This window comes from Dama dama, chromosome 27, assembly GCF_033118175.1.
Source record: "Dama dama isolate Ldn47 chromosome 27, ASM3311817v1, whole genome shotgun sequence".
In the NCBI taxonomy this organism is placed as follows: domain Eukaryota; kingdom Metazoa; phylum Chordata; class Mammalia; order Artiodactyla; family Cervidae; genus Dama; species Dama dama.
In genome coordinates this window covers 17,845,095-17,989,273 of record NC_083707.1, presented here as the reverse complement: position 1 = coordinate 17,989,273, position 144,179 = coordinate 17,845,095, and the positions used below count along the sequence as shown (strand labels likewise).

Genomic DNA, 144,179 nt, shown 5'->3' with positions numbered 1-144,179 from the left:
TCAAATAACTTAGACTTTAAACAACTAACCTTCACATTCTAACTTCCAGAATTTGGTGGGAGGGTCTCCCTTGGGGAAATTGTGAGTATCAAGCTCTACTCTTGCTTACATGTTCTTCATAATAATCCCTAGATTTGTCCTTGGTGGGGACAGGAGGCTGTGGGAATCCAGGGGAGGATTATTATTAGCATTGTTATTTAAAAACAGAGTAAACAAATACCAAGGAATTCACTGCAGGGAGTATAAGGCCTTGAGCTGTGAGATATCAGGATTCAAATGGGATTTTCAAAATTATATTGCTGGTTTTATTAACAGAACAGACATGGACTAAAAAAAAAAAAAAAAAATTATGTAAGGTGCTGAACGGTATTCTCTAAAGCACCTCTCACCCCACCCTCCAAAAGTGAGTAGACTCAATTTACAGGATACATTTTTGTGACATTTTTATAACTTATGCCAGTTCAAGTCCATTTCATCTTGTTTGATTTTATCCATTCTGTTCCACTTTATCTCATGACAAGTCACTCAGATTTCCCTAAGCCTAAGTCATTAACCTTTCAGATAAACATGTTTAGAATTTACTAGTGACATTTAATATATTTAAATTGGCAGTTGAGTTTCTGTAACTAAACCCATCTCCTTTTATGTATATGCAACTGAGTTGTATACAGCCTTGTTTTCCTCCTCTGGACTTCTCAGAGATATCTCATAGTTCATTTGTTGTTGTTTAGTTACTAATTCATGTCCAACTACTTTTAGGACACCGTCGACTGAAGCCTGACACGCTCCACTGTGCCCGGAATTTCCCAGGCAAGAATACTAGAGGAGGTGGCCATCTTCCCTAGGCGCTCTTCCTGACCCAGGAATCGAACCTGTATCTCCTGCATTGCCAAGTGGATTCTTTACTGTTGAGCCACCAGGGAAGCCTAATATTTCATTAAGTGGCTTTAAATATGACATTTTTTGATTTGTTGTTGTTGTTTATAAAACAAATTCATCCTCATGGTAAAAAAAAAAAAAAAAAAAGGAAAATGCAGTAAAATGCATGAAAATAAAGTTATCTATAATCTTATGACTCTCAAAAATCCAATTGTTTCAGGGAAGACATTGGAGCCTGGAGAGCATGGTCACACCCAAGGTCACATCTGAGTCCCTGGGACAGCTGTCAAATGTGGATTCTTGGCTGGCTTCGTTCAGGAAAGCATCCAAGAGGGGACCATAGGAAAGTGAAAGAAGATACACACTCTATGGAGAGGGTTTGGGAAATCTCAAAAGGTGAGAGTCACCACGTTACTTGTTTGTCAGTTTTCATGCTGCTGTTTAGCTGTTAAGTCATGTCTGACTTTTTGTGACCTCACGGACTGTAGCCTGCCAGGCTCCTCTGTCCACAGGATTTCTCAGGGAAGAATATTGGAATAATTTGCCATTTCCTTCTCTAACGGAATCTTCCTGACCCAGGGATGGAATCCAGGTCTCCGGTATTGACAGGTGGGTTCTTTACCACTAACACCATCTGGGAAGCCTGTGTATATCTTGGCTTGACCAAAAAGTTTGCTTGGATTTTCCTCTAGGAGGTTATGAACCCAAAAAGACTTTGTGGCCAACCCAATATTTACTTTTTCTACAACACTTTAGAGAAAGTTACATACAGTATGTCATTTAAGTTTAAATTCTTCATAGCTCTTTTCTATAAACAAGGAACTATAGTGCTTCCTGGTGGCTCAGTGGTGAAGAATCTGTCTGCGCATGTAGGTGACACAGAAGATGAGGGTTCAGTTCTTGGGTTGGGAAGATTCCCTGGAGAAGGAAATGGCAGCCCACTCTAGTATTCTTACCTGGAAAATCCTATGGTTGGAGATGGCTGGTGAGCTACAGTCTACAGGGTCACAAAGAATTAGACATGGCTTAGTGACCAAGTACAACTATAGTGCAATTAATAAATCAATGAATTTTAATATTGATAAGAATATTATTTAATCAATAGTCCATATTCAAATTTCACCAATAATCTCAATAATGTTCTTTACACTGATCTTATTTCCAGGCTCCAAATCAGATTATACCTTGAATTTAGTAGCCATGATAGGACTCACTAAGCCTTTTAATCCAAAACTGCTTTGCAATCCTTTTTTGTGTTCCATGAAATAGTTTAAAAAATACAAACAGCATATTTATTTCATAGCCTGTCCCTTACTTGGGTCTCCTCACAATTAGATTTGGGTTACTAACTGTTGTCAAGGACACAACAAAGTACTAGACACTACAGAATATTGATTTCCCATTATTATTGATATTAACTTGGATCATTTGGCTAAAGTGTGTCTTCCATGTTTATTTAAATTTAAATTTTATTTTTATTTTTGAAAAAAAGCTTTAGTGAGGAGATGCTTTGAGTCTATCTAAATATCCAGTTCCTCATCAAATGTTTGCCTCTGTTGATAATTCATGCCGAAGTCATTATCTTTATGATGATTACAGAGTGGTGATTTTTCTAATCCCACTGTGCCTTCTACACTTATTAGCACTTCTTGTGCTGTAAGATAGAACTTTCCTTCCTTTAAAGTTATATGTTTATTTGTTTATTTATGTGTTCCTTATAAAGAAAAGGCAGAAGAACCAGATATCAAATTGCCAACGTCTATTGAATGATAGAAAAAGCAAGAGAGTTCCAGAAAAACATCTCCTTCTGCTTTGGCTGTGCCAAAGTCTTTATATGGATCACAACAAACCGTGGAAAATTCTTCAAGAGATAGGAATTCTGGACCACCTTATTTGCTTCCTGAGGAACCTGTATGCAGGTCAAGAAATGTCAGGTAGAACCAGACGTGGAACAAGGTACTGGTTCCAAATTGGGAAAGGAGTTCCTCAAGGCTGTGTATTGTCACCCTGTCTATTTAATTTATATGCAGAGTACATCATGCAAAATACCAGGCTGGATGAAGGGCAAACAGGAATCAAGATTTCAGGGAGAAATATCAATAACCTCAGATATGCAGATGACACCACTCTCAGCGAAGAGAAACTGAAGAGAAAACCACTACAATATTGTTAAGTAATTAGCCTCCAACTAATAAAAACAAATGAAAAGAAAAAAAAAAAGAGAAAGTGAGAGAGGAGAGTGAAAAAGCTGGCTTAACACTAAACATTCAAAAATGAAGATCATGGCATCTGGTCCTACCACTTAGTGGCAAATAGATGGGGAAACAATGGAAACAGTGAGAGAGTTAATTTTCTTAGGCTCCAAAATCACTGTAGATTGTGACTGTAGCTATGAAATTAAAAGACACTTGCTCCTTGGAAGAAAAGCTATGACAAACCAAGACAACATCTTAAAAAGCAGAGACATTACTTTGCCAGGAAACGTCCATCTAGTCAAAGCTATGGTTTTTCCAGTAGTCATGTATGGTTGTGAGAGTTGGACTATAAAGAAAGCTGAGCACCAAAGAACTGTTGCTTTTGAGCTGTGGTGTTGGAAAAGACTCTTGGGAGTCCCTTGAACTGCAAGGAGATGAAATCAGTCAATCCTAAAGGAAACCAGTCTTGAGTACTTTTTAGAAGGACTAATGCTGAAGCTGAAATTTCAATACTTTGGCCACCTGATGGGAAGAACTGACTCACTGGAAAAAACCCTGATGCTGGGAAAGATTGAAGGCAGGAGGAGAAGGGGACGACAGAGGATGAGATGGTTGGATGGCATCTCTGATTAGATCGAGATGAGTTTGAGCATGCTCTGGGAGTTGGTGATGGACAGGTAAGCCTGGTGTGCTACAGTCCATGGGGTCTCAAATAATCAGATATGACTGAGCAATTGAACTGAACTGGACTATCAGTAATAAATCATGGACTTTTTACTTATGGAATGCATATTGTATGCCTTTTTCAGGTAATCTTCTTCCAGGTAGAGTTTTTCTGAAGTTCATGGATGAAATTCAGCCAAGTTACTTTCCAGAAAAACCAGGTTTGGAGCTTCTATCACTTGTGTATTAAAATGCTTGGTGGTGGTGGTTTAGTTGCTAAGTCGTGTCTGACTCTTGCGACTCCGTGTGTTGTAGCCTGCCAGGCTCCTCTGTTCATGGGATTGTCCAGGAAAGAATACTGGAGTGGGTTGCCATTTCCTTCTCCAGGGGATCTTCCCGACCCTGGAATTGAACCTGGATCTCCTGCATTGCAGGCAGATTCTTTACTGACTTAATTATAAAGACACTCTTAAAATGCTTACCTCACTTACTTTCTGGTATTTGAGAATGATCAATACAATGAGTGAAACATGAAAATCGATTAACATTTTATTTACTAACAAATCACAAGCTTTTTTTTTCATATTTACATTAATATGCTCACTTTTGTTGTTTTTCTTTTGGACTATTGATATTTTTCTGACTGATTTTTAAAGGATGTGTACTTTGACATACAATTAAAATATCTTTTCCTGCCAATCATACTTGTCAATATTTACAAAAGACCCTACGGCTCAAGAAGTTTCTCTAACCCTCCTTTTAGAAAATTATCAAGAGGATGGCCAGACTCCAATCTACCTGTCTGAAACCCAAGCCCCTGGTGTCTTATTTATTGTTTGCAACCTGATGTTTTGTGCAGACAGATGCCTCTGTTGGCACATCACCCGACTGCTGATTTGTGCTTTACCCCTGGACACTGTAACTCCAATTAGCTACAACTCTGTTCCGTGGCCTGAGGATAAGTCCTGTTTTAAGCCCCTTATTCCCTCAAGGTACAATAGCCTTGGGTTCTGCCTGTCTTAAAGGGAAATTCTGACAAGTAGAAGATACATTTGGAAGAATACAGATTGTATTTGCATTCCAACCAAACCTGTGGTGCTTCATCTAGATAAGTTCTCAGTGTGTGGCTCTGAGAGCTTCTCAGGCGGTCAACAAGATCGAGATAGTTCTCATAATAAAATTAAGATTCCATCTTTCTCCTTCACTCTCATTCTTTCACAAGTATATAGTGGAATTTTCCAGAGGCTACATGATTTCTGATATTGCAACAGATTGGAGATAAAACGCATATGAGAATCAAGCCATCTTCTGTTCATTCACTAAACAGATCTACAAAATGTAAAACAATGATACTTTCCCACTGGAATTGGTTTAAAAAAAAAAATAGTCATTCTGCATTAACATATGCTGCTAACATTAGGATTTAATTTATTTTTTTACATTTGTATTTTTTTAATAAATGATTTAATTTTTAAGTTTAATATCTAACATGCTAAATATAAAACCCACATGAGTGAATGAAATTAGCAGTTAGGATTTTAAAATGAGAAACAATTCTGTCACCCTTCTGCTGAAAAGCCATCTCTAACTACACTGCACATAGAAATTCTTGGTAATTGTTAGAACTCTACACTGTGTGAACTGTCTTGTGCCTGCACAAGTAGCCTCTACTCAGCTCACTTTCTCTCTGGAAGTGTTATTTACACTGGTCTTCTCTCAGATCCTCCAAGAAGCCAGTTTCTTTCCAACTGGAGGAGCTTTACAGATGTTCCCTTTGTCAGGAACATCCCCCTAATATCCTTATGGCTATCTCATCTCTCTTCCTTGGAGATACCATTCCTGGATTACTGTCCAGTCTTTAATTATGCTCTCTCTCTTTTTTTTTTTTTAAACACCTTTTCCATACAGACCTTGTTAATTTAATAAGCATATATCAGGGAACACAAGGACTTGAAGAAAACAAGTTCTTGGGCATGGCTGATGCTCCCTGAGTAACTGTACTGTTCACCACTCTCTCTGGTTTCCTATTCTTTTCCCAAATCTGAGATAGAAAGAACTCATTTTCTTGTCAGTTTCATCAAAATTTCACATTTTAAACGATTTTTTTTTGTAATGTTATGCTGTGCTTGGTCATTCAGTCATGTCCAACTGTTGCAACCTTATGGACTATAGCCCCTGGGAATTCTCCAGGCAAGAATTCTGGAGTGGGTGGTCATGCCCTCCTCCAGGGGACCTTCCCAATCCAGGGATCCAACCCAGGTCTCCCACATTGCAGGCAGATTCTTTACCATCTGAGCCACCAGGGGAACCCGAGAAATACTGAAGTTTTTGTAATGTTAGTTATGGTTAATAAGAGAGTTCTAAAATTCCCCCAGAGTTGATGTCCTCTGTACAGTGTTTCTAAGTGTATTTATTTATTTACACTGAATTGCAAGTACCTAGAGACGTCAAGGCTGTATATTGTCACCCTGCTTATTTAAATTATATGCAGAGTACATCATGAGAAACGCTGGGCTGGATGAAGCACAAGCTGGAATAAGATTGCCGGGAGAAATATCAGTAGTCTCAGATATGCAAATGACACCACCCTTATGGCAGAAAGTGAAGAGGAACTAAAAAGCCTCTTGATAAAAGTGAAAGAGGAGAGTGAAAAAGTTGGCTTAAAGCTCAACATTCAGAAAACTAAGATCATGGCATCTGGTCCCATCACCTCATGGAAATAGATGGGGAAACAGTGGAAACAGTATCAGACTTTATTTTTCTGGGCTCCAAAATCACTGCAGATGGTGATTGCAGCCATGAAATTAAAAGACGCTTACTCCTTGGAAGGAAAGTTATGACCAACCTAGACAGCATATTAAAAAGCAGAGACATTACTTTGCCAACAAAGGTCCGTCTGGTCAAGGCTATGGTTTTTCCAGTGGTCACGTATGGATGTGAGAGTTGGACTGTGAAGAAAGCTGAGCGCCAAAAAATTGATGCTTGTGAACTGTGGTGTTGGAGAAGACTCTTGAGACTCCTTTGGACTGCAAGGAAATCCAACCAGTCCATCCTAAAGGAGATCAGTCCTGTGTGTTCATTGGAAGGACTGATGCTGAAACTGAAACTCCAGTACTTTGGCCGCCTCATGTGAAGAGTTGACTCATTGGAAAAGACCCTGAGGCTGGGAGGGATTGGGGACAGGAAGGGAAGGGGACTACAGAGGATGAGATGGCTGGATGGCATCACCGACTCGATGCACATGTGTTTGAGTAAACTCCGGGAGTTTGTGACGGACAGGGAGGCCTGGCGTGCTGCCATTCATGGGGTCGCAAAGAGTCAGACTCAACTGAGCGACTGGACTGAACTGAGAGACAGGAAGAAAAAAATACACACACACACACACACACACACACACACACACACACACACATATATATATGCCAAACACACACATGCCCACACACAGTCATCATACACATACATACTTAGAAATACAAGTTATCCTACCTAAGATCATGGCATCTGGTCCTATCACTTCATGGCAAATAGGGAAACAAGGGAAATAGTGACAAACTTCATTTTCTTGGGCTCCAAAATCACTGCAGATGGTGACTGCCGCCATGAAATTAAAAGATGCTTGCTCCTTGGAAAAAAAGCTATGACCAACCTAGATAGCATATTAAAAAGCAGAAACATTACTTTGCCAACAAAGGTCCATTCAGTCAAAACTATTTTTTTTTCCAGTTGTTTTTCCAGTTGTCATGTATGGATGTGACAGTTGAACCATAAAGAATGCTGAGTGTCAAATAATTGATCCTTTTGAACTGTGGTGTTGGAGAAGACTCTTGAGCATCCCTTGGATAGCAAGGAGATCAAATGAGTCAATCCTAAAGGAAATGAATCCTGAATATTCATTGGAAGGACTAATGATGAAACTGAAGCTCCAATACTTTGGTCACCTGATGTGAAGAGTCAACTCACTAGAAAAGAGCTGATGCTGGGAAAGAATGAAGACAGGAGAAGGGGACGACAGAGAATGAGATGGTTGGATGGCTTTACTGACTCGATGGATATGAGTTTGAGCAAACTCCAAGAGATGTTGAAAGACAGGGAAGCCTGGAATGCTGCAGTCCATGGGATTGCAAAGAGTCAAGCACTACTGAAGAATAACAAGAAGTTATCCTATCCAGCATATTAAGTGATGATTTTTGATCATTTATGTATAAAAATCTAATACTGACAATACCCCATTTGTGTTTAGACCTGTTTCCATTATGACCATTATGGAGCATTTGCTAATTGACATGTGAATTCAATGAAAATTTGTAATGGATAAGCCCGGGATGCTATGATAAAGAAAGGGTAACCAGATGTGCCAAAATTCTTGCTGGATTTTTCACTTCTGAAATAATAGGTAGTTTAAGTGGACCTATAGGAGAAGACATGGCTTAGAAGATTGAAAGGAGGACACATTTTTTTTAAAGCCATGTTTAAAGATGCAGAGAACTCTCTGATTTGTTTGTAGATCTCTCAGGGTACTTGGAATTGACTAGGATTTCTACACTTAAAAATAATGTGGAAGTATCAGACAAGTAGATCAACTGCCACCGCAGGGAGTTACAGATCCACTTTGAAGAAGAAAATGTCAATTTTCAACCCTCTTTCTTTTTGTACACTCCTCAGCTTTTCATTCAAGAAGGCACACGCAGCCAGAAAGTTCAGTGCTTTTATGGTATCTGAAGTCACGTTGGTCATGGAAAAAAGAGATATGCCAAACCCATTTCTATTAAAGTGTACATAATTTTGGTACACATTAACTTCTCCTAGAAAAAAAATTTGTTTTGAAAGCAAACTTGATGAAGACCTGAGGGATGTATGATTGTTATCAAAGACTGTGGTGATAACAAAGAAAACTCTAGTGACAAATTCTTCCTAGCTCTCTAAAATGTCATATACAGGTACTATTCTTCATCCTTTGCTTTCTACAGTACAGAACTTTAACCAAGTGACAGGAAAACATGCTACTTGTGAACTGAGCATGTTGATATACTTGTTCAAGCTGCTTTCTCTATGTGATAGGTCCTATACAGTAGTAGGAAAAAACATTTGAGTGCAGCAGAAGTGAGAGTGAGTCCTGCCTCACTCCCTTCCCACTTTGAGCTCTCTACATTCTCACTGATACTATTTCCTCATCTGGAAATGAGAATAATAGATACTTGTGAAAATTAGACATGACAAGAATACACATAGTGAGCACTTCATATGTTGGCTAGTTTGACAGATATTATAGTTGTACAATAGATATCACAATTACATAAATGTGACTGATAGGTGTAGATCTTTATATACAACATCTGATTCTGCCTCTATACATAACATATTAGATATATTATGCATAGCATATATGCTGCCCTCACTTCCTTTTTTGTATTTGTCAATCTAAGCTGTCTACCCAGTTACAACATTGCCCAGTCAGATGGGACAGTGGCCACAGACACTGAGAAGGTCATCTTTGTGCCTACCAGCTGCTATCAGCTCCATGTTTAATTAAATTCAAGGTCCATATTAAATAAAACTTCCTCCTTGATATTGTTATCAATACCATTCATTGGTTATAACACTGGATTCCCATAGCACCTTTTCACATGTCTATTTTATTTTGATAATTGAACACTTTTTAATTAACCTATTTCCCATGTTACAATTTCCATATGCCATCCCCCAAGTAAACTCTAATCATTTTGAAAACAGGGAGTATGTCATACTTCTTTCATAACTCATAATATCAAGGGAAATACCTGCATATGAAAGATGCTTCAAAATATTTGTTGGATTTTATTGAAATGAATCTGCTAGGAATGAGAATGCCACTGACATCACTCTCCAATCATAAACGGGCCCTCTTTTCACTCCTAGCTCTGCTGGCTCTATACCTTGTCAGTGACCAACGCGCACTGGTCATTGGTTTTGTGATTGCGCCACCGTGCCAGGATAGAAAGAACTTGTTTTTTTCTCATGTTCCATACAATCGGCTCTCCTATTCTGAAGTGGAATAAGTTTCCTGGTATGATTGCTTTTGAAGAGAAAAATTTCTATGAGAAAAAGCTGGAAAGAGTCCACTCCTGCTCTAACTGCATTTTTTAATCAGCACTGTTTGCCCTTCAGTGCGTCTGCCCATTTCCAAAGCCAGCCTTGTGATTTTGATGCACCATCATGGCTAAATACAGTATATCATTTCAGCAGGCTCTTCACATTGTGTTATTGTTAATGATGCTTTTTATTTACCAGAACCGTAGGCAATATGATATTACTTTCATTCAGTGAGCCCAGCAGGAGACTTTTTAAAAGTGTAATGCATTTGCTCTAATGTCCCTGATCAGGTGGATCCGGCCTGGAAGAACTCCAAGTCGGATAATTACATTTTCGCTACCTATAATTTCCACCACCTTTTTGAGAGCTTGTCACATTCTTCTCTTTTCACACTCCACATGTATGTGGTATTTGCTGAACACTATTTTAAACAGAAAATAAAATCAGCCAGTCTTAACATCCAGGAGGTAAGGACAAGTTGTGGAGAGGTCAGGATAGATGCTTGAAGAGACATCCTTGAAGTTTGTCTTTATTTTTCTTCATTCCTTCAAAATCCATATCCTTTCTTACCCTTTTGTCATGACCTCATATTCTCTCACTTTTAGACAAACAACATTCTCATGCTATTATGACTTTCCCAATAATGAGAGGAAGTGATCTAGTAGTATTATCCTTACTGAAGCGTACACGTTATGCTTCATAACTTGTCCAGAGGAATTTAAACTTTATACATGATAGCTACTGAAAGGAATAAGGTGTCACACAAAGGGACTGATTTCCAAAGGCTGGAAACTAGAGACGGTGTCCTATGAGAAAAGAGATCCTCCATGTGGGGAGGGCAGTACATGCACCTAAATTCCCTCTCATGCTTACACGCTGGAACTCCACTGATTTTCAAGGTAAAAAGAAATACTAGATTCTACATTCATTGTCTCTAATAGGTTACATTAGCATACAAGGCTCTTTGCACAGAAGGTATGACAGGGTCAGGAAGAATGTTTTTAATGTTTCTAACAGAAGAGTTCTTAGAGGCAACCATTTTTTAACGAGTAAAAGCACCTGAAGTCAAATGAAGAAGGTGAATGACTAAGCTGAGTAATAACATCTGAGTACAAAAAGGTACTACCTTGAGATCCATAAAGTAAGACTAATTTTCAATCCTGCCTGATAGAATTAGAAAGGATGCCATGGCAGGGTATCAATCCTTGTACCATAGTTACATGAAGGGACAGCTTTTAAAGGTAAACTCTTCCTGGAGTGAGTAATGCCCATTTCAACAGTGTGTCATATTTTTGTTTTTTAATGGATATACATGATGTGCTTTTACTCCTTTCATAAGTCTCCCTTCCCTTTGGGGGACTTGGGTGCTCACAGCATCCCTATAATCCATGTCAGCCTATCCATATGCCTCCCCCTCAGAGTCACATGCAGCTTACCATCTAGACAATTGCTCAGCTGACAATGAGAGTGGACACCACTGTGATGCAGGAGCCAGCATGTATTTATGAAACATCAATTTAATCAGTAATATTATAGCTGTCCGTGTCATCTGGTGTAGGCTTTATTTTATGTGTTTTCCCATTTCTCCTTTTGCTATGCCTTGATTTTGTTAATTCTATACAGGTTTATGAGGGCGTTTGCTGTAGATTGAATCTGGTCACCTGTCTTTGCTTTCCTGATGTCACAGTTTAACCGTTGAGCTTATATTCAAAGTTGCCATTTTTTTGTTTGTTTGCTTTGTTTTTTGATCACCTGGTTTGACAGTCATTGCTTGTGAGTTACACTGATTTCTTGCTGCACTGGCAGTAAATTTGACTCATATTCTCAGTCTAGTGTCTCGTGCTTGTAATACTGGTGTGGGTTACTGTGACCTTTGAACACCATCATCCCATGACTTCTGGTATTTCCTCGTAGGTTTCAGAACCACAAAACACAGCCCATTAATGACATATCTGAAATCTTTGCCTTGAAATGTCTTCCCATTCCGTGACGCTCTTTGACAGTCAGAGTTCTTCTGAATTGATTTCTACTGCCTTTTCTAATGTCACCGTTTGAGTAAATGTCCCCATTTTTTTAAAGCACGATTCACCAACCTTCCAACTTTGGTCATCCCTTTTTCTTCCAGAAGTTGTATCCACACTAATAGAGTTAGTCCTACTAGACTAACTGTCACTAAACAGTCCCACTACCACCACTAGTCCTACTAGTCCTACTAGTTTATTATCCTCTAGAGCAAGGGCTGTGGAAGCTTTTAAATAAGACCCCAGATAGTAAATGCTTTATACTTTGTGGGGTGCATGAAGTCTTTTTTGGTCAATCTTTTGCTTATTATTATTTGTATTTTTTTGTTGTTGATTTATTTTTACAACCCTTTGAAAATGTAAAAAAAAAAAAAATGTGGTATAGGCCATTCAAAAAAATTGTACTGATCCTTGTACTAAATACCAAAGCAAAGAAAAATAATGCATTCTTATTCTGTATATTGGTCAAGAAGACTGAGGAAAGATGATGAATCATTACCACTAAAAATTAAAGAGATAAAATGGTAATTTTACTAAGAAAATTCTTTTTTAAGTAAATGTAGTCACTCTCTAACTTTTCTATTTTGTGTGACTTTTCTTTTTATCTTCTGCTTCAAATAGAGTCAATATACTCCTGGCCTTCTACAAAGAATTTAAATAGTCCCAAGTGCCTGTTATTTTCTTTCATATTGAGTAGATTGTGTTTGTAGTTTCTCCTTAGAGGATAAACCCATCTTGAGTTGACTTGTAATTGGAGTGGACTTCATGAATAGGTTGTGTTGAATAAGGCACTTTACAAGCCATGTGATAAGACGACCTTTCAAAATGCTTTTCACACTCTTGGTGTTCCCACTCTTCTCAAGTTACTATTTTAGATCTTGAAGGGTTTTGTTTTCTCTTTGCAAATTCATATTTAATAGAAGATATTAACACCATAGCCTGTATTATCTGTCACTTGGCTTAGTCATATTGGCAGACAGATCTTTTGGAGAAGTCTTTGCAGAAGAGAAAATGTAACAAAGTGAAAAAAAGAGGGAAGCAGGACAGTCCTGAGAAAGAGATGGGGAAATGACCAGCAAACAATCTCTGATCAAGCATTTGCTCCTCTGAAATTTCTTCAAGAACCCCCATTTCTTAGTAAGCACTATTGGTTACAAACTATCATAGATTCACTGCTATCCAGAACAGTGAAGCCCAGGAAGGACCATGACACTTCAGAGATACTTTTGTGCCTTTGTAGCTATTGAAATAGCCAAAGACAGTCTACCATCAGTCTGCTACCAGAGAAATTTCTGCTATCCTCCACCAAATTGAAGAAAAAAGAATAACCTGGTAAAGAAAGATATTCCTTCCTAGCTTATTGACTAAATAAGCCAGAAAACACACCCAGACATACCCAAGCAGAGGGGCAAATTTTCTTGGCTAGTGAAACATCTCCAAAGAAGAAAAGTATGAATTTGTATTACTAAATTTCAAAGGGCATGGATATGGTAAAATAATGGATGCATGTGACTGAAAAGGAATTCTGATTTTTACAATATGGGGTAGGCAATTTGAAGAGCTCATCTGAAATTTCTAAGACTATATATTCAGTGTCTCTTTCAATAATTTGAGTTATTTGTTACCATTTAAAAAATTCAGCTAGTGTTTCAGGCTGTCTTTCAGTTTTCTGCTCTTCTTTTGATGCCTAGCATAGGACTTGTCCATTGCATAGATTCAAGGCGATATGTTGAACAATTGATTAAATTTTATCCCAAAGCCATGCTTGAACTTCATAAATCTCTTCCATCTAAAATTCATTGCTCTGAATACATGAAAAAGAAAAAAGGTGATGTACCCTATTTTGCCCTGCCTCAGTCACTCATTGTCCTTGCATCAAGTACAGAGATTTATTTTGTTTAATCAGCCCCGATCAAACAATCTCTCTAACCAATTAACCTCTCAGGTTATTTCCCTCTTATTTCTGAAAATTTGTCTTCAGCTGTCTTCTTCCAAGGTGTTCAGAAAGAGCCAAACTGATACAGTGGGATAGTGTAATAAACAGATGGAAAAGGGAAAAGGTGGTAAATTAATTAGTAGAAATATGAAGAATACCATATATCCTCCCACTATGACACTGTAAACACACACACATGTAGTCTTCCTTATGAAATTCTAAACAATAGACAGATATTCATGCATTTAGAATGCTCACATCTCAGGTCCTAATCAGGTGAATAGTACCTAGAAAATGCCTTGTCAAACAGGTTGAAACTAAAGGGAAAAATACTGCAGACATTTCACGAAGTATAAGAAATAGGAATGGAGTGGGGACTTGGCAATATGATAAAGTATTCCTTTTGTTGATACTCCCTCATTAAATGTATCTTATGACAACATGTTTTAAAATATTAAGCATTTACAATGTTTTCTGGTATCCATTCAGCACAAATGGCATTAAAGTGAAGTTGCTCATTTGTGTCCAACTCTGCGACCCTATGGACTGTATAGCCTGCTAGGCTCCTCTGTCCATGAGATTTTCCAGGCAAGAATACTAGAGTGGGTTGCCATGCCCTGCTCCAGGGATTCTTCCTGACCCAGGGATCAAACCTGTGCCTTCAGTGACTCTGCATTGCAGGCAGATTCTTTACCACTGAGCCACCAGGGAAGTCCTCAAAATGTTACATAATAAAGTGTGTGTGTGTGTGTGTGTGTGTGTGTGTGTGTGTGTGTGTGTTAATTAGTGAAAAAACAGCAATGTGAAAGGAACAGAATCAACCTTCCTGGTCTCATAACTATTTTGAAGAAACAGTAGAATATGTTTTTGTTTTTTTTTTAAAGACCCAATAAAATGGCATTTCTCTGAGTTTGTATGACATGAGGTCACTTTGCTCCATAATTTAAAGCTAAAAATTTTAGTTGCTCTTGTACATTTAAATTTTTTAAGCTTTCAAATTTCTGTCTGCATTGACAATCTCACCACTCTGAGACATTCCAACTTAGTTTCTCTTTGTTTTATGGTTAAATGTTTTTGTTGGGAATTCTAAACCTTTAGGAACATAATGAAGACAGAAAATCCAGGGCGCATTCTCTTTCATGAGAGCAAAACTCCAAGAAGATGGTCATCAAATAATTGTGAGCCTTGAAAAACATTCAAAAGTCACAGTTTTCAGTGATGTGTAGGATAATTAAATCCAACATCAGCATTACATCTGTGGTAGATAATTTTCAGCAGTAAAATGCCATTGTCTCACTTTAACTTGGGGGTATTGGAGGTTTTTGTCTCCATTTCACCAGACAGAGTACAAAACGTTGTGACATGCTTAATATTTCTTCCGCCAAGATGTCCACTCCGATTCCTCACCCTTTACAGAGTTGTTGATTTCATCCTGCATTTAGCTGCCAAAAAAGTGATTGCGTGTGCAGCGCCAGTAACAAAGTGAAAATGAATTATGCATCAGAAGAAACTGCATTTGAGTCAAAAAACTTAGACTTCAGCATCTTCAAATTACAATATGATTTAAGAAGGAATACATTTAAGGAGATAGCAATGGACTGAGGTGAAGGGGTCAGCATTGGCCCGGTTTAATATAATTTAGTTTTCAATTATTTATTTTTTAAAGAGCTACTAAGCACACTGAATCTCTTTAATGGCAATGTCAAAAGTATGGAGACTGGAGAAAAGCCATGAATAATAGTGACAGATTGTTATGCATGGTAATGTTATAGGGCTTCTGCAAAGGGAAGCGTTCACTGGAGCAGGGAGAACCGACAGGGAGCAGCCTGCTGTGAAAGCAGGGATGTGGCTCCTTTCCCAGGGCTGTGAGGACAACTGAACTCCATTTCCCCTGACATCTAACAGACTTTGTCAAAGAGGCCATTAAACTGGTCTGTCCATATGAATCCTGTACTCCTCTTTTGACAGGTGGAACTTATAACTGTTTGTTTAAATTGTCCACCTTTAATTTTATGGACAGTAAAAAAAGATTCAGCAAAATATCCTTGCACGTTTTAAGAAACCATGCAGTGACTAGAACAGTGAAAAGTGCCTGGAAGACATGGGGCAACAATTTGCCCATCCTTCAGGAAACCAGTCATCAAGGGAAGAGATTAGAACCAATATGCCAAAATATAGACTATATAAATGTTGAAGAATCTGGTTCAAATGAAAAGCATTTATTAATATGGAGGAAGAAGGAAAGGATCATGGTAAAGTAGAATCTTGTCTCAAATTCGGGAATCCCATGCTTACTAATCAATTTGCCAAGAGTTCTGCACCCCTCAGCCCATTATTCACATTTCAGTTCAGTTCAGTTGCTCAGTCGTGTCCGACTCTTTGCAACCCCATGATTCACATTTACTCTCTAGCAAAAACATCTCTGACTGAGAAGAAACCATCCCCACTGTGGTGTTTCTCACCTATGGGATAGCACTTCACTTCTCCAATAACCTGTCTCACTTGGGTAGAGCAAATCTTTGACTCTGCTGAGTAGTCACTCTGCCACACCTACAGAGTCCTTTGGACACTAGAGGTGTTAGGATTCTCATTCTCTCCCATTTCCATACCTTTTCTTACTCCTTTTCTGTTTCAGAACAACTTGCCACACCAGCCTAGTCTTTCCTGGCTCAGTGCCAAGTAACAAAGGCAGTGTCATATGGAAAAAAAAGAAAACAGAATTGGGAGGCAGGAAAGCAGATTTCTAGTCTTGGCTCCTACATATTTATTTAGACAACTTTGAGACTTTGTTTCTTCAACTTTTAACTGAACAGATTGGTTAAATCAGTGGTTTAAAAGCATATACATACACACTATACTCACATACACACATGCACACAGACATACACATGGATATGCACACATATGTATCCTTTTAGAAACAAAAATATTCCTCTTTTCAAAGCATTTTTCATTTTCAAAAACCCCAAGTATTGTGACAGGAGTAGAGGCAAGAATGAGAAGGAGTGGTGCTCAACTTCCTTCCCATTCCTAACTGTGCTTCCTGAGAGTTCTGTAGGACAGAACTATAGTCTCCTGGGCCTTCCCTGAGTTTCAAGGAGCAGGCACAAACAGTTACAAATTAGGGAACTCTCTGTCCTAAAATCTGTAGGCTGGCACAATTTCTAAAGTTCTTGCAAGCTCTCAACTTCTTGGGTTTCCTACATACTATAAAACATTTTATTCTTAACCATTATTATCTTAAGCCCCATTCTACTACCATCTATACTTGTTCTTTAAGCAAAACATGGTGAGGAAAAAAAGCTAAAAGTAAAGAAATATTAAAGAGGAATATTTATCCAGAATGAAAAGTTTTCCTTTACCTTTCCAGTTCTTCTGGATGATCTAATCATTAAATTGTCATAAGATAGATTCACAGGAAAAACAAATTAGTGCTGCATGTTTGAGGGCTCCATTAGAATATGAAGCTCACAGGCAGTCAAGTAATCCAGGCTTCTGTGCCTTTTTGGGTTAAGGAGAGGGAGTTGAAGTTCAACATTTTGAAGGGGAAGAAAGACAATTCACATGAAAATGTGAACAGCAAAAAGTAAGCAATTGCTTACCATACCATTCAGAGACAAAGGGACACAGAGTTTGCTGTGAACAAACAGGCATTGTTAGTTTCTACCAATAGACCAGACCTAGTTCTAGATAGCTATCCCTACTGACAGTTCTCTTCCTGTTCTCTTTTATAAATTGTTTTCAGGCAGTTAAGGGGAAGGTAAAAGCTCTTCCTGAATCTTTTGTTTCTTAAAAATAATCAGCCTAAAAAAATCCTGATGCCAGTGAGAAATATTTTGAGGTGGTAAAGTTTCCCCCCTTTATCAGAGGAAGGAGAAGTGGGTGAAGGGTGCATCCATTTACCACTTCACTATGGATCAAGTGCCTGGGGCAAGTGACAGACCACTGAAAGTATTTATTTCAATTTCTTTTTCACACGTATGCATGAAGAAGGCAATGCTTTTATGTTTTTAGTATATTCTGTTTTGGGGGGAAGATTGCTGAGCATGCGGTACTTAAGCCAAGTCCCCAAAAAACTGAGTTCCTCCATTTTATGCTTAACCTCTCTATCTAAAACTTTTTATTCTCTTTCTTATACTGTACCTATTCCCCTCAAACTTGAGAAGAATCAAAGAAAAGCAGAGATTGAAAACAAGAAGGACCCGCTGGGGGCCTCTTGGGAACAAAATCCCCTTCACATACCCCATTTCTTGCCTGTAGAAAAAGGTTGTAGTCTCCTGGGTCTTCCCTGAATTTCAAAGAGCAGGCACAACAGTTACAAGTTAGGGAGGTAAGCAAATGCAGAGAAAGGAAAAGCAATGAAAATAGTTCAGTGATAAAACAGAGTCCTAGTTCCTTCTCAAGAGATGTACATAACAATCTCAGGAATATCTTTGAGTTCTTCAGAAATTAAACCTCCCTGCCCTCTACCACCCAGGTGCAGGACACTGAGTCTAAGACCATAGAATCTAGAATGGCTGGAACTAGAAGGCTGATGAAGGAGATTCCTGAGACACCATCCTGTTATCTCAACACCCATCCTGCAGCCGTCATGTGTAGCCACACGTTCTGGAAACAAACTCACTCAGAAGGACAAAGCAGATAGTGGAATGCAGTTTATTACACTGGCGGGCCCAAAGCAGAGTCTCCTCTTAGCCAAGGCTGACCAGTTTTTGTGAAAACCTTATATACCCTAATTGTATGTGCTCAAACCCACCTCCCCAAATTCCATGAAACTAGTCTGAACAAAGGTAAAGAAAGATATAATCAAAGTTAACCTGTGATTTATATGCCTTAAGCCTAGGTAGTTAACAGTGGACAATTATCAATAGGCCTGTGGTCGTACCCCAATAAGCATAATAGAGTGCATGATTCTATTCGGTTACACAGAATAATTAGGGTATTCTTTTAGGGGTAGGGAGAATCTAGGTACAAGCCCAGGGGCTCTTCCTTCCGGGGGTCTGGTTTTCTAGTTGGTATGCCTTTTCCATAGATAATGGGCATATAACTCAAAGTCCACAGTGCGGCCCAAGATGGAGTCCTGCTTTCAAGATGGAGCCTGTTCTGTCTGTTTCTTCCTTCAGTCACACCCAAATATTGCCTTTAAAAACACTTTCCTAAAAACCATGGGGAGGTTGATTCTTTTGAGCAATACACTCCCCCTCCCCATACTCCTTGTGCTAAGTCGCTTCAGTCATGTCTGACTCTTTGTGATCCTATGGATCACCAGGCTCTTCTGTCCATGGGGTTCCCCATACTCCTTGGTGCCCTGCCAATAAATGCTCTACTTTCCTTTATCACAGCCCAATAACCGTACTTGGTTTTGTTGCATGGTGGGCAAGCGGACCCAAAGTTTGGTTCTGTAACAATGCTGAGAAAAAATCTCTTCTTAATTATGAAGATATGTAACAGTAGCAAAAATGGAGCTGAAAGCAAAACTAAGTTCTTTATCTCTAAGAAAGATGGGGCTTTATTGATTTTTTAAAAATATTTTATTTTGTATTAGGGTATAGCCAGTTAACAATACTGTAACAGATTCAGGTGAATATGAAGGGACTCAGTCATACATATACATGTATCCATTCTCCCCCCCAGACTTACCTTCCATCCAGGCTGCCAAATAATATTGAGCAGAATTCCATGTGCTATACAGTCAGTCCTTTTTGGTTATCCACTTTAGGTATAGCACTGTGTACATATCCATCCCAAACTCCCTAAATATCCCTTCCCCTCATCCTCCTCCAATCCTCCCCACAACCATAAATTTGTTCTCTAAGTCTAAAGCTTTCTCTAGAATGCTGTGTGAGTTCAGATTTTTAATTATTTTTTTAATCACTTGGTAGTTTTTGTATGTAGTTCATTAGAGTTAGGTAGTACAACATTTTCATTCTTATGGGGAAAGGGAAAGAAAGAAAACATGAGCAGAACTATCTTGTCACAAGCCAGAGGCATCACTTGATTCCCTGGGATGTACTTTCCCACACATCTCAGGCTCCACAAAGAATAGAAGTTTTATTTTCAGTAAAGAGCTAAATAATTAGCTAACTGCTAAAGAGTTAGTTAGTTATGATATACTATCTTTAGAGAGTAAGTACAAATGAAGAATTAATTATGACTGAGTAATTAAAAATAAAGGAATCATTGTTACTAAGTAAAAAGAAATATATATGTTTATAGGTATGCAGAGGACATCATGAGAAATGCTGGACTGGATGAAGCACAAGCTGGAATCAAGATTGCAGGGAGAAATATCAATAACCTCAGATACGCAGATGACACCAACCTTATGGCAGAAAGTGGAGAAGAAATAAAGAGCCTCTTGATGAAAGTGAAAGAGGAGAGTGAAAATGTTGGCTTAAAACTCAACATTCAGAAAACTAAGATCATGGCATCCAGTCCCATCACTTCATGGTAAATATATGGGGAAACAGTGGAAACAGTGACAGACTTTATTTTTCTGGGCTCCAAAATCACTGCAGATGGTGATTGCAGCCATGAAATTAAAAGACACTTACTCCTTGGAAGGAAAGTTATGCCCAACCTAGACAGCATATTAAAATGCAGAGACATTACTTTGTCAACAAGGGTCTGTCTAGTCAAGTCTATGGTTTTCCAGTGGTCATGTATGGATGTGAGAGTTGGACTGTAAAGAAAGCTGCCAAAGAATTGATGCTTTTGAACTGTGGTGTTGGAGAAGACTCTTGAGAGTCCCTTGGACTGCAAGGAGATCCAACCAGTCCATCCTAAAGGAGATCAGTCCTGGCTGTTCATTGGAAGGACTGATATTGAAAAGGAAACTCCAATATTTTGGCCACATGATGCAAAGAACTGACTCATTGAAAAAGACCCTGATTCTGGGAAAGATTGAGGGCTGGAGGAGAAGGGGACGACAAAGGATGAGATGGTTGGATGGCATCACCGACTCAATGGACATGGGTTTGGGTGGACTCCGGGAGTTGATGATGGACAGGGAGGCCTGACATGCTGCAGTCCATGAGGTCAGAAAGAGGTAGATACAATTGAGCAACTGAACTCAACTGAACTGAACTGATGCATGTGAGGAAATGAGAGAAAATGTGCCTTCATCTTAATCAGCTAATTAATTCTCAGGATACAATGTAACCTGTTAAAGGTAATTTCAGTAAGAGTTAAGGGGGACATTGGGATCTTCTCTGAGTTGATGATGCCTAAATCATCATATTCTCCAAGATTCTCTTGAATGGCACACTTTTTTTGCTTCTTAAGCAGAGAAAATTATTCTGCACAATCTGGAGAGATATTGGGGGAGAGATGCAACTGCTCCTACCCAATGATTATCATCTAGTGTTATAATCTGAAGAAGAATGTAATGATCAGATATCACATTGCCAATCTGATATTTCTGTTCTCTCTTAATAATTCACCCCTCTCCCCACTCCTTGGACTATGACCAGGGGAAAGGTTATGAAATAATTGAAATCCTTCTCTTTTTTTTAAATTTTATTTTTATATAAAACTTTTCCAGAATATTTTGCTCCATTTTGTAGTATGTGTAGAGATGTCCCTTCCCAAGTCACACAGACATTCAGCCTGACAGCTGGATAGCACTGAAGTAATCAAGGATCTTCTTGTTAGAGAGAACTTTGTCATTTGAGAGAATCACAGTTTAAAAACAAAATAATAAAACATAAATAAAATAGGGAAAAGTAAACAAATATATAAAAATAGAAAGTCACAGTGACAGAAAAACATGTTTCTTGTTACTATTATAAAATTCATGAATGTGACCACATAATTCATGAGGAGGTTGTGGCATTACATTCAAAACAGGTAGCCTGTCTTGAAGCATAAATCTGGCCTCCAAATTTGCAGACCACTGCAAAACCAGCCAAAATATTTGATTTTGTGATGTTGGTTGTCCTCTTGTGATGATATAAATGAAGGATGTTGGATCACTAAAAACATTAACACTTATCCAATAAAATACTTACATTTGCAGATTTTAAAGATAAAAGAAAGAAAAAATTATGGAATTTCCTAAACAAAGTCAAATGTCTTCAGTTTAAGAAAATAGGAAGCAAGACAGTATAGTGTGTCAACCAAAAAATGTTCACAACCTAAAAGTTGAGGCATGCTTTATTCAGCAGAAAATTTTTAGACTTAAGCTTGAGAGGCAGCATCTCAAGGAACACTGAGAGAACTATTCCAAGGAGGTAAAGGATAGAGCCAGATTATATATGTTTTGCCAGAAAGGGAAGGTACTCTGAATATAAAGTTATTTTTAATTAAAGAAAACTAGATATCCCAAGTTAAGGAATCTAGTGTTTTTCTATGAATGGGAAAATTCAAGAGTCTAGGCTCACTGAAATCATTCCTTCCATATCAGTCAACCAATCAATCCTCAGGGCTCACCATAGGGAGTGACTGCAATCTGATGGCTGCTAGTCTGCAGGTATTCTTCTCCTTCCTGAGTTTCTTTAGGGGTCACCAGATCACATTGGAGGGCTGCCATTGCTGATTACTATGACATCCTTGTTTACTGATATGAGAGGAAATAATCAATTTCTCAAATACAATACATAGGATTGTACAATTCTAGTACAATAAAATTACATAGCATTTGGGTAAAACATGTAGCTCTTCCCCTGTTGAAGGTTTTGCTCTTGTGGCTTTTCTCTTGCCTTTCTCTATAAAGAGATTTATTCACATTATCACAATCTGTTAGAGTTACATCTCCACTCCATATGGTAAATCTCACCTCTTCAGATTGGGGACTAGTTTTTATTCTCCAACTACTCATTTTTCATTAAGACAAGGAGAGGATTTACATATTTGTATGGTACAAATCTAGCCAGTCAACAGCAGAATTGATACTAACCATGATGACTTTTAAAGTGACTGAGGCAGACGATATCCTTGTCAGTGGCCTAAGGATTTCAGAGATTTTGGAGTCTATGATACTTTTGATACAGTGAGGTTGGCCATAAGTGCTGATTTCAACTCCTGAAAATAGATTGTCATGAGATGACAACATTAGAAAGTTTTGTTGTTTTTGATGCTTGAGAAAGTGATGGGTGTGAGGAAGTGTGACAATTTGCCTTTTCTCCTTTGCTCTATCTTACTAGGGCTTCTTTCATCAGCATATTTTTAAAAAAGTGCCTTGAATGCAGATGGCTCCTTCCTGCTGAGCTAGTCAAAGTGCATTACATACATTATCTCTTGTTTGTCCTCCTCTAATCCTCAGTGTTTGATAGATGTCAAAGGAATCAAAGGAACGTCCTTTTATTTTTAATTTAAGAGGAGATTGAGGTTACAAAAATGAAAAGTTCAGAAGAGTGATTTTTCCAAGATGGCAGCCAACTTTGGAATTCACCTATAATCCAGGAAAAGAGAAAACAAAAAACAAAAAAAGTATTTGATTTCCTTACTATTGTTCACCAGTAGCCTACTTAACTTTTTTTCAAAACCTGAAAAGGCTGCTCTTCTTGTTTTTCTTGTCTTGAAGTGGGCTTCTAGCTTGTGAAAAGTAAACACCAATGATCTCACTTTCTGGCTGAAAAGATCCTCCTTGTTTGTCCAGCTTTTCTCCATCAGTGGGTACTTAGACCAGAGCCGTCGCAGCTCTGAGAGAAAATACACACAGAGATGGGCTATCCATGTGAAAGAGGAACATAAAGTCACAGTCATTTGGGGATTATTTGTTATACCACATACATTTAGTCTACTTTTACTAATGCATTTTATTTTAGTAATATTTAAACATAATGAAATGATAACCTTCTACTACTTAAAATGTATTTGTAATCAAAAAGTGTGCAAATGAACAAAAATGTACATCCCCATCAGGCAAATAAGTTAATTCTGATAATGTAGATTTCTACAAATCAATGAAGTAAGTATATATTGCTACAGGGTATTATTCCTAGTATTTTTCTATACTACAAGCAATAAATTGTGCTGAATTTTCTTAATGTAAAAACAATGCATGCAAATTGAAAATAACTATGGAATACAACAAAAGCAAAAATAAGAAAATAAAAGCAATCTATTCTTCCACATCCAGAGATAACAGCTCTTATTATTTGGGGGCAGTTTATAGGAGTTTTTAGAAAAATGAATATTAGTGGTACTTTTTACACTTCTTTCTGGTTCCTGCAACACGAACTAAAAAGGTGAAAAGATATCAGGAAAGAAAGCCATCCACATGTATTCTAGCTCTGACTTGAACATTAGTTCAGAGACTTTACAAAGCTGTTAACATCTCGCTAACTTCTTTTTTGTGGTTGACATTTCTATTTCTGTTTCTGTTCCTCTTCTTGAGATTCCAATTTCATAACATTTGCTTATGCTTTTATTATTTGTCTCTAAGTTCAATCCACTAAAAACAATTAGCTAGAAGTCAAGTCATCAAATGATTAATTCCCCAAGTTACTATTTCACCAATGTTTTAACAGATTAAAGGTGAATCTATAAGAATTTCACCAGGAATATTTGAAAAATATAGTCATAAAAGTATATTTTATTATCAATAAAAATGCTGACATTTACTTTTCTGTTTATTTATTTATTTTTTTTTCATGTTTTTTTAGCTTTCGTTTTGCTTAGTCGCTCAGTCGTGTCCGACTCTTTGCAACCACACAGACTGTTTCCCGTCAGGTTCCTTTGTCTGTGGGGATTCTCCAGGCAAGAATACTGGAATGGGTTGCCATGCCTTTCTCCAGGGATCTTCCCAACCCAGGGATTGAACTGGGGTCTCCTGCATTGCATGTGGATTCTTTACTAGCTGAGCTACGAGGGAAGCCCAAGCTTTCATTGGTGACTGCCTAATCTTTTATTAATTTTTTGTTTGTTTGTTTTATTTTTTTTTAGTAGAAAAATTGTTGTGATTTTCAAGCAGTCTGACACTTTAAAAGTTTGCAGTTATATTTAATAAATTTAAGATTTGTGGTTGTAATCATAGTGGGGGTACTTGTTATTATTTCTGGAAATATTTGCTTCCTCTTTTGAATGATTAAAATCTTTGTTGGGGCTTTGTGGAAACTATTACCAAGTGAAATTAGTCCAAATGTGTTAGCTAACATTCAAAATTTAGTAACTTCTAATGTGAGAAGATTTCTGGCTACTTCTTTCAAATATTTTTGAAATTAAAGATAATTAAATTCAACACTTAAGTAAAATATATTTTAAATTAACATAACCATATTTAGCTAAATTTTAAGTTTAGATTTATACTTCCATAATTAAAAATTAATTTTTCAAATTCTTTAAATTTAAGGAATTTTAAATTTAATTATATGTTAATATTAATTTTGCTTTATTGTAATTCAATTTATTTAAAGATTTAATATTGATTTGAATCATTAAAATATAACTTCTCAGCTAATAGCCTAGTTGAGGAATTCAAGAATAAAAGAATTCAAGAATAAATTTTTAAAATATTTAACTTTTAAAAACTCATAAATCTATTCAAAAATTCTTACAAGAACAAGAGGTAACTGAGACAGTCCATGCAAAATGCCAAAATCTTAATAGGAGAGACTTTTCTAGAAAAAAGTGAAAGCATTGGGAGGAAATTATTGAATGACTTATTGACAGCTTAAAGTTTAGTTGACTGTTTATGATTGAACTTTCTAGAGTTTTGACTGTGTATTATCAAGACATTTACAGACTTAAATTTTGGTTTGCTTAGGTAAGCCACCATGGCCATATCAGTCTAATGGCCTCTGCATTTAGTTAATTTAACAAAATACTGATCTGTTTTATAATTTTATTATGTTTAGCTTGTTTCACTATTTTTGTAAATGTTTCAACCCAAGTATAGTTAATATTCAGAAAAAGTGGATTTAATTATCATTAATCTAAATTGAAATTACTATTAAAACTTCTGGAAGCGGCAATTAAAACCATTAGCATATTGTATTCTTGGTTAATGGATTCTTTGTTGAATTGCTTCATTATCTCCTTTCCCAGTTCCCATCACCCTTTAAACTGAAATTTACCACCAAACGACCAACTATCAAACAAAATAGAGAACAATAGCAGCAACAATGAAACTAGATTGGATTGTTTCAGTCCCTACCTAATAAAACACAACATGGAACACAATGTTTAGATCAGTTTGATAATGCATTATTTAATTGCACAGAACTGCTTCCCATCTAAAGTGACTTGCTTCATGCACTTACTGTTCTCACCTGGTTCAGAAATTTTGCTCATCATATGTATTCAGCATTCTTGTAAAAGATCCTTTTGTATCTGGTATAGATACTGGTAGCTGGGGACATAGGCTGTGTTTACCAGGGGCTTATCATAAACTGTGGAGAAAAACAATAAATATACATGCAAAATTTTTATATAATGCATTTTCTGTTTTAACTGAAGTTGTTTATGAAGCATAATAAAGAAGAAGCAAATATCACTTTTCAACAAACCCCTCCATCCTCCCGTGTTTATTGACTCCCTTCAGGGTATCATTTCTCTTATGACATCAAGGCATTTTGGACATTTTGCTTCTCTAGCTTGGCCCTTCCTTGGCATCTCCATACTTAGTTTTGTCTTGTTTGAGGATACTTGTCTTGTTATCCTTCTACCCTAAGATTAGATATCAGCATTGTAAAGAGGACTTAACCTAATGACCCTCTCTAAATTAGCCAATATACCATTCAATTAATCTCTATTATATCACTGTTTTAAAATACAGTTCTGTTGTTTCTGTTCAGTTGCTCAGCCATGTCCAACTCTGTGTGATGCCAAGGACTGCAGCACACCAGGATTCCCTGCCCTTCACTATCTCCCAGAGTTTATATCTCGTATAGATACTGTTAGTTGAGGTCATGGGACAGTGGCTAAAACTCACGTCCATTGAACTGGTGATGACAACCAACCATCTCACCCTCTGTCATCCAGTTTTCCTCCTGCCTTCAATCTTTCCCAGCATCAGGGTCTTTTTCAATGAGTGGTCTCATTGCATCAGCTGACCAAAGTACTGGAGCTTTAGTTTCAGCATCAGTCTTTCCAATGAATACTCAGGGCTGATATCATTTAGGACTGATTGGCTTGATCTTGCTGTCCAAGGGACTCTCAAGACTCTTCAGCACCACAGTTCAAAAGCTTCAGTTGTCCTGTGCTCAGTTTTATTTATGGTCCAACTCTCACATCCATACATGACTACTGGAAAAACCATAGCTTTGACTAGATGGACCTTTGTCAGCAAAGTGAGGTCTCTGCTTTTAAATATGTTGTTTGGTTTTTATTTCAAGGGACACGTGTCTTTTAATTTCTTGTCTACAGTCACCATCTGCAGTGATTTTGTAGCCCAAGAAAATAAAGTCTGTTATTTCCATTTTTCCCCCCATCTATTTGCCATGAAGTCATGGGACCTTAGTTTTTTGAATGTTGAGTCTAAAGCCAGCATTTTCACTCTCCTCTTTCATCAAGAGAAGAGGATATTTAATTCCTCTTTGCTTTCTTCCACATACAGGTTTCTTAGAAGGAGGGTAGAGTAGTCTGGTATTCTCATCTCTAAGAATTTCCCACAGTTTGTGGTGATCCACACAGTGAAAAGCTTTGGCACAGTCAATGAAGCAGAAGTAGATGTTTTTCTGGAATTCTCTTGTTTTTTCTGTGATCCAAAGGATGTTGGCAATTTGATCTCTTGTTCCTCTGCCTTTTCTCTTGTTTGAGGATGCTTTTCCTCATTACTTTTTTTCCTCGTAACTTTGCTGGCATGTGAAATGAGTGAAATTGTATGGTAGTTTGAACATTCTTTGGCATTACCTTTCTTTGGGATTGGAATGAAAACTGACCTTTCCCAGTCCAGTAGCCACTGCTGAGTTTTCCAAATTTGCTGGCATATTGAGTGCAGCACTTTAACAGCATTATCTTTCAGGATTTGAAATAGCTCAGCTGGGCTTCTGTCACCTCCACTAGCTTTTCTCGTAGTGATGCTTCCCATGACCCACTTGAATTCACACTCCAATATGTCTGGCTCTAGGTGAGCAATCACACAATTGTGGTTATCCAGGTCATTAGGACCTTTTTTGTACAGTTCTTCTGTGTATTCTTGCCACCTTATCTAAATATCTTCTGTTTCTGTTAGGTCCATACTGTTTCTATCCTTTATCATGCCCATCTTTGCATGAAATCTTCCCTTGATATCTCTCATTTTCTTGAAGAGACCTCTCGACTTTCCCATTCTATCGTTTTCCTTTATTTCTTTGTGTTATTCACTTAGGAAGGCTTTATCTCTCTTTGCCATTCTTTGAAACTGCATTCAAATGAGTATGTCTTTCCTTTTCTCCTTTGCCTTTCACTTCTTCTTTTCTCAGCTATTCATAAGGCCTCCTCAGACAACCATTTTGCCTTTTTGTATTTCTTTTTCTTGTGCATAATTTTGATCACCACCTCCTGTACAATGCTATGAACCTCTGTCCATAGTTCTTCAGGGACTCTCTCTATCAGATCTAATCCTTTAAATCTACTTGTCACTTTCACTGTATAAGTGTAAGGGGTTCAATTTAGGTTGTGCCTGAATTGTCTAGTGGTTTTCCCTACTTTCTTCAATTTAAGTCTGAGTTTTGCAATAAGGAGTTCATGATCTGAGTCACAGTCAGCTTCTGGTCTTGTTTCTGCTGATTGTATATACAGCTTATCCATTTTCAACTGTAAACAACATAATCAATCTGATTTCAACTTTGACAATCTGGTCATGTCCATGCGTAGAGCTGTCTCTTGCATTGTTGGAAGAAGGTGTTTGCTATGACCAGTGCATTCTCTTGGCAAAACTCTGTTAGCCTTTGCCTTGCTTCATTTTGTATTCCAAGGCCAAACTTGCCTCCAAGAATCTCCAAGATTCTCTTGACTTCCTACTTTTGCATTCCAGTCCCCTTTCATGCAAAGAACATCTTTTGGGTGTTAGATCTATAAGGTCTTGTAGGTCTTCATAGAACAGTTCAACTTGTTCTTCTTAGGCATTAGTGGTTGGGTATAGATTTGGATTGCTCTGATGTTGAATGGTTTGCTTTGGAAATGAACCTAGATGATTCTGTTGTTTTTGAGACTCTTTTGTTGACTATAAGGGCTAATTCATTCCTTCCTAGCAATCCTTTCCCACAGTAGTAGATATAATGATCATTGGAACTTAATTCACCCATTCCCATCCATTTTAGTTCAAAGATTCCTAAAATGTTGATGTTCACTCTTGCTGTCTCCTGTTTGACCACATCCAATTTACCTTGACTCATGGACCTACCATTCTAGGTTCCTATGCAATATTGTTCTTTATGACATCAGACTTTACTTTCACCACCAGACATATCCACAACTGGGCATCATTTCTTCTTTGGCTCAGTCTTTTCATTCATCCTGAATAAAGAACTATTTCTTCACTCTTCTCCAGTAGCATATTGGGCACCTATCAACTTGTGGGGTTCACCTTTTAGTGTCATATCTTTTTGCCTTTTCATATTGTTCATGGCATTCTCAAGGCAAGAGTGCTAAAGAGGTTTGCCATTCCCTTCACCAGTGGAGCACACATTGTCAGAACTCTCCACCATTTCCAGTCCTTCTTGAATGGCTTTACACTGCATGGCTCATAGTATCATTAAGTTTTACAAAACTGACCCATGTCATCATTATGGTTAGTTTTCTGTGATTGTGGCTTTCATTCTGTCTGCCCTCTGATAGGTGAGGAGAAGAGGCTTGCATAAACTTCCTGATGGAAGGGACTGGCTGTGCAGCAGACTGGGCCCTGCTCTGGTTGTCAGGGCCATGCTCTGTAAAATTTTAACCCAATTTTCTGCTGGTGAGTGGGGCTGTGTTCCCCTCCTGTAGTTTGGCCTGAGGCCTCCTATGGATAATTTGTTTTATTCACCTGCTTATTTATTGATTAATATTTGTGTCTTCCCTCATTGGACTTTTTTTGACTTTGCCACGTGACTTGCAGGATCTTTGTTCCATGACCAGGGATCCAACCCAGGCCCACAACAACGAAAGCACTGAATCTTAACCACTTCACCATCAGGGAATTCCTTCACACCACACTGGAATTTAAGCTCCATAAGAAGAGTGATATTTTCTTAGTTTCATCTACCATTTCCAGAGGCGTTTAGCCCATAATTACATTTTATATCCTTTGGATAATTAATTTGTATACACATTTATTGATCTACCTACATTTTCATTAATTTACTCAATAAATACTTATTGAAAAATTGAACAATTATTATATACCAAGGATCTTTTTTTTAATTATTATTATTAGGTTTGGGGACAGGAGGAATGCAAAATCAAACCTCTGTCCTTAAGAATATTGGAGTTCAGAGGTGGAGATGGACATGAAACAAATAGATAAGTAATAGACAGCATTTGAGATGGTGATTAGTGCTACAGAGAAAAATAGAACGTAGAAGCTAGAATGGGTTTCATTTAGAATGGAGTTGTTATCTTTACTAAGAAAGGAAGATCTTAACCCTGACAAAGTATTTACTGTGATTAAAAGAAGTACATTGTAGATTTTACACAGAGGAGTAAATTAATCTGTCTTCTGTTTTAGAAAAATCATTCTGGCTCTTGGATTGAATAAACCCTGTGGGGAGGCAGTATCTGGTGGAAATAAGGAGACTAAGGTAGGAAGTATATAATGGTCTACAAAATAGGTGTCATTGCTTGAAATCAGAATATTACCAGTGTAGAAAAGGAGAGGTGATCAGATTCTATATAAACTTTGAAGATACAGCATATGGAATTTGCTCATGGCGTTAATGTACACTGTGGGAAAAAAGAGAGAGGGTTTAGGATAACACAGATTTTTGGCATGATTCCTTAGAATGATGGAATTAAAGCCTATGTAAAGAACAAATCTGGGAGAAGGGAGGAAATTGGGAATAGGTTTGGGGATTGTTAAACTTAAAATGCCTGTAAGACATCCAGGTAGAAATGTCAGACAGACAGTTTGGTTATAAAAATTAAAATTCAGAGAATTCACCCATCTGTCTTAATAAACATTCACTAATTATCTATGCTGTATCAGAAATTGTGATGCAATGCTGTAACTACTAATTTGAAAAATATACTATCCCTATGTTTTAGGAATTTTCAGTTTAAAGGGAAAAAAATGAGCAAGGATTTCCAATAAATAGGATAAAAGTTTTCCTGATGCTTCAGGAATATGTAGCAGTGGTAGGAAAGAGTTTTATTTGGTATTGGGTTAAGAAAAGAGGATTGGGAGAGCAGATGCTTGGGCAGATACTTGAATGATATTTAAGTTACCCATGTTGAGAGTGGGATCTAGAATGTTCCTTGCTGATTTTCAAGTATGGCTCATATCTCATTTCCATGGCACTTTCCCATAAACTCATGCCAAACATAATGTATTTCTTTGAAATTGAGCAAAACAAAGGGAATATGGATTTGACTTTGGGATTTTTATTTACAAAATAAATTCTTCAAGATAGGATATATTATACAATTTACAGAATACTTTTTAAAATAATTATAAAATGTTACCTGATACTGCACTTTTCAGTTTTTTCAAAGGTTTATTATTATCACAGTGAGGTGAATGAATGCTGTGGTGTGCCCAGATCCTCTTTTGGGATTGTAGCTCCAATTTTCCCAGCTCCTTGTAGCATTCTCTTCTCTGCAAGTTGCCCTATGATGAAATGAGTCCATTATCCAGGTGAGCACTCCTCCCCAGGGTCAGCACACATCTAATGAATGTCAGAGCACAAATGCCTGTCATTGTAGCTTGAGACAAGACACCTCTGAAGAGCCATTTCATCTCCAGAACTCTCCATATAATTGGTTGGGCGTTCTGTTGACACTACCTCAAAGTTTAATTTCTCCTTCAGTCCAATTCGGCTTTCTTCACTTGATTAAAGGTTTTGTTCCTAAAGATACTACCAAATAAACCTCTTGTAAGCCAATTTTTGACTTAGAGTCTACTTCCTGGTAACTGTCTATGGCAGACAGCAATAATCACATCATCTACAATATAGATCCATTTAGTAAATATCAGTTAAGCTCCCCAATTAGAATTAAGAATGTCCACTTGACTGAAATCACTATTATAACTTTGGAGTGAACCAATAGAAATATTCTTCATCTCCAAATTCTGCCAAACTCACATGTACCCTAAATTATGAGTGTGTGAACTACAATTGGATTTTAGTTTTAAATACCTCACCACTAGATGAATGTATAGTAATTGATGGGGAAGAATGACCTATACAGCATCTAGTTCAGAGACTCTGCCAAATCCTCCCATTGTTTTTGAGCTTCTCAATCAGGCTGTGAAATTTTAGAAGCATCCTTTTTAGGAAGAGCAACTAGAGAGAATCCAGAAGAGGAGAAAAATGATCTAAATTATGGAAAGTCAGGCAATCGATCTCATATGTATAAATGATTTAAAAAAGATGCAGTTTTTTGTTTGTTTGTTTGTTTAAGCTATCATGTCTCTTTATCCTTCTTTAATCTGAAACATTTCCAGAGTCTTTCTTGGTTATCATGATGACATCATATAGAGATCCCATCTGCCCGTTTTCTTTTCCATTTCTTTCTTTTTAATTGGAGGATAACTGCTTTACAATGTTGTGTTGGTTCTGCCACACAGCAATGTGAATCAGTCAAAATTCACATAATCTCCCTCTGAAAAACCTCATTGTTGAGGCTCCCTCCACCTCCCATCCCACCCCTCTAGGTAGTCATGGAGCACCGGGCTGGGCTTCCTCTGTTATATAGCAGCTTCCCACTAGTTATATATTTTACACATGATACTGTATATACATCAGTACTACTTTCTCAATTCATCCTACCCAAAAGAGGATGTAGTTTTAGCACTAAGAGTATGAAGCAACTTTGGACATATAAAGATATGGGAATAAAAGTGATGAAGAAGCAGCTTTTGCTCTTTGGCAGCAGAGCTGCCTAACAATTACAAAAATATATTGAGCTGGAGTAAAGTGACACAAAGCCAGGGAAGTTGTGGAAAGATACTTGCATTGTGCTGAGGTTCAAACATCTGATGATCAAGGCCTTGTCCAGCTTTGATTTTACACCATAGTAGGCTTGGACAAGAAAGGGTCTCAGTTTGAAATGCATATCAGAGCAACATGGTAATCTATATAGAAAGAGAAAGATGTGCACTAGATATATTCATACTAAATAAAGGAAGAGATAAATCTGTATACCAAACAGTTATTGATATGGATGAAAATATTCTATGATGAGACAGCAACATAGTTGTTGTTTATTTACTTTCACAGTTTTAGAGAAATACATTGTATGCCAGAGGACAATGTATCTTATCATTTTCTTTGTGAAAAACCAAACATTACTCTGTTGTTAGTGCATGCAGTGTTGCTATGTATATTTTTGTGCATGTCACCAAGTGTAGATGTGGAAGAATTTCCCTAGGACATACAACGAAGGATGTTGTACCTGGGTCAAAAGATGTGAAAGTTATCTATTTTAATAGAAAATGCTAAATTGATTACTAAAGTGATTGTATCCATATTAATTCCCACCAGCAATATGCAAAAATCAGTTACTCCCAGAGAGCATCTGCACTTGCCTGTCTTTTACTGATTTTCTATTAGTGTGTTGGGTGTGAAATACTCCCTTATAGAGACTTTACATTCCAGTGTTGATTATTTACAAATTGAGGATTTTTCCATACAGTCATGTGATATCCCTTCCTCTTTTGTGAAACGCCAACAGTTGACCATACTGTGTATGTGTGTTTCAAAAATATGTTTCTCTAAATAAACTTCTTCCATATATTTTTCTTAATAAGCAATAGAAGTTGTTTATATATTCTATATTTAATCATCTTTAATTTTATGCATACAAAATATCTTCCTGCAGTGAGTGTTATGTTTTTATTATTTATGTAATAACCTTTTGAGAAATGAAAATGTTAATTTTAATATATTCATATTTATTGATTCTTTCATGGGTTCCACATATTAGGTCTTGTTTAAGAAATTATTTTCTAGGCTAAGGCCTTTAAGATGTTACTCGCTATTATTTTGCAATTTTGTATTTATTATTTAGACATTTCCATTTAATTTTTTAACCTACCTAATGATTCCTGTTAGTTGTGTGAGGTAGAGATCCAAATACTTTTTTTTAATGAACAATGTATTGTCCTGTTTTTAGTCACTCAGTCGTGTCCGACTCTTTGTGGCTGCATGGACTGTAGCCTGCCACAATCCTTTGTCCGTGGGGATTCTCCAGGCAAGAAAACTGGAGTGGGTTGCCATTCCCTTCTCCAGGGGAATCTTCCCAACCCAGGGATGGAATCAGATTTCCCACATTGCAGGCAGATTCTTTACCATCTGAGCCACAGGGAAGCTCCTCTGACCATTGAGTTTTCCAGGTAAGAATAGTAGAGTGAGTAGCCATTTCCTTCTCCAGGGGATCTTCTCCACCCAGGGATCAAACCCAAGTCTCCTGCATTGCAGGAGATTCTTTACAATCTGAGCCATATACCAGGGATTAATCAACTTCCCTGGAGATGTTGTTGGTCTAACTTAGAAGGGTTTTTTTTCTCTTATCTCACTTGCATTTTCCCCCTAAACTAATTTCTATAACTTCACAATACATCTTGACATTTGGTAATATGTTGACGATTCTTGATATCTGTAGTGTACTGTTTATTCTTATACTTTGCTTTCTGTACATATTTTAGAACCAACTCAATCGCTTCTCAGTCTTTCAGCTAAAATCAAGTGTAGAATCAACTCACTATTTTTTTTTTTTTTTAATTCTGTCAGAATTTTTACTGGAATTTTTCTGGGGTAAAATTACATCCTTTCACTATTGTTTCCTCTTATTTATGAGCATTGTATATGACTCCATTTGTTTAACTATTTTTAATGTCTGCCAGTAAAGCTCTATACATTTTTTCATAAAAGGCTTGCAAATTCTGTACTTTAAAAAGATTTGTATTTTATTACCTTTACTTTTGGTGATTTTATATTGTTTTATCTTTTTTTTTTCTTTTCCCAAAATACCTATTTTACAGACATGCAATTTATTGCATATACTAATTCTTAGTATTGAGCTACTTGCTAAATTATCTCAATATTTTTCATAGCCAAATGTCCTTAGGAATGGCAATCTGACCATTTCAAAGGAAGTTTAAAAGCCTATGAGAAATGGAGGCAAAGAAGAAAAAAAAACTTGAAGATATATAAGCATTCTAGTCAACATCATTCTAGTGATGGAAAAATTTACAATAAAATTCTCATGAATGGATTTCTACAAATCCAGTTTTTATATTTTTTCACTGGAATGTGTCTACTGCTAAGAAATTGTGTTCTGCCTTGTTCAGATACCAAGTTCTTTTCTTGCTGGAATGATGCTTTGGGGTTTATGAGAGAAAAGTAAAATCTAACACCTTTCCCCCAACCTCCATCTCTTCTTCAAAAGAAACTGCTCTGTTTGATCCTCTTCCTGAAGTTCTTATTGACAGGACATCAATCATTTTATTTGTATACCACTTTTCACAGGACTAAAAGTGCTTTACAGAGCTAGTAACATCCCAGTTCCCAACGTAGACTGACAGATTATTTGTTCAAAAGGCAAGCTTATCAAGTCTGCACTGCTTACCTGTCTGTGTGCAGAGCTGTATTGGCTGTCTGCGAAATGAGGGGAGCATTGGGTGTCCCTGGCATTTGACAAGCAGAGGTGCTGTGGATGTCTCTGCTAGGCCTCTTGGAACAGCAGGCTGTGGGCTCCTTGTGTCTGAAAGGCCATATGAACCTGCAGGGAAGGGGACGTGCCAGTTCTCCAGTGGCATTTCATAGGGAAGTCAGTGCCATGAGATTCAACTCCTTGGGTTGAAAGTTATCAAGGAGTACTAATCATTCTAGGGGCTGCACTTGGTAACCAAGTCCCAGGGGTTAGGTAATGTCAAGTAAAACCAGACACAAATGTCATTTCTTTATTATCAAAAATTATATATATATATATTTTGGCCCTTCTTAAGTGTGGCTCTTTCACTCTGGCCAGGTTTATCTTTTTAGTTTCTCTATGGGCACTTCATCGTCTTTTCTACGCTTCCCCAGGTGATCATTTTCTTTGATCATTATTAACACACTGTTCTTGCTTTTCAAGTAATCAGATTACACGGGCATGACTTCTATTTCAATAATTCAAACTAAATTCATGTTCCTTTAGATTTTTAGTTTTTATGTATGCATATCTATATATATATTGTAATCTCTATACAATTCCTAATATTGGCCCAGAGAAATGCAATCATGTTAATTTCTGTTTGAGCCCTACAGGCGAGCTGTATAATCATAGTATAATATGTATATCATTACAAATGCATACATATCATTAAATATTAAAACATCATATAAAATGGTTATATTATTCTTTATATGTGGCTTGACAAAGTTTTCTTACTGTTTATGCTTATGTTATTCCTGTTAAAGTGTTAAATACTTGAAGGCAGATGATATGCATCTTTCTCCCTTAACTTATCATAGATATATAGTAAAGAAATATATTTGTATATGCATTTATATCAGAGTATATAATAATTTTTGAGTAGCTAGAGTTATTGAGAATATAATTTTAGCTTACAGGCTCTAATTAGTAGAATGTAGCTACATGAAGTTTAAATGTGCTTGTATATATGTGATGCATACACATTATAGTCACTTAGCAAGTGATTATTAAGTATCTATGTACATATACAAATGGATACATATAATCTACATCATTATTTTATAGTAACCAAGAAATTATGTCCTTATACTATAAAAATGTTATGTAAATATAAAAGTTACACAAAGATTTTTTTCCTCACAATAATGTAAAGCTAAGCTTAAGAATATATCTCAATAGCTCTTAAGAAAAAATATACATAATTTATGTTTGATTTAAGTAGATTTACTCTCTAGGAAAATGTAATCCAATGGTGTTCACTAAAGAAATATGTTATGGCTTGGAAAAAATATATTTTTAGTATCTAACTTGTACAAATAGTTCCCTCTCAACAAATCCTTCTATTAGCACGTACATTTATAGTCATAAAACAACCTTTAAGCCACATTTTACTAAGCCCTAAAGCAGATGAAAATCAAATGCAGATGTGGAATGGGAGCCAAACAGATGCTGAAAAACCCTGTCAATATCCTAAAGGACTCTATTCCCTATCAGAGAGAAACTTAATTTCTACTATAAAGAATTTGATTATGTATTGTTATACAAAATGTGATTAATGTTTTGTGGTGATTAATCAAGTGCAAAATATATAATTATGCCATCTGTATTTTTCCAGCTTCTTGTCAGTTACAAATTCTGCAGGGGAGTAAGGAGGTGGGGTGTTGAGAACTTGTGGCATTTAGAGAGCTTTAAAGCCACAGGAGACTCATCTGGGGAACTGAACAACTTGCAGGCCTGATGATAATTCTAATGAAAAAGGAAGAAGATCATAAGCAAAGAGACCCCCAAAGCCCACTGGCTCCCTGCGGAACAGAAGACTATGATAAGGGAGGCCACTACATCCTAGACGCAGCAAAAACTAGCTCCTGTGGTTAAATTGCCATTGTTTTTTATTCCAACAGCAGGTTACAAACTTCACCTGGACTATTGGAGGTAATGGCATCAGGGCCAGGGCAAGGATTAATCCTTCATTTCAGTACATCAATAAAATAAATATTTTTTTGCATCTTTATTCTACTACAATCCAAGATGTAAGACTGCAATTAAGGTTTATGCTGCAACCCGTATGTATTCCTTCCTAAAATTTTAAACTGTTACAGTTGTATTTACACATGTGTCCCAGCTGGAAAAAAGTTTCAATATAGTTGAGAGCTGCTTATTAAGTTGAATTCTGAAGAAAACCTCAGGTTTTAATATATTATTTTGACCTAGATAATGCTAGATAATGTGTTTCATTGATTTTTTTTTTCATTTTACTATTGCTTTGGGGGGGCATTATGTAGAAACAGCTTAAAATGAGTTCTGCTTCAAATTCCCAATGGTTTTCAGTATTAATAAGAATAGCATCTATGTGTGTGCTGAAGAGTAGCACAGGGAGATGTAGTGATTTTCTTAAAGAATGCTTCTTTAACTCTGGATATATGTAAGAATTGCATGGAATTTGTTTTTTAAACATAAAGTCTAGCTTATACCTGCAGAGATTAATTGTCCTGGCATGCAATCTAAACACTGATATTTTTAGAAGTTTCCAAATGATTTCCCTTGGACAGCAAGGAGATCAAACAAGTCAATCCTAAAGGAAATCAACACTGAATATTCATTGGAAGAACTGATGCTGAAGCTCCAATAATTTGGCCACCTGATGCAAAGAGCCAAATCACTGGGAAAGACCCTGATGCTGGGAAAGATGAAGGCAGGAGGAGAAGGGGATAACAGAAGATGAGATGGTTGAATTGCATCCCTGATTTAATGGACATGAGTTTGAACAAACTCTGGGAGATAATAGAATCTGCCTGCAATGCAAGAGACCTGTGTTCGACCCCTGGGTCAGGAAGATCCCCTGGAGAAGGAAATGGAAGCCCATTCCAGTATTCTTGTCTGGACTGTGGCATGGACAGAGGAGTCTGGTAGACTGCAACCCATGGGATCACTAAAAGTTGGACACAACTGAATAGCTGTCACTCACACTCTCTAGGAGATAGTTAAGGACAAGGAAGACTGGCTTCCATACTGCAGTCCATGGGGTCACAAAAAGTTGGTCACTGAGCGACCAATGACAAAAACAACACAAGGCGATTTCCATATAATGTCTTCTAGAATGAATATCAAATAAGCCAGTGGCTCTTCAAGTGTGGTCCTCAGACCATAAGTTAAGCAGCACCTGAAAACTTGTTAAGAATGCAAATCAAATTCCACTACAAACATATTAAATCTGAAAATCTGGCATGAGATCCGATGGACTAGAATGCAGTTAGCTCTACAGTTAACTTGAATATAAACTATTTTTCCTCAAACTTTAGTCTGCATTAAAATCAGAATTTCTGATACAGTACATTTGGTGTGAGGCTGGAGAATTTGTATTGCTAACTTTTTTCAAAATGATGCTGAAGGTACTAATTGGGGGATTGCTGTTTGGGTCAGTTCAGTTCAGTCACTCAGTCATGTCGGACTCTTTGAGACCCCATGAATCGCAGCACACCAGACCTCCCTGTCCATCACAAACTCCCAGAGTTTACTCAAACCCATGTCCATCGAGTCGGTGATGCCATCCAGCCATCTCATCCTCTGTCGTCCCCTTCTCCTCCTGCCCCAATCCCTCCCAGCATCAGGGTCTTTTCCAACGAGTCAACTCTTTGCATCAGGTGGCCAAAGTACTGGAGTTTCAGCTTCAGCATCAGTCCTTTCAATGAACACCCAGGACTGATCTCCTTCAAGATGGACTGGTTGGATCTCCTTGCAGTCCAAGGGAGTCTCAAGAGTCTTCTCCAACACCACAGTTCACAAGCATCAATTTTTCGGTGCTCAGCTTTCTTCACAGTCCAACTCTTACATCCATACATGACCACTGGAAAAACCGTAGCCTTGACTAGACAGACATTTGTTGGCAAAGTAATGTCTCTGCTTTTTAATATGCTATCTAGGTTGGTCATAACTTTCCTTCCAAGGGGTAAGTGTCTGTTAATTTCATGGCTGCAGTCACCATCTGCAATGATTTTGGAGCCCAGAAAAATAAACTCTGACACAGTTTCCACTGTCTCCCCATCTATTTCCCATGAGGTGATGGGACCAGATGCCATGATCTTCTTTTCCTGAATGTTAAGCTTTAAGTCAACTTTTTCACTCTCCTCTTTCACTTTCATCAAGAGGCTTTTTAGTTCCTCTTCACTTTCTGCCGTAAGGGCAGTGTCATCTGCATATCTGAGGTTATTAATATTCCTCCCAGCAATCTTGATACCAGCTTGTGCTTCTTCCAGCCCAGCGTTTCTCATGATGTACTCTGCATAGAAGTTAAATAAGCAGGGTGACAATATACAGCCTTGATGTATTCCTTTTCCTATTTGAAGTTAAATAAGCAGGGTGACAATATACAGCCTTGACATATTCCTTTTCCTATTTGGAACCAGTCTGTTGTTCCATGTCCAGTTCTAACTGTTGCTTCCTGACCTGCATACAGGTTTCTCAAGAAGCAGGTCAGATGGTCTGGTATTCCCATCTCCTTCAGAATTTTCCACAGTTTATTGTGATTCACACAGTCGAAGGCTTTGGTATAGTCAATAAAGCAGAAATAGATGTTTTTCTGGAACTCTCTAGCTTTTTCAATGATCCAGCGGATGTTGGTAATTTGATCTCTGGTTCCTCTGCCTTTTCTAAATCCAGCTTGAACATCTGGAAGTTCATGGTTCACGTATTGCTGAAGCCTGGCTTGGAGAATTTTGAGCGTTACCGTACTAGCGTGTGAGATGAGTGCAATTCTGCAGTAGTTTAAGCATTCTTTGGCATTGCCTTTCTTTGGGATTGGAATGAAAACTGACCTTGTCTAGTCCTGTGGCCACTGCGGAGTTTTCCAGATTTGCCAGCATATTGAGTGCAGCACTTTCCCAGCATCATCTTTCAGGATTTGAAATAGCTCAACTGGAGTTCCATCACATCCACTATCTTTGTTCATAGTGATGCTTTCTAGGCCCACTTCACTTCACATTCCAGTATGTCTGGCTCTAGGTGAGTGATCACACCATTGTGATTATCTGGGTCATGAAGATCTTTTTTGTACAGTTCTTCTGTGTATTCTTGCCACCTCTTCTTGATATCTTCTGCTTCTGTTAGGTCCATACCATTTCTGTCCTTTATTGAGCCCATTTTTGCATGAAATGTTCCCTTGCTATCTCTAATTTTCTTGAAGATATCTCTAGTCTTTCCCATTCTGTTGTTTTCCTCTATTTCTTTGCATTGATCACTGAGGAAGGCTTTCTTATCTCTCCTTGCTATTCTTTGGAACTCTGCATTCAAATGGGAATATCTTTCCTTTCTCCTTTGCTTTTTGCTTCTCTTCATTTCACAGCTATTTGTAAGGCCTCCTCAGGCAACCATTTTACCTTTTTGCATTTCTTTTCCATGGGAATAGTCTTGATCCCTGTCTCCTATACAATGTCACGGATCTCCATCCATAGTTCATCAGGCATTCTGTCTATCAGATCTAGTCCCTTAAATCTATTTCTCCCTTCAACTGTATAGTCATAAGGAATTTGATTTAAGTCATACCTGAATTGTCTAGTGGTTATCCCTGCTTTCTTCAGTTTAAGTCTGAATTTGGCAATAAAGAGTTCATGATCTGAGCCACAGTCAGTTCCCAGTCTTGTTTTTGCTGACTGTATAGAGCTTCTCCATCTTTGACTGCAAAGAATATAATCAATCTGATTTAATTTAAGAATTACCGCTTTGTCAAAGATAACCTTTGTAAAACCTTTAGTTTCAAACTCCCACGCGTGATACCCCCACAGTCTCTTTCCTGGTTCTACAACAAAAGCTAAGTGTGTGCAGGCATTCACTGATATTTTTTCATTACTGAATGTGGGTTTAGCTCTCAATAAACACTTATGCATCAGAGAGAAAATGAGAGAATATTTTGTTTTAGATTATCAGGAAGTTTAGTCAAGCAAAAGATTCACTTATTCTTTTCAGTAGTTGTTTTACTTAATTGACAGGCTGTTTTGAAATAATATTGACTAGGTGTATTTTGCTTAAAATATTGAATCTATTTAATTCAGCAACTGGCCACAAGCAGACATCTTTTGACTAGGTTTTCCGGTTCTGAACCAAAAAATCATGAAACTGAACAAACATCAGCTGATGCCACCACTGCATCAGTTTCTCTTAATTTCTGTTCACATGATCCTTATATCTATAAACCTTGAATCCATTCAGTCATATAATTATGAATCTGCCATTAGCAACTTACTGAACAGAGCAGTTCACTGATAAAGGAGACTTCATCTCCTTCCTTGTTCCTTTGTACACATATTTTGATAATTATAACAACGTGAATGAAAATTTAAAAGAATATCTATGACAGTTTGATTGGGATGGGGGAATGTTCCAATTTTTAAGACTGTGAGCATGATATTTCTATATGATTGCAGAGAGTGAGGAGTAATTATTTTTGACACATAGTTTGTAGAGGGAAAATTTTCTCCTGGAGAGAAGGAAGAAAATAATTTCTGGACTTAAAGATTTAGGAAGAGAGAAGGGGAGCTATTCTCTGTGATAGGTCATTACACAACCAGTCTCAAACACAATGCTCTCACTACAAGGGGCTCCTGTACACTATACTTCTTTTAGAGGGATCTGGATCAAAACTGCAACAGAACTGTTTCTGGGAGTTGAGAGCAAGAAGTTGATTGTTCAATATGCCATTTCTACCTATGTATAATACAGGGTTTTTAGCATATTTTGCAAAAATTTCAGAAGATGTCAGATTCTGTCAAATTTCACATATTTCATCAAGGTCTCAAAAAAACTAGATTTATCAATTTTTGTGATCTGGATCATACGCTCAAGTCATTAGTTGTCTATCAAAAATTTACAAAACTCAACAAGAAACAATATTCTAAATGTTGGCAAATGGCTTTGTCACACATCAGTTCAGTTCAGTTCATTTCAGTCCCTCAGTTGTGTCTGACTCTTTTCAACCTCATGGACTGCAGCACACCAGGCTTCCCTGCCCATCGCCACTTCCGCAGCTTGCTCAAATGCATGTCCATCAAGTCAGTGATGCCACCAAATCATCTTGTCCTCCACCGTCCCCTTCTCCTCCTGCCTTCAATCTTTCCCAGTATCAGGGTCTTTTCCAGTGAGTCAGTTCTTCCCATCAGGTGGCCGAAGTATTGGAGCTTCAGCTTCAGCATCAGTCCTTTCAATGAATGTTCAGGATTGATTTCCTTTAGGATTGACTGGTTTGATTTCCTTGCAGTCCAAGAGTCTTCTCCAACAGCACAGTTCAAAAGCATTAACTTTGGCACTCAACTTTCTTTATAGTACAGCACTCTCATCCACACACAACTACTGGAAAAATCATAGCTTTGACTAGACAGATCTATGTGAGCAAAGTAATGCCTCTGCTTTTTAATATGCTATCTAGGTTGATCATAGCTTTTCTTTCAAGGAGCAAGTGTCTTCTAATTTCATGGCTGCAGTCACCATTGACTTTGGAGCCCCCAGAAATAAAGTCACTATTTCCATTGTTTCCCCATCTATTTGCCATGATGTCATGGATGCTATGTTCTTAGTTTTTTGAATATTGAGCTTTAAGCCAGTTTTTTCACTCTCCTCTTTCACTTTTATCAAGAGGCTCTTTAGCTCTTCTTCAATTTCTGCCTTAAGGGTGGTGTCATCTTTGTATCTCATGCTATTGATATTTCTCCCAGCAATCTTGATTCCAGCTTGTGCTTCAACCAACCTGGCATTTCACATGATGTACTCTGCATAGAAATTAAATAAACAGATTGACAATATACAGCCTTGATGCACTCCTTTCCCAATTTGAAACCAGTCTGTTGTTCCATGTCCAGTTCTAACTGTTGCTTTTTGATCTGCATACAGATTTCTCAGGAGCCCATAAGGAAGATTTAAAAAAAAAGCAGATTATTCTTTTGGATTTTGGAGATGACTCCCCTAACCCAAAATAAAAGTATTGTTTAGTAGAAAGAGAACAGAATCAGGGAAATATAGCCATTACTTTCTAATAATGTTAAATGGAGTATAATCTATAAAAATATTGAATCACTTTGCTGAAACTAATATAGTATTGTAAATAAATTATACTTTATTTTTTAAAAGAATCAGAATTCAATTACATAGGAATAATACTTAAAGAAAAAAATATAAAATAGAACCATCCCAACAAAACCTGAATGCACAATAAATTATTTCAAAGAGTTTATAATAATAAATAAAACATATGGACTTCCCTAGAGGATCAATCAGTAAAGAATCCACCTGAAATGAAGTGGACCACTTGCAATACAGGAGAGCTTGGTTCAATTCTTAGGTTGTGAAAATTCCTTGTAGAATGAAATGGCAACCCACCTCAGTATTCTTGCCTGGGAAATTCTGTAGACAGAGGAGCCCGGCAGGCTACAGTGTACGGGGGTAGTAAATAAAGTGAAATATAAAAGGGATTTTAATATAGAGTAAGGACAGACACATGATTAGAAATTTAAAAAAAAATGAGAAAAAGATAAAAACAAGCTTTATTGTCAGAACTAGATATAGACTTGACTCTGTGCATAAATTGAGTCATTGATTTTTAGAAGCACAACCTTGCAAAGGGCTAGAAAGGATATAACAATCAGGTGTTATCACAGACTCATGGTGTAGTACTTCCAGTTTCTATGTCTTTTTGAAACTAAATGTCTTTGAATTCCAGAAACTTCGAAATATCGATTGAGAGAAGAGCTTATAACCTGTACATATCTGACAAAGAAATTAAGAAGTACTATTTGTATAGGTACAGATTTATTTTGAAAAGTGTTGGGTGAAAAATGAAAGTTGCAGAATGGTAAGAACATAATAAGAATACTTATGCAGAGTTTAAAGCACACGATACATGGTTCATGAACACATTAGAGTGAGACACTTCTCGATGTGAAGGTGGAGAATGTGTGGAGAAAGGAGTGCAAGGATGAGTCCTGTAAAAATTTCAAAAGTTACATAAAATCTTAATTTCTGGAGGTCTATTAGATCATTTTATTTTTTTGAATAACATGATCTTTACAAATTTGAAGAAGCAAAGAAAGTGACACTATATAGCTTTGTTTCAGATTGGAGGAGAATAGAATATTGTGCCAATTTCATCATTTATGTGGATAAATGTTTACCTTTTGTGAGTGGAGTACCGGGTTGGATGGACATCCTAGTTAGATGGATACACTTCTGTTTTCAAAGGGTTTGCAAATTCAAAGCCCTGCCTGATGTAGGAAAAGGGAAGGAGGCTGAAATTCTAGGTAAACACTCCTGTTTCTTATCATTTTGTAAATAATTCCAGTTTCAGTAAACTCTCTTTGCCATATGTTTTAATATCACAGTAAAAAGAATTCAACTCCAGGAAAATCAAAGTATATTAATTTTCACTTATTGGTTAAATGTTATTTCTCTGTGTTCTGACCATTACTAGCTTCTTTGTAAGAATAATCATGAATGCTTTGTTACAGAACTTCAACATTCCAAAGATACCATAGCCGGGTAACCAATTAAAGGAGACCATTAAGGAAATATATTGCAATTAAGTTTACATTCAGCAGATAGGGCTTGTTGCTAGATAAGAGGCATCTTTTAAATGTGGAATATTCATTTATTTTTACATTTTATCATGTTGATTATCACAGCATGAGGCATTTTTTTAGATTAAAAACGTTGTGAAACGTTAAATTTAAAAAATGAAAAAGCCAATATGCACAATTAAACAATTATCACTTTCAACCTAGACTCACAAATGAAAATAAATAGGTAAGACAAGAGCATATAAACACTTAGGGGGTCTCAGTTATACTCACTGCCTCTGTGGCAGCTCCATTAACTTGAAACCTTGGGTTGTTATTAAGAAATTACAGTCATGCCTCAGGAAAGGAGTAAAGTTATGCTTGTTCATAAACCTGGGCTATACCTTCTTCATTGTAAGGACAGGGATTCTCCCTTCAAATGTGGAGTCGATATGTGTTTTAGTGCGTTGTTGCTGTTGTTCATTTGCTAGGTTGTGTCCAACTCTATGCAAGCCCGTGGACTCCAGGTTTCCCTATCATTCACATCTCCTGGAGTTTGCTCAAACTCTTGCCCATTGAGTTGGCGATGTCATTCAACCATCTCATCCTCTGTCATCCCCTTCTTCTGCCTTCCATCTTTCCCAGCATTAAGGTCTTTTCCAATGAGTCAGATCTTTGTATCAGGTGGCCAAAGTATTGGAGCCTCAGCTTCAGCATCAGTCCTTCCAGTGAATATTCAGGACTGATTTTGATCTCCTTTCAGTCCAAGGAACTCTCAAGAGTCTTTTCCAGCACCACAGCTTGAAAGCATCAATTCATCTGGGCTCAGTTTTCCTTATGGTTCAACTCTCACAACCATACATGACTACCGGAAAAACCAGTAGTTTTAACCTGTGTCATTTAACACATGCACAATCTACCTCTCTTTCTCTCTTTCAAAATGTATTTTCAAATTCTATTACCTTCCTAACTTTTCAACTCAAGGCAAAGTCCATGCCTCGAATATACAGCAGTGACAGAGAAAACATAAAAGAATAACCATACCAGGCCACCTTAACTGTCTCCCGATAAACCTGCATGTGGGTCAAGAAGCAACAGTCAGAAACTTACTTGGAACAACTGACTGATTAAAAATTGGGAAAGGAGTACAACAAGGCTGTATATTATCACCTTGTTTATTTAACATAAATGCAGAGTTATTATTCAGTAGTTAAGTAACATGTGACTCTTTGTGAGCCCGTGGACTGCAGCATGCCAGGCTTCCCTGTCCTTCATTGTCTCCTGGAGTTTGCTCAGATTCAACTACATTGAGTCAGGATGTTATCTGAAAATGCTGGGCTGGATGAATCACACGCTGGAATCAAGATTGCCAACTTGATTGAGAAATAGCAACAACTTTGGATATGCAGAGGATACCACACTAATTGAAGAAAGTAAAGAGCAACTAAAGAACCTCTTGATGAGGGTGAATGAGGAGAGTGAAAAAGATGGCTTAAAGCTCAACAGTCAAAAAACTAAGATCATAGCACCTAGTCCCATCACTTCATGACAAGTAGATGGGGAAAAAGTGTAAGGAGTGACAATTCATATTGTCTTGGGCTCCAAAATCACTATGAACAGTGACTGCAGCCATGGAATTAAAAGACACTCACTTCTTGGAGGAAAGTTATGGCAAAATTAGAGAGCATATTAAAAAGCTGACAAAAATCTGTATACTCAAAGCTATGCCTTTTCCAGTAGTCATGTATGGATGTGAAAGTTGGACAATAAAGTAAGCTGAGCACTGAAGATTTGATGCTTTCAAAATGGTTGTCAGAGAACACTCTTGAGAGTACCTTGGACTGCAAGGAGATCCTAAAAGAATGTTCATTGGAAAGATGGATGCTAAAGCTGAAGCTCCAGTAGTTTGGCCTCCGGATGCAAAGAGTTGTCTCACTGGAAAAGACTCATGCTGGGAAAGATTGAAGGCAAAAGGACAAGGGGGAAACAGATGATCAGATGGTTAGATAGCATCACTAATTCAATGGACATGAATTTGAACAAACTCTGGGGAATAGTGAATGACAGGGAAATCTGTTGGGCATGAGTCCTTGGGGTTGCAAAGTGTTGTATATGATTTAGAGACTGAACACAAAAGCAACAGTAATGGCAACAAAAAAGCTTTTTATATAGGCTCCAAAACCAGATTATACATTTTGTGGGCCAGAAATGGAACACTGGAGAGAACAGTGAGCACACCTGTGATGTCAGGCTTGTTGGTCTCTGAGATGGTGAGTAGATAGTGGTGAAGATGTGCAGTAATGATGGAGCATCTGCTTGAAGCCACCCAGAGGATAGTGGTAAATACAATCTACTGTGAAATGGGTTTGAAAAGGCAGAAACTTAAGGATCTAGGAAACCTGAAGATGAGGTCAAAACTATATGATGTTCAAATGCAACAAACAGTTGGAGGGATGATGGGAAGCGTGAAAAAAACAGCTCTACAGGAAATAGATATGAGCCATTATTATAAGCACTGATGTCCAGTGAGAAGGGGGACAGCTCAAAGTCATAAGGCAAAGACAGGTAAAAAAAGGGAGAATGGAGTGAGAAAAGCAGAGATAAACAATACACACTAACACACAATTTCTCCCTCAAAAATAGAGTTTCTGGCAAAATGGCAAAACAATTGAAAGATATGTAGTAATGAGTTTAGGGAAAAAGAATTTATTCCAGATAATATTAATTTTGTATAGAAGTCTTGGAATAGTTTCAGTCAGTTCAGTTCAGTTCAGTCGCTCAGTTGTGTCCAACTCGGCAACCCCATGAATCGCAGCATGCCAGGCCTCCCTGTCCATCACCAAACCCCGGAATTTACTCAAACCCATATCCATCGGGCTGGTGATGCCATCCAACCATCTCATCCTCTAACGTCCCTTTCTCCTCCTGCCCCCAATCCGTCCCAGCATCAGGGTCTTTTCCAATGAGTCAGCTCTTCACAGAAGGTGGCCAGAGTACTGGAGTTTCAGATTCAACATCAGTCCTTCCAATGAACACCCAGGACTAATCTCCTTTAGGATGGACTGGTTGGGTCCCCTTGCAGTCCAAGGGAGTCTCAGGAGTTTTCTTCAACACCACAGCTCAAAAGCATCAATTTTTCGGCGCTCAGCTTTCTTCACAGTCCAACTCTCACATCCATACATGACCACAGACAAAACCATAGCCTTGACCAGACAGACCTTTGTTGTCAAAGTAATGTCTCTGCTTTTTAATATGCCATCTAGGTTGGTCATAACTTTTCTTCCAAGGAGTAAGCATCTTTTAATTTCATGGCTGCAGTCACCATCTGCAATGATTTTGGAGCCCAGAAAAATAAACTCTGACACTGTTTCCACTATCTCCCCATCTATTTCCCATGAGGTGATGGGACCAGATGCCATGATCTTCGTTTTCTGAATGTTGAGCTTTAAGCCAACTTTTTCACTCTCCTCTTTCAATTTCATCAAGAGGCTTTTTAGTTCCTCTTCACTTCCTGCCATAAGGGTGGTGTCATCTGCATATCTGAGGTTATTGATATTTTTCCCAGCAATCTTGATTCCAGCTTGTGCTTCTTCCAGCCCAACATTTCTCATGATGTACTCTGCATATAAGTTAAGTAAGCAGGGTGACAATATACAGCCTTGACACACTCCTTTTTCTATTTGGAAACAGTCTGTTGTTCCATGTCCAGTTCTAACTGTTGCTTCCTGACCTGCATACAGGTTTCTCAAGAAGCAGGTCAGGTGGTCTGGTATTCCCATCTCCTTCAGAATTTTCCACAGTTTATTGTGATCCACACAGTCGAAGGCTTTGGCATAGTCAATAAAGCAGAAATAGATGTTTTTCTGGAACTCTCTAGCTTTTTCAATGATCCAGCAGATGTTGGTAATTTGGTCTCTGGTTCCCCTGCCTTTTCTAAATCCAGCTTGAACATCTGGAAGTTCATGGTTCACGTATTGCTGAAGCCTGGCTTGGAGAATTTTGAGCGTTACCGTACTAGCGTGTGAGATGAGTACAATTGTGCGGTAGTTTGAACATTCTTTGGCATTGCCTTTCTTTGGGATTGGAATGAAAACTGACCTTTTCCAGTGCTGTGGCCACTACTGAGTTTTCCAAATTTTCTGGCATATTGAGTGCAACACTTTCCCAGCATCATCTTTCAGGATTTGAAATAGCTCAACTGGAATTCCATCACATCCACTAGCTTTGTTCATAGTGATGCTTTCTAAGGTCCACTTGACTTCACATTCCAGGATGTCTGGCTCTAGGTGAGTGATCACACCATTGTGATTATCTGGGTCATGAAGATCTTTTTTGTACAGTTCTTCTGTGTATTCTTGCCACCTCTTCTTAATATCTTCTGCTTCTGTTAGGTCCGTACCATTTCTGTCTTTTATCAAACCCATCTTTGTGTGAAATGTTCCCTTGATATCTCTAATTTTCTTGAAATCTCTCATCTTTCCCATTTTGTTGTTTTCCTCTATTTCTTTGTATTTATTGCTGAGGAGGAAGGCTTTCTTATCTCTCCTTGCTATTCTTTGGAACTCTGCATTCAAATGGGAATATCTTTCCTTTTCTACTTTGCTTTTCGCTTCTCTTCTTCTCACAGCTATTTGTAAGGCCTCCTCAGACAGCCATTTTGCCTTTTTGCATTTCTTTCCCATGGGGATGGTCTTGATCCCTGTCCCCTGTACAATGTCACGAACCTCCGCCCATAGTTCATCAGGCTCTCCCTCTATCAGATCTAGTCCCTTAAATCTATTTCGCACTTTCACTGTTTAGTCATAAGGGATTTGATTTAGGTCATACCTGAATGGTCTAGTGATTTTCCCTACTTTCTTCAGTTTAAGTCTGAATTTGGCAATAAGGGGTTCATGATCTGAGCCACAGACAGCTTCCAGTCTTGTTTTTGCTGACTGTATAGAGCTTCTCCATCTTTGGCTGCAAAGAATATAATCAGTCTGATTTTGGTGTTGACCATCTGGTGATGTCCATGTGTAGTCTTCTCTTGTGTTGTTGGAAGAGGTTGGGTGTTGACCATCTGGTGACATCCATGTGTAGAGTCTTCTCTTGTGTTGTTGGAAGAGGGTGTTTGCTATGACCAGTGTGTTCTCTTGGCAAAACTCTATTAGACTTTGCCCTGCTTCATTCCATACTCCAAGGCCAAATTTGCCTGTTACTCCAGGTGTTTCTTGACTTCCTACTTTTGCATTCCAGTCCCCTATAATGAAAAGGACATCTTTTTTGGGTGTTAGTTCTAAAAGGTCTTGTAGGTCTTCATAGAACCATTCAGCTTCAGCTTCTTCAATGTTACTGGTTGGGGCATAGGCTTGGATTACCGTGATATTGAAACTAAGCCATGCCATTTGGGGTCACCCAAGACCGTCGGGTCATGTTGGAGAGGTCTGACAGAATGTGGTCCACTGGAGAAGGGAATGGTAAAGCACTTCAGTATTCTTGCCTTGAGAACCCCATGAACTGTAAGAAAAGGCAAATTGATAGGATACTGAAAGAGGTACTCCCCAGGTCGGTCTGAAGTGAAGTGAAGTCACTCAGTCGTGTCTAACTCTTTGGGACCCCATGGACGGTAGCCCCCAGGATCTTCAGCCTATGGGATTTTCCAGGCATGAGTACTGGAGTGGGTTGCTATTTCCTTCTCCAGGGGAATCTTCCCGACCCAGGGATCGAACCTGGATCTCCCGCATTGTAGGCAGACGGTTTACCGTCTGAGCTACCAGGGAAGCCCCCCAGGTCGGTAGGTGCCCAATATGCTAATGGAGATTAGTGGAGAAATAACTCCAGAAAGAATGAAGGGATGGAGCCAAAGCTAAAACAGTACCCAGTTATGGATGGGACTGGTGATAGAAGCAAGGTCCAATGCTGCAAAGAGCAATATTGCATAGGAACCTGGAATATTAGGTTCATGAATCAAGGCAAATTGGAAGTGGTCAAACAGGAGAAAGTGCTTCCTTGGTAACTCAGATGGTAAAGCGTCTGCCTACAATGAGGGAGACCTGGATTTGATCCCTGGTTTGGGAAGATCCCCTGGAGAAGGAAATGACAACCCACTCCAGTATTCTTGCTTGGAAAATCCCATGGACTGAGGATCCTGGTAGGCTACAGTCCATGGGGTCGCAAAGAGTCAGACACGACTGAGCGACTTCATTTTCAAACGGGAGATGGCAAGAGTGAATGCCGACATTCTAGGAATCAGCAAACTAAAATGGACTGGAATGGGTGAGTTTAAATCAGATGACCGTTATATCTACTACTGTGGGCAGGAATCCCTTAGAAGAAATGGAGTAGCCATCATGGAATAATTTAAATACACTAAATCACCACACAATATAATTTAAATCTCCCTGTTGCAAAGACATGCTTTGTTTAGTATGCCTTTTAATTTTGTTAAATTTTGTTTGACTTTGTTAAAAGACAACAAATGGCAGAAAAAATATTTTAAGTGTATCTAAGTGACGAACAATTATTTTTTGGTATATACTAAGAATTTAGCCAAACTTGAGGAAAAAAGTTTATGAACACAGTACATGAAAGAGGAAAAAAAAAAAAAAATGTTCATTCAAGGCGTGAAATAAGTGCAGCTTAAATATTATTGAGAAAATAAAAATAAAATACTTCACCTGCATCTAATTACCAAAAGTTAAAATGTCTTGTCAATACCATATACTGGACATAACATTCTCTTTGGTAGTCAAATAAAGGACTCATAGGTAATATTACCTATTGTGTGTTTGTGTGTGTATGTGTGTGTGTGTGTGTGTGTGCTAAGTCACTTCAGTCATGTGTGACTCATTGTGACCCCATGGACCATAACCCACCAGGCTCCTCTGTCAATTGGGATTCTCCAGGCATGAATACTGGAGTGGGTTGCCATGGTCTCCTCCAGGGGATCCTCCCAACTCAGGGATCTTCCTCATTGGTAGGTGGGTTCTTTACCAATAGCACCACCTGGGAAGCTCAATATTACCTACCTATACTTTAGAAAACCCAATAATATAATAGCAAACTATTCTAATATCTCACAGGTAAAACACGAAAAGAAGAATAAAGGAAAGCAATTTGTAATATGATTGCATAATTTCATACTTAAATGCTTGGACAGGCATCATTATGTCAGTCAGACATTTGCATCTGTATCACTGTGAAATGGACAACATTGAATCCACACCAATTCTGCTATATTTGCTGAATAATTTAATTACCATGGGTATTTTTGTCATTAGTGATATGTTTCTTTAAAGTAGTGACTTTTGTGCATATCTATACCTTCCCACACATACACAAAAATTAGTTATCTCTACATTTTATGCAATGATCATAGTCACTGAAAATTCAAAATAGGTTAAACTAAGTAAAATTTTCTCTGGATTCACATGGAAGCTAAGATATGTGATAGCTCTGATCATTACTACAAGTTTGAGTTGTTTCCCTTTATTTCTATGAATGTTCAGTTATGCTTTCAAAATCTGTTTGAGAAGCAAAATGATTTTTCTCAAGGGGGACTGTCATTTCCAGGGTTGTTTCTGTTCAGCCACTTAGTCATGTATACAACCCCAGGGACTGCAGCATGCCAGGCTTCCCTGTCCTTCACCATCTCCTGGAGTTTGCTCAACCTCATGTCCATTGAGTTGGTGATGCCATCCAAACTTCTTGTCCTCTGTCATCCCCTTCTCCTCCCTTCTGTCTTTCCCAGCATCAAGGCCTTTTCCAATGAGTCAGCTCTTTGCATCAGGTGGCCAAAGTATTGGAGCTGCAGCTTTGGCATCAGACATCTCATATTCCTAAACCCCACCCCCTTAACACCAGTAGCACTTTTCAATAATTAGGACAATCAATAATTTCACCATGAACTTAAAATGCCTCTCACAATATAGTACAAAAATCTATGAGAATCTCTGACTACAACAAAAGGGACTCTTTCAGTGATATAAATTGGTGCAACTCACAGGGCAAGTAATTAACTTATAACAAATTTAAAGCTTTCATTCTCTAAAACCAAACAATTCCTCTCACAAGTGTAGACTCCAGAGAAAGCCTATCTCAGTATGTGGGGAAGAATGTATGTGAGTGATTACTGCAGCACAGAGAAAAACTGAAACTATCTAAATGTCTATAACCTGGAGAAGGATTAAATAAATTGTGACATGTTCTTGCAATGGAATATCCAATATACATATAAATGATAAAACTACTGATATGAATTGATTAATTTCAAAAACATAATATTAATAAAAAAGTTGTAGAAGGAGTTTTACAGAATGATGTCAATTACCTACATTAAAAATATGAAAGTAATACATTACATTGTTAACTACACATATATATTTAACAAACAAACAATAATTCATTCCAGTATTTAAAGAGGTTTCTCTTCCAGAAATGGATGGAGCAGAATTTACAATGTTACATTCTTTAGGAAAAAATTCAAAGTGGATGTTTGTTTTTAACCTGTTATTTATCAGAGTGTGTCTTATATCATTCACCGTATTTTTGTACATTTCTAAAAATCACATTCTTTCAATTAAACAGCCAATGGTTTTTTCCAAGGCAAGGGTTTTATTGGTAACAGAAAAGGTTATTTTTTTCATAAATTTTTACAGTATACTTTGCATGTTTTCTTACAAAGAAATTTTCCCACAGGTCTCTTTGGAAGGCCTTGATTATTTCCTGTTTTATATGAAATCCATGCTATTTAATGGGATAAACATGTTTCACTCATACTTTTCTCTGTCTCTCTCTCTCTTTTTTTTTTTTTTTTTTTTTTTTAGCTTCTAGCATAATTTCTAGGCTTCCCAGGTGGCTCAGTGGGTAAAGAATCCATCTGCAATGCAGGAGATGTCGATTTTTTACCTGGGTCAAGAAGATCCTCTGGAGGAGAGCATGGCAACCCACTCCAGTATTCTAGCCTGGAGAATCCCAAAGACAGTTGAATCTGGTGGGCTACAGTTCATAGGGTCCCAAAGAGCCAGACACAACTGAGCACACAAGATAATTTCTACCTTCCATGTCATATATGAGAAAAAAAAATGGAATTAAGGGATAGATTTTGTATAAAAATAAACACATGTTATAGAAGAAATGACTGACTGTGCCAGGGACTGTATTTAAGAAAATATTTATCCTGGAAAAAAAAAATTCTGCTAGAATAGATGTGTTTTCTATAATCTCACAAGCTTTAAAAAACAAAAAGTATTTCCTAGGTTATTTCTAAATGCTGCAGACATTCTGACACATACATTAAAAGAGAGAAAACTTACTCATTTCTTCTTCTTCTTCTTCTTCTTTAACCACAAAGATTTCCTGCAAGGAATTAAAAATAAGGGTAGTATTTAAAGCTCTGCACAGCTACTGAAAAATTATATTTCATTTTTGAGCTTGCATAATGGCATGCTAGCAGAGATCTCACAATAACATCATGAAGCCATGACGCAGTTACTTTTCAAACACAAACCTCTGCATAGAGTGGGGCAATTGGAGTAAGAAATAGCATACAAGAGTGACTCAGCATCAAGGGGAGGAAAAAAAAATCCATTCATGTTATCTTACTTATAACTGTGGGTTGGTTAAGTCAATTTCAATTTAAGTTATTTGTATTGACTTTCTTTCCACAAATACTGAAGCTATAACAAGTTAGACATTTACAATACTTTGAGGGGGACAAAACTAGGTATTAAAGTGAAATTCTGAAACTCAGAATATTCAGGTTTCTTCAGAGCCACCTCATGCAAAAGAATGCCAAAATAATCTCCATTGTTGCTTAGGTATGCTATTTATTAAAAATATTCAGTAAATTTTGTTGAAAAAATAGATTAATTGGATTTGTCACAGTAGGGCATCATGCTTCATTTAGCCCAAGAATCAGCTACCATGAGTAGCATCAGATGTTGCTTTATAGTTGCAAGACTGTCTATCATAGTGACAATTCAGAGATTAGCTTTATCTATGAAAAATACCCATTTCTATTAAATTTCATTATGCATTGTCCTCACTGATTTATCTAAAATTTCATTAAGGTATTTTCACATGGATCCTGTTCTAGTGTATAATAAAATCTCTTTATTAACCCTAAATTTATTACTTCAAAAATGTTAGAGAAAGATTCTCTGACTGGAGTAGTCCATGAAACTGTCATTTATATTTTCTTTCCGTGTACCAGTTTTAAACTTCAAGCCTTATCCATAATTTTCAATCTTAAGTCAATCACTAATTCCTTCATTTGTTTGATCAATCAGGCAACAAATGTCTATTTAGCACCATTGTATGTCATGTACCATCATAGGTGCTGGGAATAAATCAGTGACAAAACACACATCAGTCTCTGCCCCCATGAGGCTATTCTGAAGAGGAGAATAAACTGCAGAAAAAAATATTGACCTGCTATCTATCTATCTAAAAATCTATCTGTGTCTGCCTAATTATGCCAGACCCTGTGAAGTGTTGAGAAACTAAGGCAGGAATGCCCAACAGGAAGTTTGCATGAGGGGAGTGGGATGAGGGTGATCACAGATAAGTTGCAGCTTTACACAACGTGACCAGGGGAGGCATTTTGGAGTATGTGAATATTGGAGAGAAGGTGGGAAAAAGGGAGAATCTAAACCTTTGAAAGGAGCTTTCCAGGTAGCAGGGTTAGCGAGTGCAAAGATGTACTGTGCCTGGTAAGTTCAAAGACCAGAGACAATGCTAGACTGGAGACCTCAGGGGTTTGCTTGAACCTCTGAAGTCACTATCACTTCCTATGATCTTCATTTTAGCTCCCTTCACCATGACTTTCGTTAAGTTATAAAAACCAGCACTGCAAGGATTCATTCTGCTTTCTTATATAAACAGTACAGGAATTTTAGGACAATTCATCTTCATCCTTCAAGTTTAGTCTTCTTTTACCATCCACCTTTCCCACTTCCCTCCTCCCACAATTTTAGAGCATAAATTTCTGTTAAAGTTTGCATGATTTGAAATATTTCTGACCTCTTCAAGCTTTATATACTACTGTCAATGTTAAAGCAGATTATATCCACATACAAAAAGGCAAACGAACTTTCCTAAAGGAAAATTAGGGCATCTGAATTCCACTTGTTGTATGAAATATTTCTGGTCACATTATACTCAGACTAAATAAAATGCTTAAATAGAGGGAAAAAAGTACGAACTGAATCAATCAGTACATCAGACAGTTAAATTTTAAAATATTCAACTTGACTATGGTGCAGATAATCCCTGATCTATATGGAATTGTTTTTCAGAGAGCACACATCTAATCAGAATATATCCCTTGGTTATAGAAGTGCTTCTGCCATATTAGACGTGTTTCAAATTTGCTCTACCCTTAATAAACTAAGGAAACTCAAAACCTAATTCTGAATTCCCACCTAGACAGTATTATTTGTAAGATTTCATGTTCATTCAATTAATTATAAAAACACTGGTGAAAGCACTGTGTCTCTATTTAACCCATTCATTGTTGTTGTTTAGTTGCCCAGTCGTCTCCAACTCTTTGTGACCCCATGGACTACAGCATACCAGGCTTTCCTGTCCTTCACCATCTCCCAAAGTTTGCCCAAGTTCATGTTCATTGCATCAGTGATGCCATCCAGCCATCTCTCCTCTTCTCCTCTGCCCTCAGTCTTTCCAGCAACAGGGACTTTTCCAATTAGTCAGCTGTTCGCATCAGATGACTAAAATACTGCAGCTTCAGCTTCAACATCAGTTCTTCCAACAAGTATTCAAGGTTGATTTCCCTGAAGACTGACTGGTTTGATCCCCGTGCTGTCCAAGGGATTTTTCAGGAGTCTTCTCCAGCACCCCAGTTTGAAGGAATCGATTCTTTGGTGCTCTGCCTTCTGTACAGTCCAGCTCTCACAACTATATGTGACCACAGGGAAGACCATAGCCTTGACTATACAGATCTTTGTCAGCAGAGTAATGTCTCTGCTTTTCAGCACATTGTCTAGGCTTGTCATAGCTTTCCTACCAAGAAGCAATTGTCTTCTGATTTCAGGGCTGCAGTCATCATCCACAGTGATTTTAGAGCCCAAGAGGAAATCTGTCACTACTTCCATCTTTCCCCCTTCTATTTGCCATGAAGTAAAGGGGCCAGTACCATGATCTTAGCCTTTTTTCTTTCTTTTTTCTTTGTTTTAATATTTAGGTTTAAGCTGGTTCTTTCACTCTCCTCCTTCACCCTCATCAAGACACTCTTTAGTTCCTCTTCACTTTCTGCCATTAGAGTGGTTTCATCCACATGTCTGAGGTTCTTTATGTTTCTCCTGCCTAACTTGATTCCAGTTTAACTCATCCAGCCCAGCATTTCTCATGATGTGATGTGCTCAGCATATATGTTAAAGAAACAGGTGATAGCAGATAACCCTGTTGTACTTCTTTCTCAATCATGAACCAACAGTTGTTCCATACAGGGTTCTAACTATTGCTTCTTGACCCATATACAGGTTTCTCAGGAGACAGGTAAAATGGTCTGGTGTTCCCATCTCTTTAGGAGCTTTCCACAGTTTGTTATGATCCACACGTTCAAAGGCTTTAGTGTAGTCAATGAAACAGAGGTAGATGTTTTTTCTGGAATTCCCTTGTGATCCAGCGAATGTTGGCAGTTTGATCTCTGGTTCCTCTTCCTTTCCTAAACTCAGCTTGGACATTGGGATTTTCTTGGTTCACATAATGCTGAAGCCTAGCATGCAAGATTTTAAGTATGCTCTTCCTAGCTTGAGAGATGAGTATAATTGTCTGATGGTTAGCACATTCTTTACCACTACCCTTCTTGGGAATTGGGGTGAGGATTGGGCTTTTCCAGTCCTGTGGCCACTGCTGGATCTTCCAGATTTTCTGCCATTTTGAATACACCACCATGATGGCAATATCCTTTGGGATTCTGAATATACTTCTATTGGAATTCCATCACATCCACTAGTGTTATTAACAGCAGTGCTTCCTAAGGCCCACTTGACTTCACACTCCAGAATGTCTGTCTCTGGGTGACTGACCACACCATGATAGAAATCTGGTTCATTAAGACCTTTTTCATACAGTTCTCCTGCATATTCTTTCCATCTCTTCTTCATCTCTTTAGCATCTACTAGGTCCATTCACACATTGTTTCAAAGCTGTTTTAAATAACTGCATATGTGAAATATGTTCTATCCCATACTATTAGCTACTTCTCATTTCTTCAGTTTTTCATTTTCAATTGCTTTTCTAACTACATTAACATTATATTCATACCTGCATAAAATCCTTCTGATTAGTTCCTAAAAAGAGTCGCTGTATATTCTCAATAACATTATATGTCATTTGTGTGTGTGTGTAGTGTGTTAATTTTGTCATTCTAATGAGTGTGTAGAAATAGCTCTCTATGGATTTATATTTCCTTCAAGCTAATGTTTTTGGGTTTCTTTTCATGTGCTTTTGGCATTTGCATATTTTTATATCTGATATGTCTTTTTAATTCTTTTACTCATTTTAAAAATCGAGCTCATGTAATTATTTGGGAGTTAAAAAAATTTTAATATGGTTTCTGGACATTAGTTATGTGCCATATATATGTGACACATATTTTTTCCCAGTCTGTGATTTCCCTTTTTATTTCATAATAGTGTCTTTCAAAGAGCAAAGTTTTCAACTTTAGTAAAGATCAGTTTATTATATTTGTCTTTTATGATTAGTTCTATCTGGGCTCTATAGAAGATATATCTGCTCTCCATGGGAACATAAACATTTTCTTCTCCTTTAAAAAAAAAAGATGTATTGAAATATGGGTGCCTTACAATGTTGTATTAGTTTGTGCTGTCCAGTAAACATTTTCTTCTTATGTTTTTCTTTTCCCCTGAAAAATTTATACTAGTTTTTATGTTTAGATTCATTATCTGAGTTAATTTTTCTTTTATGCCACCAGATAAAGTTTGAGATTCCTTATTTTTCACACAGACACATAAAGAAATAGATATAGATACAGCAAGAGAATTCTAGAAAAACATCTACTTCTGTTTCATGGATTATGCTAAAGCCTTTGACTCTGTAGATCATGACAAACTGTGGAAAATTCTTAAAGAAACGAGAATACCAAACCACATTACCTGCCTCCAGAGAAACCTGTATGCATGTCAGGAAGCAAGAGTTAGAACCAGATATGGAAAAATGGACTGGTTCCAAATTGTGAAAGGCGTACATCAAGGCTATATACTGTCACCCTGCTTATTTAACTTATATGCAGAATACATCATGTGAAATGCCAGGCTGGAGGAAGCACAGCTGAAATCAAGATTGCTGGGAAAAATATCAATAAACTCAGATATGCAGATGACACCACCATTATGGCAGAAAGCAAAGAAGAACTAAAGAGTTTCTTGATGTTGCTGAAAGAGGAGAGTGAAAAAACTTTTTTAAAATTCAGCATTCAAAAAAATTAAGACCATGGCATCCGGTCCCATCATTTCATGGCAAATAAATGGAGAGACAATGGAAACAGACTTTATTTTCTTAGGCTCCAAAATCACTGCAGATGGTGACTGCAACCATGAAATTAAAAGACATTTGCTCCATGGAGGAAAAGCTTTGACTAACCTAGACAGTATATTAAAAAGCAGAGACATTACTTTGCCAACAAAGGTCTGTCTAGCTAAAGCTATGGTTTTTCCAGTAGTCATGTATGGATGTGAGAGTTAGGCTATAATGAAGGCTCATGCTTGTGAACTGTGCTGTTGAAGACTCTTGACAGTCCCTTGGACTGCAAGGAGATCAAACCAGTCAATCCTAAGGGAAATCAGTCCTAAATATTCATTGGAGGAAGTGATTCTGAGGCTGAAGCTCCAATAGTTTGGCCACTTCAAAGAGATGATTCAATGGAAAAGAACCTGATGCTGAGAAAGATTGAAAGCAGGAGGTGAAGGGGATGACAGAGGGCTAGAAGGTTGGATGGCATCACCAAGTCAATGGGCATGAGTTTGAGGAAGCTCTGGGAGATTATGAAGGACAGGGGACCCTGACATTCTGCATTCTATTGGGGTCTCAAAGAATTGTACATGATTGACTGAACAGCAACAATACTCAATAATCAAAGTTATGGCTTTTTCAGTACCCATGTATGAACATGACACTTGAACCATAAATAGGGTTGAGTGGTGAAGAATTTATGTTTTTGAATTGTGGTGCTGGAGAAGACTCTTGAGAGTCTCTTGGGCAACAAGGAGATCACACCACTCAATCCTAAAGGAAACCAGTCCTGAGTATTCATTGGAAGGGCTGATGTTGAAGCTGAAGCTACAATACTTTGGCCACCTGATGCAAAAAGCTAACTTACTGGAAAAAAATTGATGCTGGAAGAGATGGAAGGCAAGAGGAGAAGGGGTTGACAGAGGTTATGATGGTTGGATGGCACCACTGACTCAATGGACATGAAACTGAGCATATTTCAGGAAATAGTGAAGGATAGGGAAGCCTGACATGCTGCAGTCCATGGAGTTGCAAAGAGTCAGGCATGATTTAGTTTCTGAACAACAACAAAAATGTGTGTGTGTGTATATATATATATATATATATATTTTTTTTTTCTGCACTATTTGTCATAAAGATGCTTTTCCTTAGTAAATCACCTTGGCACTTTAATTGAAAATCAATTGGCCATTCATCTATGGGTCTGAACTCATATGTACAAGGTAAATTGATAGTTTGACTCTATATTTTGTTTTACTGATAATGATGTATTCTTACTTTAGGAATACTTTGTCCTATTTACTATTTTATTATAGTAAGTCTTCAAATAAAGAAAAATCTCCAACATTGTTCTTTTTGGTATTGTTTTGACTATTCTAAACATTTTCATTTCCATATAAATTCTAAAATCAGCTCATCAAATTCTAAAAACTCCTGTAGGGTTTTATTAGGGATTAAGTCCATGAGATCACAAAGATTTGTACAAGACTGGGTGACTGAGCACTCACTCACTCACTTTCACACATGAGTGACTTTGGGAAAGATGTTTAAAGATGTCCAATAGTCCGTGAAAATGGTATGTCTCTCCATTTGTGTATATATTTTTTAAGTTTTCTCAGATTTTATAATTATCAGTGTACATGGGTTGCAAATATTTTGTTGAATTTATCCTTTTTTTAATTTCTTTTTAACATTTTAGGGACTTCCCTGGTAGTTCAGCTGGTAAAGAATCTGCCGGCAATGAAGGAGACCCTGGTTCGATTCCTGGGTGATGCAGATATGCTGGAGAAGGGATAAGCTAGCCACTCCAGTAATCTTGGGCTTCCTTGGTCGTCCATCAGTGAACATGGCTAGCAAATATTTTGTAACATTTATCCTTAAAGTTTTTTTTTTCCCATTTTTTCTTTTTTTAATATTTTCAGTCAGTTCAGTTCAGTCACTCAGTCGTGTCCGACTCTTTGCGACCCCATGAATTGCAGCACGCCCATCCTCCCTGTCCATCATCAACTCCCGGAGTTCACCCAAACCCATGTCCATTGAGTCGGTGATGACATCCAACCATCTCATCCTCTGTCGTCCCCTTCTCCTCCTGCCCTCAATCCTTCCCAGCATCAGGGTCTTTTCCAATGAATCAATTCTTTGCATGAGGTGGTCAAACTATTGGAGTTTCAGCTTCAACATCAGTCCTTCCAATGAACACCCAGGACTGATCTCCTTTAGGATGGACTGGTTGGATCTTATTGCAGTCCAAGGGATTCTCAAGAGTCTTCCCCAACATCACAGTTTAAAAGCATCAATTCTTTGCTGCTAAGCTTTCTTCACCATCCAACTCTCACATCCATATATGACCACTGGAAAAACCATAGCCTTGACTAGACGGACCATTGTTGGCAAAGTAATGTCTCTGCTTTTAAATATGCTATCTAGTTGAAAAAATTTCCTTCCAAGGAGTAAGTGTCTTTTAATTTCATGGCTGCAATCACCATCTGCAGTGATTTTGAAGCCCCCAAAAATAGTCTGACACTGTTTCCACTATTTCTCCATCTATTTCCCATAAAGTGATGGGACCAGATGCCATGATCTTAGTTTTCTGAATGTTGAGTTTTAAGCCAGCTTTTTCAATCTCCTCCTTCACTTTCATCAAGTGAAAGAGGAATTTTAATATTTTAAGTTCCATTGATTCATTGAAATTGCAATGCAGTTGATTTTTATATGCTGAGATTGTAAAGTTTCCTCTGCTACTATATAGCATGTAATTCCAGGTTCTGTTGTTACTTCATAGCATACATGGAACCCCATATTCATCTGTTGTTTTCTTCCTTTTAATTATTATTATTAAATGTATACAATATAATCTAAGACTGTGTTACTTAAAATAATAGATTTCTAATCCAAGAATAAGAGATACTTTTTTCAAGCTTTTTAAAATGTTTTTCAGTAGAATTTTAAAATGTGCTTAATAATTTTTATACTTTGCACTATTAATTTGATATTCATTGCACTGCTATGTAATTAATTATTTGGATGACATTGGTAATATTTTTAATATTCTTTATGTAAAGCTTACACTTTTTGACTTTTATGTTAACAATCAGGAATGAATATATATCAAGATCAATTTTGCTTTGTTTTGGAGAAGTGGCTCCTTTATTGCCTAACTCTGTCCTTCTTTCCTTCATATTGATTTAAGGAATATTTAAATTATACATACCAATAGATTATTGAACATCCATATCTTGTATGCTAATTGGAACAATTATATGTCATTTCAAAATCATACAATTTTCCTGAGAATTTTAAATTTTTGTATAAAATTGATTAAAATATTTTCCATATTGAACATATATTTTCTTATATTGTTGTTGTTTGGTTGCTAAGTCATGTCCGACTCTTTGCGACCCCATGAACTGCAGTACTTCAGACTTCCCTGTTCTTCACTATTTCCCGAATAGTGCTCAGATTCATGTCCATTGAGTCAGTAATGGTATCTAATCATATCGTCCTCTGCTACCCCCTTCTCTTTTTGCCTTCCATCTTTCCCAGCATCAGGGTCTGTTCCAATGAGTTGAATCATCGAACCAAGGGGCCTAAGTATTGGAACTTCAGCATCAGACCTTCCAATGAATATGCAAGGTTGATTTCCTTTAAGACTGACTGGTTGGATCTAATGGCAGTCCAAGGGACTCTCAAGAGTCTTCTCTAGCACCACAATTTGAAAGCCTCACTTCTTCAGTGCTCAGCCTTCTTTATGATCCAACTTTCACCTTCATACATGACTACTGGAAAAACCATATCTTTGACTAAACGGACCTTTTTTGGTAGTGATGTCTCTGTTAAAGGGCTATACTCTTTAGTTTTGTCAGCTTTTCCCCCAAGGAGCCACCGTCTTTTAATTTCATGGCTGCAGTCATCTTCCACAGTGATTTTTGAGCCCAAGTAAAGAAACTGTCACTGTTTCCACTTTTTCCCCTTCTATTTGCCGTGAAGTGATGAGAGAAGTTGCCATGATCTTAGTTTTCCAAATATTGAGTTTTAAGCCAGATTTTTTCACTCTCCTCTTTCACCCTTATCAAGATTTAGTCCCTCTTCACTCTCTGCTATTAGAGTGATATCATCAGCATTTCTGAGATTGTTGATATTTCATCAGCAATCTGGATTCCACCTTGTGATTCATCCAGCCTGGCATTTCACATGATGTATTCCACATGTTAGTTAAATAAGCAGGTTGACAATATACAGTCTTGTTATACTTCTTTCCCAATTTGGAACCAGTCAGTTGTTCCATGACTGGTTCTCATTGTTGCTTCTTGACCTGCATAGGTTTCTCAGGAGACAAGTAAAATGGTCTGGTATTCTCATCTCTTGAAGAATTTTGTGGTCATCCACACAGTCAGATGTTTTAGTGGTCAATGAAACAAAAGTAGAATCCCACCCCCGCCACCCTCGGAATTCTGTTGCTTTCTCTATGGTCCAATGAATGTCAGCAACTTGATTTTTGGTTCCTCTGCCTTTTGTAAATCCAGCTTGTCTGGAAGTTCTTGGTTCACTTACCACTGAAACCTAGCTTGAAGGATTTTGAGCATTATCTTCCTAACATGATAAATGATTTTTCTTTGGAATGGTTTTAGTCAGCTTCTCCTGTATAATGTTGTGAACCTCTGTCTAAAGTTCTTCAGGCACTCAACCTACCAGATCTAACTCCTTAAAGCTGTTTGTCACCTCTATTATATACTCTTAAGGGATTTGATTTAAGTCACACCACAATGACTCAGTATTTTTTTTTTTTTTTTCCAGTGGGTTTTGTCATACATTGATATGAATCAGCCATGGATTTACATGTATTCCCCATCCTGATCCCCCCTCCCACCTCCCTCTCCACCCGACTCCTCTGGGTCTTCCCAGTGCACCAGGCCCGAGCACTTGTCTCGTGCATCCCACCTGGGCTGGTGATCTGTTTCACCATAGATAGTATACATGCTGTTCTTTTGAAATATCCCACCCTCACATTCTCCCACAAAGTTCAAAAGTCTGTTCTGTATTTCTGTGTCTCTTTTTCTGTTCTGCATATAGGGTTATCGTTATCACCTTTCTAAATTCCATATACATGTGTCAGTATGCTGTAATGTTCTTTATCTTTCTGGCTTACTTCACTCTGTATAAGGGGCTCCAGCTTCATCCATCTCATTAGGACTGGTTCAAATGAATTCTTTTTAATGGCTGAGTAATATTCCATGGTGTATATGTACCACAGCTTCCTTATCCATTCATCAGCTGATGGGCATCTAGGTTGCTTCCATGTCCTGGCTATTATAAACAGTGCTGCGATGAACATTGGGGTGCACATGTCTCTTTCAGATCTGGTTTCCTCAGTGTGTATGCCCAGAAGTGGGATTGCTGGGTCATATGGCAGTTCTATTTCCAGTTTTTTAAGAAATCTCCACACTGTTTTCCATAGCGGCTGTACTAGTTTGCATTCCCACCAACAGTGTAAGAGGGTTCCCTTTTCTCCACACCCTCTCCAGCATTTATTGCTTGTAGACTTTTGGATGGCAGCCATCCTGACTGGCGTGTAATGGTACCTCATTGTGGTTTTGATTTGCATTTCTCTAATAATGAGTGATGTTGAGCATCTTTTCATGTGTTTGTTAGCCATCTGTATGTCTTCTTTGGAGAAATGTCTGTTTAGTTCTTTGGCCCATTTTTTGATTGGGTCATTTATTTTTCTGGAATTGAGCTGCAGGAGTTGCTTATATATTTTTGAGATTAATCCTTTGTCTGTTGCTTTATTTGCTATTATTTTCTCCCAATCTGAGGGCTGTCTTTTCACCTTACTTATAGTTTCCTTTGTAGTGCAAAAGCTTTTAAGTTTCATTAGGTCCCATTTGTTTAGTTTTGCTTTTATTTCCAACATTCTGGGAGGTGGGTCATAGAGGATCTTGCTGTGATTTATGTCGGAGAGTGTTGTATTTTGTCTTGTTTTGCTTTTACTTTCTACATTTTAAGCTTGTGTTTTGCAATAAGGAGCTCAAGATCTGAGCCACAATAAGCCCCAGCCCTAGGTCTTGTTTTTTTTTTTTTTTTCTTGTTTTTATCTTATATATCGGTGGTTATTCTTCTATTAACATATCTTCTAGTGTGCATTCTTTTTTCCCCTTTTCTTAATTGAATTTACCAGTTTCACATTTTTATGATTTAATTTTTATAACTTGAAAATTTCTTTACTAGTAATTCATGTCTCTCTATTGCATTGATTTCTAATTTTGTTTCTTCTCTTCTTTCCTTTTGTTCTTTCTTTTATTCTCCTTGTTATCTTTCTGAGTTTACAGCCTAATCAATTTGTTTTCATAAATTATTTTACTGATAACTTCATTTAAGGTTATTTATGTTTTCTGAGAAAATATTTAAGTCTCTAATTATATCCCATCTTCAGTACCAGTCCTTTGTGCCTGCAATTAATTATCCCCCTCTCCCCTTCACACCCACCTCTAGTTTCAGTATACTTGCCAATCAAGAAGTTTGACAATAGCAACACCACCTATTAAGAAACACTAAACCAGTTGCACTGTAATCTTATATGCACTAGTTTTGAATACAGTTAATGCATAAGTCATTTCACAAATTGGATGATGTGATGGAAATAGTGGTGAGAATGCATAGAACTCACCTTCTCTAGGGTTTTATAAGTTAAAAATAAAATGATTAAAAATAATTTAGAGAGTTCTATGGTAGCCTAGTGGTTAGGAGTTTTAGCTTTCACTGCCAAGGTACAGGGTTTAATCTATGGTCAAGGAACTGGGATCCCACAAGCCATGCAGTGTGACCAAAAAGAAAGAAAGAAGATAAGTTAATTTTTCATTTTTGATAAATTCAAAATGAGAAAGCTGAGAGAGTTTAGATATATTTTGATGGGCATTAACCTTTAGCATTCAACATCAGTATTTACCAATTTTATGTAAATGATGCTTTTATTTCCCATCTTGGAAATTTACAGCCCAGTATGACTCTTTATATTCTTTTGTTGATGAATGCTTCAGGTATGAACCATCTCTTCTACTGAACCATGAATAGTTGGAATAATTTAATTTGAACAATTGCATAAGATTGTGACACATTGAAAACTAGTATAGAAGTAATGATAGAATATATTTCTGAAAGAGGAAGAATGGCTTAGGGTACGGAAACAGAATTCTAGAGACTTAAAAGAGAGCTGCTAGTGAAAGCAGGAAAACAACAACAAAATCCCCAAATCAGTTTAAAAAAAAAAGAAGAGAAAGATGCCATTATTCATGTTAGGAACAAACAAAACATGAATTCATGTCTACTTGATTTTTAAACTCTCCTGGAGATAATTAACAAATATGTCTCTTCACAGCAACATTCTTTTTATTCCCAGACCAGCAGGTAACTCCATTTCCCAAGATATAGGTCTAGTTCCTTCTGCATGGCAAAAGAGCTCATGGGAAAAAAATGCACCTCAATCTCTCTTTTTCAATTACATCTACCTACTCCCAGCAGACTTCACCCAAACAAGTCCAAGGATTCTAAACAAGATGTTTTTCTCTTGAACATGTCCAACTTGGCTCAGCCTCCCTGCAGTGCAGTTCCAATATGATTCAATATGATTCTGGAATCAAATCAACTGATTTGTGTTTCCTTATTCTCATCTATTATAAGTAAGTTTCCAACCTCACAAGACAAATTTCTGATTTACTTGTGTACATTAAAAAGCACAATAGATGAGAGATTCCTGTACACATTAAATACATCCACTAAACTGAAATAACAGAAAATTGAGACAGTGTAAGGTAGAATCATCTATAATTTGTATATATTAGTAAAATAAAATTGTACCTCATTATCCCAGACTAAGTAGGCTGAAAGTTTATATTGATAATCTGTATGTGCACAATTATTTTAAAATAATATAAAATAGTGGCCTACTAACAACTGTATTTTAAATAATTCATAACAGTAAATTAAAATTATTTCCTCTTTATGCCTTTAGTAGCTCATAGGATTACTCATGGGGGCTTGCCTGGTGGGTCAATGGTAAAGAATTGACCTGAAATGCAGGAGACCCTGGGGATATAAATTTGATCCCTGAGTTGGGAAGATCCCCTGAAAGAGGGCAAGGCAACCTATTCCAGCATTCTTGCCTGGAGAATCCCATGGACAGAGGAGCCTAGCAGGCTACAGTCCATTGGGTTGCAAAGAGCCAGATGTGACTGAAGGGACTGATCGCACACACAGGATTACTTATAGACACAGCAAAAAGGTCTAACTTAGGTCACATGACCCCACTATATGGTCCCAGGTACCGAACTATGCTAGATCACTGATCCTTACTTCACCCACTGTGAGTCAGTTCCTAATGACTTTATTATTATAACCAACAAGCCAATAGATGTATCAGATTGCAGGGTTACCAGTACAGTCAAATCAAATGAGCTTAAACTGAAGAAGAGTATCTTTGGGATTCAATAGGACATATCAGTGTTTCCCATTTTCTCCTTGACTAGAATATTATAAAAATATATGCAGCAAAATACAATGACACAAATATAATATTTTATTAAATGATTGGCAACATATCAAGGATGCATTTTCCTTTTGCAACGTGTATGTTACCACTGTAATTATAACTAAATAATATTCCATTTATAGCTATACATATAACATGTTGGTTATTCATCAGTCATGAATCTTTAGGTTATTTCTGTGTCTTGGCTACTGTGAATAGTCCTGCAATGAACATGAGGGTGCAGATGTCTTATTGATGTAATGAGTTTATTTCCTTCAGATATATACCCATAAGTAGAACCATGGGCCATACGTTAATTTTACTTTTAACTCATAGGAATCTGCATACTATTTTCCATAGTAACCATACCAATTTACATTTGTTAGCCATTTGCATGTCTCTTTTAGAAAAATGTTTGTTCAGGTTCTCTTCCTATTTTTACATCAGATTATTAGTTAATTATTGCTATTGATTTGGGGCTTCCCTGGTGGCTCAGTGGTAAAAAATCTGCCTGCAATGCAAGAGACATGAGTTTGATCCCTGAGTTGGTAGGGTCACCTGGAGAAGGGCATTGCAACACATTCCAGCATTCTTGCTGGGAGAATTTCATGTGTCTTAGCTTTCATTCCATTAATGTAATATATTACATTGATTATTATTCCTTTTTTTTTTTTTTTGCATATGTTGAACCATCCTTGCATCCCAGGGATAAATTTCACTTGATCACAGTATATAATTCTTTTAAAGTGTTGTTGAATTCAGTTTTATCAGTATATTTTTTAGAATTTTTGCATCTATATTCATCAAGATTATTGTCTGATAATTTTCTTTCCTTGTATTGTCTTATTCTGTCTTGTTATGTTTGGGGTAATTATTTCCTTGTAAAATGAGTTTGGGAGTGCTCCATCTTCTTCAAGTTTCTGTTGAAAAGGATTGATATTAGTTCTTTTTAAAATGCTTAGTAAAATTCACCAATGAAACCGATCTGGTTCTGGACTTTTCTTTTTTGCTATGTTCTTGATTATTGATTTAGTCCCTTTAGTCATTATTGGTCTGTACAGATTTTCCATTTCTTCATGAATCAGATTGGGTAATTACTGTTTCTAGGAATCTATCCATTTCTTCTAGGCTATTCAATGATGATAGTTTCAACAATCTTATATTTCTGTGGTGTCAGTTTTAATGTCTCCTCTTTCATTTCTGAATTTTTTTCTTTATTTTCTCTTTCTCTTTATTTCTTATTATAATTAAAGGCTTGACAATTTCATATGTCTTTTCTAGCTTAATTTTGTTGATCTTTTCTATTCTTTTTCTGGTCTCTTTCTCTTTTTTTTTTTTTAAATTTAAATTTCTGATCTAATCTTTCTTATTTCCTTCTTTCTGTTTTCTTTGGTCATAATTTATTCTCTTTTTTGCCCAGTTCCTTGATATATAAAGCTAGTTTGGCTATTTGAACTCTTTCCTTTTTCTTAATATAGGTATTTATCACTGCAAAATTCCCCCTTAGAATTACTTTTACTGTTTCCCATAAGTTTTGGTACATTTTGTCTACATTTTTGTTTATCTCAAGATCCTTCTTCTTTTTTTTTTTTAATTTCCCCTTGATTTCTTCTTTGACCCATTGGCTGTTTGGGAATATGATATTTAATTTTCACATATTAGTAATTTTATAAAATACCCCCTTTTATTGATTTCTAGCTAATGAGATTGCCATCTCTTTGATATGGCCACTGTTAACCTTGTCATTCAAATCACAACTAAATATTCTGGTTGGGACAGGGAAGAAGTGGGTCTCCTTTTATCCTACATAGCTGGGGAAACTCTTTCACACACTTTCATCTTTCCTTGTAGAATAAATTGCAGGGGTTTGTAAAACAAGGTTTCTCTTGGTACTGAGCTGGACCTTCTTAAGTAGAAATTATGAAGGAAAAGTGAAAATATTCTTCTTATTCTAATCAGTGCATCTAATCTCATTTTTTTTAATCTTTTATTTTCTTTCTATTTCTTTCTTTCTCCTCATCTATGTGCTAAGTGTGTCTTAGAAATCCTGAAATTCAGCAAAGACACCCTTGTAAAGAGGTTATTATCAAAATCAGCATTCTTTACAGAAAAGATGTCAGGAAGTTCTTATTGCAATGTTAATGGCATTACTCTATCACATGTAATGTTTATTCATGGAAAGTAGAAATGAAGGGGTAAGAGAACATATAGCTTACTACCGTGGTACTTTAATACTGGTGGGGCTTCCCTCATAGCTAACTTGGCAAAGAATCTACCTGCAATGCAGGAGACCTGGGTTCGATCCTTGGGTCGGGAAGATCATTTGGAAAAGGAAATGGCAGCCCACACCAGTATTCTTTCCTGGAGAATCCCATGGGCAGAGGAGCCTGGAAGGCTACAATCCATGAGGTCTCAAGAGTCAGACCCAACTTAGTAACCAAACTACCACGACCACCAATACTGGTAGGACTTTGTGTAGTATTTTGCTGAAAGATCTCTCTTACATAAACTCTATCATTGACATGACTTTATATTATAAACTTCTGTTTGGAACTTGGAGTAAGTTTGCTATCAAATATACCTACCACAGCGCTCCAGGGGTAAAGAACTGCCTACCTGTGCAGTTTAATTTCTGTGTCCAGAGGATCCCCTGGAGGAGGAAATGGAAACCCACTCTAGTATTCTTGCCTGGAAAATTCCATGGACAAAGGAGTTTGATGGATTACAGTCTAAGGGGCTGCAAAGAGTTGGAGATGACTGAGCACAGCCCTGGTATATTTGATGTCAAAGTAACACACAAAAATGATAAGCAGAAATTCAAGTCACTCTATCTTTACCAAAATATTGTTGTTGAAGTTCAATTCCTCAGTCGTGTCTAACTCTTTGCAATCACATGGACTGCAACATGGCCAGGCTTCCCTATAATTCACCATCTCCAAGACTTTGCTCAAATTCTTGTCCAGTGAGTCAGTGATGTCATCTAAACAATTCATCCTCTGTCGTCCTCTTTTCTTTCTGTCTTCAATCTTTCCCAGTATCAGGGTCTTTTCCAATGAGTCATCTCTTCTATTCAGGTGGCCAAAGTATTGGAGCTTCAGCTTGAGCATCAATACTTTTAATGAATATTCAGGACTGATTTCCTTCAGGAATTACTGGTCTGCTCTCCTAGCATTACAAGGGATATTAAAGAGTTTTCTCCAACACCACAGGTCAAAAGCATCAATACTTTGGTGCTCAGCCTTCTTTATATTCCAACTCTCACATCTGTACATGACTACTGGAAAAACCATGGCTTTGACTAGATGGACTTTTGTTGGCAAAGTAATGTCTCTGCTTTTTAATATGCTGTTTCAGTTTGTCATAGCTTTTCTTCCAAGGAGCAAGGGTCTTTTAATTGCATGGCTGCAGGCACCATCTGCAATGATTTTGGAGCCCAAGAAAATAAAGACTGTCACAGTTTCCATTGTTTCCCAAGCTATTTGCCATGAAGTCATGGATTGGATACCATAATTTTTGTTTTCTTGACTGTTGAGTTTTAAGCCAGCTTTCTCACTTTCCTCTTTCACTTCATCAAGAAGCTCTTTAGTTCCTCTTCACTTGGTGTCAATAGGGTGGTGTCATCTGCATATCTGAGGTTATTGATATTTCTCCCAACAATCTTGATTCCAGCTTGTGCTTTATCCAGTCCAGAATTTCACATGATGTACTCTGCTTATACGTTAAATAAACAGAGTGACACTATACAGACTTGATATACTCATTTCCCAATTTTGAATTAGTCCATTGTTCCATGTCCGGTTCTAATTGTTGCTTCTTGACGTGCATACATATTTCTCAGGACACAGATAAAGTGGTCTGGTATTCTCATCCCTTAAAGAATTTTCCACAGTTGTTGTGATCCACATATTCAAAGGATTTAGCATACTGAATGAAGGAGATGTGGATGTTTTGCTGGAATGCTGTTGGTTTTTCTATGATACAATGGATGTTGGCAATTTGACCTCTGATTCCTCTGTCTTTTCTAAATCCAACTGAATATTGGGAAATTCTCAATGTTGAAGTAATTTTGAAGCCTAGCTTGGAGAATTTTGAGCATTAATTTGCTAGCACATGAAATGAGTTCAATTGTGCGGTAGTTTGAACACTCTTTGGCATTGCCTTTCTTTGGGATTGGAATGAAAACTTACATTTTCCAGTCCTGTGTCCACTGCTGAGTTTTCCAATTTTGCTGACATATTGAATGTACTATCTTCACAGCATCATCTTTTAGGATTTGAAATAGCTCAGCTAGAACTTCATCACCTTGACTAGTTTTGTTCCTAGTAATGCTTCTTAGGGCCCACTTGACTTTGCATTCAAGGATGTCTGGCTCTAGTTGAGTGATCACACCATCTAGGTTATCTGGGTCATGAAGACCTTTTTTGTATAGTTCTTCTGTGTACTCTTGCCACCCTTTCTTAATATCTTCTGCTTCTGTTAGGTCCATACTGTTCCTGTCTTTTATTGTGTTCATCTTGGCATGAAATATTCCCTTGCTATCTCTGATTTTCTTGAAGATATCTCTAGTCTTTCCCATTTTGCTGTTTTTCTCTAATTCTTTACATTGTTCACTTAGGAAGGCTTTCTAATCTCTCCTTGCTATTCTTTGGAACTGTGTATTCAGATGAATATGTCTTGCATTTTCTCCTTTGCCTTTAGCTCCTCTTCTTTTCTAAGCTATTTGTAATGCCTCCTCAGTCAATCACTTTGCCTTTTGGCATGTCTTTCCTGGTGGTGGTTTTAGTCATTGCCTCCTGTACAATGTTATGGACCTCCAGCCATAATTCTTCAGGCACTCTGTCTATTAGATCTAATGCCTTGAATATATTTGTCACTTCCTCTGTATAATCATAAGTTATATGACTTAAGTCATACCTGAATGGCCTAGTGGTTTTCCCTATTTTCTTCAATTTATATCTGAATTTTGCAATAAGGAGTAAGTGATCTGAGCCCAGTGCTCAGCCTTGTTTTTGCTGACTGTATAGAGTTTCTCCATCTTCAGCTCAAAGAATATAATCAATCTGATTTCAGTATTGACCATCTGGTGATTTCCATGTGTAGAGTTGTTTCTTGTTTTGTTGGAAGAGGGCGTTTACCCTGACCAGTGCATTCTCTTGGTAAAAGTCTGTTAGCCTTTGCCTGCTTCATTTTGTATCTCAAAGCCAAACTTGCCTGTTACTCCAGGTATCTCTTGACTTCCTACATTTGCATTCCATTTCCCTATGATGAAAAGGACACCTTTTTTTGTGTGTGTTAGCTCTAAAAGACCTAAATCAAATCCCTTACCATTATACAGTGGAAGTGACAAATAGATTCAAGGGATTAGATCTGATAGACAGACTGCCTGAAGAACTATGGATGGAGGTTGTGACATTGTACAGGAGGCAATGACAAAGACCATCCCTAAGAAAAAGAAATGCAAAAAGGTAAAATGGTTGTTTGAAAAGGCCCTACAAAGAGCTGTGAAAAGAAGAAAAGTGAAAGGCAAAGGAGAAAAGGAAAGATATTCCCATTGGAATGCAGAGTCCCAAAGAATAGCAAGGAGAGATAAGAAAGCCTTCCTCAGTGATCAATGCAAAGAAATAGAGGAAACCAATAGAATGGGAAAATTAGAGATCTCTTCAAGAAAATTAGAGATAACAAGGGAACATTTCATGCAAAGATGGGCGCAATCAAAGATAGGAATGGCATGGACCTAACAGAAGCAGAAGATATTAAGAAGAGATGGCAAGAATACACAGAAGAACTATCCAAAAAAAAAAAAAAAAAAAAATCTACATGACCCAGATAATCACAATGGTGTGATCACTCACCTAGAGTCACATATCCAGGAATGTGAAGTCAAGTGGGCCTTAGGAAGCATCACTGCAAACAAAGCTAGTGGAGGTAATCGAATTCCAGTTGAGCTATTTCAAATTCTGAAAGATGATGCTGTGAAAGTGCTGCACTCAATATGCCAGTAAATTTGGAAAACTCAGCAGCGGCCATAGGACTGGAAAAGATCAGTTTTCATTCCAAATCCAAAGAAGTGAAGTGAAGTGAAGTGAAGTAGCTCAGTCGTGTCCAACTTTTTGCCACCCTATGGACTGTAGCCTACCAGGTTCCTTCCTTCATGGGATTCTCCAGGCAAGAATTCTGGAGTGGGTTGCCATTTCCTTCTCCAGGGGATCTTCCTGACCCAGGGATCGAACCCAGGTCTCCTGCATTGCAGGCAGATGCTTTAACCTCTGAGCCACCAGGGAAGCCCCCAAGGGAAGGCGATCCCAAAGAATGCTCATCTCACATGCCAGCAAAGCAATGTTCAAAATTCTCGAAGATAGGTTTCAACAGTGTGTAAACTGTGAACCTCCAGATGTTCAAGCTGGATTTAGAAGAAGCAGTGGAACCAGAGATCAAATTGCCAACATCTGTTGGACCATTGAAAAAGCAAGAAAGTTCCAGAGAAAATAATCTTCTGGTTTACTGACTATGCCAAAGCCTTTGACTGTGTGGATCACAACAAACTGCGGAAAATTCTTAAAGAGATTGGAATACCAGACTATCTGACCTGTCTCCTGAGAAATCTATATGCAGGTCAAGAAGCAACAGTTAGAACTGGACATGGAACAACAGACTGGCTGCAAATCGGGAAAGGAGTATGTCAAGGCTGTATACTGTCACCCTGATTATTTAACCTATATTCAGAGTGCATCATGAGATATGATGGACTGGATGAAGCACAAGCTGGAATCAATGTTTCCAGGAGAAATATCAATATTCTCAGATATGTAGATGACACAATGCTTATTGCAGAAAGCGAAGAAAAACTAAAGAGCCTCTTGATGAAAATGAAAGAGGAGAGTGAAAAAATTGGCTTAAAACTCAATATTCAGAAAACTAAGTTCATGGCATCTGGTCCCCTCACTTCATGATAAATAGGCAGGGAAACAATGGAAACAGTGACAGTCTTAATTTTCTTGGATTCCAAAATCACTGGTTTGGGACTGCAGTCATGCAACTAAAAGACACTTGTTCCTTGGAAGAAAAGCTATGACCAATCTAGACAGCATGTTAAAAAGCAAAGCAATCCCATTTCTGGGCATACACACTGAGGAAACCAGATCTGAAAGAGACACATGCACCCCAATGTTCATTGCAGCACTATTTATAATAGCCAGGACATGGAAGCAACCTAGATGCCCATCAGCAGATGAATGGATAAGGAAGCTGTGGTACATATACACCACATATTACTCAGCCATTAAAAAGAATTCATTTGAATCAGTTCTAATGAGATGGATGAAACTGGAGCCCATTATACAGAGTGAAGTAAGCCAGAAAGATAAAGAACATTACAGCATACTAACACATATATATGGAATTTAGAAAGATGGTAATGATAACCCTATATGCAAAACAGAAAAAGAGACACAGATGTACAGAACAGAATTTTGGACTCCGTGGGAGAAGGTAAGGGTGCGATGATCTGAGAGAACAGCATTGAAACATGTATATTATCTAGGGTGAAACAGATCACCAGCTCATGTTGGATGCATGAGACAAGTGCTTGGGCCTGGTGCACTGGGAAGACCCAGAGGGATCGGGTAGAGAGGGAGGTGGGAGGGGGGATAGGGATGGGAAATACATGTAAATCCATGGCTGATTCATGTCAATGTATAACAAAAACAACTACAATATTGTAAGGTAATTAGCCTCCAACTAATAAAAATAAATGGGAAAAAAAAAAAAAAAAAAGCAGAGACATTACTTTGGTAACAAATGTCTGTCTCGTCAAAGCTATGGATTTTCTAGTCGTGTATGCATGTGAGAGCTGGGCATTAAAGACAGCTGAGCACCGAAGAATTGATGCTTTTGAACTGTGGTGTTGGAGAACACTCTTGAGACTCCCTTGAACAGAAAGATCAAACCAGTCCACCCTGAAAGAAATCAGTCTTGAATATTCATTGGAAGGACTGATGCTAAAGCTGAAACTCTAATACTTTGGCCAACTGATGCAAAGAACTGATTCATTCGAAAAGACCCTGATTCTGGGAAACATTGAAGGTGGGAGGAGAAGGGGACAACAGAGGATGAGATGGTTGGATGGCATCACCAAGTCAATGGACATGAGTTTGAGTAAACTCCAGGAGCTGGTGATGGACAGGGAAGCCTTGAGTGCTGTAGTCTATGGGTTCCCAAAAAGTCGGACTTGACTGAGCAACTGAACAGAACTGAACTGAACTAGAGGATCTTGTAGGTCTTCATAAAGCTGTTCAACTTCAGCGTCTTGGGCATTAGTGGTTGGGACACAGACTTGGATTACTATGATGTTGAATGGTTTGACTTGGAAACGAATAGAGATCATTTTGCTATTTATGAGATTGTATCCAAGTACTGCGTTTCAAACTCTTTTGTTGACTATAAGGGCTACTCCATTTCTTCTATTGGATTCTTGTCCTCAGTAGTTGATATAATGGTCATGAGAATTAAGTTCACCGATTTCAGCCCATTCTAGTTCACTGATTCCTAAAATGTCAATATTCACTCTTGCCATCTCTTGTTTGACCACTTCCAATTTACCTTGATATTCCAAGTTCCTATACAATATTGTTCTTTACAGCATTGGACTTTGTTTCCACCTCCAGACATATCCACAACTGGGCATTGCCTCCACTATGGCTCAGCCTCTTCATTCCTTCTGGAGCTATTTCTCAGCTCTTCTCCATTAGCATAACAGCCATCTACTGACCTGGGGAGTTTATCTTTCAGTGCTGCATAATTTTGTCTTTTCATACAGCTCATGGAGTTCTCAAGGCGAGTACTGAGGTGGTTTGCCATTCCCTTCACCCGTGGACCACATATTGTCAGAACTCTCCACCATGCCCAGTCCTTCTTGAATGGCCCTCCACAGCATGACTGATAATTTCATTGAGTTTGAAATGGCTGTGATCCATGTGATCAGTTTGGTTAATTTTCTATGACTATGGTTTGCACTCTGTCTGCCCTCTGATGGATACTGATAAGAGGCTTGTGGAAACTTTCTGATGGTAGGGACTGGCAGTGGGGAAAGCTGCATCTTGTTCTGGTGGGTGAGGCCATGCTCAGTAAGTGTTTAATCCAATTTTCTACTGACTGTGGGGCTGTGCTCCCTTCTGTAGTTTGGCCTGAGGCCAAACTATGGTAGGGATAATAGCGGTAATGTCAACCTCCTTCAGAAGGACTTATGCTAGTACACCGAGACTCTCAGGACTGTTCTAGTCAGACCCCGCAGCAGCCTGCACCACAGACTCCAGGACACCCACAGGCAAGCCTGGCTCCGTCTCTTGTAGGGTCAGGGCTTCTTTCTCCTGGGTCCTGGTGCACACAAGGCTTTATTTTACCCTCCAAGAAAATGTGGGTTTTTATTTTTCTAGAAAAGTGGAATCTAATTTAGATCTTTCACTATATCTAAATCAATAACTGAAAAAAAGGTTACTCTCTAAAGACAAACATTTAGTTTTTATTATGAGAAGATTGTGGAAAGATGCCTTTCCAGCCTTCTCAATAGTTCTCTGACTATCTGTTATTGGAGGCATTCTATATCTGTGGATGTTGTTGGCATGTAATTTATGTATTTATTTATTTATTTTCTAATTTGAAAATTGAAGGATATTTCTTAAGCTCATTTTTATTCTTTAGTTTCCTACTATCTATATTGATAGAGCAGCTGTTAGATAGTCCTGAAGATATGAGTAACCCCTGATTGTTTTAAATATAATTTACAAATGATTTTACCTCATATATGTACAAAGTTAACTGTTACCAGAACATCTGTTAGTTCCTTTCAGTTGCATAAATGTATATATATTTAAAGCTGGTTCACATTTTTATCTTAATTAGTCAAAACTGTTGAGGAACCTTTGAATCTTCCTGTCCACTGAAACTCTTTCAGATGGCTTATTAAATGACACATTAATTATTTTTAAGTTAGTCAACAGATTTCTTTCACTGGTCTCTGTTTTCAAAAGAGACATGTAATACTGTGGGAAAAGGAAATTGAATTGTATACACATTCTGTTTGCCATTTTCATCCAATTGTGGCTATTTATTTTAAAGAAGCTAGATCAACTTCATATACTTGGATCAAGTACATGAACTTATATGAAATACTCATTTTTTTAATAACTGGTGGGATTTTATAAAGCTTGTTCTTTCAAGTCAGCAACTAAGTTGTGCCATTATAGAGTTTTGAATCATATATACAAGCAGCTTAGTGCTAATTTGGACACAGCTGTTTATATATCTATACTATTCCAATAATAATTTTAATTAAAAGTGTGAAAAACAGAAAGACCTGTTTAAACAATTTTGTTTTACTATTCCAAAGTATACTATCTTTTTTTTTTCATTGAGAAAATTAAGATAAATCAATGAGTCAAAGACAGCAAAAATAGTAGCTTATCTATAACAAGAATTTACATTTAGCTTGTTCAGTCTTTATATCTTGTCCTGTCAATTATATTGAATTCAACATGACATAATGTCTTTTCTTCCAGTATTTTCTACTTACAATTACTAACTCATAAATAATACATATAGGTTTATATTTCTAATTGTAAACTGCTTTTGCATTCCTAGTGGTGCCTAGCATAGAGCTTACTAAGCTTTATGCTATTACATATTTGTCACATGAAAATTCTCTTAAAAACCTTATTAGTGTTGGAGAACTGTGTGGGATCTCCTAGGAATTCATGCTTCATATTTTTTCTGCTTGTTTTCAAGACACAGTGATCGAGATTATATTCACTGTTTACCTCTAAGGATCCAGCCGTTGCCTCCTCACCATTTAACTTTACTTTGTCCTCTTAATGATAATTCATAATTTTATGAATTCTATGCAACTAGCAGCCTACATGAATATCTGAAAATTTTTATACAGCTGTATTATAATGTCCCAGAGACTTTATCTTGACATTTGATTTTCTTCTAGAACACCCAGTGTTACTTTCATTACAAATCTTATGAGTTTTATAGCTTTCATTACAATGTGAATTCACAGAAATTTGAGGATGAGGAAGTAAAATCATTAGTTATATCTTCAGGGGATAACTATGGTCATACTTAGGAAACTATGATAACCTACAAAAACCTTGTAATGTTGTCATAAAATGATACCTAGGACACTTTAAATGACTTATGGAAAATAAATTCTGCCAAGCAGTAATACCTTTGGTAACTTAGGGTATAAAACACACTGTGTTTAGGGAAGAAACACTTAAATGACAGTGCAGACATAAAACATAGTGCTTCCTGCTAAACTGGAGTAGCACCATTAAAAGCTGCCATAAAAAGGGCAGACCAAGCATGATGGTAGAGGAGACTTCCTCAGCCCCTCAGAAAATAGTTCATTTTCAGTGCTTTTTGTAAGCATTGTGATATTGAAGCAAAAAAAGTATCCATTTTATCTTTCTAGTCTCTACAACACAATCTGTAATTCAGGTCCTGATGATTTTTCTATGATATTTAATTATTGTCTTTCCAAACCTTTAGCTGTCCCCTTGCCAAAATTCTCCTTCTTCCATCACCTACACGTATAAAAGCATCTCACAATTGGGTGAGTGTGGTTATCTCATTGTTGTTTTTAGAGTTCTGCCACTGTCCACAAGGAAAGTAAGCCTCTGCCACGTGGCCTCTTCCTCAGCAGCAACCACAGATTCCCACCCTTCCATTCTACAGCTCACCATGAACAATTTAGGTCTTCTCTCTCTTCATCTGATATACCTCATTTTCCCTGTTGCATTGAGGACTTATTTGTTTTTCTATTCTGTTCCTGCCACACACACCCTTTTCCTCCAAGATTATCTGGATCATCTTTTTTCCTGCTTAAAAACTTACTGAAAATGGTGAGTCATGTTGATTAAAACATCAAAATCCATACACAGTGTAAACTTTGGGTGATATGGCATAATTCTAAAAATTTGGTGAATGTAAGAGTGGATGAAATATAAGACTTAGAGTAATTGATAACTTCTTTGAGGCTTCATTTTGTCGTCTTTCAAAAGAGAAAATTCCAGAGGCCTAGTATGAACACCAATGAAATAAAATTAATGACAAGTGGCCAATGTGTTAGGGGTCATAGACAGTCTCAGGGTGCAATAGAACACGGAGTGGGGAATTGACTATTGAGAATAATATGAGGAACCCCTGACCAAACTCTTTTAAAAGACTTTTGTTAGATGAGAGTGTGTTTTTCAATTGAGATATTACTTTCCTCCTCCAAAAAGTGAAGAATTTTACAGTCTGTTTTAATATTAAGTAATGTCTCCTAGACCATAGGTGAGGAAGAGTGGGAAGAGAAAGACAAATAGAAAGGAGGAAGTTTACTTGTTTAAATATCTATTTCTCTATCTATCTATTATTTATATATTCATCAATAGACGTTAGAGAGAGAGGAAGAGAACCGCAGAGAGAACAGAGCAGGTTCCAGGATTACAGAGGTAGCTCTCAGAATTTCTTGCCTGAATGTATGCAGAAGAGAGACCTGTTCCTCCCCCCAAAATAAATTGCATGCTTTGTGATTGAAGTATTAATGAAAGACCATTCTAAACTCTAGTATTTAATAAATGAGTGTTGTTGGAAAAGCTAGAGAAATAGACAGTAGTAATGCACTAAACAAGGAAAGAACTCAGAGAATTGCAAACAGAATTGATTGAAAACTCTCTATAATTGTTATATTAAACTATTTTTTGAACCCAGGTCAATATAGAAATACTAGGAAGCATCAATTATTGATACCCAAGAGGATAATTAAAAGGGAAACTCTACTGTATCAGGTCTACTTGACTGGTTTTTCCTAAATTTTTGATAAGTAATGAGAAATGTTAGTACTTGTAAATCTTACTGTGTCTGATATAGTTTATTATATGTTTACTTAAGCCAAACGTTTATCAATTTGCATGGACATTTCACTCTAGTTAAAAGACACATGAATACCACTGTTATCATGATAACATTCTGAAAGAAATAATGTCCATAGATTCAGTTTCATAAAAATATGTGAACTCAGAGAATCCGGTTAAAGATGGTGGAGTAGAATGATGTGCACTCATCTCCTCCTGCAAGAGCAACAAAATCACAACTAGCTGTTGAACAATCTTCGACAGGAGGATGCTGGAATCAACCAAGAAAATATATCCCATGCCCAAGGACAAAGAATAAACCACAGAGAGATGGTAGGAGGGGCACGATCATGATAAAATCAAATCCCATACCTGCCACAAACTCATGACCCACAAACTGGAGAACAGAAATCCTCCCACTGTTGTGGAGATTCAGAACCTCATGTGAGGCTTCCCAGCCTGGGGACCCAACAAAGAGACTGGAAATCCCCAGGGAATCTGACCTTGAAGCATAGTGGGATGTGATTACAAGACTTCCACAGGACTGGGGGAAAGAGAGACTCCTGAATTGGAGGGCACAAATAAAACCCTATGAGCACCAAGACTCAGAGGAAAGGAGCAGTGAATCCACAAGGAAACTGAACCAAGCCTACCTGCTACCTCCTGTGAAGGTGTGGGTCAGCAGGGCCTCACCAGCAGCAACTTTTTGGGAAGGTTCTCTTTGGCTTAAATACTCCTGGAGGTCCCATTAGTCTCATCATAGAGCCCATAGACCCCAGGGCTGAGTTGCCTCAAGGCAAATAACTACTAGGGAGGGAGTGCAAACCCACCCATCAGCAGATAATTGGATTAAAGCTTTACTGAGCAAGGTCCTGTCCACCAAACGAAGACACAGTTTTTCCCACCACCAGTCCCATCAGGAAGATTACACAAGCCTCTTAAGCTCAGCCATCAGAGGACAGACAGAAGAAGCAAGAATACCACAGGAACTAGAACAAAACCACTTACAGAAAGTTAATCAATATGAAAAAGCAGAAAGTTATGCCCCAGATGAAGGGACAAGATAAAACCCCAGAAAAACATCTAAATGAAGTGGAGATAGACAACCTTCCAGAAAAAGAATGCAAAATAATTATAGTGAATATGACTCAGGATCTTGGGAAATGAATGGAGTCAAAGATTGAGAAGATGCAAGAAATGTTTACCAAAGACCTAGAAGAACTAAAGAAAAAACAGAGAGGCGCAATACACTAGAAGGAATCCATACCAGAATAACTGAGGCAGAAAAATGGATAAATATCCTGGAGGATAGAATGCTGGAAACCACTGCCACAGAACAAAATATGAATATATATTTTATGAATATATACTCTAAAATATATATTCTTTTCTATAGAATACATATAGTTCTAGAATATATATTCTATATATATTCTATATTCTATGAATATATATATATTCATAGAAAAGAATGAAAAGAAGTAAAGACAGCCACTGGCGACCCACTCTAGTACTCTTGCCTGGAAAATCCCATGGATGGAGGAGCCTGGTAGGCTGCAGTCTATCGGGTCTCTAAGAGTCAGACATGGCTGAGTGACTTCACTTTCACTTTTCACTTTGATTCATTGGAGAAGGAAATGGCAACTCACTCCAGTGTTCTTACCTGGAGAATCCCAGGGATGGGGGAGCCTTTTATGGGGTTGCATAGAGTCGGACATGACTGATGCAACTTAGCAGCAGCAGCAAGAGACCACTGGGACAACATTAAACACACCAACATTCACATTTTAGGGGTCCCAGAAGGAGAAGAGAGAGATAAATAACCTGAGAAAATATTTGAAGATATAATAACTGAACATTTCCCTAACATGGGAAAGGAAATAATCAACCAAGTCCAGGAAGCACAGAGAGTCCCAGGAAGGATAAACCTAAGGAGGAACACACTGAGACACATAGTAATCAAACTGACAGAAATTAAAGACAGAGATAAAATATTAAAGCAACAAATAACATACAAGGGAACTCCTCTCAGGCTATCAGCTGATTTTTCAACAGGAACTCTACAAGCCAACGGGAATGGCATGATACATTTAAAGTAATGAAAGGGAAGAACCTACGACCAAGAATATTATACCCAGCAAGACTCTCCTTCAAATTTGATGGCACAATAAAAATCTTTCAAGACAAGGAAAAGTTAAGAGAATTCAGAATATGATCATACATATTCATAATTACCTTAAATGTAAATGGATCAAATGACATAGACTGGCTGAGCAGATGAAAACATTTACCTGTACACACTTCCACTTAGCACATCACTCTGCTTGACTCCCAAATTGTATGTAATTATTTTATATTAGGTTAATCATATTCCCATTATGGTTTGCAATTGTAGTTCTCTTTTACTTTTTGTCTGGTTATTCATTGTGAAAACAGATAAACATCTTTTATTACTGTGATTATGTAACTGTTATTCACTTATTACCATTGTATCATCATTGGTCCACAGAAAGTTATAGAATTCTATGTTGCCAAAACTACCATTTAATATAAAAGTCTGTAATCACTTTTTAAAATCAAGATGCATATCAGAATTACGTTGGCATTTAAAAATACAAATGCCCAGATACTGCTTTTTTTTTCCCCCAAGCTTTAGATATGCTTCTAATGAGTAGTCATGTTTAAAAACAACTGGACTCACTGGAAAAAATAAATAAATAAATAAATAAATAAAAATAATAAAAATTAAAATAAAATAAATTAAAAAAAATAAAAATAAATGGAAAAAAAATTAAAAAAAAATAAAAAAAATAAAAACAACTGGACTGTATGAGGATATTTTACATTTAGAGTTTGCTTCACTTTTTCTATTTCATATTCAGTTCTCCCATTTCATTTAGTTTAAGTTTTCCAATTTCTGTCTTTTTTTATTTGATATTCTTTTTCAAGCCTTTGTCAAGTTTACTACAAAAGCTTCTGTATACATGTGTAAATAATATGTATAAAGTGTATATGTATATATATATATATATATATATATATATTTACAGTTTAGAAAATTGATGAATTCTTGCCTAAGTAAAAAATTAATGATACTTTGATTCCACTTGCTTGACTTAATATGAATAGAATTCTAGATTTCTAATTAAAAAAATAGATATGAAACAAACAACAAGTGTTTACTGTGCAGCATAGGGAACTATATGCAATGTCTTGTAATAGCTTATAATAGAAAATAATTTGAAAAATAGCCTATGTGCATATATAACTGAATCACACACACAAAATAGAACTCTACTTTTTGAAATTTAGTAATGTTTATCTTTTTGCCAGTTTTTCTAAATGTTCTAAAAACATCTAATAACAACATATGAGATACAAAATTTTGTGTGGGATATGATTAATATAAATTCATTCAATATAAATCTATTATATTTAAATTATTGATGACATCATTAAAGATGCTCCTTTTCTTATTTTTTCTTCACTTCATAAAAAGTATTCTCAGAGAAATGTTAATATGTCTCACTATGATTACATTTTTTTTCTCTTATACTTCTTCTGATTTTTGCTTTATATATCTTGTTTGTTGTTAAGGTGTTTAATGGTTGATGATTTCTATCTTCTTTGTGCCTTTTATCATTAAATATATTCATTTTTGTTTTTTTTTAAATGTGAAGTTAGTGCATCTTATTTAACAATATAAGTAAGACAAACCCACTAAAGGCTGTCCAAATGAGGACAAAGGCTCTTCCAAAAACAAACAAACAACAAATGAGGCATTTCCAGGATGGCAGAAGAGAGTAGATAATAACCACCTTAGTATACTACACATGACCAACATGTAATTTTGACAGTTGATAAATTTGTATTAGGCATGTTGGTTAACCTATAAGTGTTTATATAACGCTAGGAAAGGAACTGAGGGAAATACACCTAAAAGAAGGGATTATTCTATAGTATGTAGATATATTAATATCTACATGGAGGACTCAGATCAGAACTCCATTGAAATTCTTAATTTCCTTGGGACTTGGGCTTATAGAGTCTCCCAGAAAAAGGCACAAATCTCAAAGCAACAAGTTAAATGCATGGGACACATCATAGATCCTGGAAGTAGACAGCTATCTCCAGATAGAAAGCAAGCTATATTAGACCTAGGTACTTCAAAGACTTGTATCTTGGGCTTCTGTAAGGAAAGAGAAAATTGGCCAAGACGGTGTGTTCAGGCTCTCTCACCCCACGTTTTGTAAATAATAACTAATAATTGTGTAACAGCTGAAATATAGCATTGTACATGTGCATCATGAGGTAGTCAATCATGAACTACTTTGTGCTATAGGGATACAGTGAGTTCCACCTAGAAAGTGGCAGCATTTATGGCTGCATCACAGCAGTGTCCCTTGGGTCAGCCCTGAGAGGAGAGAATAAAGCATGTCTACTGCCATGGCCACTGCATCAGCCAGGAGAGAATACTATTATGGCTGCTGGGTTAGTATACTATTACGGCTGTATTGTGTTAGGTTATGCTATGGCTGCTGCATCAACCAAGAAAGAATAAATGTGTCTGCAATTCCTACAGCTCCTCCTTTTCTTAGCCTCTTAGCTTGTTCTTTGCCTACCGTGGGTTCAGTGAATAGTGCGCACAGTGAGATATAGCGACCACTGAAGGTGCAGCAATACAGCTTCCAGGTGGCCTTAGTGGCAAAGAACTCACCTGCCAGTGAAGGAGACATGGAAGATGCAGGTTCGGTCTCTGGGTTGGGAAGATCCCCTGGAGGAGGGCATGACAACCCACTTTAGTATTTTTGCCTGGAGAATCCCATGGACAGAGCAGTCTGGCAGGCTGCACTCCACAGGGTCACACAAAATTGGACACTAGTGAACATGTGCAACACCTACTTTACCTACTTTACCCATCGCCTTTATAAACACCAAAATGATTAAATATAAGTAGAAAATGTACAGCTGGAGTAAGTTCAAGCTGTAATCAATATTGCCATGAGAAATACTGTAACCTCAGATATTCAGGTGACACCACCCTAATGGCAGAAAGCTAAGAGGAACTAAAGAGTCGCTTGATGAAGGTGAAAGAGGAGAGTGAAAAAGCTAGCTTAACAACATTAGAGACACTTAGATCATGGCATCTGGTCCCATCACTTCATGGCAAATAGATGGGAAAACAATGGAAACAGTGACGGACTTTACTTTCTGGACTCCAAAATCACTGCTGACAGTTATTGTAGCCATGAAATTAAAAGATACTTCCTACTTGGAAGAAAAGCTATGACAAACCTAAACAGTATATTAAAAAGCACAGTCATTACTTTGCTGGCAAAAGCCCATATAGTTAAAGCTATGGTTTTTCCACTAGTCCTATATGCATGTGAGAGTTGGACCGTAAATGAGGGTGAGTGCCAAAGAATTGATGTATTTGAATAGTGGTGCTGGAGAAGAACGTTGAGAATCCCTTGTACAGCAAGATCAAACCAGTTAATCCTAAGGAAAATCAACCCTGAATATTCATTGGAAGGACTGATGCTGAAGCTCCAACACTTTGGCCACCTGTTTTGAAGACCTGGCTCATTGGAAAAGACCCTGATGCTAGGAAAGATAGAAGGCAGGAGGAGAAGGGGATGACAGAGGATGAGATGGTTGGATGGCATCACTGACTAGGTCGAGATGAGTTTGAGCAAACTCCAGGAGATGGGAGGGACAGGGAAGCCTGGTATGGCCCCATATGTCCATGGGGATCACAAACAGTTGGACATGACTGAGTGACTGAATGAAAAGAAACTTGATTCTGTATCTTTCTAGTTATCATAGACCATAGTGCTAGTAGCTCAGTCATGTCTGACTCTTTGTGACCCCATGGACTGTAGCCTGCCAGACTCCTCTGTCCATGAAATTCTCCAGGCAAGAATACTGAGTGGTTTGCCATTTCCTTCTCCAGGAAATCTTTCCAACCTAGGACTGAACCCAGGTCTCCTGCATTGCAGGCAGATTCTTTATTATCTGTGCCACCAGAAAGTCCTGCCATAGATCACAGGGTTAATTATAATTAATCTGAGGTTTGTGTAAGGTCCTGGATACCAAGAAATAAATAAGGAAGATAGATTGGACTGATGAAAACAAAGCTGAGGTAATATTAGGGTCAACACTAATTAAAACTGATAGTCTAGACAATGTTTAGAAACTTTCTACTACAAATTTTCTTCCTTTACCATGCCCTCCTGGAGCTTTCCAATGACCAAATATCATTAACACCAAGACATTAGAATCATGTGGATCATGAAATTTAGATTTTATTAAGATATTGGAGATCTAGTTTAGTGATTTAAAACTTATACTTCTCAGAGATTGTCTTTCACCCCAATCTGCTTCTTGAAAAAGTTCTTCCCCAAACCCCATCCAGGAACAGCCAAAAAGGGTAGGGGTAGCCAGCTAGGTTTTTCCTCTGTTTTCAGGAATAAATAAGAAAATTTACTTTTATGTATTTTTATAATAAATTACTAAGATATTTCTAAAATATTTTCTTAAAATCTTTGGAAAATCACTGATTGAATGCCATATTCCAACTTGAATATCCTTCTGATCAACTCTGGCTATTAGTGAGACAGCAGACTGAAGTTTTAATTGGCATTACAAAGGGGACTGATTGTTTTAAGTGAACATTACATTGACACTATCTGACTTGAAGGACTATTATCACTTACAACCATTCTATTTTTCTTCAATCAAAATATTGCTATACAAATTTATAAGAAACATGTATGTATAAAAATGTATATATAGTTCCAACATATATTGTCTTAATTTTTGTTTGCCCTTTTTGAAACTCAGATTCCATCCCTGGGTTGGGAAGATCCCTTGAAGAAGGAAATGGCAACCCACTCCAGTATTCTTGCCTGGGAAATCCAATGACTAGAGGAGCCTGGCAGGCTACAGTCCACAGGGCCACAGAGTCATACATGACTGAACATGCAAGCATGCCCTTTATATATTCCTTATATGTAAGGCTTTCATTGTGTACAGTCACAGCTAAGTAGACTTAATTACAACAGTACTTGCCACAAATTAAATTTTGATAAATATGAGTTGCTATTATAAATATAGCAAATATGATACATTATGATATTGAAAGTGAGTGAAAGTCATTCAGTTGTGATTGACTTTTTGTGACCCCATGGTCCACGAGTTCTCCAGGCCAGAATACTGGAGGGGGTAGCCTTTCCCTTCTCCAGGGGATCTTCCCAACCCAGGGATCAAATCCAGGTCTTCTGTATTGCAGGTGGATTCTTTACCAGCTGAGCCACAAGGGAAGCCCAAGAATACTGGAAAGGGTAGTCTATCCCTTCTCCAGTGGATCTTCCTGACCCAGGAATTGAACTGGGGTCTCCAGCATTGCAGGCAGATTCTTTACCAAATGAGCTATCAGGGAAGACCAGTATAACATTAAGGTCTCTCAATTGCTAAAATCATTTTATATAACAGAATTTGTGCTAATGAACTGTAAATTCTCATGTTCTATGTCTATCTTCTACACAATTAACTATTATTTTTTAGTTAACAAATATTTTATTCATTAAAAAGGATAACATATTACCCCATCATTGGTGATATCAACATCACTCTCTTCTGCCTTGTTAGTGAATAACTAGAGAAGTAAGAGCTTAATTAATTCAAGGCATTCACTCACAGTTTTTATGTTTGTTTGTTTTCCTTCATTTCTTGAAGACTGAGATTCAGGAATGAAAGCCTCCGTTTTCTGATCACAATTTGAGAATTTTTTACACAAAACCAACCCAGAGTTCACCCAAGAGCTCAGCAGAATTGTGTTCTCTTAACTAATTGTGTTCTCTTAACTAAATGAAGGCCTCAGATAGCCTAAGCTCCCTCTCATAAGTATTCATTAATGCTTCCACAGATTGAAAGTAGGAAAAGAAAAAAAAATGTGGCTGCAAGAGAAGCAAAGAAGATCAAAGAAGAGCACAAAACAGGCAGAGAAAATGTTCCGTCTCTTTTTTAAATGTATTGCAGATTTTCTTCCATTAAAGAGTTCCTGTCACAGCCTTCATATAATGTAGTTATAGGGTAATATGTGTGGCTTGTAGATGAATTTGCTCTGAACACTCTGTCCACCATGTTGTTCCTTGAAGTTGCCTTATTTTATCTACAAAAAGAAGATTTGATGCTTTTGAACTGTAGTGTTGGAGACGACTCTTGAAAGTCCCTTGAACTGCAAGGAGATCCAACCAGTCCATTCTAAAGATCAGTCCTGGGTGTTCATTGGAAGGACTGATGTTGAAGCTGAAACTCCAATACTTTGGCCACCTGATGTGAAGAACTGACTCATTGGAAAAGACCCTGATTCTGGGAAGGATTGAAGGCAGGAGGAGAAAGGGATGACAGAGGATGAAATGGTTGAATGGCATCACCGACTCAATGGACATGAGTTTGGGTAAACTCCAGGTGTTGGTGCTGGACAGGGAGGCCTGGCATCTTGCGGTTTATGGGGTCTCAAAGAGTCGGACACAATTGAGCGACTGAACTGAACTGAATTATTATAGTGACAAGAATACACAGAAGAACTATACAAAAAAAAAAAAAAAAATCTACATGACCCAGATGACCATGATGGTGTGATCACTCACCTAGTGCCAGACATCCTGGAATGTGAAGTCAAGTGGGCCTTAGGAAGCATCATTATGAGCAAAGCTAGTGGAGGTGATGGAATTCCAGTTGAGCTATTTCAAATCCTAAAAGATGATGGTGTGAAAGTGCTGAACTCAATATGCCAACAAATTTGGCATACTCAGCAGTGGCCACAGAATTGGAAAAGGTCAGTCATTCCAATTCCAAAGAAAGCCATTGCCAAAGAATGTTCAAACTACCACACAATTGCACTCAACACACACGTTAGCAAAGTAATGCTCCAAATTCTCCAAGCTAGGCTTCAACAGAACGTGGGCAGAAAACTTTGATATGTTCAAGCTGAATTTAGAACAGGGAGAGGAACCAGAGATAAAATTGCCAACATCCATTGAATCATAGAAAAAGCAAGAGAGTTCCAAAAAAACCTTCTACTTTTGCTTTGACTATGTTAAAGCCTTTGATTGTGTGGATCACAACAAACAGGCAAATTCTTAAAGAGATGGGAATACCAGACCACCTTACCTGATTCCTGAGAAATCTGTATGCAGGACAAGAAGCAACAGTTAGAATCAGACATGGAACAATGGACTGGTTCCAAATTGGGAAAGGAGTACCTCAAGACTGTGTATTGTTACCCTGTTTATTTAACTTATATGTAGAATACATTATGCTAAATGCCAGGCTGAATGAAGCACAAGCTGGAATCAAGGCTGCCTAGAGAAACACCAATAACCTCTTAAATGCAAATGACACCACCCTTATGGCAGAAAGAGAAGAGAAACTAAAGAGCTACTTGATGAAAGTGAAAGAGGAGTGTGAAAACGCTTGCTTAAACTCGACATTCAAAAAAACAAAGATTATGGCATTGCATCCCATCACTTCATGGCAAATAGATGGGGAAATAAAGGAAACAGTGAGAGACTTCATTTTTTTGGGGGGGCGGGGGGGCTTCAAAATCATTATACATGGTAACTGTAGCCATGAAATTAACACTTATACCTTGGAAGAAAAGCTATGACCAACCTAGACAGCATATTAAAAAGCAAAGACATTACTTTACCAACAAAGTTCTGTCTAATGAAAAGTATCATTTATCCAGTAGTCACACATGGATTTGAGAGTTGGGCCGCAAAGAAAACTGAGCACCAAAAAATTGATGCTCTTAAACTGTGGTGTTGGATAAAACCATTGAGAGTCCCTTGGACTGTAGGCAGATCAATTCAGTCAATCATAAAAGAAATCAGTCCTAAAAGAATCAATCCTGAATATTCATTGGAATAACTGATGCTGAAGGAGAAGCTCCAATACTTTGGTTGGCCACATGATGTGAATAACTGACTCCTTGGAAAAGACCCTGATGCTGTGAAAGGTTGAAGGCAGGAGGAGAAAGAGATGACAGAGGATTAGATGGTTGTGTTGAGGGAGTTTGTAATTTCCTCAGTTTTATTGCTCCGCAGCAAAAATTTGAAGCGATAGTCAGACCAGTGTTACAGCTCCATGTTACAGCTCAGCTTTATTTAGCACGCTAAGAAAAATACATCCTGGAGGCATGAGGGTGGGCCTGCCCAAAAGATGGAAGAAAACAGAAGTCTGCAGCTCAATTTTGACTTCTCTTTTCATATGTTTTTCCTCCTTCCCCTGAGCCTGAGGTATTTAAATTGGGCTAGCCAGTAGAGCTGTTTGTTTCACCTGATGTTCTCAATCCAGTTCTTGTACCTTCCTTTGTTCTATTTTTGTGGTCTTTTCCCTTGCCTTTTTGCCACTACCGTTCTGGACTCTTTTTTCCTATTCTAACTACCTAACACTTGGATGGCATCACCAACTCGATGGACATGAGTTTGAGCAAGATCTTGGATCTGGTGATAGATAGAAAAGCCCGGCATGCTGCAGTCCGTGGGGTTGCAAAAAGTCAGTCAGGACTAAGTGACTGAACTGAACTGAATTGGTTTTTCTATTAGATCCTCATTTTGGTGATATAGAGTTTTATTATTTTTCTGTTGACCAATCATGATATAATGGTATTAAGTGAACAATAATTACATAGTCACAATAGTAAAAGATGTTTTTCATTTTACACAATCAATAACCAGATTAAAAGGATAATTACAATCACAATCCATAATGGGACTATGATTAACTTAACGATTTAAAATAATGACATACAATTGTGGGGGAAGGGCGTCAAGCTGAGTCATGTGGTAAGTGGAATTACATAAATGCAAATATTTTCATCTGATCAGCTAATCTGATTTTCGGTTGGTGCATTTGAATTTTTCGTAATTATCGATACGTATGATCCTATTGGGTTTCCCTGTTAACTCAGCTGGTAAAGAATCTGACTGCAATGCTGGAGACCCTGGTTCTATTTCTAGGTTGGGAAGATCCCCTGGAGAAAGGAAAGGCTACCCACTCCAGTATTCTTGGGCTTCTCTGGTGGCTTAGATGGTAAAGAGTCTGCAATACCGGAAACCTGGGTTCAATCCCTGGATTGAGAAGATCCCCTGGAGGAGGACATGGCAACCCACTCCAGTATTCTTGCCTGGAGAACCCCCATGGACAGAGGAACCTGGCGGGCTACAGTCCATGTAGTCACAAAGAGTTGGACATGACTGAGCAGCTAAGCACAGCACTACACATGATCCTGTTACCGTTTTCTTAATTGTTTTGTGTTTATTTTCTGTAGGTCTTTTCCTTTTCCTGGGTATCCTGCCTAGAGAAGCTCCTTTAGCATTTGTTAAAGCTGGTTTGTTGGTGCTGAATTCTCTTAACTTTTGCTTGTCTGGAAAGCTTTTGATTTCTCCATCAAATTTCAAGGATAGTCTTGCTGGGTACAATATTCTAAGTTGTAGAGTCTTCCTTTTCATCAGTTTAAATATATCATCCCATTCCCTCCTGACTTATAGAGTTTCTACAAGCTTAAAAACCTATCAGTTGAGAAATCAGCTTATCAGAAATCAGCTGAAAGTCTGAGAGGAGTTCCCTTGTATGTTATTAGTTGTTGTTCCCTTGCTGTTTTTAATGTTTTATTTCTGTCTTTAATTTTTGTCAGCTTGATTATTATGTGTCTTGGGATCTTCCTTCTTGGGTTTATCTTGCCTGGGGCTCTCTGTGCTTCCTGGACTTGGTTGATTATTTTCTTTACCATGGTAGGGACGTTTTCAGTTATTATTTCTTCAAATATCTTCTCAGGTCCTTTTTCTCTCTCTTCTCCTTCTGTGACCCCTATAATGTGAATGTTGGTGTGTTTAATGTTGTCTTAGAGGTCTCTTAGACTGTCTTCATTTCTTCTCTCTCTCTCTCTCTCTTTTTTCTATATTCTGTTCTGTGGCAGAGATTTCCACCATTCTTCCTCCAGGTTATTTATCCATTTTTCTGCCTTAGTTATTTTGCTATTGAATCCTGGACTTGGAATTCAAGGCCAGATTTCCTGGTGATTCCTTGACCCTTTCTCAGATCCCCACGCTGAAAAGCCTGATGTGGGTTTCAGAACCTTCACAATAGTGGGAGAACTTCTTTGGTATTATTGTTCTCCAATCTGTGGGTCACCCAGCCGGTAGGTATAGGATTTGATTTTATCAGAATTGCACCCCTCCTTACAATAACTTCATGTCTTTGGACCTGTCTTGCTATAACTTCATGTCTTTGGACCTGGGGTATCTTTTTAGTGGGTTCCAGTAAACTTCTGTCAATGGTTGTTCAACAGCCAGTTGCAATTTTGATACTCTTGCAGGAGTAGATTAGCGCACGTCCTTCTACTCTGCCATCTTGAACCAGAAGACCATGTCTTAACTTTTCTTTTGTGTGCCTTTACATCCAAAGAGCATTTTTTGTATGCAGCATATACATGGGTATTATTTTTTATACACTCAACTACACTGTGTTTTTTATTGGAGAGTTCAGTTCATTTACATTTAATATAATTATTGATGAATATATACTTACTGCAATCTTGATATTAGCTTTCTGGCTACATTGGTGTTCCCCTGTTTTCTTCTTCTTCTTCTTCTTCTCCTCCTCCTCCTCCTCTTCCTCCCCCTCCTCCCCCTCCTCCTCCTCCCCCTCCTCCTCTCCCCCTCCTCCTCCTCCCCCTCCTCCTCTCCCCCTCCTCCTCTCCCCCTCCTCCTCCTCCCCCTCCTCCTCTCCCCCTCCTCCTCTCCCCCTCCTCCCCCTCCTCCTCTCCCCCTCCTCCTCTCCCCCTCCTCCCCCTCCTCCTCCTCCTCCTCCTCCTCCTTCTCCTTCTTCTTCTTTAATTACTTTCTGCCCAAGTAGCTAGATGACTTTCTTTAGTGGTACACTTAGATATGTTTCTCATTTTCTTTTGTGTATCTAGTATAAGTTTAGCTTTCCACTTACTTTGAGGTTATATATAAAATTTATATTTGTAATACTTTACTTCATTTAGATGACTTAGATTTGAACATATCCTAAAGCTCTGCATTTTACTCTCCCCTTCATTTTTTAAATTTTTTTGTTGCCACATTTTATATCTTTTTATCTTATGTATCCCTTTTGTTTGTCTGGAAAACTCTTCGATATTCTCAGGCAGCAGCTTTTTTAAGAATGCAAATATATACTGCCCTGTAAGCACCACTGGTCACAAAAGTCAGGAAGCCTGAAGATGTTCATTGGGGAACAGTTGAAAAATTGAGGCTCTAGATGACTCTCTTAGCTCCTCTATGGGAGTTCAAATCAGTCTAACTGAGATATTATCTGGTAGAGTTTTCTACTCTATAAAGTTATTATATGCAATAAATATTTTGCATTAAGATATCCTAAGATTCTTGTATAAATATAATCTTCTGCAAATACTTTCATTTTTGTAATCTTAATATTCACTGATGGCTTTTCTACGATTTAATTATTCCTCTAAGTGTTTACAGAAGAGTAATTTTCCAATTACTTCACTTTTTCTACATTCATTAGTTGTCATTCTATTAAAAAGTGAGTTTATCTGCCTGTCTTTTTCTTTCCTTCCTTCTTTCTTCCTAGTGGGTTCTGTGGATTTCCAATTTCTCCAATGATTTAGGATACAAATTTAAAAGATTCTCAAATTGCTTTAGTTTGGGGTTACTAAAAACCTTTTCAGTCTAGCTTCTTTTTCTCTTTCATTTACCTTCTTTATTATTTGAGGTTTGTTTTTTTTTTTTTTTTTTTTACTTTTTGGCCCAGAAAAATGGTATAAGCTTATTCTATATTTTCCTTCTACTTCTCTCCACTTATTTTACTGGAAATGTTACATGGAAACCAAGATTTGGACATTCAGTGTTCTTGCTGATACTGGAATGTCATTGCTCCAAGTCATTTCAGAGAAGAGAGTTAAAAAACAAGTGTGAGTACACACACACACACACACACACTTATATCTATATATAAAAGTTATATACCTATAACTTCTATACCTATCTACATACATCTATATTTAATTTGTTGTTCAGTTGCTAAGTTGTGTTCAACTCTTTGTGATCCTATGGACTGCAGAATACCAAGCTTCCCTGTCCTTCACCATCTCCTGGAGTTTCTTCAAACACATGTCCATTGAGTTGGTGATTTAGAAAAGCATATATAAATATGAATATATACATAATTATAATATATATACATACATACATATATATATATATATATATATATATAGTTGTATATGTGTAAAAATATGACCTTGTAGCAATATCTTCAATTCTGATCCTATATCTCAGGTTCATTCTAATTTTATTTTTCTTTTCCTGTAGTTTGGCTCCCCAGTTCAACACTATGAAGCCCCCAATCTACCAACTCTTAACCTTTATGGACTTCAAATGCACCAGACCATATCTTCAGCTTGCTGGGTTCAGTCATCCTTCTGTATATGGTTCCTACTGTTGCTAGTTTCACAGAAAGGAAATGGGAGAGATTGCTCTATGCTTTTTTTTTTAATTCATGTTTCTATGTATACCTTTTTTTTCATTGCTATGGAAAGCTTTTGAGAGCAACAATTACAACTTAAAACTTCAGTGTCTCACTTAAAAATGTCTAGCACAATGTCTTACCCAAAATTTTGTAACTGGAAACCTGTGAGCTGAATTCTACAAAAACACATTTTATTTATAAAACAAAATATTGATTTAAAACAAAAACAATGCATTTTAAAGCAAATGTAATGTACTTAAAAATAAAATAATGTGTTTTTAAAACAAAAATAATTGGTTTCAAAATTTATTTTATGGATATTTTACACATAGGTATCAATTTCTGACTTCTTTCAAAATCAGAAGTTATGATATCAGTGGATTTTATACTCATGCATGAGAGGGAGAAAAACAAATGAGTAGCTGCATCAATATGTAGAAGTACATTTACAAAATGTTCAGCTTAGATCTCCTACCTGTTTGTCTCATTGACTACCTGGCTCTTGAAGGAATTTGAGTTTATATCTTGACACACAGGAGGCATTGGTTGAAGTTATGAACATTGGTTAGTTAATTGATTACACAAGGTAAAATTTGGAGTTCCAAGTCAACTGAATCAACCTTTTCTAATAAAGGTCTGACAATTTTTCTCTGCTGTTTTCCATTACATCTTCCACTTTTACCTAAATTCAGAAATCTGGTCGCTGCCATTTATGAATTATAGTAATTTTATCAGAGACTTTACTTGCAGTTCTCTAGAAGTGGAAAAGAGTGTGCCAGAACCATTAGTTTCAGGGGAATAAAAATTGCTCATTCATAGTTTTGTGTGTGTGGTCTATGAGCTGTGAAGACCAGTTAAGGTCACTGCTTCATACAATATTAGGTAAACATTTAAGAGGTAAATACTTTTATCCATCTTTGCTTCCAGCAAAGAAATAGACCATGAAAACTCCAGAGAACTGGCTTGATATATGTTTTCACTTTATTATTTTCCCTGAGCTGAGCTCTCAGTAATACTCTTGTGTAGATGCAGGTAAGTGAACCACGCTCTGTGTGATGGAAGAAAGGCAGATGTATCTGGGAAAGCTTGCCATATATATATATATATGACAGAGAGAGAGAAAGAGAGAAAAATTTCTTTCTCTGTCCATGAGAAAGGCATTAATCTCCAGGAAAATAATCTTCTATTCATTTGTGAATTTATAGGTAAGTGTGAAAGAGTGATTAAATAAAGTCATTAAAACTTATGTATTAAAATAATAATCATTTAATTAAAAGCAAAGGCATCACTTTACTGACAAATGTTCATATAGTCAAAGCTATGTTTTTTACAGTAGTCATGTACGGATGGTAGAGTGGGGGATCATTAAGAAGGCTGCACATTGAAAAACTGATGCTTTCGAATTGTGTTGAAGAAGACTCTAGAGAGTCCCTTGAACTGCAAGGAGATCAAACCAGTCAATCCTAAAGGAAATCAATCCTGAATAGTCATTGAAAGGACTGATGCTGAAGCTCTAATACTTTGGTTACCTGATGCCAAGAGCTGATTCATTGGAAAAGACCCAGATGCTGGGAAAGACGGAAAGCATAAGGAGAAGGGGGCAGCAGAGAAAGAGATGGTTAGATAGCATCATTGCCTCAACGGACATGAATTTGAGCAAACTCTGGGAGATGGTGAAGGACAGGGAAGCCTGGCATGCTGCAGTTCATGCAAGGAGTTAGACATGACTTAGGGACTGAAAAACAGCTAAATATTTAATGCTATATATTAAAGACTCAATGATTGCATACCATTTCCATTACTTATAGGTATTTCTCCACTAATTATAGGTAGATGTCACATTAAAAAGAGAAAACAAAAAAAGCCCTATATTTTCCAATATGTTAGTTGGTGGTAGATCAGTTAATGGTAAGTTAACTTGATATATCCAAGTTAATAGTGACTCGACCTCAAAAAATCAGAATGACACTTTATTGATGGTGAGGTTGCCTATTTTTTGTTTATTTTTATCTCACCTGTTAATTATTCACTCATATCCCTGAAATGTCACTGACTTACATATTACATATTAAGATGGTCAAACTTCTCTCATATTTAATGGAATTACTTACCCTGGGTGACTCTTTCTCTTTTACGTATAGTTCTCATACACAAAATTTTAAAAATTTAAGTTGTTAAATATTTATTTATTTATTTATTTTACTTTTGATTTATTCCCTATGACTTACATACTAATTCTGAATTGAAATTCATGGGGAACCTTTTCCTACTAATTTAATAAAGAATCAATGTACACCTCAGAGGAGCAAATTCTTCAACTTCTTCTTGCACAGACAGACACACAGACATCAACATAATTCTCATATTGTGTCTTACACCTGTCACGGCAGTATTGAAGGTGAAAAAGAGGAAGCCCAGGACATGTCTCTGCCCATTAACAAAATTAAAGGCTTTACTTTTTCCTGGGAGAGTGTGATTTAAGAGCTAATCAGCACCATGGCCCTTGCACATTATCTAAGAAAGTAGAAATTACTGGCTACCGAATCTGGTCTTGGAGGCTCCAGAGGGAATCTCTGCAGGCCTTCTGATAACCTTTTAATGCCAGCTTGAATATTCCTCCTTATATAATTGGGTTTGTTTGCTATACATAAAAAGTGGCAGCTGGCTGATCATCTGCCTCTTTTTGTATGTGTTTGAGTAGAACAGTTTACTTGTGCAGACAAAGTTTCTTGCGTTCAGCTTTTCCCTACTCTGTTGGCAAGGACTTGAATGGCTCTATTTGCTTTGCACAGTCCCATTAAATTATTCAATGGCATTCACATTCATATGTCTTTAGAACATTGGTTCCAAAATGAGTCATATTCAGAAGAAAGACATTATTTTTAGGCCATTGAAATCAGAAACAGTATCATAAAGAAAATGATTCTAAAAGTAAATTTTAATTCATTCATTAGGGCACAAAAAAAAAATCTCTTCTCCAAGTTCTATGTGTCGATTGCTTTTTAATATCAAGGCAAACCTTTCGATGGAATAAAAAAAATATTTTTCTCACTTTTACTGAGGCCTAAGATGAGGGCAAGGAAAAGAATGTGAAGGACAAAGATATCTGAATGCTCTCAACGTTTCTTTCCTTTGGGAAAATCTATATGAAGTTGCCAATATAACTTCTGTCCCTCTGAGGCCAACTTAGGGCTCTGAATGAGAATTTTGTAAATATCCCACTTGTTTATATATGTATATATATATATAATACTGAAGAATATCCATCATATTGATTCATGTGGAGAATATAAGTATTATCCAAATCTAATGGATACTACGGGCAAATAATTTAATTAGAAAATGTAAGCAAATGCACACACACACACACACACACACACACACACACACACACGTGACTGGCATGAATAAAACAACCGCTGCATAAACCTGCAAATATATATTTTTCTACTTGCTGTGGTACACTGGAATGTGATCCTGGCTTATATGTGTTATATCTTAGTGTTAAAGAACTGATCATGTAAGAAGTGCTCTCATTTAGAATATTCCAGTATGGTAGTCACATTTTTCAGTCAAAAGTAGTAGGTTAGTCTATATAACTGTGGAAATCCTTGATCCACATGGCCAAATGACTATCCAGGCAAATACCTTCTCTGTTTCAAAACGAAGTTTAGAAAGATCATCAATGATAAATTCAAAAACTCACCCAATTACAGAAAAGTGAGAAATGGAAATCTTAGGATTTTCCCCCCATGATCATGATTCCCTCTCTGACATTTATTTGTACCCAAACACTTTATTTCAGGACACATTCACAAGGCACTCTTTTTCTCTTTTCCAATCAATTTTGATTCACATTTTCTTTTCAGTTCATTTCAGTTCAGATGTTCTGTCGTGTCTGAATCTTTGAGACCCCGTGGATTGCAGCAGGCCAGGCCTCTCTGTCCATCACCAACTCTCGGAGTTTACTCATATTTATGTTCATTGAGTCAGTGATGCCATCCAATCATCTCATCCTCTCTCATCACCTTCACCTCCCACCTTCAATCATTCCCAGCATCAGGGTCTTTTCAAATGAGTCAGTTCTTCGCATCAGGTGGCCAAAGTACTAGAGTTACAGCCTCAACATCAGTCCTTCCAATGAATATTCAGAACTGATTTCCTACAGGATGGACTGGTTGGATCTTCTTGCAGACCAAGGGAGTCTCAAGAGTGTTCTCTAACACCACAGTTCAAAAGCTTCAATTATTCCCCATTTAGCTTTCTTTATAGTCCAACTCTCACATCCATACATGACTACTGGTAAAACAATAGCCTTGACTAGACGGACCATTGTTGGCAAAGTAATGTCTCTGCTTTTTAATATGCTATCTAGGTTAATCATCACTTTCCTTCCTTGGAGTAAGGGTCTTTTAATTTCATGGCTGCATTCACCATCTGCATTGATTTGGGGGCCCCCCCAAAATAAAGTCTGCCACTGTTTTCACTGTTTCTCCATCTATTTGCCATGAGGTGTTGGGACCAGCTGCCATGATCTCAGTTTTTTGAATGTTGAGCTTTAAGTCAACTTTTTCACTCTCCCCTTTCACTTTCATCAAGAGGCTCTTTTACTTCTTCTTTACTTTCTGCTATAAGGGTGGTGTCATCTGCATGTCTGAGGCTATTGATATTTCTTCCGGCAATCTTGATTCCAGCTTGTGCTTCTTCCAGCCCAGCGTTTCTCATGATGTATTCTGCATATAAGTTGAATAAACAGAGTGACAATATACAGCCTTGATGTACTCCTTTTCCTATTTGGAACCAGTCTGTTGTTCCATGTCCAGTTCTAACTGTTGCTTCCTGACCTGCATACAGATTTCTCAGGAGGCAGGTAAGGTGTTCTGTTTCAGAATTTTCCAGTTTTATTGTGATCCACACAGTCAAAGGCTTTGGCATAGTCAGTAAAGCAGAAATAGATGATTTTCTGGAACTCTCTTGCTTTTTCGATGATCCAGCTGATGTTGGCAATTTGGTCTCTGGTTCCTCTGCCTTTTCTAAATCCAGCTTGAACATCTGGAAGTTCACATGTTATTGAAGCTTGGCTTGAAGAATTTGGGGCATCACTTTACTAGTGTGTGAGATGGGCGCAATCATGTGGTAGTTTGAGCATTCTTTGGCATTGCCTTCCTTTGGGATTGGAATGAAAACTGACCTTTTCCTGTCTTGTGTCCACTGCTGAGTTTTCCAAATTTGCTGGCATATTGAGTGCAGCACTTCCACAGCACCATCTTTCAGGTTTTGAAATAGCTCAGCTGGAATTCAGCTCCACTAGCTTTGCTCATAGTGGTGCTTCTTAAGGCCCACTTGACTTCATATTCCAGGATGTTGGATTTAGGTGAGTGATCACACTATCGTGATTATCTGGGTCATGAAGATCTTTTATGTACAGTTCTGTGTATTCTTGCCACCTCTTTTTAAAATCTTCTGCTTCTGTTATGTCCATACCATTTCTATCCTTTATTGAGCCCATCTTTGCATGAAATGTTCCCTTGCTATCTCTAATTTTCTTGAAGAGATCTCTAGTCTTTCCCATTCTATTTTTTTCCCCCTCTATTTCTTTGCACTGATTACTGAGGAAGGCTTTCTTGTCTATCCTTGCTATTTTTAGAACTCTGCATTCAAATGGACATATCTTTCCTTTTCTCCTTTGCCTTTTGCTTCTCTTCTTTTCACAGCTATTTGTAAAGCTTCCTCTGACAGCTGTTTTGATTTTTTGTGTTTATTTTTTGGGGGGATGATCTTGATCCCTGTCTCCTGTACAATGTCATGAACCTCTGTCCATAGTTAATCAGGCACTCTGTCTATCAGATCTAGCCCCTTAAATCTATCTCACACTTCTACTGTATAATTGTAAGTGATTTGATTTATATCATATCTTCATGGCTTAGTAGTTTTACTTACTTTCTTCAATTTAAGTCTGAATTTGGCAATAAATTCATGATCTGAGCCACAGTCAGCCCCTGGTCTTGTTTTTGCTGACTGTATAGAGCTTCTCCATTTTTGGCTGCAAAGAATATAATCAATCTGATATTGTTGTTGACCATCTGGTGATGTTCATGTATAGCATCTTCCCTTGTATTGTTGGAAGAAGGTGTTTGCTATGACCAGTGTGTTCTCTTGGCAAAACTTTATTAGCCTTTGCCCTGCTTTATTCTGTACTACAAGAATTTGCCTTGCTTTATTCTGCACCCCAAATTTGCCTGTTACTCTAGGTGTTTCTTGTATTCCAGTCCTCTATAACAAAAGGACATCTTTTGCGAGTGTTAGTTCTAAAAGGTCTTCTAGGTCTTCATAGAACTGTTCAAGTTCAGCTTCTTCAGCATTACTGGTCGGGGCATAGACTTGGATTACTATGATACTGAATGGTTTGCCTTGGAAACAGAGATCATTCTAACGTTTTTGAGATTGCATCCAAGTACTGCATTTTGAACTCTTTTGTTGACTATGATCACTACTCCATTTCTTCCAAGGGATTCTTGCCCAAAGTATTACATATAATGATCACCTGAGTTAAATTCATCCATTCCAGTCCATTTTAATTTGCTGATTCCTAAAATGTCAATGTTCACTCTTGCCATCAAAAGCCAAATTTGACCACTTCCAACTTGCCTTAATTCATGAACCTAACATTCGAGGTTCCTATGCAATATTGCTCATTACAACATTAGACCTTGCTTCCATCACCAGTCATATCCACAACTGGGTGTTGCTTTTGCTTTAGCTCCATCTCTTCATTCTCTCTGGAGTTATTTCTCCACTGATCTCTAATGGCATACTGGGCACCTAACTGACCTGGGAAGTTCATCTTTCAATGTCCTATCTTTTTGCCTTTTCATATGGTTCTTTGGGTTCTCAAGGCAAGCATACTGAAGTGGTTTGTCATTCCCTTCTCCAGTAGACCACATTTTGTCAGAACTCTCCACCATGAACCATCTGTCTTGGGTGGCCCTACAGGGCATGGCTCATAGTTTCATTGAGTTAGACAAGGCTGTTGTCCATGTCTAACCCATTTCCCTTTACTCATTTACAATTGTATTGCACAGTAGAAAGGAAGAGTATATCAGGAAACATTGCTTTTCTATACTTAGATACTGGAAATCAGTTATTTTATCCTTTGGCCTCCTGAAGACACTTTCAGTTACCAGTATAAGTACATTAGCAGTGTACAATGCAATGAACTGTGTCTAGAACACTATAATATAATGAAAAATAAATAAAATTGGGCTCAAATGTACTAAATCCCAAGTCCCAGACCCAGTGTCATGTGTGCAAGTCACCTTAATGTGATTAATCACTTGATCTACCTGAATTTGAATTTCATTTTCAAAAAATTCCTAGCAACATTTTAGGATGAATGAAATGATGTAAAAATACCCTTTTAAATTACAAAAGTTTTGCTTCAAATCCAAAAACTAAATTATTATATGTAGGTGGCTATTGAGGTGAGAGGTTGAGAATTAGAAGTAGCCTACACTGAATAAGCTTAGGTGATAGAAAGGAGAAAAATTTTGTCTTCAAGACTGTTGGGAAAATATCATGAATAAAGTTGATTATGTATCAAGGAAGAATTAGGAACTAATCATGAGAGAGCCAGAAACATTACAGAAAATGACTTGACAATGCCAAAGATTGTTCAAACTACCCTACAATTGTACTCATTTCACATGCTATCAAGGTAAGACTTGATATTCTTCAATGTATGCTCCAAAAGTATGTGAATAGAGAATTCCAGATGTACAAACTGGATTTAGAAAAGGCAAAAGAACCAGAGATCAAATTGTCAACATCCATTGGATCATAGAAAATGCATGAAAATTCCAGAAAAACATCTACTTTTGCTTCATGGACTATGAAGCCTTTGACTGTGTGAACCACAACAAACTATGGGAAATTCTTCAAGAGATGGGAATACCAGACCACCTTACCTGTCTCCTACGAAACCTATATGTGAAACAGGAAGTGACAGTTAATACAGACATGGAACAATGAACTGGTTCAAACTTGAGAAAGAGTACATCCATGGCTAATTCATGTCAATGTATGACAAAAACCACTACAATACTGTAAAGTAATTAGCCTCCAACTAATAAAAAAAAAAAGACTGTATATCGTTACCCTGCTAGTTTAACTTATATGCAGAGAACATCACATGTGAAATGCCAGGCTGCAAGAATCACAAACTGGAATCCAGATTGCCAAGAGAAATATCAATAACCACTCTAATGGCAGAAAGTGAGAGGAATTAAGAGCCTGTTGATGATGGTAAAAGAGGAGAGCGAAAAAGCTGGCTTAACTCAACATTAAAAAAACTGAGATCATGACATCTGGTCCCATTACCTCATGGCAAATAGATGAGAAAAACTTGGAAACAGTGGCAGATTTTATCTTCTTGGGCTCCAAAATCACTGCAGACAGTGATTGCAACCAGAAAATTAAAAGACACTTGTTCCTTGGAGGAAAGCTATGGCAAACCATTTTGTTGTTCAGTTGTTTAGTTGGGTCCACTCTTTATGACTCCATGAACTGCAGCATGTCGGGGTTTGCTGTCTTTCACTATCTCAGAGTTTGCTCAGACTCATCTCCACAGAGTCCATGATGTCATCCAAACAACTTGTCCTCTGTTGTCCCATTCTCCTTCTGCCCACAATCTTTCCCAACATCAGGGTGTCCTCCAGTGAGTCACCTCTTCACATCTGGTGGCCAATGTATTGGAGTTTCAGCTTCAGCATCTGTCCTTTCTGGAATATTATGGGTGATTTCCTCAGGATTGACTGGTGTGATCTCCTTGCTGACTCTCAAGAGTCTTCTCCAGCACCACAATTTGAAATCATCATGTCTTTTGTGCTCAGCCTTTTTCATGGCCTCTCTCATTGGTACATGACTTCTGGAAAAACCATAGCTTTGACTATATGCACCTTACAGACTTTTGTTGACAAAACGATGCCAATGTTTAGGTTTGTCATAGCTCTTCTTCCAAGAACCAGTATCTTTAAAGTTCATGGTTGCAGTCACTGTCCACAGTGATTTTGGAGCCCAGGAAAATAAAGTTCATCACTGTTTCCATTGTTTCCCCACCTATTTGCCATAAATTGATGGGGCTGGATGCCATGATCTTAGTTTTTTTGAAAGTTGAGTTTTAAACCAGCTTTTCCCCTCACTCTTCTCTTTCTTTCTTTTTTTTTTTTTTTTTAAATTTTTCCGGGGTGGCCGCGCGGGCCGGGCCGAGGGGTCGGGCTGGGCCGGGGCCGGGCCGGGCAAGGGCGCCGCGGGAAGGGGGCTCCAGGGGGCCGCGGGCGGGCGCGCGCTCTCGGCCGCCACCTCGGGCTCCGGCCACTCTTCTCTTTCATATTCATAAAGAGGTGGTTAATTCTTCTTCACTTTCTGCCTTTAGGATGGTGTCATCTGTATATTTAAAGTTATTGATATTTCACCCAGCAATCTTGATTCCAGCTTGAACTTCATCTAGCCCAATATTTTGCATGATGTACTCTGCATATAGGGGCTTCCCTGGTAGCTCAGCTGGTAAAAAAATCTGCCTGCAATTCTTTGTAGAATTGCAGGAGGTATTCCTACCTCCTACCGAAGTAGGAGACTTCGCGTCAGGAACATCCCCTGAAGAAGTGATAGGCTACTCACTCCAGTATTCTTGGATTTCCAACAGTGGCCCCGAGGGTAAAGTATTCACCAGCATTGAGGCAGACCTGGGTTCGATCCCTGGGTTGGGAAGATCCCCTGGAGGAGGACATGGCAACCCTCTCCAGTATTCTTGCCTGCAGTGTCCCCATGGACAGGGGAACCTGGAGGGCAACAGTCCATAGGGCCACAGAGGGTCGGACATGACTGAGTGACTACACAGCCCAGCACGCTGCATATAAGTTAAATAAACAGGGTGACAGTATCAGACTTGACATGCCTCTTTCTCAGTTTGGAACTTGTCGATTGTTCCACCTCTGGCTCTAACTATTGTTTCTTGATCTGCATACAGGTTCCTCAGGAGTCTGGAATTCTCTTGTTTTTTCTTTGACCCAGCAGATGTTGTTATTTTAACCTCTGTTCCCTTGCCTTTTCTAAATCCACCTGCTACCTCTGGAAGCTTGTGGTTCCTGTATTGTTGAAGCTTAGCTTAAGGATTTTGAGCATTACCTTCCTAGCCTGTAAAATCAGCACAATTGTGCTGTAGTTTGAATGTTATTTGGCATTACCCTTCTTTGAGATTGGAATGAAAACTGAACTTTCCTAGTCCTGTGGGCACTGCTGATTTTTCTAAATTTGTTGGCATGGTGAGTGTCTTTTATTGTGCTAATCTTTGCATGAAATCTTCTCTTGGTATCTCTAGTTTTCTTGAAGTGATCTCTAATCTTTACCATTCTATTGTTTCCTTCCATGCATCGTTCATTTAAAAAGGCTTTCTTATCTCTCCTTGATATTCTTTGGAACTCTACATTCAATTGGGTATATCTTTCCCATTCTCCTTTGCCTTCCACTTCCCTTCTTTTCTCATCTATTTATAAGGGCCCCTCAGACCACCATATTGCCTTCTTGCATTTCTTTTCCTTGGGGATGGTGTTAGTCATCACCTCCTGCAGTGTTACAAACCTCTGTCCATAGATTTTTTAGGCACTCTGCCTATCAGATCTAATGCCTTGAGTCTATTTGTCACTTCCAATGTATAGTCATAAGGGATTTGATTTCAGTCATACCCGAATGGTCTAGTGTTTTTCCCTACTTTCTTTAATTAAAGCTTGAATTTAGCAATAAGGAGCTCATGATCTGAGCCACAGTCAGCTCATGGTCTTGTTTTTGCTGAATATATAGAGCTTCTCCATCTTTGGGTACAAAGAATATAATCAATCTGGTATCAGTATTGACTATCTGGTGATGTCCATGTGTAGTCATTTCTTGTGTTGTTGGAAGAGGGTGCTTGCTATGACTAGGTGTGTTCTCTAAGCAAAACTCTGTTAGCCTTTGACCTACTTCATTTTATATTCCAAGACCAAACATGCCTGTTACTCCAGGTATCTCTTGACTTCCTATGTTTGCATTCCAGCCCCCTATGATAAGAAGGACATCTTTTTTTTTTTTTTTTTTTTTTGCCTTAGTTCTAGAAGGTCTTGTAGGTCTTCATAGAACCATTAACTTAATTTTCTTTGGTATTAGGGATTGGGACATAAACTTCGATTCTGTGATATTGAGTGGTTTGCCTTGAAAAGGAACCAAGATTATTTTGTCACCTTTAAGGTTGCACCCAAATACTGTATTTTGTTTGGTTGGTTGGTTTTTGCTATGAGGGCTATTCCATATCTTCTAAGGGATTTTTGCCAATTTTAATAGATATGATGGTTACCTGAATTAAAGGTACCCATTTCTGTCCATTTTAGTTCACTGATTCCTAAAATATCAACGGTCCCTCTTGTCATCTCCTGTTTGACCACTTTCAATTTATCTTGATTCATGGACCTAACATTCCAGGTTCTTATGCAATATTGTTCTTTATTGCATCAGACTTTACTTTCACCACCAGACTTATACCCTACTGGGCATCATTTTCACTTTGGTTCAGCCTCTTATTTCCTTTTGGACTTATTTCCCCACTCTTCTCCTGTAGCACTCTGATCTGGGGGTTCATCTTTCAGTGTCCTGTCTTTTTGCCTTCTCATATTGTTCATGGGGTTCTCAAGGCTAGAATAATATAGTGGCTTGTCATTCCCTTCTCCAGTGCACCATGTTTGTCAGAACTCTCCACTATGACCTTTCTGTCTTGGGTGGCCTTACATGGCATGGTTCATATTTTCATTGAGTTACATAAGACTGTGACACATGTAATCATGTTGGTTTGTTTACTGAGATTGTGATTTTTATTCTGTCTACCCTTTGACAAACCTAAACAGTGTGTTAAAAAACAGAGACACCTCTCTGCTGACAAATGTCTGTATAGTCAAAGCTATGCTTTTTTTTTTTTTTTTTTCTGCACTCATGCCATGGATGTGAGAGTTGGACCGTAAAGAAAGCTGAATGCTGAAAATTTGATGCTTTTGAATTGTGGTGCTGGAGAAGATCCTTGATAGTCCTTTGAACAGCAGGGTAATCAAAGCAGTCAATCTTAAAGGAAATCAACTCTGAATATTCATTGAGAGGACTGATGCTGAAGCTGCAGCTCCAATACTCTGTCCCCCGGATGCAAAGAGCCAACTCAATGGAAAAGACCTTGATGTTTGGAAAGATTGAAGGCAGGAGGAGAACTGAGCAACAGAAGATGAGATGGTTAGATGGCATCACTGACTCAATGGACATGAGTTTGAGCAAACTCTGGAAGATATTGAAAGACAGGGAAGCCTGGTGTGCTGCAGTCTACGGGATCATAAACAGGTTGACATTAGTGACTGAACAGCAATAATTAGAGAAAATAGATGTTGAAAAATTAGAGTTAATTTTATTATAATTATATTAAGAAGAAGTTGTAGCCTAATGAATTTAAATTAGCAATTTGTCTTATGCCAGTACACATTGCATAGTGCAGGGGATAAAATATGAGTATTATAATGCTTTGTTTATAATTTTAATTAAAACACCTCCAAGAACTGAAATCTCAAGGAGATAGAGACAATACCAAGACAACAGAATCCTCAATCTTTCAAAGGAAAAATAATACAATAAAATTCGTTCAACTCAAACCATAAGATTTCTGCTTGGATTATCTAAATAATTGTCTTGATTATAAGTTTAAGAGAAAAACTAGAAATGAGATATATTTCATCTTTCTCCTACTGGTAAATTTCTTTTGAAATGTATAATTTTGCATCTAGTAGCTTTTATTCAAATCACCTGGCTTCCAAACAAGTAAAATAGCAACTAACCAGTTAATATCATGGAAAGTGGTCAAAGTTTAAAAGACAGCGAGGTAACTGAATAAATATGCCCAATTTCCAGGAAAAAAATCAGGTGAAGAAATAACCACCTGGTTATTGTCAACAGTGACCTAATCTATCTTTGGCTCCCAGTGGCTCAGTGGTAAAATGTCTCCTTGCCAATGTAGGAGATGCAGGAGATGCAGGTTCAGTCCTTGAGTCAGGAAGATCCCCTGGAGGAGGAAATGGTGACCCACTCCAATATTCTTGCCTGGAGAATCCCATGGACAGAGGATCCTTGAAGACTATAGTCCATGGAGTCACAAAAACTCAGACATGATTTAGTGACTGCGCAATCTATCTTTGTTCATGTGTATAGAACATTGAACACTTAATGGATATGTTAACCAGAATTATTATATATTACAAAGCTGAAGCAATTCATTGTATAACCAGATAATGGATATTCTAAGAGAGGGAATCATATAGAAAGAGAGAAAGAGAGAGGGTTTGGGGATAAATATGTAATGCTCTTTCATTTTAGTGCCAAAACAGTAAAGTAATATTATAATATGTTAACTCCATTTATTTGCAGAATAGGTTTTGCTGGAGACAGTATTGAGAAGGATATATTCATTATATTGTGGTGGCAAAAATCATTCAGTAGGAAAATGTAGAAGGTATGGTTGGTGAACAAACTACAGAGAGCAATTCTTTTAATTCTTTCTTTTTCTATGTGGTTTTTACTTCACTTTTACTTTTATCATCATTACTGATATCAAAGAATGTGGAAGAGCACTAAAACTTGCTAATATTTGAAGCTATAATGCTTTTGGACATAATTTTAAAACTGGTTAGTGATGAGGACTGTAATTTCTAATATCAATTGACACTTTATCTTCCACCTTTCATGCATTCAAAGGGTTCTGGGCTCCAATCTGCTCTTAGGTATTGTTGAAGGCTGTCTTTAAAAATAGCTGATAGTCATATCACCCTCAGCAGAGATTGGCCTTCAATGGGTACCAAGTGGAAACAGACCTACAAGTACTAAGCAAGAAGAAACAGTTTGGCTTTAGAAAACCATCTGTAAGTAGTTCAGGTAAAGTCAAAGAATGTTCATCCTCTTAAAAAAGAGCTATACTGAGGAATTGGGTGGAGAGGGAGGTGGGAGCGGGGATCGGGATGGGGAATACGTGTAAATCCATGGCTGATTCATATCAATGTATGACAAAACCTACTGAAATGTTGTGAAGTAATTAGCCTCCAACTAATAAAAAAAAAAAGCTATACAATTTAATAGAAAAATCTGTAATCAGTTTTTAAAATCCAGATGCATATAAGAATTCTCTTGGAATATTTTGAAAAATACAAATGCCCAGAAGATGCTTTTTTTTTTTTTTTTCTTTTTGCCAGAGCTCCAGATATGTTTCTAATGAGCAATCATGTTTTAAAAAACTGGACTGTATGATAAACTTTTACTTTTTTCTAGTTGTTTTTTTTATACCATAATCAGCACTCCCATTTCATTTAGCTTATGTTCTCCAACTTCTTCATCTCTTTTGTTGTTGTTGTTGTTGTTCTTTCTCAAGCCATCAAGTATAGTAGAAAAGCTTTTGTGTGTGTGTATATATATATATATGTATTACATGTATATATATATATAAACACATACTATATAAATATTTAAAAACATATGAATTTTTGCCTAACTAAAAACATTATGATGTTTTGATTCTACTTGTTTGACTTAGTATGACTAGAATGCTAGATTTCTAATTAAAAAATAGATATGCTACAAAGGTTCACTGTATAGCATAGGTAATTATAGTCAGTATCTTATAATAGTTTATTATGAAAATCAATTTCAAAAATAATATATGTTTCTATATAACTAAATCACCTTGCTCTACACCTGAAACATTGTAAGTCAACTATACCTCAATAAATATATATATTTTTTAAAAAGGACTATATGAAGATATTTTACTTTTATCTAGCTTGTTTCACTTTGCTTGTTTCCTATTTAGTGCTCCCATTTCATTTAGTTTGTTTTCCAGCTTATCCATCTCTTTTTCTGATGCTTTTCTCAAGTCTTTATCAAACATAGTAGTAGAAAAGCTTTAGTATACATATAATATATACATATATATATTAGAAAACTTCTGAATTTTTGCCTAAGTAAAAAATGTATGACATTTTTATTATAGTTGTTTGAATTAATATAAATAGAATGCTAGACTCCTAATTTAAAAATATATAGATATACACAACAAGCAACAATGATTTGCTGTATAGTACAGGGAACTATATTCAATATCTTGTTATGAACTATAATGGAAAACAATTTCAAAAATACCATATATGCATATGTATAATTAAATCACATAAACAGAAAAGAATTCTACTCTGAAATTTAGTAATGTTTGCTTTTTGCCAGTTTTTCAAAATGTCTTATGAACATCTAATAAAAACATGATATAAAATTTTAAATATATTTAAATGTAGGATATGATTAATATAAGTTAGTTAAATATATATCTATTACATTAAAAAGAAACTAACCTCAATGACTTATTTCCTACTGTTGACAAATTTAGGAATCAGTACACTAAAATGGTCAATGAGTTAATTTAATTCAAATGACCATTATATCATTATATCTGAAGAAGAAGATATTAAGAAGAGGTGGCAAGAATACACAGAAGAACAATAAAAAGGAGATCTTAATGATCCAGATAATCATGATGGTCTGATCACTCACCAAGGGTCAGACACCCTGGAGTGTTAAGTCAAGTGGGGCTTAGGAAATATCACTATGAACAAAGCTAGTGGAAGTGATGGATTTCCAGTTGAGTTATTCCGAGTCCTAAAAGATGATGCTGTGAAAGTGCTGCACTCAATATGCCAGCAAATTTGGAAAACTCAGCAGTGGCCACAGGACTGGAAAAGGTCAGTTTTCATTCCAATCCCAAAAAAAGGTAATGCCAAAGAATGCTTAAACTATCATACAATTGCACTCATTTCACATGCTAGCAAAGTAATGCTCAAAATTCTCCAAGCCAGGTTTCAGCAGTACCTGAACCATGAACTTCCAGATGTTCAAGTTGGATTTAGAAAAAGCAGAGGAACCAGAGATCAAATGGCCAACATCCCTTGAATCATAGGAAAAGCAAGAGAATTCTAGAAAAACATCTATTTCTGCTTCATTGACTACACTAAAGCCTTTGGCTGTGTGGATCACAGCAAACTGTGGAAAATTCTTAAAGAGATGGGAATACCAGACCACCTGAACTGCCTCCTGAGAAATCTGTATGAATGTCAAGAAGCAACAGTTAGAACTGGACATGGGGCAATGGACTGGTTCAAAATTGAGAAATAGTACTACAAGGATGTATATTGTCACCCTGCTTATTTAACTTATATGCAGAGTATATCATGCAAAATGTTGGGCTGGATGAAGCACAAGCTGGAATCAAGATTGCCAGGAAAGGTATCAGTAATCTCAGATATGCAGATGGCACCACCCTAAGGCAGAAAGTGAAGAACTAAAAACCTCTTAATGAAAGTGAAAGAGGAGAGTGAAAAAGCTAGCATAAAATTCAGCTTTTAAAAAATTAAGATCATGGCATCTGGTCCCATGACTTCATGGCAGTTAGAGGGGGAAACAATGGAGACAGTATGAGACTTTATTTTCTAGGATTCCAAAATCACTACAGATAGTGACCGCAACCATGAAATTAATAGGCACTTGCTCCTTAGAAGAAAAGCTATGACAAACCTCAACAGCATATTAAAAAGCAGAGACATTTCTTTGCCAACAAAGGTCTGTTTAGTCAAAGCAATGGTTTTTCCAGTAGTCATGTATGGATTTGAGAGTTGGAACATAAAGAAAGCTGAGTGCCAAAGAATTGTTGCTTTTGAACTCTGGTGTTGGAGAAGACTCTTGAGAATCACTTGGACTGCAAGGAGATCATACCAGTCCACCTAAAAGAAATCAGTCCTGAATATTCACTGGAAGGACTGATGCTGAAGCTGAAGCCCCAGTGCTTTGGCCACCTGATACAAAGAACTGACACACTGGAAAAGACCCTGGTGTTGGGAAAGATTGAGGGCAGGAACAAAGGAGAATGAAAGGGGATGAGATGGTTGGATGGCATCACCGACTCAGTTTACATGGGTTTAAGCAAACTCCGCAAGTTGGTGATGGACAGTGAAGCCTGGCATGCTGCAGTCCATGGGGTCACAAAGAGTTGGACATGACTGAGCGATTGAACTGAATTGTACTGGACTGAACTATGGTGATATTTGCTGTGGAGAAGCTCAGATTATTACACACTAATTTAGCTGAGAACTACAGAAGACCCCCAAGAGATCTTCCCTTGAGAAATAAGACTGAACTCCTATGACAGAAATGAACACTGATGAGTCACAAATACTCATTTTATGGGTTGGATTTTCTCTTCAAAATATATATGAATTTCTCATCCCAGTACCCCTGTATATGACTGTACTTGGGAATAGAATTGTGGAAGATGTAATTAGTTAAGTTGAAGTAATGTTGAAGTATCACTGACCCTTAACCAATTATGACTTGTGTTTTTATGAGAAGAAAGAAATTTGGACCCAGACAAGCACAAAAGCAAGACAATAAGGACAATGTGAACAGACAGTGAAGAGGACCAAGGTTGATAGGAGAGATTGGAATTATGCTGCTGAAAGCCATGAACATCTACTGTTACCAGAAGCTGGACGAAGGAAGGCAAGACCCTCCTCTGGAGGTTTTAAAAGGAACATGATCCTATCAACACCTTAAATTCGGAATTCTAGACTTCAAACTGCAAAGAATATGCATTTCTCTAACTAAGCACTCAGTTTATAGTGCTCTATTATGGCGATCTTTGGAGAAGGCAATGGCACCCCACTCCAGTACTCTTGCCTAGAAAATCCCATGGAGGGGGGAGCCTGGTGGGCTGCAGTCCATGGGGTCGCTACGAGTCGGACATGTTGAGCAACTTTCAGTTATCACTTTCACACTTTGGAGAAGGAAATGGCAGCCCACTCCAGTGTTCTTGCCTTGAGAATCCCAGGGACGGCGGAGCCTGGTGGGCTGCCGTCTATGGGGTCGCACAGAATCAGACATGACTGAAGCGATTTAGCAGCAGCAGCAGCAGCAACATGGCGATCTTACAAAATAAAGGCACTTTATAGTACTGCATTATCTTTGTGATATTCAAGTTCCTGTGATGGTTTCATGAGTTCATCTGAGAGAAAGCAAAAGCTTATTCCAGGGAGAAGATATTTCTTTCTTCTTCTTTTTTTTTTTTTAACATGTGTCTGAGGTGTAGAAAGTGGCACTGCCATTGATAAATACTAAATCAATTTACATTGGTATAATGAATATTACAGAAAATGTAGAATTATAACTAATCCTTACATTATGAACCCTTCTACTATTGATTTAATGTCTATTTCTAAGTGGTCTAGTAGAACACCTATAACACAAAGTTTAAGATAATTTTCATATTATCATTCTGGTGACATTTATCTTTAAATCAACACATGGATAACTATAAACTAGACTTCAGTTTTCTAGTTTTAACATTTGAAGTTCGAATTAGAAAACATAATGTTTTTACAAATGAAGATTACAGTAGCCATGTCTCATGCCTTTCAGTATATATACCATTCTTTATAGATCGAAGTATTCAATAATTGCTGATCTTTGGTTTTCAAAAAATATAACTTACAGAATCAAAATTGCTGTGTTATACTAGATTTTAGGAGCAGTTATCTATTACATAACTATTTACTCTATTCATCACACAATAATGATATTGTAAGAATACGGAGAAAACATTGTATGTATTTAACTGAAATATTTCATTTTGCAATTACTTGACATTATTCAGTATAATTGTCATGTCCACAAAAAGAAATGAGAGTTTTTAATGAAATAGACATTTAGCTGTAATCTGGATGATGGGGTACAAGTATTGACCCAATTATTTTTTCTACAAGTGTTTGACTATAGATATCCTAGATTTAGATAATATATATTATGTCTTAGTGTGCTCAATGCATTTATTATAACATGAACTTACAGGTGTTTTAACAAACTTGAAAGGTAAAGTAAACATAGGGATTTATTGTTAGGTAAAATTACATTAATGAATTAGTTATGAATTTAGAGGGAGGAGAGATTATTATTATTATAATATTCAAATTATTGTAATCTGATAAATGTTTATAAAAAGGATTGCAAATGCCTTAGATACAGAGAAACTGGAGGAGTTTTGACATCTTTGGGTAAATCTTCCAGTTTTTAGACTAATTTTTAGATAGTAACTATAGTGAGTAGTGAAGGAGTAATAATGGAAATTAGACCTGTCACAGAATACCAAAAAGCAGGTGTTCCTGGACACATTAAAATCTGTGAGGAGAGCATGAGCTCAGAGAGAATCCTAGGTAGTCTCTTACTTACATTAAGACCTAGGTAATGGCAGTCTGTTGCTGAGAAGATGCAGTAGATTTTAGAGAGAATAGCCTAAGGGTACACAGGATGAACAGAATACGAAGGTAGAACAGGAGAAAAAAGATAAAACTTCCAGGCACTCAGATCCCAAGCTCCACGGGAGGGTTGACATTCCATCCTCAAATTAATTAAATTACTTGCAAATTTGAATTTAATGTAAGAACGGAGACTAGACCATGCTCAACCATGGACTAGATCAAAGACCAGACCAAGCACAACAAACTAGATTGACTCAGCAACCTCTTCCTCATGGCGCCAGTCTGAACAAAAAGCAGACATGCACTTGCATAGACAAAAAAATATATACTTTATTATTTCCAGTTATTTTTCACATACTGCCTGTGTTCAACCAAAATTATGAGGGAAAAAAAAAAGTGTGACCAATCAGTAAAAGGTAAAATGATCAGTAGAAACAGAAGCACTAATGTTGAAATTATCAAAGATGAACTTTAAAACAATAAGTACAATAAAGGATATAACAAAGAATGTGTATATAAAAATAAGATAAAATTAACAATTTTGGCTAAAAATTCTAGAATGAAAAAATTGACATCAGAGATAAAAAATAATTTTGATGAGTTTATCAGCAGAATGGATACAGCAGAAGAAAGAATTAGTGAACGTGAGACAGAACAGTTGAAATTATACAAAAAGAAAAAAAGAAAGAAAGAAAACATAATATCTGTGAAAAACAAATAAGTAAGCGTAAAATTTGTTTGTATAGAAGCCCAGAAGCAGCAAAAGAAGAGGAAATGGGGTGAAAAAATATATGTAGGATGAAATATTGGCTGAATTTAATGAAAGACATCAAATTAAAGATTAAAGAAATTCAGATTCAGTGCACCCCACACATGATTAAAACAAACAAATAAAACACATAAAATAAAGATAAAGAGAAAATCTTAAAACTTTCCCAAGAAAAAAGACTTATTTACAGAAAATAAGGATAAGGGATGAGATGTCATGAGAGAGAATGGAGTGAAGACAGAGAACAGATGTAAATGTGTTTTGAAAGTGCTGAGTAAAATGAAGACAAAGAATAAAAGGGAAGGAAGAGGAGAAAAAGAGCAATTTACATACTTAATTCAAATATACAAGTTGTTAAAATAAAGTGGTTTGAAAATCCCCCAAGCAACCAACCAGTTGAGCCCTGAAGCAAAATGGACACTGCTGCTTAGTTGCTTCAGTAGTGTCCGACTCTGTATGACCCTAAAAACTAGCCCTCCTGGCTCCTGTGTCTGTGGAATTCTCCAGGCAAGAATACTGGAATGGGTTTCCATGCTCTCTTCCAGGGGACTTACCAACCCGCGTATCAAACCCAGGCCCTCCGCATCGCAGGTGGAAACTTTACCAGCTGAGCTACCAGGGAAGTCCCTTGAGCAAAACTAAACCTACCTTATTTTATGAACATTAAGGAAACTTTGGTTATTCCTTGTTCCTCTGATGACCAAAAAATGTTATCTTCCTAAAATGGTAGAAGATAATCATTTTAACCCGCAGCCCGACAAACGGAAACCCTCATTGTAATCCATTTTTTGTAAAAGATAAACAACTTTCTCATTTTCACTTTATAGACCATCCTGTAACATTTTGCCCCTCACCTTCACATCAGTTTTGAATTTGAAGACTCAGCTTGCAAACTGTATTTTTGTGCACAATTAACTCTTTCTTACTAAACACTACTTTACTGGCCTAGTTTTAATTTTACTGTTTCTGAAGTTTTGACTTTGTAAAAGCAGTGTGGTACTGGCTGAAGAAAATGTTCAGGGACTTGGATTTGATAGGATTCTTAGGTGAAATTTCAAAAACAATTCATAAAAAAATAAACTAATAAAAAAAGAAAAACAAGCCATCAAACAAACAAACAAAAAAAGACAAACCACAAATTAGGAGAAATTATTTGCAATTCATATATTTAATAAATGACTTGCATGCAGAAAACATAAAAGTTTTTTTTTAATTAAATAATCAGAGAAAAAAATCAAATAAAAAAGATCTGCACAGAGATTTGCACAGTCAATAAAGAAGTTGTTAGGAATGGCTATTAAGCACATCAGAAGATTTATAAGATTTTTAGCAATTATGAAAATAAAAAGTAAAACAGGATTCCACTTCACACCCAATTAGAATAGCCATACTCATAAAATACAGGCTACAAGTATGTGAAAAATTTACAACTTCTTCATGTGTGTGCACTAAGTTGCTTCAGTCATGTCTGACACTTTGGGATCCTATGGATTTTAGTTCCCCAGGCTCCTCTGTCCATGGGATTCCCCAGGCAAGAATACTGGAGTAGGTTGCCATGCCTTCCTCCAGTGGAACTTCCCAACACAGGGATCGAACCCATGTCTCTTATGTCTCCTACACCAACAGATGGGTCCTTTAGCACTAGTGCCTGTACTGATGGTTAAATGGGAATGGTTGGATAGCCTGTTTGGAACCTGATAGCTTTTTGAAAATTAAGCAGAAATTGACCATTATGACCCAGCATCTCCACACCTGGGAATCTACCAAGAGCAGTTAGGTATGCAAAGGCTTTCATGGGAGCATTATTCACAATAGCCCCAGATTAGAACCAATCCCAAAGTGCATCAAATGATGAAAGTATAAACAAAATGTTTTATATAAATTGAGCACAATTGATCAATAAATAACAAAATACTAACATATACAAGGATAAACCTCAAAATCATTATCTTAAGTGGAGAAGACAGAGTAGAAGACTACATGTTATTTCATTTTTTTTTTTCATTTTATGAAACTACCAGAAAAAAAAGAAAAGAAAACATAGAAAAACATATGCATAGAGAAAGCATGTAAATGACTGTCTATAGCTAGAGATAGAAACAAAGATTGACTAAGAAATTTTTGATGTCATATCTGTCCTGTCTACAGGAGTAGGGAGTGGCAGCTCATGTGTTGGTTTTTGTCATTTTTTATTATGTGCAATATGAAGCTCTTGCAGTAAGTGGTTTTACTTCTGGAAGTGGCACTCTACTTCTGAAACATGATTCCCACACTTTTCAGGCTAAGGATTATTAGAATTGCATTTGTGTGCTTCCTTGGCTTTCTACTACTCTCCTGATCTTTCTTTCCATACTGAAATTCTTTAAAAAATCATCCAAATATATACTCACTGCAACATATATCAGTATGAGGTCATTTGCATTAAAAAAATCTCATCTTATTTGTGAAGCAGGTTTCTTTCAACATATCAAAGCATATGCTCTTGCTGAATCCATCTGAGCTCTTTTCAAAGACTCCTTCTAAGCAAAATACTTTCATTTAAAAAATAATATTTCCTATACCCAAGTTAACTTTTGTGTTGAGTTGAAGTAATAAAAAATACCAGCTCAATGGGTCATTTGGGGAGGAATTATATAGCAAATCCAGGAAGATTAAATAGGAAGTGACTCTAAGTTCGATGTATGGCATTAATGACATAGATCACTGGCTGAGAGGGGCAGTGATTTCTTAGCATTTTGTTATAGGAAAACAAGTGATGGCTTCAATGCTTAAACTTTGATCTTCTATAATAATTATCTTTTAGTTACTTTAAAAATGTACAACTTTGCTGCTAAGAAGAAAATTCACCCTCCTGGTAGACAATACTTTACTATCACCTCCAATTATCCTGTTCATGGCTTTGATGATATTTATATGAAACATTTGGCCCATCTCCATTGTTACTTTATGACTTAATGGTAGATAAAGACAATATATTTAAGTCTTGCATGTCCAATGGAAAAATAAACTCAGACTGATTTCAAAGGATTGGCAATGTATATATATATCAATTATATATATATATATAATTGGCCATTATTAAATGCTAAGTGATGTGTCCAGAGTGTACAGATCTTAAACACGGTTCAAGGTTTTAAAGAAATCAAACTTCCTTTGGGTTGCAATAGTAAGAAAAGATGTAACAGAATATCTAAGAAAGCAGAAACCTAGGGAATTGAGAAGGACTTTGTTGGGGATGGAGGAGAAACTGGCAAACTTTCCCAGTATACTTGATATGAGAACCCCATGAACTGTATAAAAAGGCAAAAATATAAGACACCAGAAGAAGAGGAACCCTGAGTCTGAAGGTGTCCAATATGCTACTGGGGAAGGGTGGAGGACAACTACTAATAACTCCAGAGAGAATGAAGCAGTTGGGCCAAAGCAGAAACGATGCCCAGTTGTGTATGTGTCTGGTGGTGAAAGTAAAGTCCGATGCTGTGAAGAACAATATTGCATAGGAATCTGGGATAATAGGTCCATGAATCAAGATACGTTGGACATAGTCAAGGAGGAGATACCAAGAGTAAACATCAACATCTTAGAAATCAGTGAACTAAAATGGATGGGAATAGGTGAATTTAATTCAGATGACCATTACATATACTTCTATGGGCAAGGATCCCTAGATGAAATGGAATAACCTTTATAATTAACAAAAGAGTCTGCAATGCAGTACTTCGGTGTAACCTTAAAAATGACAGAATGATCCCAGTTTGTTTCCAAGGCAAACCGTTCAGCATCACAGTAATTCAAGTCTTTGCTCCAACCACCTATGCTGAAAAAGCTGATCAGTTCTATGAAGACCTCCTAGAACTAACTCTAAAAAATATATATCTTATTCATCATAGGGGATTGGAATGTAAAAGCAGGAAGTCAAGAAATACCTGGAGTAACAGGCAAGTTTGGCCTTGGAGTACAAAATGAAGCAGGGCAAAGGTTAACAAAATTCTGCCAAGAGAGCTCACTGGTTATAGCAAACACTCTTTTTAAACAACACAAGGGACAACTTTGCATGTCGACATCACCAAATGGTCAATGCCAGAATCAGATTGCTTACATTCTTTTAGCCAAAATTAGAGAAACTCTATGTAATCTAACAAGACCTGGAGCTGACTGTGGTTCAGATAATCAGCTCCTTATCACAAAATTCAGGCTCAAACTGAAGAAAGTGGGGGAAACCACTAGGGAAGTCAGGTACAAATTAAATCGAATCCCCTATGAATGTACAGTGGAGGTGATGAATAGATTCAGGTGATTAGATCTAACAAACAGGGTGTCTGAATACCTATGTACAGAGGTCCATATTATTGTACAGGAGGCAGGAAAACAAAAACAAAAACTATCCCAAAGAAAAAGGAAAAGGAAGAAGGTAAAGTGGTTTTCTGAGGGGGCTTTACAAATATCTGAGGAAAGAAGAGAAGTGAAAAGCAAGGGAGAAAGGGAAAGGTACACCAAACTAAACGCAGAGTTCCAGAGAATAGCAAGGAGAGACAAGAAGGTCTTCTTCAATGAACAATGCAAAGAAATAGAGGAAAACAACAGAAGGGGAAAGATCAGAGATTTCTTCAAGAAAATTGGAAATAGTAAAGGAACATTTCATCCAAAGATGTTTACAACAAAATAGAAAATGTAAAGACCTAATAGAAGCAGAAAAGATCAAGAAGAGATGGCAAGAAAGATACACAGAAGAACTGTACAAAAACTAGCTTAATGACCCAGATGACCACGATGGTGTGGTCACTCACCCAGAGCCAGATATTCTGGAGTGTGAATTCAAGAGGCCCTTAGGAGGCACTGCTGCCAATAAAGCTAGTGGAGGTGATGGGATTTCAGCAAAGCTATTTAAAATCCTAAAAGATGATGTTATCAAAGTGCTGCATTCATTATGTCAGCAAATTTGGAAAACCCAGCAGTAACCACAGGACTGGAAAGAATCAATCCTCATCCCAATTCCCAAGAAGCACAGTACTAAAGAATGTTCAAGCCTCCAGACAGTTACACTCACCTCCAATGCCAGTAGGTTATGTTCACAATCCTGCAACTAGGTTTCAGCGTTACATGAACCAAGAACTTCAAGATGTCCAAGCAAGATTTAGAAAAAGTGAGGAACCAGAGATCAAATTGTCAACTTTGGCTGGATCATAGAGAAAGCAAGGTAATTCCAGAAAAAGATCTACTACTGTTTCATTGACTACACTAAAGCCTTTGGCTGTGTGGATCATAATAAATTGTGGAAAACTCTTAAAGTGATGGGAATACCAGACCATCTTACCTATCTCCTGAGAAACCTGTATATGGATCAAGAAGTAGCAGTTAGAATCAGACATGGAACAACTGACTGGTGCAAAATTGGTAAAGGAGTATGTCAAGGAATATCGTAACCATGTTTCATGCAGAACACATCATGAGAAATGCTGGGCTGGATGAGTTACAAGCTGGAATCAAGATTGCTGGGAGATTTCAAACAAGATTGCTGGGAGAAATATCAACTACTTCAGATATGTGAAGGATACCACTCTAATGCAGAAAGTGAAAAGAAACTAAAAAACCTCTTGATGAGCATTAATGTAGAAAATGAAAAAGACTGCTTAAAACTAAATGCTAAAAAGTAAACAAAACAAATCAAACAAAACCTAAGATCATGGCATCAGACCCCAACACTTCACGGCAAATAGAAGGGGAAAATGTGGATGCAGTAACAGATTTCCTCTACTTGGTCTCTAAAATCACTGTAGATGGTGACTGCATCATGAAATTAGAAGATGCTTGCTCCTTGGCAGGAAAGTTATGAAAATCTAGACAAGTGTGTTAAAAAACGAAGACATCATTTTACTAACAAAGGTCTGTATAGTCAAACCTATAGTCTTTCCAGTAGTCACATACGGTTGTGAGAGCTGGACCGTAAAGAAGACAGAGTGCCGAAGAATTGCTGTTTTTGAACTGTTTTTGAACTGAAGACTCTTGAGAGTCCCTTGGACAGCAAAGAGACCAAGTCAGTCAATCTTAAAGGGAATAAACACTGAATATTCATTGGAAGGGCTGATGCTGAAGCTGAAACTCCAATACTTTGGCCACCTGATGTGATGAGCCAACATATTGGAAAAGACCCTGATGCTGGGAAAAATTGAAAATAGAAGGAAAAAGGGGCAACAGAAGCTGAGATGGTTGGATGGCATCAACAATGAAATGAACATGAAGTCGGACAAACTGTGGGAGACTGCTGGGGACGGGGAAGCCTGGCGTGCTGCAGTCCCTGGTGTCATAACTTGGTGTCTGAACAGAAGAAAATGGAGTTCAGTTCAGTTCAGTCATTCAGTCATGTCTGACTCTTCGCAACCCCATGGGCTGCAGCACGCCAGGCTTCCCTGTCCACCAACTCCCAGGCCTATTCAAACTCATTCCCATCGCGTTGGCGATGCAATCAAATCATCATCCTCAGTCATCCTCTTCTTTTCCTGCCTTCAGTCTTTCCCAGCATCGGGGTCTAAAAATGTTTCATGCAGTGAACAAACAACGCACTTCAATGATAATATTCTACACTACTACTCCTAATCTATCAGACTCTGAAAGTAATGAGGGGAGAAATAATGTTGAAATAATTAGAATTAAAAAAAAAAAAAAAAATGGTCCTGGGGGAAATAGGGAGATACTAGTCAAAGCATGAATAAGTTATAGAAACCTAATGTACTGGTGACTATAGTTAATAATAATGTATTATATATTTAAAATTTTGCTAAGAGAGTAAATTCCTAGTGTTTTCACCACACCAAAAATAGGTGATGGGTATGGGTATGTTAACTAGCTTGATCGTGGTAATCATCTCACAATGGTAAAACATCACATTGCATATTTGTCAAATTGTAGCAATAAAGGTGTTAATTATCACAGAAAATAGATGAAAATCTTATGTTAACAAGTTTTATTCCTTTAAGTCTAGGAATTCATATGTGTCTAAGTTCTGCATTTTTCAACTGAAAATAATGATCTAAGTTACCTGTGGAATGTTGTATATTGTAGAAGAAGAAGAATAAATCTTTTTCCTCTATCCATTTTAGATTCTTTCCCTACAACCCTATAAATTACACTGGGGAAAGGTAGATTAACAAGAGAGAAATAGACATTGACACATGCATCCTACATTTATACATGGCAGCACCCAGTTATGAGTAATTCAGAGTTGGTTAGAATATTTTAAATGTAATTTCAAGGTAAAAAAGAAAGAGGCATTGGACTTCTGTCATGGGCAAGTTATAGGGAGAAGATAAAGAAAAAGTTTGGTAAAGTAGGCTTGTTTAGTAATATTGATGTTGCAAATTTAAGCCATTACCTTTTTCATTGATAAGTTATTAATTTCTCCTTATTCAAGTCAGGGAGAAGGAGACATCTTTACAAATGGAAATTTATTTTAAAAAGGTAAATTTTCTTTACAAAAGGAAAACTTATGCCCTGGTTTTAGAGCTTTTCCTGCCTCTGTTGGTTCTCAAAGGCTTTTAGTTCAAAATAATCTGTATACCAAACAGACATATTCAAGATGGCATATTCTGGTTCCTTTCATTAGATTAGAACTCTGTATGAAGGAATAGTGAATATCTGAGGATTTTAATTCATCTTTCATTATCAAATCCTCTTTGGGGAGTAAAGATTTGTGGTTTAAAAGTATGTCTTTCTCTCTGGTCTGCAAACTTCTGAATTTTGAATGAAGACAAGAATAAGAAAGTAGCTAATATACATGTACATATAACATGCATAGTGGTCCCTAAAGAAAGCAATCTACCTCCTATGTATACTGTTTTCCTCCATCCTTTCTGCTTCTTCTTTATTTTTTTTCTTTCTTTTTCCCTCTTTTCTTTCTCTTCTTTTTTCTGTCTTTCTCCCTCTCCTTCTTTTCTTATCAAAAATTAGAAAAAGTTCAGATATCATTTATTAAGTGTGCTCATCTACGCATGTGCTGACTTGGACTTTATCTTAAAAATGGGCATTTTGCAAACATGTTTATAAGGTGGAATATTTGTCTTCTTAAAAGAACAAAAAGTTTTGAAAAGTAGAAATAGCTATTTCCATGTCAAAAATACTTTCTTATGCTCATTAACAATCATTTTCTACTGTTGCTTTAATGAAAAAGCTAGGCTAACATTACATAATATGAACTCAATTGTGAACCAAGATGAGAAAATTTGCTCCATAATTTGCTTATTGTGAGATCTAAAGAAGTCATAATTGGCAATTTTTATCCCTCATAATTGAGCTGCTGAGACTTAACCATATTTTATCTCTTTACAACATAAAATATGGAAACATCCATAACACAGATGAGGCACAGTCACCTTCATGATTATATCAAACAAGAATTCTACAGGATTTGCTTTTGCTTTTCAGCAAATATTAAATTAATAATTTCTTTTAATTGTCCTTTTATTTGCCTCTATTCTGTTTGGCTCACTCTATCTTCTATTTTTTTGGGGAAAAAAAGGTATTTTAAGCAAATTATAGATAATGTTTAAGAATCCATATGTTCATATAATTGGTTAGTACATTCAGTGACTGTTTGCCTTAGACAGAGACATACCTGCAATCAGCAAAGATTTGTCTTTTCAGTCACAGTAACTTCAGCTGCAGATCCCTTTGCTCTCTGGGCCATGCCAAGCTTGCAACCTCCCTGAAGTCAGAGAAATTGGCCTAGGACTCTCTGACATAAAGATAGGATTGAGGTAGCTTACCAATCTAGGTCATAAGGAAGAAATCTGCCATTCCTCTTTGGAACGCCCTTTATGTGGATCAACTTAACTACCTTTTCTATATTCTTTAGCACTCTGGTTTGGTAATACTTCGACCAATTGGGAGATAGCCATGACTTTCACTGTTCTTTTGCCAATTTTTAAATCTTGTCCTTTTCAGCTGCTGGCCAACGTGTTAGCTGCCTGTGAAACTGTAAATATCCCATCCATTTTGAAGTCCACAATATATCTGGGGGATTTCACACACTGGTTATAGCAGTCACTTGCTCCAAAGATGTGCAGTCAGAAGTGATGGAGGTTGGTCCAGCTCCTTGCAGTTGAGAAATTAGTGATAGTCCTGAGCTTCTGTCTCATTCACAGTGTGTGATGTAAGAGATGATGCTTTTGTTTGTTTTGTTTACATTTTACTTTTTATTTTGAACTTATAGACCTGCAGAAGAGTTATAAAAAATAGTACAGAGCTTCACCATATACCTTTCACCCAGTCTCTCTTAATGTTAGCATGACCATATTAGCAGAGTACTATTCATCTACTATAGGCTTTATTTGAATTTCATCAGATTTTATACTATTTTTTTCTATTCCAGATTAAAATCAGGATCCCAATTTAAATTTAGTTACTATGACTCTATAGTCTCCTTCCATCTGTGATAGTTTTTCCATCTTTCTTTCTTTTACATCACTTTGACACTTTTGAAAATTATCAGTCAAGAATTGTGTATAATATTTCTTCAGTTTGGTTTGTCTGATGCTTATTATGATTAGACTGGGGTTATGGATTTTAGGAAAGCATAGCAAAGAGATGAAGTGTCCTTCCATCACACCATGTCAATGGGTAAACTCTATCATGACTTGGAACTGGTGATGCTAACTTTGCAATTTGGCTGAAGTGACATCTGTTAGGTTTCACCACTGTAAAGTATTTTTTTTTTTCTTTCTTGATGTGATTTCTTTATAAATCAATCACTAAGTCCAGCCCACATTTAAAAGAAAAGAAATTAATGTGAATTAAGTTTGCTTTCTGAGATGAAGAATATTGAAAAAAGTGGAGTATATATGTATATTAAAATCATGACAGTAATTAATGTTTAGGGGAATCATTTGAGGTTATGGCAAATATCCTATCACTCTATTTTTCTACTTTCACTGAAGTCAAGTTGAGGGATGGCCAACATCCTCAAGCCAGAAAGACATAAACCAGTAGAACTTTTCTCTTCCATTTTCAGTTTTTTGAAAATTAACTATTGTCTTGTTTTTCTTTGCTTTGAAATGCTTTCCAGTGTCTTAACTAATTTTTATAATATATTCTATTTAAATTTTTATAATTATTATCTGTGGCAATGTTCATATATCCACTTCACTTTGTTGTCATTACCAGAGGTTTCAAGGCTCAATTGATTTGAATGGTTTGTTTGATATATTCATAATGATGATGCTTAATCCCCTCAACATAAATATAAATATATTTCACATAATATGTTAACTAAAGAATGAGATTAATCATTTAATGATCTTAAATGATTAAAAAATATTTCAGTGATGACAAATGTAGTCATTCCTAACACACCATTTCTTAGCTAATTCAGATACATAAGATGCTATTCTATTTTCCACAATTTATTAATATAATACTGAAGGTGCTAGCCAGTGAAAACTTAATAAAATTTGTAAATATAAAAACATACTTATTAAAAAAAATACTTATTTTCTTAGCTTTTATTTCATTTTGAATTTTTGACTAGCTCTTTTAGTATAAATACATTCGGTTACACTAACATGAATGCTTGGGGCTCTTTCATTTCCCAAAATGTTGTGATCATGGACATTTTCAGTCTTTGCTGTTGGTGTGGATTTCAAAATTAACCACTGTAGTCAGATAACCTGAGAACGCATTTCCAGAGGTTAATGTGATTATTTGGCTTGAAATGATCAAAATTACCAGATTGCAAAGCAATGCACTTAAGTACTTTTGTCGGCCTTTAGAAACAACTAGATTGCATCACAGGTACAGTGATCCAGCTGACTGTGGGTGAAAACTTATGATGAATTCCTATGCATTCATGCATGTGTGAGTCTGCGTTAGCATACATGTATGTATATGTGTATGTGTGTGTATGTGTGTGCATGTTTGATCAGAAATAAAAAAGGAACAGTTCAAGGAATAAAAGAGAAAAAAAGGATTGGGAAGGAAATGGTAAAGAAACAGTTAAATCAAGCCAGTCAAAAAACCATTGAGTAGCTACTCTGTACAAGAAAATAAACCAGCAAGTGAGGTGAATATAAAGTCTAGGCCGGAAGTCCCCTTGTTTCAGTGGGCAATGTTCAGGTAACTAATTTGAGCAGTCCTTTCTAGACACAGAGCAGCAATTTTCAAATTGTGGTAATATTATATTCACAGGTCTTGGAGGAGGCTGGGGAGCCAAATGGGACTCTTGGGCCTAACTCCTTCTTCAAGCAGAAGAGCTTTATTTTCATCTATTTTGCACAGCTGACATCTGAGTAAAATGCTTTGAATAAAGAGCTCCTTTAAGAAAAAATGGAAAATGATTCCATTATCTTGACCTCCTAGAAGGCAGGGATAGCAGGTAGCAACACTTTGAAAAGGATGTTGCAAAAATAATTCAGTTACACTGACGATTATAAGTTATGAGGGAAATGTGTATAAAATAAATATAAGAAGCAATTATGATATTAATAACAATAAAACATCCTCAGTTTGCAACTTTAAAAAAATTATTATTTATTTTTGGTTGCATTAGATCTTCTTGGCTGTGCATGGGCTTTCTCTAATTGAGGCGGGGGGGGGGGCTACACTTCACTGTGTTGCACTGGCTTCTGGCTGGGGTAGCTTCTCCTATTGTGGAGCACAGGCTCTTTGCCACACAGGGTCAGTAGTTGTGGTGCAGGGGCTTAGTTGCCCCACAGCATGTGGGATCTTCTGGGAGCACATTTTCAACCTGTCCTACAATCTGCATTGTAAAGCAGATTTCTTATCCACTCAACCACCAGGAAAGACCCACATGGCTTTACTAACACGACATTGTTACAATATGATATTTATCAATATTAACAATATTATGATATGATATTTATAAATATTACACTGTAACAGTTATTTCACTCACCTAGAGCCAGACATCATAGAGTGTGAAGTTAAGTGGGCTTTAGGAAACATCACTGTGAAGACAACTAGTGGAGGTGATGGAATTCCAGCTAAGTTATTTAAAATCTTAAAAGATGATACTGTTAAAGTGCTGCACTCAATGTGCCAGCAAATTTGGAAAACTCAGCAGTGCCCACAGGACTGGAAAAGGTTACTTTTCCTTCCAATCCCAAAGAAAGGGAATGCCAAAGAACGTTCAAAGTCCCACACAATTGCACTCATTTCACACACTACCAAAGTAATGCTCAAAGTTCTCCAAGCTAGGTTTCAACAGTATGTGAACCAAGAACATCCGGATGTTCAAATGGATTTAGACAAAGCAGAAGAACCAGAGATCAAATTGCTAACACCTGTTGGATCATAGAAAAAGCAAGAGAATTTCAGAAGAATATCTACTTTTGCTTTATTAACTATGCTAAAGCCTTTGACCGTGTGGATCACAACATTTAACTACCTCTCTGAGAAATCTGTATACAGGTCAGGAAGTAACAGTTAGAACTGGACATGGAACAATGACTAGTTCCAAATTGGAAAAGGAGCATGTCAAGGCTGTATATTGTCACCCTTCTTGTTTGATTTATATGCAGAGTACATCATGTGAAATGACAGGCTAGATGAAGCACAAGCTTGAAACAAGATTGCCAGGAGAAATATCAATAATCTCAGATATGCAGATGACATCACCCTTATAGCAGAAAGTGAAGAGGAGCTAAAGAGTTTTTTGATGAAAGCGAAAGAGGAGAGTGAACAAGCTGGCTGAAGCTGAAAAAGAAAGAGGAGAGTGGAGAAGAAAGTTGAAAGAACTCAACTTTCAAAAAACTAAGACCATGGCATCTGGTCCCATCAGTTCAGTTCAGTTCACTTCAGTTGCTCAGTTATATCTGACTCTTTGTGACCCCATGGACTGCAACAAGCCAGGCTTCCCTGTCCATCACCAACTCCTGGAGCTTGCTCAAACTCATGTCCATCAAGTTGGTGATGCCAAACAACCATCTCAGCCTCTGTTGTCCTCTTCTCCTCCTGCCTTCAGTCTTTCCAAGCATCAGGGTATTTTCAAATGAGTCAGCTCTTCACATCAGGTGGCTAAATTATTGAAGTTTCAGCTTTAGCATCAGTCCTTCCAATGAATATTCAGGACTGATTTCCTTTAGGATTAATTGGTTTGTTCTCCTTGTAGTCTAAGGGACTCTCAACAGACTTCTCCAACACCACAGTTCAAAAGCATCTGTTCTCTGGCACTCAGCTTTCTTTATGATCCAACTCTCAGATCCATACATAACTACTGGAAAAAACCATAGTTTTGACTAGACAGACCTTTGTCAGTAAAGTAATGTCTTAGCTTTTTAATATTCTGTCTAGGTTGGTCATAGCTTTCTTCCAAGGAGCAAGCATCTTTTCATTTCATGGCTGCAGCCTCCATCTGTAGTGATTTTGGAGCACAAGAAATTAAAAGTCTGTCACAGTTTTCATTGTTTCCCCATCTATTTGCCATGAAGTGATAGAACGAGATGCCGTGATCTTAATCTTTTGAATATTGAGTTTTAAGCCAGCTTTTTCACTCTCCTCTTTCACCTTCATCAAGATGTTCTTTAGTTCCTCTTCACTTTCTAGTCCCATCACTTGTAAGTAAAGAGTAAATTCAGGGATTTGTTACGCAAATTTAAATATCCCAATTATTTTGAAATATTGTAACATTTTATGGCAAAGAAGATAACTGAATTATTCCTGGATCATGGATTCAAAGGTAATGAGAAGATATAGGTCGATATTATTGTTGTTGTTGTTTAGTCTCTAAGTCATGTCCAACTCTTTTGTGACCCCGTGGCCTATAGTCTGCTGCTCTTCTCTGTCCATGGGATTTCTCAGCCAAGAATATTGGAATTGGTTACCATTTCTTTCTCTAAGGGATCTTCTCAACATAAGGATTGAGCTCCTGTTTCCTGCCTTAAGAGGTGAGTGTTGTTGTTTTTTTGTTTGTTTGTCTGTTTGTTTTTAACACTGAGCCTGTAGGGAAGCCTCACAGGTTGATTATTCATACATTGATTTTCATTGCTTCATAATGGCACCCCACTCCAGTGCTCTTGCCTGGAAAATCCCATGGATGGAGGAGCCTGGTAGGCTGCAGTCCACGGGGTCGCTAAGAGCCTGATACAACTGAGTGGCTTCACTTTCACTTTCCCTTTCAAGCATTGGAGAAGGAAATGGCAACCCACTCCACTGTTCTTGCCTGGAGAATCCAGGGGACGGGGGAGCCTGGTGGGCTGCAGTCTATGGGGTCGCACAGAGTCGGACACAACTGAAGCGACTTAGCAGCAGCAGCAGCATAATTTTGAACTTTTTTCTTGTATATAAATATATAATGCAAAGCTTCCTAAATAAAGGCCATATTTCCAAAAGAATTTTTCATCATACCTGTGTTAGATCTTGTTAGTATACTTTGACTGTTGAAAAAGAACTCATAATAATGACAACCTTATATATCTGTCCCTTACATCATGCATAATACTATATGTTGCTAGAAAACAGGATAGAATTGTATGAAGATCATAAGAATTATACCTTTGTTTCAGAAATCAAACTTAGGAAGGGAAGCCTGAGAATCGAGTAGCCCTTTTGCATGAATTTATATGTCAAGGCTTCATTTATTCCTAATGGGGCCATCAACGCCTTTTGTGATCTCAGTAATTAAGAAGCCATTTTGATTCCTCTGATTATGGACTTCCTAAAAGCTGGCTGCTAAGTCATAAAAGAAATAGAAAGATGCTTTGGAGAACTAATGGCTGCCCGTGTGTGCTGAGTCAGTCATGAATTTTATGGGAAGTTATGCTGACTTATGCAGGACTGCTTTATGCCTCTGAGATGATCTATTTTAACATGTTGATTGCTTTATTCTGGGCATCATTTCCCTATAGAGACATGGGCCATTTGTATAGTTTTACAAAATTAATTCTATATGGGAAAAGATCTCTCTTAGATGGAGCAACAATGGAAATTCTAAAATGAAACAATGTGTGTGGAGATCTATATTAAACAAAATAAAGCAGAAGAAGGAGGGTTTCTATAATACTTTAGTTGAGGAATGTAGACTGGTGACTCCATGATGGACAGCAACAGAATAATCATATTTACTGGAAAAGAGTAGAATGATTTAAGAATTCTCCATGGAAATATGACTTTATCTCACTTATTACCCTCCCACCCATTTCCAATTTTATTTATGCCTTTTTTAATGAATGCCATAGAGCACTGAAAACAAGAAAAAAATGTAAGATAGGCCCAAACTGTAAAGCAACATGAATCACCATGATGGATTTCATTAATTAGAAATTAAATTAAAGACACCAACCTGTGAAAAACTGTACCTCTGGAGGTTGTTCCAGGACAGTGTCTGTTCTAATTCCAGAAGTTAATTTGACAGAAATGTTTTAGGTATCGTGTATAAGAGAAATATGGTGACCTAGAATAAAAATCACAGTGGGAAAAAAAAGAAGCTTTGTATCAATTTCCTTTCCAGTACATGCTTTGATTAGACAAGCACCAAAAAGTCATATTTGGCACACTGCTGAAGTTCCTTGTATATAAAAAGCTAAAAAGGTTTTCTGTTCATTGTTCAGCCTAGGAGCTAGGTGCGGATATTCAACTGATTTCTTTCTTTTTTTTTTTTAATTTTGAGAGTTCCCCTTGTGAATAAGCTCTTCTGAATCACAAAATTCTCTGATGAGCAAATAATAAGAGGGGATAAGGTGGGGACAGAGTGGCAGAAGAATGAGGAACAAAGAGGAGAATCTTAATAGGTTTTAAGAAAAAAATGAAAGTGTTAGTGGCTTAGCCATGTCCAACTTTTTGCAACCCCATGGACTGTAGCCTACCAGGCTCCTCTATCCATGAAATTCTCTAGGCAAGAATACTGGAGTGGGTTGCCATCCCCTTCACCAGGGGATCATCCTTATCCAGGGATTGAACCTGGGCCTCTCACATTACAGACAGATTCTTTACCATCTGAACCACAGGGAAACAATTATTCTCTAAGTCCATATTAATTACTATGTGTTCAGTTAAAAGCAAGTACAACCTCAATTAACCAGAGTTCAATTATCAAGAAATTCATATATAGTGAAACAATTTTGGGGGAGCATTTCTCTGTTAAAAATCTTATTTCTTTTTGGCTGTACTGAGTTTTCCTTGCTGCATGTTTAGGGCTTTCTTTAGTTGCAGTGAGAGGGGGCTTTCTAGCTGTGGGACACGGGCTTCTCATTGAGGTGGCTTCTCTTGTTACAGGGCACGGGGCTTCTGTATTTGTGGCCGACAGCCTTAGTTGCTCTGTGGCATGTGGAATCTTCCTGGACCAGGAATCAATTGAACCTGTGCCTCTTGCATTAAAATGTGAATTCTTGTTTTTTTTTTTTTTTGAGAAAGTTTATTTTATTTCCATTTAAACTGTCACACGGAGTAGTGGCTCCCCACATTAGACAGCATGGCCATCCAGACTGAGCCTTGAGGGGCTCCCTAACTTTGTCTTTTTTTTTTTTTTTTTTCCTATTCTTTTTTTTTTTTTTTATTATTATTTTTTTCCAGTGGGTTTTGTCATACATTGATATGAATCAGCCATGGATTTACATGTATTCCCAATCCTGATCCCCCCTCCCACCTCCCTCTCCACCCGATTCCTCTGGGTCTTCCCAGTGCACCAGGCCCGAGCACTTGTCTCGTGCATCCCACCTGGGCTGGTGATCTGTTTCACCATAGATAGTATACATGCTGTTCTTTTGAAATATCCCACCCTCACATTCTCCCACAAAGTTCAAAAGTCTGTTCTGTATTTCTGTGTCTCTTTTTCTGTTCTGCATATAAGGTTATCGTTATCACCTTTCTAAATTCCATATACATGTGTCAGTATGCTGTAATGTTCTTTATCTTTCTGGCTTACTTCACTCTGTATAATGGGCTCCAGCTTCATCCATCTCATTAGGACTGGTTCAAATGAATTCTTTTTAATGGCTGAGTAATATTCCATGGTGTATATGTACCACAGCTTCCTTATCCATTTATCTGCTGATGGGCATCTAGGTTGCTTCCATGTCCTGGCTATTATAAACAGTGCTGCGATGAACATTGGGGTGCACATGTCTCTTTCAGATCTGGTTTCCTCAGTGTGTATGCCCAGAAGTGGGATTGCTGGGTCATATGGCAGTTCTATTTCCAGTTTTTTAAGGAATCTCCACACTGTTTTCCATAGCGGCTGTACTAGTTTGCATTCCCACCAACAGTGTAAGAGGGTTCCCTTTTCTCCACACCCTCTCCAGCATTTATTGCTTGTAGACTTTTGGATAGCAGCCATCCTGACTGGCGTGTAATGGTACCTCATTGTGGTTTTGATTTCCATTTCTCTAATAATGAGTGATGTTGAGCATCTTTTCATGTGTTTGTTAGCCAAGGAAATACAATGGAAAAAAGACAACCTCTTTAACAAGTGGTGCTGGGAAAACTGGTCAACCACTTGTAAAAGAATGAAACTAGAACACTTTCTAACACCATACACAAAAATAAACTCAAAATGGATTAAAGATCTAAATGTAAGACCAGAAACTATAAAACTCCTAGAGGAGAACATAGGCAAAACACTCTCTGACATAAATCACAGCAAGATCCTCTATGACCCACCTCCCAGAATATTGGAAATAAAAGCAAAACTAAACAAATGGGACCTAATGAAACTTAAAAGCTTTTGCACTACAAAGGAAACTATAAGTAAGGTGAAAAGACAGCCCTCAGATTGGGAGAAAATAATAGCAAATGAAGAAACAGACAAAGGATTAATCTCAAAAATATACAAGCAACTCCTGCAGCTCAATTCCAGAAAAGTAAATGACCCAATCAAAAAATGGGCCAAAGAACTAAACAGACATTTCTCCAAAGAAGACATACAGATGGCTAACAAACACATGAAAAGATGCTCAACATCACTAAAATGTGAATTCTTAACCACTGAACACCCACCGAAGTCTGAAACATTTTTTTTTTTAAATTTACTCTAGTTCCTTGGATAAGCTAAGGATATATATATTTTTTTCTTTCTTTCTCTTCATTTTTTTTTTTTTTTTTTGTTGTTGGAGGATAATTGCTTTACATGAAATAACAACAATAATGACATCAACAAAACAGCAGCACCATCAGCAAGATGCTGGTTTTCCTTTACTGCCATCTTCCTTGACACCTCCATTTTCTACCCTGTTATTTCTCCTGGGAAGCTGACCCAGGTGACTGTATCACTCAGACCTCCTTGTTCTCATGACATAAGTGGGTTTCCACCAATGAAAGTTTCTTGTTGTTCATTGTTCAGTCACTAACTCGTGTCCAACTCTTTGCAACCCCATGAACTGCAGCATGCCAGGCTTCCCTGCCCTTTTCTATCTCCCGGGGTTTGCTCACACTCATGTCCATTGAGTCACCGATGCCATCCAAACAACTCATCCTCTGTCAAAGAGATGTTGCTAGTAGGTGATTAAATGGCAGGAAGAGAGTCACGTTAGGACACTTTCCCTCCTAGTTCTTTCCCTATGTCACAGTGATTGCTGCATTTGGTGCCTCTTCTATGGCACAATTTCTGTCAGGCAGCTTCTCTTCTTTGGTCCAACTCTAAAGACATTATTAGTCTTATTTAGTCTTATTGCTTTCTTCTCCACTGTTTTAACATTCTTGTAAGAAATACAAGTATGGTTTTCATCAGGTTCTTAGTAAATAAGATATCTTTCATCTCTATTAAATATAAAACAAATCAGACTAGAAGGAAGAAAATGTTAATTCTCTGTTCAGTACTTCAAGGATATCAATCCCATTAAAATCATGTTTTCTCAATCTTCCTGCTGTAAATGGGGAAGAATCAATGAGTCCCAGCTCCTGTCATGGGATAGAGAGCCTCTAAAATGGTCAGACTCTCCACCCCACTCAGTATGTACTTGCAGCTTTTTTCATGTTGAAATCTAAACTGTGTCTGTAACTCCTTTGACTAACAATGTAGAAAAAGTGATCTTTTAGGACTTCTATGCAAGGTAAAAAAAAGTTCTACTCTTCACTATGTATAAGTTGCAGACTATCCTGGTGGAGAGAGAGACCAAGTAAAGAGGACCTAGAAAGTGAAATATGTCATAAAAAAAGAAGGCAACCAAGGAACTCTGAGGTGCCAGATGTCTAGCCATCAGGCAGTGTCTGCCATTTTGCTCTACTGTATGAGAAATATTGAGAAAGACTAACAGAGAAACCTCCAAACTGGCTCCAGCCAACACACGAATTTGTGAGACATAATAAAATGTCTATGGTTTAAGCTACTACACTTTGGGGTAACTCATAATGCAGCATTAGGTAACTATATCATTATATATTCCAGTTACTAGCTGTGTGACTGTGAAAGGTATTTCTGCCTCATGAGGCTCGATTTTCCCATTTTCAAAATGTGAATGACAATAGTTAAATATATTATAAGTTACTTTGAGATCTAAGCTAAAATGAAGTAAAATTTTTAAAGTAATCATTCAGCATAGAGCTTAGGACACAGGAAAAACAATTTTTTTTCTTGTTGCTATCATTATCACTACATTTTTTTTTTCATTTTTTACCTTTTCTACCTAGAAAAGGAGGTCTTGGAATTCCCATGTGACTTAGTGGTAAAGAATCTGCCTAAAAATGCAGGAGACAAAGGAGACTTGGGCAGGATCCCTCGGTCAGGAAGATCTCCTGGAGAAGGAAATGGCAACCCACTCCAGTATCCTTGCTGGGAAATCCCATGGACAGAGGAGCCTGGTGAGCTACAGTCCATGGGGTTGCAAAGAGTCGGATGGGACTGAACTCCTTAGCACTAGCATGAGCAGGGAGGTCTTCAGGTTAATAACAAAGTACAAGTGAATTAAGATAGCCATAGTCCAACAAAGGACTGCAGGGATAGGAAGAAGGGAGTGAGTAAATCTAAGGCAGAAGTAAACAGAAAAACAAACAAACAAACAAAAAAACTTATATAAAATGATTTTATTGTTTTGTTATTTAGTCATTCAGTCTTTTCCAAATTTTTGCAACTCCAAGGACTGCTGTCCTCCAGATTCCTCTGTCCATGGTATTTCCCACACAAGAATACTGGAGTGGGTTACCATTTCCTACTCCAGGGGAGCTTCCCAACCCAGGGATAGAACCCAGGTCTCCTGTAAGTTTCCTGAATTGCAGGTGGATTCTTTACCACTGAACCACCTTGAATCTACTTAAATGAGACTTGAATGATGATAGTTTGATTGGGAAAGACAGGTCTAGGGGGAAAAAAAAAAACATTGTTGACAAGTGTAGAAACTGGGACTTATGGATACCAATGCATGAGATATTTTGAATGTTAAAGGAAATGGATGAAGCTGTAGGTAGTTGGAGAAAAGACAGGAGGGATGGGAGTATGTGTGTTGGTGTGAGACCAGGTCATAAGAAGGCTGGAATGATTTTGAGATTTGTATATTTTACTCTAGATATTGGAACATATCCTGGAAGCACAGAGATGTTGCAAAGTAGGTAAAAGCTCTCAGCTGTATGAACAGTGGATAGAATAGAAAGAGATTAAAGATGTGGAGGTAAGGGTAACAAGTAGAGAGTATCTGGAATTAAAGCAGCAGAAAAGCAAGTGGACAATGATTCTTGATAATCAAACATATTTTGAGGTAACATTGGTACAATTTGGTAACCACTGCATGAAGAAGATAAGCAAAAAGGGGAAGGAAAAGTGGCCCTCAGTTTCCCATACTGTGGCATTTGCTAAGACAGGAAATACAAAGGGAGGGGTAAGAATATCTTCTAATATATAAGAAGGGTATGGGTAAGAAGGATAAAATAGTCATCATTCTTTACTGAGTACTTAATATGGGCTAGATACTTTTACAAAAACCTTTAAATACAAAAGTTTTTCTAATTATGTAAAATAATTATATGGATAATGCCAGTGTTTCAATTAGATTATTACTTGAACAAGATATATATGGCTTGAATGGCAAGGTTTTATAATTTTGAAATCCATATATATTTCTTATTCAGAAGTTGGATATAAAACTCAGAATAATAATGGAAAGGCAGATAGAAATAGAAAATGTTGTTGGGAATAGGTGAGAATGGGTAGAGTAAGAAATGAGGATCTCAAGGACAGAATTCTTTCAAATATCATCAGTTAAAAACTCAGAAGCAGCTGAGTTATGGTGTAAGTGAAGGCAGTACTGACCCAGAGGCAGAGATCAGCAGAGAAGGAAGCCTGGTGTGATGGGAGAGGACTAGAAGAGGGCAAACCAGAAGAAGGGAGCTGACACATAAATGATACACTGAGGAGGCGAAGGAATGAAATGTGACCTTTAGGTTGTTAGCTAGAAGATATAAATAGTTGGAACCGTCTGGAAAATCTTAGTGACCCGTTAGGATCCCCTACCCCCTTAATTAGCTAGATTTACATAGCAGGGAGGAAGGAAGAGGACACTCCAGTTTTGGGTTGTGGCATTAATAAAGTTGCAAAAGTAGAAAAGCAGGAAGAAGATAAGGAGTTGTGCTATTACAAACTCATCTTCTAGGCAGGCAGGTTTTCACCATTCTGGTTTCTGTTTTGCTTTGAATCAGGTGACTTTTTCCTGCATGAAGAAAGACCACATTGTCCACCAAAATTATTTGACTGTAGTTATGCAGGGTTAAGCCATGTCGAGAATGTGAAGGGCCTGAGACTTTCCCCTAATTGTAAACTTCCAGTTTTGACTGCCACTCTCACGTGGATGTCAGCAGAAGACATAAGACTCTTGGGTCAAAGGCAAAGGATCTTCTTAAATATGTTAATAGCAATAGTTAGAATATCAGCATTTTCTTATACTAGTTCCCTGAGCCCTAGTTTCCATAGGACACTGCAAAGAGGGCCAGGTGACTCCTGTGTATACAGTTGGCCACATTTCAGTAAAGATGGTCTGAGTTTAGGGAATTCAGATGTTTTATAACAGGTGGTATGTATCTATGTTTTGTTTCCAAAGGGAAACCTTAATTCACTGTACTGAGCAATTTGCCTCCAGAAGGAGATACTATACCTCCCAAGGCAGAAAGCAAATCTGCTCTGAAGTAACACATCCAATCTTCTAAGCCTGTTGAACAGATAGTCTGGAAAAAAGGTACTCAGCCCCTCTCCTTGTAAAATGTACAGAAATATGAGAGACCCATGGAGAACTGTCTCACAACAAGCTGATGAAACCCCCAATCCTGAGTTCTTGGTTGTGCCAAGTAAAGAAAATGACTATCCATGCAATTTTTATATATAAAATTCATATGGCTCCAGAGACTCAATATCATTCATATACTAATACATCTACTCTTAGCATACAAGCTAATTTGTATAATTTGTTTACAAACCCTGTACTTCTGTGTTTTAAAATCTTTTGCATTCATAAGTGTTTCATATTTCATTTGACAGTCCAAAAATTTTTTGAGGTCTATATGGGGAAATGGGCCTCCCAGGTGACAATGGTGGTAAACAGTCTGCCTGCCAATACAGGAGATGTGGGTTCAGTCCTTGGGTGAGATTCCCCTGGAAGAGGAAATGGCAATCCACTCCAGTATTCTTGCCTGAAACATTTCCATGGACAGAGGAGCCTGGCGGGCTACAATCCATGCAGTCACAAAGAGTCAGACAGGACTGAAGAGACAGCATGCACATGTGCATGTAACTGCACAATAAAAATGATGCTATGAATTAAAATTTTATTCTCATTTTGTTGATTTGGTTTTGGCTATGCTGGATCTTGGTTGCTGGGTGGGCTTTTCTCCAGTGTGGAGAGTGGGGTATGGTCTGTAGTTGTGGTGCAGGGGCTTCTCATTGCGGTGGCTTGTCTAGTTGCAAAGCACAGGCTCCATAACACACAGGGTTCAGTGGTTGCCCCTGTGGGCTCAGAACTTGCAGTTCCTAGGCTCTCGAGCACAGGCTCAATAGTTGTGGTGAAAGGACTTAGTTGCTACACAGCATGTGGAATCTTCTCAGACCAGATATTGAACCTGTGAGTCCTGTATTGGCAGGCAGATATGTTATCACTAAACTCTTATTCTTATTTTAAATGTTAACACTTTTCACTTGAGGCTCATCATGGAGAAATTGCATTCCAGAAAATCCTGTTTGTTTTTACTTGTCTCCATCTCCAAATACCTTCTTTAGGCTCCTATTTCTAGAGCAATGACTTACTGAAATATTTTTAAATGCCAACTTTAAAGAATTTCCATTTTTAATATTTCACATAAGACCAAGTCAAATTTTATGACTCAAAAGTTAAGGAGATTTTGAGGTCTCTTTAAAATTCAAATACTTAAAAATCTAACTGAAGTGCCTTTGTTCTTTCAGTAATATCATATACAAATAAAGTAATGGTAGTTGTCCTCCACATCATGAGGTATGACTATTGTCCAAATCCTTAGACAGGCATATATGCAGCTATCAATATAGAATCTATATTTGGAGACCACAGACTTATGAAAAGGACTTTTTCTAAAATGAATACTCTAGTGTTCTACAGAGACAGTTACATCATTGCAAGCCTCCTTCCTTCCTGCTCTATTTCCTATGACATACTGGTTCTTGTCTGAGAGTCCTAAAATGCCAGTTGCCTCATGTCATCACCCTACTTTCCAAATGTCTCTAGTCCACCATTGCTTACCTAATAAAGCTCAAGCTTCAAAGTCATTCCCATCACAATTAGCACACAACACAAGCATATCCTGTTTGACTTTCTAACCCTGTGTCCTCTTTTTCATGATGTGGCTTCATTACAACACACAAATTCACATCCATGCAATGTTCAATCAAACATCCATCTTTATTTTCATGCGTAGGAATACGATCACGCATAGTCCATAGTTATGGGGATTTCAACATTGTGATAAATCATTTTCTCCTCAAGAGATACATCTCTTCTCTTGACCTGTATTTACTAGCTGTCTACTATAATCTCAAAAATAATAATTAATCAGTTTATGTATGCTTTTGGTTTAAAACTCTTTCCTGTATTACTGATTTTCTCAGCTGAAGTCATTATCACCCATTAAACAGCTCAAAATAGCTTTCTAGCTTAATTAACACAGACTTCTGAAAACTTATTTTACTTAATTTTTTGTTTTTCAATCTATATTAAAGTTAAGTAAATATACATAAAAGTACACATATTACAAATCTTATCTTAAAGTTTTTTCTCACAAAGGAACACACCCCGGTAACCAATTCCTAAGATCCAGAACATCAGCACTTCAGAAATCCTCTTCACATTCTCTTCCAACATTTCAAACATAGCACCCAAAATTACGATTGTTGTTGTTCAGTCACTAGGTTGTGTCAAGATCTTTGTGATCCCATGAACTGTAGCACACCAGGCTTCTGTGGACCTCACCATCTCCCAAAAGATGTGTGATTCCTTTCAGATTGAATAATAATAGCCAATTCTGGGATGTCTTCTTCCACTTCCCATTCAAAACTTTCTTTATTCAGTTTTCTGTGTTTTATTTCTTTCTGTAATTCATACAGAAGTGCAGATTTTTTTTGTCTCAACTTTTGCTTTATACTTTGGAACTTATCTTTTATTTCAAACTTTGGAGAATAATTTTTTTTTACACTTACATTTTATTACACTTTTCTTTAAAACTAGTAATTGCATGTTAATTTCAAAATATTTTATTGTTCTTTCATTCTTTTCCTTTTGCATCATGTTCTTTTTTATGGGATGCCCATATATTCTGAAGTCTATATGAGAATATGAAAAGAAATATGTTTTTAGTATTTTCAGTTCTTTTAACCTCACAGATTTACTTTTTCTTTAAAGGGTCACTTTTCTATTGTTTTACTCATTCCTTTCCCCGCAAACATTTTCTAAGTTTTTCTTAATTATATTTAAGGAAACAGGTAAACAACAGTAGAAAATCTACCTGTGATTTAGACCAAAATTTGTTGAATAACTGATTTTCCTTCAGAATGCATAGACCAGGAGCTAATATTTATCATTTCAGATTCTTAATTGCCAGAAATGTATAAATATACTTTGCATCTAAATGCCATCACCAGAGAATTATTTTATGATCTGATATACAAAATTTACTCTACTTAAGAATAAAATAAACATCCTTAGGTTTTGTTATTGTAGCAGTGGTGAGTTTTTTGAATGTTTATTTGTCTTGTTTTCTTTTTCTTGAGCAGCAACCCCTGATTGAAGTTTCTAATTTCCTCCACTCCTGAAACTGCAGTAATTTCAGTGCAGGGTTTTGATGTGTTAGCGCCACCAGGTACCTGGCAGAAGCAAACAAAATTTTCTCTAAATAATAATTATAATAATGATAATAATAGTCCTAGACCCCAATAATAGTTTCTATAATTTTACATTGAGTGTCTGACACAGTCAAGAATAATCAGATACATAAGAAAAAACGGTGTTAAATTGTATGGAGCTAATAATATAGCCTCAAAATAAAAGAAGTAAATATGGAGCCAGAATTAGAAATAATTTCATGCAATTACTCATAGAGTAACCAAAGAAAAAATATTATTAAAAGATAGAAGCTTTAAAGAACACATTTAGTATATTCAACTTTTGTAACACTGCACTGGACAACTACAGAATAGATACTTTTAACAGGGACATAAAGTAGGTTTTAAAATTCTCAAATAATTTAAATCAAAATCTTGGTAGTGTTTTCTCCATATATGTCTCTGTTATACACAGTTTGCTATATAGTTATCTGCTGCATACAGTTCTAAAACTTACATGGGTATGCAAAGTAGCAAGAATTGTGGAGACACTCGAAGAAGAATAAGGGAAATAAGGAAACTTGCTCTACCAAATATCAGTAATTATTGTAAGATTAAGGTGATTGACCATTAATGTCATGATCCCAACATGGGTTATTCATGTTTAATCCTATTCTCAGTCTCTATGTGTAAGCAATATTCTTAACAGAGAATTACAGGAGGAGAAAAAAAAAAAGATGGATATAATAATAGAGGAATAGAGAAATAGAATAAAATAGAGACCTCACAAAGAGTTATTTAACACCTGATTTAAGAAAAAAGTGGAACTTTTGAACAACAGAAAAATACAGTAGTTCCATCAAATGGTGCTGAAATTATTAGACATTCACATGAAAAAAGTCATGATATTTACTTCATACCATATAGAAAAATCAATTTCATATTAATATATTTAAATGAGAACACAAAACAATACACCCTTTGCAGTTAAACAAGAGAAAATCTCCAAATCTCCAACATTTTGATATAGAAAAATACTTTTTTCAACGATGCACACAATACTAACCATCTCTCAGCCCCAAAAGGAGACTGACATATGGAACTAAATAAAAAGTGAATGTATCCATCAAAAGACACAATTAGAGGACAAAAAGACAAAACATAAAATGGAAAAAGACCAGGAACACAATAACCACAAAGGACTCAAGTCTGAATAAATAATACACTCCTACACGTTAATAAAACAAATCCATCAAAACAAAAACAAGCATGATAATTAAACAGACATTTCAAAAAATATATTAAAAATTTCCAAAAAAGGCAAAAGCTGCTCAATTATAATAGTCATCAGACTTATTCAAACTACACTCCCAACAAATAAATTCTTTGATAAAAATGATATTTAGAGCACTTTTCTGTAAGTATTATATTCCTGAATATGAAAACTTTTCATTAAAAAAGGAAATCAATGATACAAAATTTTCCCCTGCTATTCATCAGTATGTAACAATGGGCGCATTATACACTCATTGTACACTATATTTTACATTGTCTTTTAAATAAAAAAAATTATATTGGAATTTAGTTGATGAACAATGTTGTGCTAACAAGTGTACAGCTAAACGATTCAGTTTTACATATACATGTATCTATTATTTTTCAAATTCTTTCTATTCCTTTATTTTAGATTTGAGCTCATCATAAACACTTCTGTGCTTGTTGAAAATATTAAACAGGATTATTTGCAGTAAGTGTTAGATAAACATGTGGATTGAAACAGGAAAATAGAACAATGCATCAAATATTTATCCCTTTTCTAATTTTATTTTATGTTAGTTTCGGTATTTTATGCTGTTTGCAAAAGAGAAGGGAGGAAGATAGCATGTTTAGAAAAAGAATAGGTGCAATTCTTTCAGGGCTCACAATAGCGATATTTCAGGGTTCAGGTTACATTCTTTAAAGCCAAATTTTTAAAAAGTCTTATAATTTGAGGGTAAAATAATATTGTCAAAAGTGGCACTGCAAGTTCTTGGACACCGTTTGATATTAAAGAGTATATCAATAGGAAATCGATATTTAGCTGATGTCTGTTCCTTTTAAATATATATATTTATATCAATATATATATCAAATATATTTATAATATATACATATATTTACATCAATAGAAGCCAAAGTATTACAAAACAAGAAAGTTCATTTGCAAGAACTGTATCCAAATCTATTCGATAAATTAACAAATACAATAGCAGCAAGTTCTTTGCACTTCCTTTCACTTCTTATCCCTCTCAATACATTTTTCTCCTCATGAAAATATTGAAAATTATTTCTTCAGCTGTGTTGTATCCTAATCAAGATCTATTCCTCTTCTTTAGGGTTTACTATATTGAGTTTCTAAAAACAAATGATAATGATAGGATTATAATAATAAATATCATATTATTGTTAATAATATCATCAAGAATACCAAAAACAATAAAATATATATAAAAGAGTTTCAGACAGTGATGGCTGGCTGGTCATTCTGGAATGCCAAGAAAAGATTTATTTATTACTTTAAAACAGCTGAGATAGAACAAAGCTTCTGAGAAGGAGGATTTAAGGGGTCTTTATTTGGGTTCCTGAGTCTGACTTTCCTGCAGCTCTATTCTCTGAAGCAATTCACTCCCACATCCTCTGTGCACACTCTTTATGAGCACCTGATCCGCCAATTAAGTCCTACACCTGCCATGGCCAAACTTCCATCTCACAAATTGTCACCTTTAACACTCTCAAAAGCTCAGGGGAACATCTGTGCCCAGAGAATCAACACAACATGGCAGCTGTCCACAGGCGTCTGAATTGCTAAGACAAAAGTACCATTTTACAAAAACACATTTATCTTCCTCTTCTTGGGGTTAGTAGGGCATCCGTTGTCAGCCTGGCTAAACATATTCACCTGTGTGGGACTAGGTAGAAGAGCTTCTTTCCCCTAGTGATCAGTGACTGAGAGGGTTAGAATAAGACACACAGGCTGCGATTATTTCGTGTGTTTCTTTTGAAACGGGACATAGGTAGGGGAGGGCAGAAGTGGGGCTGGGAGGTGGATTCTGCTCTGTATTTTATAGGACCAGGACGGAGTGTTAGAGAACTGTTGCTGGATCATGCCTCTTTTAAAGTCTAGAACGGACGGTCATGAGAGCCAGATCATTGCAACCGTTTCAGATCACAGCCCGGCCATGTGTATTTTCATTATCAGAAGACTACCACTGTCAATACAACAGACCATAATCGTGTCTAATTCAGATGAAAAATGGGACTATTTCATTTAATTTTTTAAAGTGAATTCATAATACTCATTAGTTATGGTCCACAGACTACGGAGATCTTGTGTAAGTTATCACCTCT

General features: G+C 37.1%; 1 long non-coding RNA gene across 2 annotated transcripts; it reads left to right on the top strand.

Moving 5' to 3' along the window:
• The first annotated feature begins 24,419 nt into the window (after positions 1-24,419).
• On the top strand, positions 24,420-95,522 carry LOC133047726 (uncharacterized). Of its 2 annotated transcripts, none has more exons than XR_009690823.1 (4): positions 24,420-24,599; positions 30,337-30,409; positions 31,309-31,461; positions 95,272-95,522. It is a non-coding gene; the product is annotated as an uncharacterized LOC133047726 (long non-coding RNA). The 2 variants fall into 2 exon arrangements; XR_009690824.1 differs by lacking the exon at positions 95,272-95,522 and adding an exon at positions 33,942-34,015.
• Positions 95,523-144,179: the final 48,657 nt, after the last annotated feature.